This window comes from Tursiops truncatus, chromosome 15, assembly GCF_011762595.2.
Source record: "Tursiops truncatus isolate mTurTru1 chromosome 15, mTurTru1.mat.Y, whole genome shotgun sequence".
Classification (NCBI taxonomy): Eukaryota; Metazoa; Chordata; class Mammalia; order Artiodactyla; family Delphinidae; genus Tursiops; species Tursiops truncatus.
This window is the reverse complement of record NC_047048.1, coordinates 54,079,098-54,204,585: the sequence shown is the minus strand read 5'-3', so window position 1 is coordinate 54,204,585 and position 125,488 is coordinate 54,079,098. Positions and strand designations below refer to the sequence as shown.

The 125,488-nt window shown below is 40.0% G+C and overlaps 1 protein-coding gene and 1 pseudogene across 3 annotated transcripts; both read right to left on the bottom strand.

The window, feature by feature from the left end:
- Positions 1–13,912: 13,912 nt before the first annotated feature.
- Positions 13,913–76,781, bottom strand: FERMT1 (FERM domain containing kindlin 1). 3 transcript variants are annotated; one of them, XM_019941443.3, is made up of 15 exons: positions 76,443–76,780; positions 71,387–71,555; positions 69,317–69,550; positions 58,824–58,970; positions 51,493–51,706; positions 49,368–49,470; positions 40,866–40,973; positions 40,319–40,450; positions 38,387–38,436; positions 24,502–24,626; positions 23,634–23,740; positions 21,942–22,163; positions 21,209–21,333; positions 20,003–20,144; positions 13,913–16,336 (listed from the first exon to the last, which is right to left on the bottom strand). In XM_019941443.3, exons 2-15 carry the CDS (start codon positions 71,535–71,537, stop codon positions 16,163–16,165), a joined length of 2,034 nt encoding a protein of 677 aa, XP_019797002.1. In that variant the 5' UTR covers positions 71,538–71,555; positions 76,443–76,780; the 3' UTR covers positions 13,913–16,162. The 3 variants fall into 3 exon arrangements, with proteins under 3 accessions (XP_019797002.1, XP_019797003.1, XP_073648787.1); XM_019941444.3 differs by lacking the exon at positions 58,824–58,970 and having other exon boundaries at positions 76,443–76,781; XM_073792686.1 differs by lacking the exons at positions 58,824–58,970; positions 69,317–69,550; positions 71,387–71,555; positions 76,443–76,780 and adding an exon at positions 58,606–58,735.
- A 23,020-nt stretch (positions 76,782–99,801) lies between these two features.
- Positions 99,802–125,248, bottom strand: LOC101333759 (pyridoxal kinase pseudogene; annotated as a pseudogene).
- Positions 125,249–125,488: the final 240 nt, after the last annotated feature.

The window sequence follows — 125,488 nt, the reverse complement described above, 5'->3', positions numbered from 1 at the left end:
ATTCGCATTGATACAGGTCTTGATTATGGTGTCAAGTTCATTTACTCATTTATTCGTTCACTCACTAATTCATTAATTCATTCATTAATTCATTCAACACACTGAGCTTCTGCTCTGCACTAACCAGTGTTCTAAATGTTGGAGCAGATTTAGTTTCTTCTTTCAGAAGCTTTCATTCTGTCGGGGAATACAGACAACATGCAAACACATGAATAATTCACAATCTGACTTACAGATTGCAGTAAGAATTATAAAGGAAATAAGCAGGCTGATATGATGTAATGGAATTGGGGAGGAGAGAAGATGGTCATCAAGAGGGGTTGCTTCATTTGAACTGAGACACAAGTGGGGGATGGAGCTGTCATGCCAAGGGCATGGGAATAATGTCCCAGGGAACAGCAGCGAAGAGCCTGCAGGGAAGGGCCTGCTGTGTTTGAGTCACAGAAAGCAGATCTTTGTGTCTAGAGGAATGTGGGGGAGCAGAGGCAGAGGCAGGTATGCTATCTTTTTTTTTTTTTTTTTTTTAGGGACGCTATCTTGCAAGTAAGTTGTGCATGGCCTGCTTGGTGTGTTAAAAGGTCACTCTTTTTCTATGTCTGTTGTAGGCAAGAGCAAAGCTAGGGAGTTATATTAGGAAGCTGTTGAATGTGTCCAAGGGGGAGGTGATGGTATTGGCTTGAGAGTGATGACAATAAAAGATGAGACAAGTATACACATTTGAAATATGTTTTGAAAGTAGAATCCACAGAATTTGTCAATGGATTAAAAGTGAGGTATGGTAGGCTAAATAATGGCCCCCGAAGATATCCATGTCTTAATCCCTGGGACCTGTAGATGCTACTTTATATAGCAAAAGGAACTTTGCATGTGTGATTAAGTTGATGATCTTGAGATGGGGACATTATCGTGGATTATCTGGATGTAATCACAAGTATCTTTAGAAGAGGGAGGCAGAGGCAGATTCTACTGCAGAGAAGAAGAAGGCAAAGTGGAGACTGAAGGAAGATGCTCGACTGCTGGAGTGAGGAATGCAGCTTTAGAGGCTGGAAAAGGCAAGGATGTGGAATCTCCCTTAAACCCTCTGGAGGGAGCGTGGTCCAGCTGACACTTTGATTCTGGCCCAGTGAATCTGATTTCAGAATTCTCACCTCAAGAACTCTTAAGAGAATACATGTCTATGCTACTGTTGTTGTTTTTATTGTGGTAAAATATACATAACATAATATTTAACATTTTAACCATTCATTAAGTGTTCAAGCCAGTGACATTAAACACATTCACAATGTTGTGTAACTATTACCATTATTTTTGCCTTAAAGACTTTATCATCTGCAATAAAAACGCTGAACCCATTAATAACCCCTCCTTCCCCCCTATCCCCAACTCCTGGTAACCTCTATTCTACTTTCTGTCTCTATATTTGTCTATTCTAGATACTTCCTATAAGTGGAGTCATATAATATTTACCCTTCTATGTCTGCTTATTTCACTAAGCATAATGTTTTCAAGGTCCACTGAGTTGTAACATATATCAAGTTTTCATTTCTTTTTTTTTTTTTTTTTTGCGGTACGTGGGCCTCTCGCTGTTGTGGCCTCTCCCGTTGCGGAGCACAGGCTCCGGACCCGCAGGCTCAGCGGTCATGGCTCATGGGCCCAGCTGCTCCGCAGCATGTGGGATCTTCCCGGACCGGGGCTTGAACCCGTGTCCCCTGCCTCGGCAGGCGGACTCTCAACCACAGCGCCACCAGGGAAGCCCCTCATTTCTTTTTATGGCTGAATAATGTTATGTGTTGTTTTAAGTCACTGAGGTTGTGGCAATTTGTTATAGCAGCCATAGGAAACTAATACATGAGGGAGGAGAGAAAAGAAGGTATGAAGGATGATCCCTAGGCTTTTGGGCCTGTGGACTGGATGGATTGAGATGCCATTTACTGGGAAAGAGAAGTCTCAGATAGCAACAGATTCAGGGTAGGAAAATCACAGGCTCTGTTCAGGCCATATTAAATTTGAGATGTTTGCTGGACTTCAGAGGAGATGTTGAGGAAATAACTAGACTGTGGAATTCTGGGGGGGAGGTCGGAGCTGGAGAGCTACACTTGGGAGGCGTCACCACATAGATGGTACTTAAAGCCAATAGCTTGGTTGAGACTTCCCAGGGAAAGTGTGGAGAGAGAAAAGGAGGGGGCTGAGCCAGCATCTGCGGGTAGAGCCGAGGAGGAGGAGTCAGCCTAGCTGGCTGAGAAGGAGCAGCAAGGGAGGGGGAAGAAAACTCAGGAAAGTTCTGTATCATGAGAGTTTCGGTGAGGAGGGCACAGCCAACCAGGCTTTGAGAGACCGAATAAGGGGAGGACACTTATGACCTGGATGAGAGCAGAGTTTGGGGTAGGAGGAAGGGACAGAAGCCAGAGAAGGAGGAGTTAAGGACGTGAGAAACGGGGAAGTATTAGCCTTCTTAACTCTTTGAAGAAATTTTGCTGTGAGAAGGAGCAGAAAAATGGGATAAGGTGAAGTTCGAAACTTTTTAAGGTTGGAAATATTGTTGTAGTTATCTATGGCTGCCTAACAAGTACCCTAAAACTTAGTGGCTTAAAGCAATAGTCATTATATTCTTTTCCATGATTTTTGTGGGCCAGGAATTTGGTGATAGCTTGGCTGGGTGATTCTTTTGCTCCACGTTGCATCAACTGGAGTCACTGGTAGTATTCAGCTGTTGAACGGGCTGGTTTTGAGGGTTCAGGATGGCTTCACTCATAGGTCTGGCACCTTGGTGAGCATGGCTGGAAGGCTGGGCTCCACTGGGACTGTCGACTGGAGTGCCTTCCTGTGGCGTCTCTAGCATGGTGGTTTCAGGGCTCCAAGTGTCCTGTGACAAGACAGAAGCTACATGGCCTTTTATGACTGACGGTTAGGCATCACAGAATATCACTTCTGCTGTATTCTATTGGTCAATCCAGCCAGAAGCCCACCCAGATTTAAGGGAGGGGACATAGCCCCCACCTCTTGATGGGAGGACAGTCAGAGAATTTGCAGCTATGTTTTAAACTCCTACAGATACAGAACATGTTTGCAGGCTGGATGGGAATGCACCATGAGATGGAAAGAGGTGAATGATGTGGAAGAGAGAAGAGGAAACTTCAGGAATCAACAAGTCCTTCAGAGGTCACGAGGGGACAATACTCAAAGGCTGGAGACTGAGCACTATTCTCTCTGGGGCAGGAGGGAAGGACATTGTGAGGACGGATGCAGAGTGAAAAGATGAGGCTGTTCCCTTCTGATGATTTCACTATGCCCAATAATGTACAGGTCATTACATTACAAATCATCAGCGGAGGGTAGGTGTTGAGGAGGGTTAAGAAGAAAAGAAGGTGTACGTCATAGTAATTTTAGAGAGTAGGAACATTAGGTATTTGTTTGAAAGACAGAGTTTAACAGTGATGGCTTTCTGTTATTGTTGAAAAGAATATAGATCATAAGTACATGGTTATTTTTTCTTTCTTTTTTTTTTTTTTTGTGGTACGCGGGCCTCTCACTATTGTGGCCTCTCCCGTTGCGGAGCACAGACTCTGGACACGCAGGCTCAGCGGCCATGGCTCACGGGCCCAGCCACTCCGCGGCATGTGGGATCTTCCCGGACCAGGACACGAACCCGTGTCCCGTGCATCGGCAGGCGGACTCTCAACCACTGTGCCACCAGGGAAGCCCAGTACATGATTATTAATCCTCAAGAGTATATTAACAACAAAATCAGTTTATTGGTGAATGTTAATTATGCCAAGTATTTATGGAACATATGAGAGATGCTCCAAATTCTAGGAAGTTGACGACAAATTCTTGCTCACCACACTCCTTTAGATGGGAGATATGTGCTGTTATTTCAGCTTTATCGCTTGGAGGAACTAGAGTAACTTCATAAAGTAAGTCTGAGAAAGAACCCAGGATTAGAACTCTGAGATAATTTCTTTTTTTTTAGGAGTACTGAGGACATGGAAAATAACTGCCTGTTTTACTTGAGAGGATATTTGGATCATCAACTCCTGAGAGTAATTTAAAAAACTCTTTGGCAAGAGTTGGTCGTGAGCAGGGTTACTTGGTAGGTGGTATCCTTTTGCAAATGATGCTTTCAGTGTTGAAAATATATTTGTAATTCTTGTTCTGGAATTGCTTTTAGAAGGAGTTTATGATTTGCACACAAAACAATCAACAGGATTACTTTTATTTATTAGAGCATTCACCAAAATATTTTATCACAATCTTGTTCTAGGGGCTTCCCTGGTGGCACAGTGGTTAAGAATCTGCCTGCCAATGCAGGAGACACGGGTTTGAGCCCTGGTCCAGGAAGATCCCACATACCGCAGAGAAACAAAGCTTGCGAGCCACAACTACTGAAGCCCGCGGGCCTAGAGCCCGTGCTCTGCAACAAGAGAAGCCACCGCAGTGAGAAACCCACACACCAGAAAAGCAGCCCCCGCTCAATGCAACTAGAGAAAGCCCGCGTGCAGCAACGAAGACCCAACACAGCCAAAAAGAAATAAAATAAATTTATAAAAAAAATTATCACAGTCTCATAACTCACCTTATTTAGTTTTAAATATTTCCAAAAACTGTATCCCCCATGAAAGTAATGAATATTCATCTACAGCCAGGATATCCCAAATAAGGTGAATGAGGGTTTGCTGAGAATTTCCAAAGGGGAGTTCTGAGGATACACCTTTGCCAAAGTCCACACATACTTCATAGAATTACATCATGTCAGGAATGATAGAGATATCAGACTCACCCAAAACAAACTCATTGTCTACGTCCACTGATTATTATCTATGCCTCCTTTCCCTCCGGTATCCTTTATATTTATCAACTGGGTTTCCATCCACCCAACTAGCCAAGTTAGAAACTGTAGGTAAAGCTCAACCCTCTGCTCCATTACTCTACAAATTCACTTGTTTACTGTTAACTACAATCAGCTGGGAATACATTCAGCCGAAAGTTATAGAAAACCTACATAATAGTGGCTTAAACACATTTGTTTATTTTTCTCACATAACAGAAAGTCCAGAATTAGGCAGCTGTTGGTGTCCCTTCAGTTGTCCCATGATGACATGGACTCCTGTTTTTAGGCTCCACAATCAAAGGGGATCCTTTCATCCTCAAGTTTGTTGCCTTTGGGTTGTAAGAGGGCTGCTGTACCTCCAGGCAACACATCCACATTCAAGGCAGGAAAAATGGGAAAGGTGAAGCCAGCTGCATATCCCTTTTATCAATATAGAAAAAGCTTTCCCAGAAATCTCCACAGTGTACTTTCGCTTAGGCTTCATTGGTCAGAACCGGTCACGTGGACACCCCTACCTACAAAGGGAACTGGGAAGTGTGGAACAAGATTGTCAGATTGGTCCAGACCAATAAAGATCCATGCCTGGGGCTAGCCACATTCCCTCAGCCAAATTCCAATTCTGTTAGCAAGGAAGAAGGGAAAATTGTGTTGGTAGGTAAAACTGTGTTGGTGGGTAAATAATAGTGTTGGTCACAGTTGCAAAGTCTGCTGATTTTAGTTCTGAGATAGCTCTCACATTTCCTATCTCTCTCTCCACTGTCTTAGCTCCAGTCCTCAGTGTCTTTTGACTTGTCCATCACAGAAGCCTCTGAACTGACCCTCCAACTTCCAATGTAGCCCTCCTACAACCATCCTCCATCAGCTGCCAGACTTATGTTTCTAAAATGCAAATCTGATTATGGCCCCTCAAATATAAGAACATTCAGTGGCTCTCTCTACTAGTGGTTGCTCTGGCAAGCTTGGCCTAATTCCCATCCATCTCCTCACTTGGCAAACTCTTACTCTTCCTTCGAAGCCAAGTCTAAATGTCCCCTCCTCTGGGAAATCCTTCCTACTTTGCTCCTGATCTAACAAAACTATTCTCTCCTTTTTTTTCTCATATGTCTGTTTTATATATCAAGAATAAGGGGCTTCCCTGGTGGCGCAGTGGTTGAGAGTCCGCCTGCCAATGCAGGGGACGCAGGTTCGTGCCCCGGTCTGGGAGGATCCCACGTGTTGCGGAGCCCATGGCCGCTGAGCCTGTGCGTCCAGAGCCTGTGCTCCGCAACGGGAGACGCCACAGCAGTGAGAAGCCCGCGTACCTAAAAAAAAAAAAAAGAATAGTACATGTTATACAGTATTACAAAGTTTTGTTCAGAGGCCTGTCTCTTGCTAGATTATAAACTCTGTTCAGTAGATTCTCCTTTGCAGCTGGCATAGTGTGTAGCATGTAACAGGAGTTTATGGCAGAGGGAGCTCCTCATCTCCCAACAACTATTCTCACCTTTATCAGAAAAAGAGTGCTGGTTTTTAATTGAGTTCATATTACTTTGAATAAAGACCAAATATTTCAATCTGCCTTGTAGCTAAATGAAGCCATGTGACATAATGCCTGGAGATAAAGCAGCCACATTAGAGATGACATCAAAGTCACACCATGAGATGGCAGAGTAAAAAGCTAAAAGGATGTGGGTCCCTGACATGGTATATAATGTCTTTTTGGCCTAGGCTTGCCTTAGCTTTAGGTGGAAGAGAAAAAAACTTTCTTGTTTTTGAGCCACTATTATTTTGGGTTTTCTGTCACTTGTAGCTAAACAATTCTAACTGAAATGTGTAAAAATTGTGTGTGTGTGTATTTAACTAAATTGGTTGAATTATAATTGGCTGAACCCTAGCATGGCTTGAAAACTCTTGGCCCATAGACTGCATTACGTTCTCAGATATATTGGGTATATAATCACATATTTTAAAGATATGCGAATACTAGGCTTGGCATGCCTCACGAATCCCTGTGGTCTCATAACTGACTTACTGTGCCCATGCACACTGCCTACCCCTGAATGCATTTGCATTTACAGTGCTTTAGCCTAGAGTGGACTCTGCTAGGTTATAAGCAATGGATTATTCAACAGCTTGCAAAGTGTTTGCCCATTTGTTCTCCTGATGTTTACCCATTTCAAAGAACCATTTACAAAGGGCAGAAAAGGAAGAATAAACACATTTCACTCAGCCTCTGAAAACAGAGCTCAGTCCATGAAGAAGAGTCACCTCTCCCTGGTTGAATTGTCATCAATCATTTATATGCAATGGCAGGAGCTAGGCCAACCCTTTGTCGGGTCCGGGGGTGGGGGGGGTGGGGGTGGTTGTGTGGTGGGAAGGGTTGCCTCTTGTCATGGTTTGGTGTTTGCTCTTCTGGGAAGAAGGCAGAACTCTTTCCCCCTCCTAAACCCCACCTCTGACCCAGATTTGCAGTCAAATGTCATATTGGACAGGTAGACCAGCTGTTGGGGTCTAAAGATTTTTTTAGAGGAAATTTTCACCATTTTGATATTTGAAATCTGATGTAATGTAATTGGGGGGAAAATGTCTATGGAGTTTTGTAGTCCTGATCTAATATGTTCTGGGAAAAGTCACCTCAGTGGTATATTATCACGTATAAAGACAGTCTAGGGCTCTTGGCTCACAAGGCCTTGCCGTTCACATGGGAATATCAAGAGCTGTGCTAAAGTCAGAGGTCTGGGTTCACATCCTCACTTCCCACATTTTAGCTGGGTGATCTTGACTAGTTGCTTGACCTCTCTGCATACAGTTCCAGTGTGTGCTGGAGTCAGGTCAGCCCTGTCAGAGAGCCAGGTGTTTGAATCTCTTCCCAACTCTGTGTTCACTGATGTCCTCTTGGGGTCACGTTGGCTGTAGTAGGAGTCTTTATACCAGGGAAACTGGCAAATCAGGGCTCCCTCCTGCCCATGGAGTTATTAAAAATTTACCAGGACTCCACTGCACTTTCCAGATCTGTACAATGGAGCTGATAATACCTATCTCACCTAGAGGATGAATTGAAAGACCTGGTGGGAAGCACAAGTGATAGCCCTTAATACGTGTTAGCTTCCTAATTCTTTTAGCTGTGGTCTGTTAACTATATTGTTGTTGAGACTGTTCTTTGGGGAAGCAGGAGCTGACTTCAGCGGCTTTAAAATGGCACAACCATTTAACCCCTCAGTATCCCTTTTGCCCCTGGGGCATATTTGACTGCCATGGCAGGCTGTCAACCTGTCCTGATATTTGAGTCATCTATGTGGCCTGACACAGATAACAGGGTCCTGTTGGGAGAGTGATGCCAGAGCTTTGAGAGAAAAGCAAATGCGTGGTAGAAAGGCCCGGAGTGTTACAGCAGAGTAGGGGATGCAACTTGGCCTGATTGGGTAGGGGGGGAGGAATGGACTGTAATCACTGAATGCTGGGACGTAAGGGGCTACAAGAAACCACACAGTGCCAAACCCTTGCCTTACAGCTGAGGAGACAAACACTCTCAGACCGAGGCTTGATCTTCCTTTACTGTTGTTTTTCCAGTTTCATTTTTGACCAGGCTGTTGCTCTTAGCTTTTGATTATGGTGAAAACCAGATCAAGTTCAGAATCTGTAAGAGAATTTTCTGAATGGAATCAGAAAAGCATGCGAGAAAATATCTTAAAATGGGAATGTAAATTGGTGCAGCCACTGTGGAAAACAGTATGGAGGTTCCTCAAAAAGTTAAAAATAGAGTTACCATATATGATCCAGCAATTCCACTTCTGGGTATTTATCTGAAGGGAATGAAATCACTCTCTTGAAGAGGTATCTGTACCCCCATGTTCACTGCAGCATTATTCACAATAGCCAAGATGTGGAAAAAAACTCAAGTGTCCATTGACAGATGAATGGGTAAAAAAAATGTGGTACATCCACACAATGGAATATTATTTAATCATAGAAAAAAAGGAAATGCTGCCATTTGTAACAACATGATGGACCTGGAGGGTTTTATGCTAAGTGAAGTAAGTCAGACAGAAAAAGACTAATACTGTATAATCTCACTTATATGTGGATCTAAAAAACCTGAACTCACAGAAACAGAGAACAAATTGGTGGTTGCCAGAGGTGGGGAATGGAAGGTGGGAGAAATTGGTGAAGGTGGGAAAAAAAAGAAAAAAAAAAGAAAGATAATGTCTTAAAAGATGAAGCATTATGTTTCCACATCAGAAGTTGTAAGCTTAGGGCAGGATCATAGCCCCACAATGTGCATTCAGACAGCACTCAAATAGCTACTTTTTTTTCCCCCAATGAATTTCTTATCAATTAATTAACCAATTTCCACGAGTCTGTAACACCTTAATAGATACTATATTGAAATATAAAAAAACAAAAACAAAAGCAAAAACAAACCAGGGTACAGGATAGTATAAAGACTGGAAAGACACTCAAAAATGCCAACAGAGTATGTCTTTGGATAGCGTTAGGGTGGATAGATAGATAGAGGATCGATTTTTTTTCTACTCTTCGTGATACTTTATTCTGTGTTAGCTATTCCACAATAATGCTGCTTAACAAATGACCCCAAAACTCAGTTTCAATAGCAAGAATTGATTCCCATACTAATAGTCTGAGGGTCAGCTGATCTAGCTTGGGTCCAACTTGTGGATTAGGTTCTGACCTGCTGCATGTGTCTCATGCAGCATCTGTGGCCCAGGTGATTACTTAGGGAGCCTGTTCTCACAGCCGGTGACAGGAGTGCAAGAGGCCAGTCAGATTGTACAAGCACATGGAGGCCTCTACTCACATCAACCACTAACATCCCATTGGCCAAAGGAAGTGATATGGCCAAGCCCGTACAATGGGGCAGGAGGTATGCACTACCCACACTGGGAGGGGAGCAAGTATCCAAATTATCATGTGAACTTCTTTGAAAATAAGTACGTAAATACTTTTATAACTGAAAGTATGTCCTCATTAAAAATAACGATACTTTACCTTTGTATTGCATTTTATAGTTTTTAAAACATCTTTGCTGTCATTCCGTCCTATATTCTTTCCAGTAGCCCAGTGATATGGTCGGGAAAGCAGCAACCCCATTTTTAAAGATGTGAAAATTCTGGCTATGTTATTTTCCTTGAACTGCCATAAAAGATTATCATAGGCCTGGTGGCTTCAAACAGAAATTTGTTCTCTCACAGTTCTGGAATCTAAAAATCTAAAATTAAGATGTCAGCTGGACTGTGATCTCTCTGAAGCTTCTTGGGAAGAACACTTCCTTGCTCTGGTGCTTGCCAGCATTCCTTGGCTTGCAGCTACGCCGCACTAATGTCTGCCTCTGTCATCACATGGCCTTCTTTCTCTTTGTCTCTGTGTGTCTCTTCTCTTATAAAGACACTGGATTTAGGGTCCACCCTAATTTAGTACACCTCATCCTAACTTGATTACATCTGCAAAGACTATTTCCAATTAAGGTCACATTCACTGGTTCTGGGTGAACATGAAGTTTTGGGGTACACTAGTCAACCTACACACTGGCATGCAGAGTTTATGGCATTTATGCTCATAATTCCTCCAGTGTTTTGTGTCCTCTCCACCAAATCCATGCCACGTGTCTTAGGCCAGAGCTTCTCAAACTTAATTGTGTACACATAGCACCTGAGAGTCTTGCTAAAATGCAGAGTCTGATTCAGAAGTTTGGGGTGGGCCTTGGAGCTGGGACTAGGGTGAGGTAAGGAGGCCCTGATAGTAGGATCTCCTTAAATGTTGTGCCCTGGGTAACTTGCTAGTCCCGGCCCTGTGAGATTCGGCATTTCTGACCAATGCTGTGGATTCAAGCAACACACTTTGAGTAGCAAGGTCTCAAGTTGCAGTCTATGGGGGTTTAATGCTCGGTATCTGACCCTCAATAGTGAAGAGGATGCTTTCCATTTTGAAGCTGGGTGCGTGGGCTTTGTAAGTCGTAGAAAAGAACACTGGTTCTGCTATGTTTTTAATGCTGGGTCTTGTGGGCTGACCTGGCTGCCAATATTGGTGCTTTGGGAACATTGCAGGGAGTTAAGTGGTAGCATGGATATCTAGGGCCCCTTTGTAAGCCCCTCATCAGACCTCCATCCCAAAGCCTGACTGGTTCCTGGGATACCTGACTATTCCAGAGCTGGCTCCCCCACTTTCCATTGTGTTGCCTGCAAGAGCATACTTGTTCTCTCCCAATAGCCACAGTGGGCACAAGTGGGGGCTTCCTTTCCCAGCCAGGTGGTGGGCTCAAACCAGCCATCCCATCACCAACCCCTACTGTTGAGCCCGGGCCCCCCAGGCTCTGTTGCATTCCCCGCCCCCTCTTTTCTCAAGGAGATATATATACATGATTTTTTTCCCTTCTGGAACCTCATTTGCCTTCCCTGCTTCCCTGTCATGGGCTCTGCTTGTGGTCATCAAGGACCCTGATGACACATCCTTTGAGTCAGAGGACACAGGCTTGGGCTTTGGACCCTCCCCTCCCCTGAGGCCCTGGGTCACCTCACAAAGGGCTTCGCGTCTTCCCTGGGCAGTTCCTGCATCCCAGGGATCTCAGAGAGCAGCCAGGGGCCCCGCCTCCCAACTCACTGGCCCAAGAAGAGAAACAACATCCTGCTGGGTTCGCGGACAGGAAAGCACCACCAGTGGGGGTCCCCTGAGAAGGAGGGGCTGTGGGATTTTTCCTCTGTAACGACTGGAGAAACCGAGGCCTGCTGGGGAATTATGGGTCTTCAAGGTCACATGTCAAGTCAGAAGGAAGTAAATTCATTTAGTTGAAAATCTCTTCAACAGTCGTTAGTGAGGAGCATTAGTGAGCCTGAAGAGAAACCTCACATTCCCATTCTGCTTATGTGCGTTCATAGGGGCTCTTCTGAGGGAACTGGGTCTTCATGCAACACGGATGTTTGGGCAAATGTGGGTAGGCTCCCGGAGGCTGTTTCTAAATCGTCCGATCTGGTGTTATGTGAAGTGGCTCCCGTGGAGCTCTGGGCTCAAGGGTGGCTTAATTCATTGGGATCCGACCTTTTACTCAGTAAAAGTGTTCAGCTCTGAAGAAGTCTGAGAACCCATCACCCCAAGGCCGGTGGGAGCTCCAGGGCAGCACAGGCATTTGTGAGGAGGGAGAATGTGCAGGCTGGTTTTGTTCTCTTTGATGGAGCTCAGTAACTCCACTCGGCTTCAGGAAGGTACCTACTGTTGAGAAAGGGGACAGGAAAACTTGAACACAAGGAAGGGCCACGTGCTGACCTTCAGATTTTCCAGGATTTCCAGGGTTCAATGGCTCTTGAAGGAAGGGGGCATGAAGGGGAAAAGGGGGTGAAACAGAACAGGAGGCGGCTCCCTCCTACCCCTGCCATCCAGAGAGATTCTCGGGTGATAGTGGGGCGGCGGGGAGAGGAGGAAGCAGGAAAACCACATGTTTGTGTGGGAAAATAATGAAAAAAATTCATATATATAGCATTATTTCACATGATCATATCTCCTGTGATTTCATAAAAATCATGTGTTTGTGTGGGAAAATGAAAGAATATAGTTCATATGTATTTCATTATTTCACATGATTTTCCTGCCTTTTCCCCTTCCTCCTGTCACCGCAGAATCTCTCAGGGAGGTTGGAGGTGTGGAAGGGAGCCTCCCTTTCTATTTTACTCTTTGCTGAATGTACTGAAGTAAAAAAGAAGTCTTTACTTACAAGTGAATTACATTTTTTTTTTTAGCAATTTCAGAAAACGAATATTGCAGGATGTCTTGGCTTCAAGTGCCTACAACTCAAAGACGAGTTTTGAAATGAAAGACTCATTTGTTTATTTTTCTACCATGGGACTGAAAATGAAACTTGCCCAGAATCAAAATACTCACTTCTCTGACTCCCAGACCTTTTTTTTAAAAAATTAATTTATTTATTTTTGGCTGCGTTGGGTCTTCATTGCTGCACATGGGCTTTCTCTAGTTGTGGCAAGTGGGCGCTACTCTTCGTTGCAGAGCACGGGCTCTAGGCACGTGGGCTTCAGTAGTTGTGGCACATGGGCTCAGTAGTTGTGGCTCATGGGCTCTCAAGCGCAGGCTCAGTAGTTGTGGTGCACGGGCTTGGCTGCTCCACGGCATGTGGGATCTTCCCGGACCAGGGCTTGGACCCATGTCGCCTGCATTGTCAGGCAGATTCTTAACCACTGTGCCACCAGGGAAGTCTCTTCCAGAACTTTTTGATCCACCTGTACCTCCCCAGCTCCTCTGGGGCAGCCAATCCTCTGACTTCCCTGGCCCTCCCCCACCGGTGTGTGACATGGGGACACTGAGCTCGGGAGAGGCCTGCCTTGGGGCTGGGAGTGGGGCAGGCAGTTCAAGGCTGAGCAGGGCTGGAAATGGAAGGGTGGGGTTTGCTGGGTTAAGCTCAGTAGTCTCTGGAGTTAAGACCTGGCTCTGAATCTTGGTTCCACTGCTTACTCTTGGTGTGACCTTGGGCACGTTACTTCACCTTCGGAGTCTGGTTTCTCCTTTGTGAAATGAGAAGGCAAGCCGTTTCTGCTCCCTGTGGGTTGATGTGAGAATTGCACAAAGGGTTATATAGCACGTGGAACTATATTCAATGTCTTGTAATAACCGATAATGGATAAGAATCTGTACACCTGAAGCTAATACAATATTGTAAATCAACTGTAGTTAAATTAAAAAAAAAAAGAATTGCATGAAGGGATATCTAAACACTACACATTCCTAACCCTTATGGACCATCTATCACTAAATCAGATGTGCCCGTGACATTGGGTCATCAAATCAGAGGCCCTCTGATGTCCCTCTGCCTCTGGCTACTTTTTTGCTCTATCGTGCTTTTTCTAAAAGGTGGACCCGGATAAAAAGAGCTCACGATATGTCAGGAAATCTAGTGACAGTCAATGAGAAAAGAGTTGAAACCAATGGTTAAGTGAGGTTTCTAAGTCAATCTCACTGCAGAGAATAGCTCAGATATTGGAATTGTGAGGAAAAGCAAATGTTAAACCTGAAAGTTGTACTCCTTTTTCATAATGGAGAAAATATTCGCCTTTTTAGAGGCAACAGACTGGAGAGGACACAACTAGACCATATTCAAATCCATATAAACCATTTAATTTAAAAAGTCATATAAAATAACAGACAAAAAAATGCAGAATTCCCCATGTACTGTAGATAAGAAATCAAACAGGGTTGAAAGGCACACATTCATTTCAAATTTCATCATAGGAAGTCAGGTGACCTTTGCACCCAATGTAAAAAAAAGTCCTTAAGTTGCTCTTTGGAATAGCAGTGTTTAAGGTTTTCCTGCCATGCTTGTTTATTCCTCTGGGATGTGACTATGGAGTTGTGGAAGAAATGCTCCCCTGAAAGTCTGGTTAAACTGGTCAGCTCTTCTGAGTGTTTTCATGGAAATGTCAGACAGCCAGGAAAAGCTAAGGCAGAAGGTTGAACCAAAGGTTTAGCTTTGGTAAATTAGGCAGAGCTGCGTTTGACAGCAGACAGGGAAACTGTGACATCAAGGAGCATTACTTTAATGTCGGGCCCAGCTAGGCTCTAAAATAATGGAGCCCAGGACTATGGAGAAATGACCACCAAGTTCAACGCAGTTCACTTGGCACTGGTTTCTGTACAAAACGTTTCAAACTCAGTTCTTTTTGACATGGACCAGATTTTCCAAGTGCCCAAGCCACATCCAGGCTTTAAGCTAGGCCTCAGAAGTTCAGTTGCCTGAAGATTCTTCAATAACATTCACCTCTAAGGAGAGGCTGAAAGAGGAATTTCCAGTGACAGCTTCTGGCTCAGGGCCCAAGGGTCCCCAGCCAAGGCTGTCTCGAGGTGGCCCCCAGAATTGCAGAGATCTCTCTTCTCGAACAGTTTTGTTAGAAAATAAAGCAACAGCCAATGTTTTTGGGCATCTGAAATCCAGCCAGGCCCCCTGAGGTTTGCATCCTAAAAGAACTTCAAAATGGAAACAGAGTCTCAGCCTTACCCTTGCAACCCACATCCTTTGTGTGACAGGAGAATATTTATAAAAACATACTAAAATACATCTGATATTTCCCTCTAACCCCAGTACTGCCTTTTACCTTCTTAAAACTCAATCCTCCCAACACTGATGAACCAAAACAGAAAATGACAATTGAGGCAGCTGTTAACTGGCCCACATTCATGTCTCAAGGCAGAGACAACAGAGCAAAAAGTAGAGAAAAAAAGAAGTCCATTATCTGCTTTTGATTTACAAAGCCAAAGGCCTTCAGGGGAAAGGCTGTGAGTCATATAAACAGACACAAATCCAGAACACTGGGTAGTGATAAAAGCAAGGCTTCCCTACCCCACAGACCAGCCAAAGGCCCTAAGTAGACAGAAGCCCCTGGGGAAGCTGAGAGCCCTTAAGTTGGTGGTCTTTGGGTACGGGGCTGCCCTGTGTCCTGTTCTTCTCTCCCTGACTGGTTGGGATGGAGACCTCACTGGAAACCTTGATGCTGGGAGGTGGTTTTTATGAAGAGAGAACTAAGCCCATCTTCCTGAGCCTCAACCCAGAGTAGAAGCTGTTGAGACATGGAGTGGGTTTGAGAAATGGGTTTCCCTGAACCCTTGTGTCACTGTGTCTTTAGAAGGACTTAAGGGATCCCCTTTAATTGTGGTTGAAGGCTCCCCAGGAATGGAATGGGACTTGCAGGTGGGGCAGTAACTGATGTCCAAGACCAGATGGGTCAATGGTCACCTTGGCAGATGTCACTCGGGACTGATGACACTGAGGGCCACTACTCTGACCCCTTGTCACCAACTGGTACCAGGTAACTCCACCTTTCCCCAGACCTTCACCCCCAGACTTTGACCTATGGGACAAAAGTGTATGCGGGGGCTCCCTCTGCCATTTTCACAAGATGGTAGTTAAAGGCACTTCTGTTAAGGAAAGATATTTCTTTTCATACCTGAGTTTGGGGAATAAGATTTGTCCTTGCTACATGTGCTTTTAACCTGTCTTTCCTTTGACTTAGCAAAAAAGCAGATAAGCACACGGACAGCTTCTAGCCATGCACTTGCAGGTTCTGCAGGTCATAGCTACAGGTGGAGCCTTGGAGAAATGCCGAGCAGTGTCCTCTCTCCCGCCCCGCATTACAGAAGAGGTTAACTGAGGCCCCTTCCACAGCGGGTAGCAGAGGGCAGAGTGAGGAGAGGGATGTGCTAGGCAGGGTGCTGGAAATGAGGCGAGGGTCTGGGTGTCCAGTGGTGAATATATGCTGTCAGCCTGGAATGTACACATGGTGCAGGCTGTTGACCCAACGTCCGGGTAGGACTGCCCTCTGTGTAGGTCCAGCAGGCCTGCTTTGTTCACTCCTGGCCACCGGTCAACTTGTGGAACAGGTCCTCGTCGAGAGTTTCATTCTGGTCCTTGGAGCGGGTGGACAGGAAAATGTAGCCCCCGATGTACTCATGCACGACTTTGCAATCCGCGCTCAGGCAGGTGAATGCGATGGAGACGTTCTGGTCAAATTCGATCGCCACCTGGAAGAGGAAGGCACAGGTATACTTAAGTTCTGACAAAGACGAATGAGAAAGAAGCCGCTTGGCTGGAGATGGTCCCAGAGCTGAGGACTCCTGAGGTGCTGACAGATGGGTTTCCCCAAACCCTGCATAACCCACTGCTTGCATCAAAGCTTACAGAAAACGTCTCTGCTCTCTGGGCGCCCTCTTGTGGTGTCAGCTTTGCTGCACACCTGGCAAAACATTCTAACGCTCAACACAAAAGATATTTCCTGTCTGGCTCTTGTTTAGATGAAAGAACTGTCTAAGCACTCCCTGTGTGGAGGGGCAGAGTGCTTTGCAGATTTTTTAGTGGAGAGAAAAAGGCTCATGTGAATTTTCCTACAGCCACGGCCCTCACTCCTTCCCAGCTGGAAGTCATAAACTCTAACACTGGAAGAAACTGAAGCTTCACCCGTTCTCCACCTTGGCTGCCCAGTGGAATCAGCTGGGGACCTTTAAGAATCACTGATCTACACAGAAACATTCTAGTCTAGAACCCTTCATTTCTCCCAATTACTTCTTTCCATCATCCAACAGTGGGTGAGTACAGGCACATGTGTCACTTAGATGTGATTTACAATTTCATTTCCAAAGGTCCTTTTCAAAAGACGGCCTTTCAATGAATTTTAACACAAAAGTGTACAAAATGTGTTAGTTTACCAACTCAACTTTTGTCATACATTGGCAACCCCTTTAATATCTAGAGACTAGATATTATAAAATTAGGACCCATTTGTCCAGTATGTACATAATATATACAGTAAAGTTAAACCAAAGGCATGTAACATATAGAGCAATGGATAAGTTGAAATGTTCAATAGTACACACCAGCAAAAGTCTTTTGCAAGGCTCATTCTTTATTTTACAACATCTAAGCTTTTAGATATCCTGAGGTGACAATGTATGATAAAAAGTAGAGCTAATGAATTAACCAATTGGTAAATATCTTTGTTACAACTGATAAAAAAAAGCAGCATCTTGGATATGGAATTGTTAAACCGTCTCAGAAATGTACGTCAGGACTAGCTCATTAGGTTAGCAGCAGAGGGGCAGAAGGAAGTATAAAGGGAGGCATGTATGTGGATGTGTTTGTATTTATATTTTGCTTTCTGTCTCATTTTTAATGGAACATTAAGGAAATGTGGTATTTTAATCATAACTCTTCCAATATCTTTATCTAGAGGCCTGTTGCCATTTTTGTCTTTTATGAAATTTTTGTTGCCAAGCAAGGCAGGATTACATTTTTTTCCTTGTAGATTGAGTTGGTGTAGTGTATTCTTGGTTATCAAAATACTCAAATAGCTTTGGGACGTTGAAATGGTAAATATTCCCGATGTCTGAAAAAGCACAGTACATAATTGTATGATCTTACTTATATGAAAATGGATGCTTAGTTGTATAGATACACAAATGAGACCTAGAAGGACACATCAAACGGTAAACTGCTTATGATTATGGATGACTTTGCTTTTTGCTTCTTGTGTTTTTCGGTTTCCTATTATGCACATGTTAACTTTTAAAAAATAAATGTTATTTTAAAAACAAACAAACAAAAAAAGAATCACTGATCTCAGTAATTCCCAGCGTCAGATTTTTTTTCCAAACTGTGTTATTGAGGTATAACCGATGTATAATAAACAGACCTATTTAAGGTGCACAGTTGGATCATTTTTTTTTTAAATTGTAGTTGATTTACAATGTTGTGTTAACTTCTGCTGTACAGCAAAGTGATTCAGTTATACACATATACATTCTTTTTTAAATATTCTTTTCCATTATGGTTTACCATAAGATATTGAATATAGTTCCCTATAACCTATACAGTAGGACCTTGTTTATCCATTCTATATTTAAAAGCTTACATCTGTAACCCCAACTTCCCACTCCATCCCTCCCCCAATCCTCTCCCCCTTGGCAACCACCAGTCTGTTCTCTATGTTCGTGAGTCTGTTTCTGTTTTGTAGATAGGTTCATTTGTGTCATATTTTAGATTCCACATACAAGTGATATCATATGGTATTTGTTTTTCTCTTTCTTTTTTTTTTTTGCGGTACATGGGCCTCTCACTGTTGTGGCCTCTCCCGTTGCGGAGCACAGACTCCGGACATGCAGACTCAGCGGCCATGGCTCACGGGCCCAGCCACTCCGCCGCATGTGGGATCTTCCCGGACCGGGGCACAAACCCGTGTCCTGTGCACCGGCAGGCGGACTCTCAACCACTGCACCACCAGGGAAGCCCTGTTTTTCTCTTTCTGACTTATTTCACTTAGTATGATAATCTCAGGCTGCATCCATGTTGCTGCAAAAGGCATTATTTTGTTCTTTTTTTTTATAGCTGAGTAGTATTCCTTTGTACCTATGTACCACATCTTCTTTGTCCATTCATCTGTTGATGGACATTTAGGTTGTTTCCATGTCTTGACTATTGTGAATAGTGCTGCTATGAACATAGGGGTGCATATATCTTTTTGAATTAAGAGTTTTGTCAGGATATATTCCCAGGAGTGGGATTGCTGGATCATATGGTAATGATCATATGGTAATCATATGATACTGGATCATATGGTAATTCTATTTTTAGTTTTCTGAGGAACCTCCATACTGTTTTCCATAGTGGCTGTACCAACTTACATTCCCACTAACAGTGTAGGAGGGTTCCCTTTTCTCCACATCCTCTCCTGCATTTGTTATTTATAGAGTTTTTAACGATGGCCATTCTGACTGGTGTGAGGTGGTGCCTCATTTTTTGTAGTTTTGATTTGCATTTCCCAGAGTCGGATTTACACGACCTTGGGGGTACAAGGTTTTCGAGTCACTGCCTTAGAGGTCATCTAATCTCAGAACATTGTTCTGCAAATGAGTCCAGATGGTCAACAGCCCTGCTGAGAGGAATCCATGGTTCTTAAAAAAAGAAAAATGTGAGTCACTTATCCTCGCTCTACATTGACAGCTTTATACTGGAAAAATGGAAATGCCAAAGGAATGCGATAAAGATCCTATATCAGCAACAGCAGAATGTTTTAAATCATCAGGACACTCAGGTGTGTCTGACTTGGTCTAGCACATCCTGTGATGCAGGCATGGCCTGACCTGGTTCCTAGGGCGGGGACGATGGGGGCTCAGGGCTCCTGAACTCAGAGGCTAAGTTTCCTCCATGACCCCTGTGTACCTCGCTGGCTTCTCTGATACTTTTCCCCTTTGGGACTGGAATGCTCTCCAGGTGGGCAGTTGAGCCTCTGAGTTCTCAACCAGTTACATCTCTTGGCAGCCAGTCAGATGACGCCTGTTTTGTATTTATTTTGTATGATATTTACATCTCAGGTAGTTTCAGCTAAGTAATGGTCAGCCTAAATCTTACATAATCATACACTGAGTTGAAAGAAATTAATCAAACTGCTCAGCAATTTTAGAGTCTGTCTGTATGGAGACTAAGCCAACTTGTGTTAATTCAAAAGCATTTGGTCTGTGCTTGCTAGGAAACTGCTTAGAACTGCATGTGATTATTTTAGCAGACAATTACCACATGCTTGTGGTTTCTGAGTTCTAAGTATAATAACACCTTCTTAAAATCAAAATAAGCTGCAGTTCTGAGGGAACACACATTTATAGGCTCAATGCTGAATGTACCAAAAACTTTCACTTTACCTGCCGGATTTCCCAGTTTACATTCCACTGTTTCATATTTGTAAATCTCCATGTTGTAATTGGAATCCCAGTGGCTGCATCGATTCTAATCAACCTATTATATGAAACTCCCAGGATGTCATCTTTCTTGCTTCCTTTAAATCTGAAAAAAAAATAATTAAAATATGAAACTGCTTCCTGTAACATGATGTTCATTCACATACAACTTCTTAAAGAGAATACCAACATTTCAAATCATTTCTGAAGAACAGACAATGAGGGATTAACTTTCTATAGAAGGGCATTTTCATTAGGATAGAATATGAAGGCTGGAGAGTAGGCTGTCCTGCAGACATTATTTAAGTGAAACTAACATCAAAAGAAAGCAAAATAAGAGGCAGTCAAGTCAGTTAATTCGAATTAGCACGAACTGTGTATGCTAGGTACCTTTCTAGGCACTGGGAATACAGCAGTGACCTAAACAGACAGAAGATTCCTGACCTCATGCAGCTTGTGTTCTAGTTGGGGGAGAGGGTCATGAATAAGTGAAATATACATGCCAGATAAGGTCATAAAGGAGGATAAGGCACAGAAGTGGGACAGGGAATACTGGCAATGAGGTTGTTACAATTTTAAATCGAGAGGGAAGGTATCAGTGAGAAGGGAGATTTGATCAAAGAACTAATGTCTGTGAGGGAGTGAGCCATGTGGATATCTGGGGAAAAAGTATCTTAGGCAGAGGGCACAGCCAGTGTGAAAGCCAGAGTCTTTTTTTTCCCTCAGGCTCAAGGCCCTGCTAGGAGGCCAGTGTGGCTGGGCACAGTGAAGGAGGGGAGAGGATGTGAAATTCCAGCACTAAGGTCTTGTAGGGCCACTATAAGGATTTGGCTCTTACTCTGAGTATGACACAATGCCTTCAGTGGTAGTGAGCAGAGGCCTGACGTGGTTTGACTGAGATCTTAAAAGGATCACTCTTGCTGCTAAGTTGAAAACTTAGGGGACCCAGGAGAAGCAGAGAGATCTGGTAGGCACTGTGAACAGAGGTATGGAAGATTGTCATGAGCAGCCAAAAGTGTTTGGGCCATTTGTGAAAGGACAGTATTCTAAAATTAAAAAAAAAAAAAAGAAAGAGTTCTACATTCTAGACCAAATGAGAATAAACTGGGCTCCATGAAACCACTTAAAATTGAACAGAAAGTGAGAGAGGCAAGTGAGCATTGTAATCACCTGACAAGGTAGTAGGTGAGGCCGAATTCAGGTAGAGACTGCCATGCCTGAATGAACTGCAGCTTGGCTTCGACCAGGGGCATCTGGGCCACGTTCTGATGCGCTTCCAGGATGCGGGCTGCCAGCTAAGCAGAAGTGGGAGATGTCAAATTCTCCTTAGCAGGCACTGACTCTCTACAGCAATCATCCCGTTGGCCCCGGGTCCCCAACGAGAAGAATGAATGCAAGGCCCAACTACAGCTCCACAAAGACAATTCCTCCCATTCATTCATTCACTCTCTCTCTCTCTTTCTATAATACATGCAAATCACTGTGGAGAAACAGGAAGATGGACCAACACATAAATATCTAAGCTTTATGTAGATGAAGAGTCCTGAGTTCTTTCTGGGGTCTGTGGTCTCCACGGACAATGGTTCTACTTGAATCAGTTTATCTGTGTAACTTTCAACCCCACTCTTATGGAAGCATAACTTAAAATTTTAATTTGTGGGGACTAAATCATTATTTTTAAATTAGGTTTATTCTGAGAATATTGCCATGTTCAGTTAGCAGTACAGTCACTGCTAACAAAATTCACAATAATTTCTTAATATCATCTAATACCCAGTTCATAGTCAAATTTCCCTATCAGCTGATTTTTCATGATGATGATCTCAGTCATTTAAATTATTTATTTTATTTCAGAAAATACAGAATTTGCTGCAGACAATCACCCCAACCAGATTAGCAGTACCTGTTTAGACTTGTGCTTTTTTGCACACCTAGGTGACACAAAACATTCTGGGTTCATATCCATGTTTTCAAGACCGGAAGCCACCTGAGATGCTGAGTTCCGGTTTTTCATCCTCAGAAATGAAAGGATGTTAAGGACCTCTGGCTGGTAGGAGCTGTCCGCCATGGTTTTGCCCTTTGATGCCAAGATGCAGGCAGCCATCCACTGGGCATACTGACTCTCCTGCAGCAAACACCAGAGAGCTGAGAAGTAAGTTCAAATGCAAAGCAGCCATGCTGGGAACAGAGCAGGACCTGGGCTTTCATCTCTATGATACAAAACCGTCACCTTCCCAGCAAGGAAAGATATGAAGTGGCACACATTCAGATTGACTGTTAACCACGTAATTTAAAGTCCAATGAGAGCTTTTGAGTCCTGTGTTGAATTTCTAGATACCATGGGGCTAGAGAATATGAATGTCAACTTTAAGAAATTTCATGTGGAGAACTTTGCATTTAAAGATGAACCAAGGAGGGACTTCCCTGGTGGTGCAGTGGATAAAACTCCATGCTCCCAATGCAGGGTCCTGGGTTCGAACCCTGGTCAGGGAACTAGATCCCACATGCATGCTGCAACTAAGAGTTTGCATGCCACAACTAAGGAGCCTGCGAGCCACAGGTAAGGAGACCGTGTGCTGTAACTAAGAAGCTGATGAGCTGCAACTAAGGAGCCCACCTGCCGCAACTAAGACCTGATGCAACCAAATAAATTAAAAAAAAAAAAAAAAAGATGAACCAAGGACAAAAAGGAGCTCCACGGGGCACAGACAGGTGAAAACCCAAACTACCTGATAGCCTCCTTGACACATATTTCCATTTTCATATCACATCTTATCTCTATGACAGAAGAAAATGAGGAAAAATCATTAACTGACTTCTCACATTATTTCTCCCCTGGCCTATCCTTAGTAAAGATTCTAATCCCATAGCAGGAATCAGGTCCATTGGTGGTGCTGAACCAGTTAGTGGTGGCTTCTATTGTTCTTTAATGTCTGTGCTCATTTGTTACTTCAGGGAGCAAAGGGGAGTGGTCCCAGAAGCCGAGGGGATGCAGGTGAAGAATTGAATTAATTCTTCAGGGCAACAGTAGGTGTGGTTCACTGAATCACTGGCCTCAATCTTCACCCTCCTAGCATCCACACCTCTTGCCATGTAATTTTACAGTCCCTCCCACCAGAGCTAGAGTGTAATTTCCCATATCTTGACTTTGGGCCTGGCCATGGATGTGCTTTAGTCAATGGAGCATGGGTGGAAATGACAGTGTACCTACCGATTGACTGCAAGCTTAAGATTTAGGAGGTCTCACACTTTCCCAGTTCCCCTCTGGCACTTCTGCCATCACTATGAGAAGAGCCTCCTCCCCAGGCAGCCTGGGACCCAGAATAAATCCCATGAGCTCAGCCTGTGATAAGGAGCCAGCCGAGCCAGGTGGATGGCTTGAAGCAGATCTGCCCAGATGCCCTCAGCCTGGATCACTCAATCCCCAGCCCACCTGCAGAACGTTTATTCATATGTGTCTGTGTGATTTTTGTGATTGTTTGTTACAAAGCAATAGCTGACTGATGAGTGCCCTCATTTGAGAAAACACCTGAGATGGTTTGTCCTGAGGCTTAATAAAGGTGAAGTGACTTACCATTTCTGTGGTTTTACTTACATGGTCACATCTCAGATATACTTCATTCATACCATCAGCAACCGGGATTAGTAACTTGATTCCAAATTTTCTCCCTGCTACATTTACATCTGGCACAACTTCACAGCCTGAGTGATAAAAGGCAAGGACAGAACTGAGTTCTGAGAGATCTCTTAGACAAATATCAGATGTGCATCTAAAATAAAGACTTTGAACATAAGCTCCTCAGATTTGGTTCTCTTCTGAAAAACTGAGGAGCAGGCTGATAACATTAATTAAAGGATAACTAGATAAGTTATGAACATAACATGGATAAATAAAAATATTTCTTTTATGGATTTCTTAAATAATCATCAGTTGAATTCATTTTTCAGGTTGATTTGGCTATTCTAACTCATATAATCAGTTATTGAATATAAGCTTTGAAATGAATTAAAGCAGAGGGAATCCTCTGATTGTCACAATGATAAGGGAATTGAGTGCACTAGTTAATTAAATTTTTAGTTAATGGAGTTACCAGTACACTCACGGCCACCTTCAGAAATCAGGCACAAAAGTGATACTGAATTACACATAATTGTTTTGGAATTCAGAGTGTTTTTCAGGATCCAACAATGTCTAATGTACTATGTTTATGACACCAATTACCACCACTTCAGAGAGTTGGACACACTGGGAAAGAAGGGACAGCATAACACAAATAACCATTCACTGGTTTGCATTTCAGGTCCATGTTTCACAGGGAGGAGGAGCTGCAGGCAGGCGGTCACTGACAACCTGTGACATAAGAGGTTCCTCTGGGAGTGAAGCTGCTTCACTGGTGGGAGTCTTGGCTTTCATCCGCTTGCTGGGCCATGACAAGCCATACCAAGATATTGGACCCTCTTACCTCTAAGATTTAGTTTTTCTACTGGTTCTCCTTGTTCAAGTTCCTTATTTTTAAAGTAGGCTATAGACGTGTCTTTAAAGACGAACCAATATTGTTTGAAAGCTTTTAATATTAGCTTCTTGGGCCTGCAAATTAAAGTACAGTAAGCATTTGAAAAAGCATCCAGAAATGTAGGACACATTGCAAATTCAAGTGGATCAAGATGCTCTAGGGACCCTTTGAAACAACATCCTCTGTATTTTTAAAAATAATTTTCAAATTGCTAACTCATTTCTAAAAACTGAAAATGGGGTTTTGATATGAGATGCAGAAGTTAATGCAAAATCTCAGGAGCTAGACCACCTGGGGCTACACTCTGGCTCTGCTACTGTATAAATGTGTGACCCTGGAAAAGACACTTCATCCTTCTGGGCCACATGTACTACTTCTGTGTGATGGGAGAGTATCAGCCTCCAGTTCATAGGGCTTTTGTGAGGATGGAAAGAGGGAATCTCTATAAGGTACCTGGCAAACTGAAGTGCTCAACAAATTATTATTATTATTACTATGATGATGATGTGAGAAACATCCATGAATCTGGTGACATCTAAAATTTCAGTTTACTTCTTGAACCTGAAAAAGCTGTCTATACGGACAACACAATCTTCAGATTATCAGACATAAAAATCAGATATAAAGGTACTTTTCTGTACTTTCCTCTTGACCCTTAAGAGAAACCATGAGAAAATTCCTAGTGAGCCATGGAAATCACCAAAATCTACAGCTAATCTACATAGACTCACTCTTATTAAAAAATATTTTGGCACAACATTGTAAATCAACTATACTTCAATTTAAAAATATTTTGGGGGAAGACCTCCAACCATGATATCCATTGGGGCCAGAAAACTTTGTACTCTGGGCTAGACAAGGTTGGCAATGCCAATGGCAGGCCTCAGCTGGGTCATTCAAAATAGAAAACAAGAGATCGAGCTGGGGAGTAGGGAAGGGGATACAGATGGACAGAGAAAAGGTAATAGGAATTGTATGTGGTTTAATGGAACAATCCCAGCCTTGGGGGTGCATCAGGGTATCTCATGTCTGAGGGGTAGATTTCTGCATTCAAGAACAGAGGAAGAGAGGAAGCTTGGGCTTAACTGCACTCATATATAATTTGGGGTAAGTCTTTTAACATGTCAGTACTAGTCTTTCATTAGCTAAAAATGTGCTATCCTTAACACCAGGATAAGAGAGAATATGTTCATTAAAAAACCAATGTATTACAGGAGATTATTATATAAAAATCACACAATAAAACTGAAAAACATTATACGGAGTTAATAGTTCTAGGATTTAGAAAATCACTACCTTAAAATAGTATTTATCATGTTGAGAGTTGTAGGTACTATAATTCTAAGGAACATATTTAAAAGATTACTTGTCTAAGAATCAGATTCTCTAAAGTTAATATTTTCAAAATAAAATCTAAAGACACAGCCTACAACCAAAAGACAGTGAAGTCTCAGTTTAGTCCTAGGCATCTAAATATTTCTATTCAGAATTAAGAATGAAACTCTGCTTCTCTATTTTAACTGGACTTTAAGAGTATCAAAAGATCTTAAATTCCCTCTACTATTTTCTTCCAGGTTGGTTCATCCTCCAGCTGCTTTTGCATATCCCCAAAACTAATGATGTTCCAGAGGCTGAGGCAGGGCAGGGAAGGAGGAGTGGAGAAGGTGGCTGGGTGGGGAATGGTGCACACAAGAATGAGATAGTTTTTTGTACACTGAAAACTAGATGACGCTGTTGAAAGAAATTGGAGAAGACACAAATAAATGGAAAGATATTCCATGCTCACGAATTGGAAGAATTAACATTGTTAAAATGTCCATTTTACTTAAAGAAATCTACAGATTATATGCAATCCCAAAGATATTTTTCACAGAAATAGAATAAAAAATTCTAAAGTCTGTATGAAACCACAAAAGACTCTGAATAGCAAAAGCAATCCTAAGGGGGAAAACAAAACAAAACAAAATGAAATGAAACAAAACAAAAAACAAACAAACAAATGAAAAAACAAAGCTGGAGGTATCACCCACCCTGATTTTAAACTAAATCACAAAGCCATAGTAATCAAAACAGCATGGTGTTGGCAGAAAAACCCATGCGGTTATGGACAATTAATTTATGACAAAGGTGCAAAGTACATACAATGGAGAAAGAATAGTCTCTTCAATAAATGGTGCTGGAAAAACTGGACTGCTACAGGCAAAAAATGAAACGAGATCACCATCTCACACCATACACAAAAAACAACTCAAAATGGATTAAAGACTTGAATGTAAGTCTTAACCATACCTAAAACCATAAACTACTAGAAGAAAACATAGGCAGTATGCCTATATTTGCTAACATTGCTAAGACATTGGTCTTAGCAATATCTTTCTAGATAAATCTCCTCAGGCAAGGGAAAAAAAAGCAAACATTTAAAAATTGGATAACATAAAACTGAGAAGCTTCTGCACAACAAAGGAAACAATCAACAAAATGAACAGACAACCTACTGAATGGGAGAAGATGTTTGCAAATGGTATATCCAATAAGGCATTAATATCCAAAATATATAAAGAGCTCATACAACTCAACAACAACAAAAAACAAACAACCCAATTAAAAACCGGGCAGAGGAGCTGAATAGACATTTTCCCAAAGGCATACAGGTGGCCAACAGGTACATGAAAAGATGTTCAACATCACTAATTATTAGGGAAATGCAAATCAAAACTACAAGGTTAAAATCATCTCATGCCTGTTAGATTGGCTATTATAAAAAATACAAGAAATAACAAGTATTGGTGAGGTTGTGGAGAAAAGGGAACCCTCATACGCTGTTGGTAGGAATGCAAACCAGTGTAGCCACCATGGAAAAAAATATGGAGATTCCTCAAAAAATTAAGAATAGAACTACCATATAACCCAGCAATTTCATTTCTGGGTATTTATCCATAGAATACGAGAACACTAATTTGAAAAGATATATACACCTTTATGTTCACTGTGGCATTATTTATTGCCAAGATATGGAAACAACCAAAGTGTCCATCGATAAATGAACAGATAAAGAAGATGTGGTATGTATATGTATATGAATATATACATATATATTCACAATGGAATATTAGCCACAAAATAGAATGAAATCTTGCCATTTGTGGCCACATGGATGGACTTTGAGGGTATTATGTTAAGTTAAATAAGTCAGACAGAGAAAGATAAACACCATATGATTTCACTCATGTGTGGAATACAAAGAACTAATAAAAAAACAAAAGACAAAATAAATGAACAAACCAAACCAAACCAAAACAAACACCTAGATAACAGAGATCAAAGTAGTAGTTACTAGAGGGGTAGGGGTGGGGCAGGGGTGGCAAAATGGGTAAAGGGGATCAACTGTATGGTGATGGATAGAAACTAAATTTTTGGTGGTGAGCACACTGTAGGGTATACAGGAGTAGAAATATAATGTTGTACATATGAAACATATAATGTTATAAATCAATGTTATCTCAATAAAAATAAATTTCAGAAAACCAAAAAACAAAACAAGCAATCAATAAATGTTACCAGAAGTATGACAAAAAAAAAAAAAAAAAGAAAAGAGACAGTGTCAAATACTCATGGAGCTTGTAATTAAAAGAGGGAAATGTATAAGTAAATAAATATAATAAAATGTGGTAAGTCATACCACAAGGACATAGGAGTGGTGAGTAACAGAGTACACAACATTTAAACATAGAATGAAGGATCAATAAGAATTTGATGGGAGGAACAGGGAAAAGAAATTTCAAAAAGAAAAGTTCAGGGACTTCCCTGGTGGTGCAGTGGTTAAGAATCCACCTGCCAATGCAGGGGACATGGGTTTGATCCCTGGTCTGGGAAGATCTCACATGTCATGGAGCAACTAAGCCCATGTGCCACAACTACTGAGCCTGCGTGCTGCAACTACTGAAGCCCATGTGCCTAGAGCCCGTGTTCCGCAACAAGAGAAGCCACAGCAATGAGAAGCCCGCACACCGCAACGAAGCGTAGCCCCCACTCACCACAACTAGAGGAAGCTCACATGCAGCAACGAAAACCTAACACAGCCAAAAATAAATAAAATTAAAAAAAAATAAAAAAGTTCAGACAACTGCATGTGCAAAATGCAGAGACGAATCAGAGCCTGGCACCTTGCTGGTAGGAGTTGGGTCAACACTTCTTGGACATCTGCCTCATGCTGGGTGCCAGGCTGAGCCATGGAAATGGACAAAGAGGCAGTTTCTGAGGCTACAGCATTTCCATGTGTGGGGCTGATGGGGACCAGAACAGCAAGCAGACGAGGGACACAGTGGGACTCTGAATGTCCACCTAAGGAACTGGGCTTTATTTTCTAGAAAAATGGTTCTCAAATTCTGGTGTTCATCAGAATTGGGAGGGAACTTGCTGAAGACATACAAGCCTGGGCCCAGTCCCAGAGAATCCTTCCTATTCAGCAGGTCCAGGTTAGGGCCCAGGCATCTTCATTTTAAGTAACCTTTCCTAACATGGTTCCCTCGTTTGAGAAACACAACTCCAGACCAGTGATCTCCAAACTAAAATGTGGCACACCCAATCCTTAAAATATTTTGAGTACCTACCCCCTAACATATTTACAATTATTTATTTGTAATATATTACAATATATACATTACAAAACTTATATAAACCTAAATTAAAAATAAATATATGTGAAAAGTTTGGTTTGTTTCAAGAAGGGAGGTTGTTGCTCAGTTATACAAACCCCAGTGGAGGAAGCACACTGTTGGCCGTGTTTACTAAATCACACTATTCATATTTTAATGCCGTCTACCTGTTTGTGAAGGTTTTTGTTGAAACAAGGCTGCTAATTTCCATCTTTGCTGATGTCAATCATTCACATATGCAAATTGATCAGGATATGTTGCTCTTTAATATTTTTAATGAGTGGGTTTAAAATACACTATCACTCTTAATTTGGATGCTTTAACACAGCAAAATTCTGTTTCCAGGTTTTAAAGGTGAGCAGATAATATTGCTTTAATAGGCAGTATCATTACTGGCAAAACTGTGGCAATGGAAACATTTCCAAAAAATTGTTTCAAAATGTTCTCTTCATCAGTGTCTTATAATCTTCTGCATACAGGTCTTTTTGGTAGGTTTATTCCGAGATATTTTATTCTTTCTGTTACAATGGTAAATGGGAGTGTTTTCTTAATTTCACTTTCATTTTTCATCATTAGTGTATAGGAATGCCAGAGGTTTCTGTGCATTAACTTTGTATCCTGCTACTTTAACAAATTCACTGATGAGCTTTCGTAGTTTTCTGGCAGCACCTTTAGGATTCTCTGTGTAGAGTATCATGTCATCTGCAAACAGTGACAGCTTTACTTCTTCTTTTCTGATTTGGATTCCTTTTATTTCTTTTTCTTCTCTGATTGCTGTGGCTAAAACTTCCCAAACTATGTTGAATAAGAGTGCTGAGAGTGGGCAACCTTGTCCTTTTCTTGATCTTAGTGGAAATGGTTTCAGTTTTTCACCATTAAGGACAACGTTGGCTGTGGGTTTGTCACATATGGCCTTTATTATGGTGAGGAAAGTTCCCTCTATGCCTACTTTCTGCAGTGTTTTTATCATAAATGGGTGTTGAATTTTGTCGAAAGCTTTTTCTGCATCTATTAAGATGATCATATAGTTTTTCTCTTACAATTTGTTAATATGGTGTATCACGTTGATTGATTAGCGTATATTGAAGAATCCTTGCATTCCTGGAATAACCCCCACTTGATCATGGTGTATGATCTTTTAATGTGCTGTTGGATTCTGTTTGCTAGTATTTTGTTGAGGATTTTTTGCATCTATGTTCATCAGTGATATTGGCCTGTAGTTTTCTTTCTTTGTGACATCTTTGTCTGGTTTTGGTATCAGGGTGATTGTGGCCTCGTAGAATGAGTTTGGGAGTGTTCCTCCCTCTGCTTTACTTTGGAAGAGTTTGAGAAGGATAGGTGTTAGCTCTTTTCTAAATGTTTGATAGAATTCACCTGTGAAGCCACCTGGTCCTGGGCTTTTGTCTGTTGGAAGATATTTAATCACAGTTTCAATCTCAGTGCTTGTGACTGGTCTGTTCATATTTTCTATTTCTCCCTGGTTCAGTCTCAGCAGGTTGTGCATTTCAAAGAATTTGTCCATTTCTTGCAGGTTGTCCATTTTCATGGCATAGAGTTGCTTGTAGTAATCTCTCATGATCCTTTGTATTTCTGCAGTGTCAGTTGTTTCTTCTCCTTTTTCATTTCTAATTCTATTGATTTGAGTCTTCTCCCTTTTTTTTCTTGATGAGTCTGGCTAGCAGTTTATCAATTTTGTTTATCTGCTCAAAGAACCAGCTTTTAGTTTTATTGATCTTTGCTATCATTTCCTTCACTTCTTTTTCATTTATTCTGATCTGATTTTTATGATTTCTTTCCTTCTGCTAACTTTGGGGGCTTTTTGTTCTTCTTTCTCTAATTGCTTTAGGTGCAAGGTTAGGTTGTTTATTTGAGATGTTTCCTGTTTCTTAAGGTAGAACTGTATTGCTATAAACTTCCCTCTTAGAACTGCTATTGCTGCATCCCATAGGTTTTGGTTCGTTGCGTCTCCATTGTCATTTGTTTCTAGTTATTTTTTGATTTCCTCTTTGATTTCTTCAGTGATCACTTGGTTATTAAGTAGTGTATTGTTTAACCTCCATGTGTTTGTATTTTTTACAGATCTTTTCCTGTAATTGATACCTAGTCTCATAGCATTGTGGTCGGAAAAGATACTTGATACAATTTCAATTTTCTTAAATTTACCAAGGCTTGATTTGTGACCCAAGATATGATCTATCCTGGAGAATATTCCATGAGCACTTGAGAAAAATGTCTATTCTGTTGTTTTTGGAAGGAATGTCCTATAAATATCAATTCAGTCCATCTTGTTTAATGTTTCATTTAAAGCTTGTGTTTCCTTATTTATTTTCATTTTGGATGAACTGTCCATTGGTGAAAGTGGGGTGTTAAAGTCCCTTACTATGATTGTGGTATTGTCGATTTCCCCTATTATGGCTGTTAGCATTTGCCTTATGTATTGAGGTGCTCCTATGTGGGTGCATAAATATTTACAATTGTTATATCTTCTTCTTGGATCGATCCCTTGATCATTATGTAGTGTCATTCTTTGTCTCTTGTAATAGTCTTTATTTTAAAGTCTATTTTGTCTGATATGAGAATTGCTACTCCGGCTTTCTTTTGATTTCCATTTGCATAGAATATCTTTTTCCATCCCCTTACTTTCAGTCTGTATGTGTCCCTAGGTCTGAAGTGGGTCTCTTGTAGACAGCACCTGCTGAGACTGAACCACGAAGAAATAGAAAATATGAACAGACCAATCACAAGCACTGAAATTGAAACTGTGATTAAAAATCTTCCAACAACAAAAGCCCAGGACCAGATGGCTTCACAGGCAAATTCTATCAAATATTTAGAAAAGAGCTAACACCTATCCTCAAACTCTTCCAAAATATGGCAGAGGGAGGAACACTCCCAAACTCATTCTACGAGGCCACCATCACCCCGATACCAAAACCAGACAAAGATGTCACAAATAAAGAAAACTATAGGCCAATATCACTGATGAACATAGATGCAAAAATCTTCAACAAAATACAAGCAAACAGAATCCAACAGCACATTAAAAGGATCATACACCATGATCAAGTGGGGTTTATTCCAGGAATGCAAGGATTCTTCAATATACGCAAATCAATCAACGTGATACACCATATTAACAAATTGAAGGAGAAAAACCATATGATCATCTCAATAGATGCAGAGAAAGTTTTCGACAAAATTCAACACCGATTTATGATAAAAACCCTGCAGAAAGTAGGCCTAGAGTAAACTTTCCTCACCATAATAAAGGCCATATATGACAAACCCACAGCCAACATTGTCCTCAATGATGAAAAACTGAAACCATTTCCACTAAGATCAGGAAAAAGACAAGGTTGCCCACTCTCAGCACTCTTATTCAACATAGTTTTGGATGTTTTAGCCACAGCAATCAGAGAAGAAAGGGAAATAAAAGGAATCCAAATTGGAAAAAAAGAAGTAAAGCTGTCACTGTTTGCAGATGACATGATACTCTACATTTCCCATTTCCCATTGCAACAAAAATAATAAAATATCTAGGAATAAACTAAGTAGACAAAAGACCTGTATGCAGAAAATTATAAGACACTGATGAAATAAGTTAAAGATGACACAAATAGATGGAGAGATATACCATGTTCTTGGATTGGAGGAATCAACATTGTGAAAATGACTCTACTACCCAAAGTAATCTACAGATTCAATGCAATCCCTATCAAACTACCACTGGCATTTTTCACAAAACTAGAACAAAAAAACTCACAATTTGTATGGAAACACGAAAGACCCCAAAGCCAAAGCAATCTTGAGAACGAAAAATGGAGCTGGAGGAATCAGGCTCCCTGACTTCAGACTATCCTACAAAGCTACAGTAATCAAGACAGTATGGTACTGGCACAAAAACAGAAATATAGATCAATGGAACAGGATAGAAATCCCAGGGATAAACCCACGCACATACGGTCACCTTATCTTTGATAAAGGAGGCAAGAATATACAGTGGAGAAAAGACAGCCTCTTCAATAAGTGGTGCTGGGAAAACTGGATAGGTACATGTAAAAGTATGAAATTAGAAAATTTCCTAACACCATACACAAAAATAAACTCAAAATGGATTAAAGACCTAAATGTAAGGCCAGACACTATCAAACTCTTATAGGAAAACATAGGCAGAACACTCTATGACAGAAATCACAGCAAGATCCTTTTTGATTCACCTCCTAGGAAAATGGAAATAAAAACAAAAATAAACAAATGGGACCTAATGAAACTTCAAAGCTTTTGCACAGTAAAGGAAACCATAAACAAGACGAAAAGGTAACCCTCAGAATGGGAGAAAATATTTGCAAATGAAGCAACTGACAAAGGATTAATCTCCAAGATTTACAAGCAGCTCATGCAGCTCAATGACAAAAAAACAAACAACCTAATCCACAAATGGGCAGACGAGCTAAATAGACATTTCTCCAAAGAAGATATACAGATTGTCAACAGACACATGAAAGAATTCTCAACATCACTAATCATTAGAGAAATGCATATCAAAACTACATTGAGGTATCACCTCACACTGGTCAGAATGGCCATCATCAGAAAATCTGCAAACAGTAAATGCTGGAGAGGGTGTGGAGAAAAGGGAACACTCTTGCACTGTTGGTGGGCATATAAATTGATACAGCCACTATGGAGAACAGTGTGGAGGTTCCTTAAAAAACTAAAATAGAACTACCATATGACCCAGCAATCCCACTACTGGGCATATACCCTGAGAAGACCATAATTCAAGAAGAGTCATGTTCCAAAATATTCATTGCAGCTCTATTTACAATAGCCAGGACATGGAAGCAACCTAAGTGTCCATCAACAGATGAATGGATAAAGAAGATGTGGCATATATATACAATGGAATATTACACAGCCAAAAAAGAAACGAAATTGAGAGATTTGTAGTGAGGTGGATGGACCTAGAGTCTTTCATACAGAGTGAAGTAAGTCAGAAAAAAGAAAAACAAATGCTGTATGCTAACACATATATATGGAATCTAAGAAAAAAAGAAAAGGTCATGAAGAACTTCGGGGTAAGACGGGAATAAAGACACAGACCTACTAGAGCCTGGACTTGAGGATATGGGGAGGGGGCAGGGTAAGCTTTGAGAAAGTGAGAGAGTGGCATGGACATATATACACTACCAAACGTAAAATAGATAGCTAGTGGGAAGCAGCCGCATAGCACAGGGAGATCAGCTAGGTGGTTTGTGACCACCTAGAGGGGTGGGATAGGGAGTGTGGGAGGGAGGGAGATGCAAGAGGGAAGAGATATGGGAACATATGTATATGTATAACTGATTCACTTTGTTATAAAGCAGAAACTAACACACCATTGTAAAGCAATTATACTCCAATAAAGATGTTAAAAAAAGCAAAAGCAAAAAATCCGCCCCCAAAACCCAAAATGTTCTCTTCACAGCATTAATATCTTTCAAAAACTGGTTATTTTCTCACTCATTTCACAATCACCTTTTCCTAAATGACAGATTAAGTGCATTTATTATTTTGAAAGTATCTGGAGGCTCACTACTGATGGCCACTTATCATCACAGAGAGGTCATAGATTTGGAACTTTTTTTTTTTTTTTTTTGGCTGCGTTGGGTCTTCGTTCCTGTGTGCAGGCTTTCTCTAGTTGCAGTGAGCAGGGGCTACTCTTCGTTGCGGTAGCAGGCTTCACATTGCAGTGACTTCTCATTGCAGAACACGGGTTCTAGGTGCATGGGCTTCAGTAGTTGCAGCACGTGGGCCCAGTAGTTGTGGCTCTTGGACTTAGTTGCTCTGTGGCATGTGGGATCTTCCCAGACCAGGGATCGAACCTGTGTCCCCTGCAGTGGCAGGTGGGTTTTTAACCAGTGAGCCACCAGGCAAGTCCCTCTTTTTTTTTTTTTTTTTAAGTATAACTCTTACAGGTAATTTTGCATGTGATAACCAGTGAGCCTTAGAGTAGGACTAAAGATTTTCGTAGTCACCCTCCATCTCTTTAAAAATACTGTAAAGATTCTACCAAATTTAAGAGTCTCTTATTTATGAACTAAATCACACTGACAGTCTTCTATAGCACATTGGGTATGTTTGACTGGAACTTCTTTGCTACAGTAACTTGATTATGAATGACTCCATGAATGAGTTTTATTTGTAACCTCTCCCTATAACCCTGCTGTGGAGCCATTTATTCCAAGGTAGTTTCTCCAACAGTGGTTACACCTTACAGTTTGGAGATAAATCATTGTTTTTATTAAATATGTAATTGACTATTAGGATTGTATCTTGCCTGATTTATATTTAAGGGTTTGTAGCAAGTAAAATGTTGAGAGATTGGGCATAAAGTTCTAGATTGATTGTTATCTTCTCTTAGCCCTTTCAAGATATCTTCCAGCCAACAAGAACAGTTTTTCCTTTATAGGAAATCTATCTTTTCTCTTTGACTTCAAAGACTTTCTCTTACCAATGGTTGGCCACACCAAGATGTACGTTTATACTGATTTATTTTGTTGGGATTTGTGATTCTTGAATTTAAGGAGTTTGTCTTCAACAATTATGGAAAATAAGCATTCTCTTTGGAATGTTTGCTTCTCCCCTTTTTTTCCTTCTGAAACTCCTAGTTGAACCTTCTCATTCTATCTATACCATATCTTCCACTTCTACCTTTCTAAGTCCTCTCTTTGTGTTTTGAACTTGATGTTTAATACATGTATTCAATTTTAAATTTCTATGACTATATTTTTCTTTTTTAGAGTTTCTAATACTGCCTTTCATTACAATTTTTACCTTTCAATGTACTTAATGATTCTAAACATACTCATTTTATGGTTTCTTCAGATTGTTCTATTACCTAAAATTATTAAAATGGCTAATCCTCTTATTTACTGGGCCTACTGACTTTTCTTTATGGTGGTTCATGAACTCACATGGTTAGTAATTTTTATTGGGAGGTTGTTTGTTTGTTTGTTTTGGGGGTGTTGCTGTTTTCTGTAGAAGGTCCACGCATGCTAGATTGTGAATATTTCCCTCCAAGTATTTTTGCAATTACATTTGCTAGGGTTTCATAGCTTTTGTGGTTCTGGACCAGTTTGTGTTTTATTTTTCAGAATTATCATATAAGACATTTAAATTTAGATCTACATCTGTGTGTGGCACAGACCTTGGCTCTGACTTTTCAAGAGACATTTCATCTCTCCACACAGCACTCTATGCAAGGATGAACTTACTCTTCCTTTGACTGATAGGCAGTTTTTCTACTCCCTGTTAAGCAGAGAAGGCAGCTCTTGCAAGTTTCTGGCTTTAGGCAGCAGATTCAGTCCTGGCTCATAACTTTACAGGAGGCAACCCCACCTTGAATCCTGTGTGGGGATTAAAATTCCAGCCCTGAGCCATGAGAATCAATGTTCATGGCCAAACCCCCCTGTGCAGCTGAAGCTTCATTTGTAGAACTAGTTCCCTCTTCGTTTCCTGAAAGCTGAGATTTCCCAGTCTCACTTCAAGATCAACTTTGTATTGACAATTCTTTTTATCTTACCCAACATTCAAATGAATTTATAGTGAGACTGAGATTTGCATCAGATCAGAGGCCATGTTGCTAGGAAGTGAAGTTCACTATTTATATAGTGGTTCAATAGATGTGTTTAGGGGGAAAAAAGAGCTTCACTGTCAAAGAAAAAAAAAATTAAAAATCAAAGGGTTAGTTCAATGCCCTTCTCCTGCTGAGGAAAGGAGGCCCAGAGAAATGAAGGGTCTATAAGGGTCACACACCCACTAGCAGCAGAGCTCCACTCTCCAACATCTTTCCTCCCTTCCCTTCTCCTTTTCTGTTTCATCCTCACCCCCCGCTTCCTCCTTTATTATTTTCTTCCAGAAACCATATTATATTATACATTCAACGCCTTGAAACCTTTGGTAGATAAAGTGGCCACTGGTGAAATATGAGGACAACTTTGTGAGTTTTAGCATAATAATCACCCTAAAGTGATACGGATTCAGGGCTTAGTTTCAGGATATCGCTTCCTTCATCAAAAACATCTATAGGAAGAATATTGTCATTATTTGGTTTGCGAAGAGCTCAATTTGCACTATATAGAGAAAACGGCAACTGAATTTCTTTTAAGAACAATTATTAATAATTTATTAAGATATATTTGTGGATTCAAATCGTTATTTTTTTTCTGTAGCTCTGACTATAACAATATGCATGGTTGCAACTATTTATACCACGGAAGTTAAATGAATGACCCTATTGTTTGGAACCATCTGCTAAAATCACACTAAAAAAAAAAAACCTTGTAGAAACCCAGTGACAAATATTGTTATCTCCAGACGCTTGTTTCTCATTTATAGCTGATTCATTGTTCATTCTTTCCAAGTCTTTCTTTGCATTATATGTTAAAAAAAGCGACTTGTGTTTCTTTTCAAGCCAACTGACTCAGTGAAGTGTCAGCTTGTTAAGAAAAGTCAACAAACCATAAAGTAACTGATAGAACTTCAAAAGGACCCTACTCTTTTCATCCTAACCCACCTTGGCACCATCACAAATGTGGCAGCCCTTTCTTCCCATGAAGAAGGTAAAAAACTTCTCTGCCTTTTTAACAGTTTCAGATTGACCTGAGGTGGCTGGGGAGTTTATCAGAAATACTTTAACAGGTGAAGGTAGATAAACTAAGGTGACTACTCTCTATAAGCCCAGGATCAAAGTTCTAGAGACAACTGATTTTTAAACCATGAAAGAGCTTTCAAATAGTGTGAGAGTCCTGAGCAGGTGGACCATAGAAAGAATTCCAGTCTGGCATATGTGTTCAGTATCACTGACACCAGCCGTGTTTACACCACCATTTAATGAGCCAGGCACCATGCTCAATGCTTCATATGCATCATCTAATTTAATTCTCCCAACAAGCCTAAGGGAAGGTATATCCCCACTTTATAGATCAGGAAACTGAGGCTCAGGGACATAAGGACAATACCTGAGGTCACCCAGCTGATGTGCATAGTGGAGCTAGGACTCCATCCATTGCCTGATGCCAAAGCTCATGCTCTTACCTTTGAACAATGAACCTGCCTAATGGATGTTCAATTTAAACTCCTAGACTCTTTACCTGCAAGATTTTGTGTAACTTCTTTCCTCTTCAAGGGTGACTTACCTAAATAATCTGAGATTATCTGCAAGTTTAGGGATATCAGTAATGTCCTCCTGAGGAAAAGCAGATAACATTTGACAAGCAGTAATTAGACAGGTGGTGCTGATACTCTGTACCTGCACTGTCCCACACTGTAGCCACCCGCCATGTGTAGGTATTTACATTAGAATTAATTAAAATTAAATAAATTGAAAAACTCAGTTCCTCAGTCCACCAGCTACATTTCCAGTTGTTACCTTGGGGGTGAGGTGGGGGAGGGTTAGGACTAGGATCGGGCACATGTGGGACTTCTGGGGTGATTGGTAAAGTTCTAGTTCTTGATTTGGGTGGTGACTTGGGTGATAAATTAATACTAATTTGTTAAGCTGTACGTTTTTGTATTTTTTACTTTCCTGTGTCATATATTACACAAATGAAAAAAGATTTTAAAAACTACCACACACTATCACTCAAGTTAAAAATCTGAGTTAGAAACTACTAATTTGGGGCTTCCCTGGTTGTGCAGTGGTTAAGAATCCACCTGCCAATGCAGGGGACACGGGTTCGAGCTCTGGTCCGGGAAGATCCCGCATGCCGCAGAGCAACTAAGCCCGTGCACCACAACTACTGAGCCCACGTGCCACAACTACTGAAGCCCGCGTGCCTAGAGCCCATGCTACTCAACAAGAGAAGCCACCACAATGAGAAGCCTGCATACTGTGATGGAGAGTAGCCCCTGATAGCTGCAACTAGAGAAAGCCCACGTGCAGCAACAAAGACCCAATGCAGCCAAAAATAAATAAATAAAAGAAATAAATTTATTAAAAAACTACTACTTTTATGTATAAACAAAATATTTTACAATGTTTATATCAGAGTGGATAAGTCTTGCTATATCTAGTTCACTGATTAAACTCTCAGAAGGAATCTCATTCAAAGTTCATTCTGCAGTGTAGGTTGGTGCCTTTTTTCAAACTGAAAAGACTATTGTTTGGCATCAAAAAAAAGTACTGAGGAAGGTGAGAAGGGAATTTTTTATTTATTCTAAGAAGGATGACTTTTCCATTGTAAGTATTTAGTGGAGGATGTAGACAAAAGAGAAGTCCAGTTTCATGGGGCCCATGTCTCTAACAAATGTGATTCAGGGCCTGAATCTCTACAGAATCTGGGAATTCAGTTTGTATGAAGTATTTGCTTTGGCATGATACCAATTTCCTATTTTAAGGAATTTAACCATAATAGAACACACATTAAATACAAAACTATATAATGACTCATTTTTATCTATTACTATTTATAGCCAATTACAATGACTCTACCTCTCTGATTCAATGTGATTAAACTAATGACTGAAGAAGTTATACAAAAGAGTGGCTCCCAATGAATGAATCAAACAAGGAGGGGCACTGCAATTATAAAGCTGACATTCAGCCACATTTCTTGGATAAGGAGCAATAAAGATGATAAAACAGTGTTATTTCTTTATGTTTTACTGGAGAGTTTTTCTTTATTTACTAAAGTCAAAAGGTTCAGGAACTTTTTACAATGTCCAACCTTGCCCAGTTGAAATGTATGACTAAGTCAACAGATCATATGGTTTCTCTATTTTCACAGCTACCTCATTCTTCTAGACTTAAGTTAAAGGGCCAATTCATGTTCCACACTAGTGAAATGGAGCCCTCAGCAGTCTTTCCCTCATACAAGTTAGCTTATCTTTAAGAAGAAATACAATATGAAAGAATTGTCATTGAGAGTGATGAAAATACCTTACCGTCTCTTACAGAGCGACCTGAGAAAAGCTAGTCCGTTCTTGCTAGGTTTAAGTTTGTCAGATGAAGAGAGTATTTTCTATTTTTCAAAATCAGACAAAATATTCCCTTATAATAATAAAAAAACTCATCTATGTTTGTCAATCAGAGCAAAGCCACAATTCCGAGTTATCAGAAAAATTCATACCAAAGTGTTGTCTGCTTTTCCACCTTCCAGGGTCACTTCCAAATTAGAAAGTGCTGCTTCTACTTCGTCGACCTCAGACTCATTTGTAAAATCCTGTATTTCAGTAGACAACGACAGTTTGCTAATGTGATACTACAACAAAAACAGAGGTTTTAGGAATGTTATAAACACAAGGGAATCCATCGGCCATTTCTTCTTTGAAGACAATTCCCCTGTAATACTGAACATCTCCTGGAAGGAGATCCCCCAGCTATGTAGGGAAAATGAAATATAATTTAAATTATTTTGAGATTTATGGTTAGTCATGTTCCAATTCAGTTCTTTCCCATCACTGGTTGACCTTGTAGTGCAGAAGAGATGAGGACGGCAAGACTGATGCTTTATAAGATGTGCATGTGGATGGGTTATGAGGAATATTTTAAATAATTTACTACCCTCATTTTCAGCTCTTTTTCAAAGAAAAACAATCAGTATGAAGAAAATGAAACTTTAAGGAGAACAAATTTGCTTTCTCTCCTTTCAGAGAAAGGTACCAAGGTTCCCATACCTGTAGTGCTGCAAAGATCAACATTTCTTCCTCCGTGCAGTCAATTTCTTCTAAGAGAATGGCCCACCTGGCTTGTTCATAAAGTTGGTTTATTCGGACAGCATCGTACTAGAGAAAGAAAGAGATATATGTGTGTGTATGTATGAGGGGGCATATTTACATTCCACAGTACAAAAGATCTAGAATAACTGAGGCCAATCCTTGTTAATCAGATGCAATAAACTTTAGTTCAGGTAACGGAAAGAAACCCCTCTATCTTTCCACTGCCCCAGCTCATTTTACTTCTGAATTAAGAACTTTCTTTCTCAAAATATTTTCCAGAGCTTCTTGAAGGGGCCAAACTGACCCATCTTAGATTCCAGTATTTTCCCTTTCTTATCACACTTCTATTGTTGGGAAACACAGGTAGTGAAATGGTTTATGTGATAAGTAGTATAAGGAGAAGGGGTCCCCAGGCTAATCTGTAGACTCTGTAAATCTAATCAGAATCTGACAGGGGTTTTTAGTGGAACTTCATGCAAGCTGATCAAGTTGGGCTGGAAGAGACAATGTTCAAATATCTCCAAGAACATTTTGAAAAAGAACAATGCTGGGGAGACACTTGTCCTCCCAGATATTAAAATATATAATAAAGTGGCAGCAACTAAAATAGTGTGGTATTGGTATAGCAATTCACAAAATGTCAGTAAAGCAATATCCAGCAACAGACCTATGTATGTATATAATTTAATATAAAAGAAAATGGCATTTTATCAGCAGGGGAAGAAAGAATTCAGCACTATAACAGTGTTAAAAATGCCAAGCAATTTGGAGAACAAAAATCGAAAATCACAAAACAATCTTACACATCCAAAATACATAAATTACAGATAGATTAAAGAATCTAAACATGCAAAACCACAATGAGATACCACTTCACATCCACTAGGATGAATCTAATCTAAAGGACAGATAATAACAAATATTGGTGAGAATGTGGACAAATTGGAACCCCTGTGCATTGCTGGTGGGAATGTAAAATGATGTAGCCTCCATGGGAAACAGTTTGGCAGTTCCTGAAAAAGCTGAACATAGAATATGATCCAGCAATTCCACTCATAAGTATATACTGAAAAAAAATTGAAAACCGGGACTCAAACAAATACTATTACACCAATGTTCATAGTAGCATTATTCACAATTGCCAAAAGCTAGATACAACCAAAATATCTATCAATAGATGACTGAATAAACAAAATGTAATGTATATCCAATACATACAATGGAATACAATGGAGTATTATTCAGCCTTGAAAAGGAAAGGAATTCTGATACATGCTACAACATAAATGAACCTTGAAGACATTACGCTCAGTGAAATCAGACAGACACAAAAGGACAATTATTGTATGATTCCACTTACATGAAGTACCTAGACTAGGCAAATTCATACAGACGGGAAGTAGGATAGAGGTTACTAGGGGCTGGAGGAAGGGGAAAATGGGGAGCTTTGTTTAATGGGTACAGCGTTTCTGTACAGGATGATGAAATAGTTCTGAAAATAGTGGTGATAGTTGCACAACACTGTGAATGTACTTAATGCCACTGAATTGTAGACCTAAAAATGGTTAAAATGGCAAATGTTATGTTTTGTATATTTTACATTAATTTTAAAAAGTCAAAAAAAAACAAAACCGAGACTTGTACATGAATGTTCACAGCAGTATTTTTCATAATAGCCAAAAAGTAGAAACAATCCAGATGTCCGTCAGCTGACAAATGCATAAATACATATATATATAATGGAATATTATTTGGCAATGAAAAGAAATGAAATACTGATACATGCTACAATATGAATAGACCTTGAAAATTCTACGCTAAGTGAAAGAAACTGTCACAAAGTACCACATAGTTTGTATATTGTATAACTCCATTTACATGAAATGTCCAGAATAAGCAAATCCATAGAGACAGAAAGTAGACTGATGGTTGCTTAGGATTAGGAGGGTTGGAGGGAAATGGGAAGAGACTCCAAATGGGTGATGGACTTCTTGGTGGGATGATGAAAATGCTCTGAAATTAGATAGTGGTGTTGGTTGCACAACTCTGTGAATATACTAAAAACCATTGATTTGTACATATTAAATGGGTGAAATGTTGGTATGTGAAATGCATGGTATTATGTGAATTATATATCTAAAAGCAGTTATAAAAAAATCTAAAGATAACAATCAAAACTATTAGAAGGAAACATGAGAGAAAACTTTTTGTAATTTTTCAGCAAGGAAGCCCTTTCTAAGCAAGACAGCAAAACTTTAGGTTATGCTGTATAAGGCTGACTTGACAATCAATAACTAAACTTTTTTTTTTTTTTTGCGGTACGCGGGCCTCTCACTGTTGTGGCCTCTCCCATTGCGGAGCACAGGCTCCGGACACGCAGGCTCAGCGGCCATGGCTCATGGGACCAGCCTCTCCGCGGCATGTGGGATCTTCCCAGACCGGGGCACGAACCCGTGTCCCCTGCATCGGTAGGTGGACTCTCAACCACTGCGCCACCAGGGAAGCCCAATAACTAAACATTTTTAAGTGAAAAATCCCCTGAATAAGATTATATGTTTACAAGGTATAGATTGAAAGGAAATATCTGCAATAAAAAAGGTAATATCCATTACACACAAAGTGCTCCTATAAATAAATACAAAAAATATAAAGAGTTCAATAGAAGATGGGGCAAATATATATATCAACAGGCAATTCACAGAAGAAAACAAAATGGCCACATAAACATTAGAAAAGATTCTCAACCTCACTAGTAATCAGAGAATTCAAATTAAAACAAGAAGACATAGGGCTTCCCTGGTGGCATAGTGGTTAAGAATCCGCCTGCCAATGCAGGGGACACAGGTTTGAGCCCTGGTCCGGGAAGATCCCACATGCCGTGGAGCAACTAAGCCTGTGCGCCACAACTACTGAGCCTATGTGCTGCAGCTACTGAAGCCCATGCGTCTAGAGTCCATGCTCCACAACAAGAGAAGCCACTGCAATGGGAAGCCCACACACCACAACGAAGAGTAGTCCCCACTCACCGCAACTAGAGAAAGCCTGCACACAGCAACGAAGACCCCACACAACCAAAAATAAATAAATAAATTTATTAGAAAAAAACCCCCAAAACAAGATGACATAATTTCTATTTTCTTATGGGATTTACCCAGGCTGTAAGTGCTGGTAATGGCTGGTATTGGTGAGGATGTGGTGCAAACGGGCACTTACACATATGAGATCAGTAGGAAGAACTTTGGTGGGATATTTAAATGTTTTTTTTGCCCTTTCATGAGCATGTCCACAGTTACTATTCTAAAGAAATGCAAAGTACTCATCAAAGACACTTGTACAAGAATGTTCACAGTTTTTGAAAGAGGAAAAATTTCAAGCAACCCACAGGTCCTGATAAACTATAGCCTTTCCTCTGATTATTTTGTACTGGTTAAAAAGTGAGTCAGACACATATGCTGACATGAAAAGATGGCTGTGATATATTATGAAGTAAAAAGAAGCGAGCTACACAGCAAATACATGATCCTATTTATGTAGGAAGAAAAGATCCTGAAAATCTGTTCAAAAATACGTTTATAAATGTATGTGAAAAAATCTGCATGAATGATTAATCATTAAGCTGTTAACTGTGGCTAGTTCTCAGGAGAAAGGTCATGGTAAAGGACTATTTTCCATTTTTACTCTAAATAATTCCTTTTTAGTATTAGCCATTTTTAAGTGTATGGTTCAGTGGCATTAAGTACACTTGCGTTGCTGTGCAACCATTACCACCATCTGTCTCCAGAACTCATTTCATCTTACAAAACTGGAATTCTGTACCAATTAAACAATAACTCTCCTATGTTTGATTTTCTTTTCTTTTTTTTTTTTTTTCATATTGAGGCTATACTTTACTGTTAAAGATAACATGGGGGAGAAATAGAAAGATAGGGTACCTAAACAGGTTTATCACGGGTTGGTTGGCATGAGTTTGTTTTTCGTTTTGCATTAACTTTATGCACACTAGGGAAAAAGGTGACAGGGAAGGTCAAAATCCGCAGTGAGCCCGAGCCTGGCAAGCGGTGCTGCTCTTAGGCCAGTGGGACCGTGACCTGTCCACAGGCTCCCTCCTTCTCAGCATTTCTAAAGCTGCTTGGAAAGGAGGGCAAATGCAGATCCAGGGGTGTGGTTTTCAGGAGGCTGGAATAATAAGAATCTTAAGAAAGTCTGTCCTTGTTTTGTGAACTTCAACGGGTGTCATGGAAATCCTCAGGAGTTTGCCCCAGAATCCTCCAAAAACAAACTAAAATATGACACACATAAAAACATTCATGGTAGCATCATTCATAACAGCTCCAAACCAGAAACAACCCAATGTCCCTCAGCTGGAAAATGGATAAACAAGTGTATCCAAATGTGTCCATCCACACGATAGGACACCACTCCGGCAAAAACACAGATAACCTTCGAAGTCATCATGCCGAGAGTCCAGATACAAGATTACACACTGTATGATTCCATATGTGAAATTTCTAGAAAAGGCAAAACTCAAGACAGAAAGCACACCAGGTGCGGGCTGGGGCTGGGGGCAGGGACTGACCACAACTGGGTATGAGGAAACATTTTTGGGTGACACAAGTGTTTTAAAACTAGATTGTGGTGATGGTTGCACAACTGTATAAATTCACTGAAAATCACATTGTACACTTACAATGGGTAAATTTTATGGCATGTCAATTATACTGTAATCCAAAGACATGACAACTAAACAAACCACACACACAGTGCACACCAAAACCAGGCAAGCAACACCCAACCCACTCCCCCATAGGCCCCTGCCTTTAATTCACAGCTGAAACACAAAATCTAAATAGTATGTGCGGTTGCCGAAATCTGAATTGGACTAACAAACTGTCATATTTGTCTATCTATCTATCTATCTATCTATCAATCAATCAATCATCTATTTCTCCCTCTCTGTCTGCTGTAGGGGTTTTAGTGAGAGTAAGTTAAATCACCCTGTAAGGCTTCTCTCTCAAATGCAGTCAGTAAAGATTTAAAAAATTTAATAAGAGCTTTCTCACCTAAAAATACTTAACTCCCCTCCACCCCAAGCCAGATTAAAAAAAAACTCTTTGACAGAATATTGGTTAAACAAGAGTTGCCTGCATTTACAGACTAACATCAAGAGAAGATGCCGGGCCAGCCTGGCTCCTGCTGAGGAACCTGGATTCCTCTGCGGCATCCACAGAGCTCTGGATTTTCCTCTTTGGAGGCTTGTTCACATTCCCACTGAGGCTCTGGGACAGCACAAGGTCCTGGGTTGTTGGTATTTTATTATCGATTTGGAAGAGCTCTTGATATATTAGAGACTGGCCTTTTGTTTGTAGTATGTGTTGCAATGACTTTTTTAAACTTCATTTATAGTTTTTTTGTCATGCATAAAATTTTCATTTTTTTAATTAAAATGTACCAATCTTTTCTTTATGGATTCTGGATTTTGCATTTTTAAAGTATATCATATTTGAAATGTATTCTAGTACTTTCATACATCTGAGATTTTAATCAGTGCCTGTTGCCTCAGCTCTATAGCTTGCTTGGATCTCTCCTCTGAAAGCCAGAGAAGAGAAGCTCCCTGGTCCTATTATATGATTTAACTCCTAAATGTAGGGTACCTTGTATGTTTGCAGTGGTTTCATGGGTGCTATCTTTGCTCTTCTTGATTTGATTGTAGATTCTTTGAAAGCACAAACTCTATCTTAAGTTTCTATATCCCTCTACCCAGGAGCCTTAAACTTGGTTTCATTTATAGCACTCTGTACTTTAGGAGGGCAGAGAAGGGAGGGCTGCCACAACTCTAGAGTGGTTGGGGAATCATCCTGCACCCCAAAGTCCTATCTCACCAGCTTGAGTTTTCCTGTCACCTTTGGGTTGACAGCTGCTATTTGGCTGTTAGATTCAGATACATTTTGTTCATAGGCTATGGACACAGAACTCCTTACCAATTAAGCAAGCAGGGGCTGGAGGCAAAGAGCCTAGGACAACAGCCCTAGTAACATTTGCCTTCCGGGTTCTTGTCCCCTTCTGGAAGAATGATTCCTTTTAATCTTCCACTTTTTAGACAACACATTTTTAACACTGCCCCTCCATGTTTGATATTTATGCTGATGATCTGCCATGTCTGAATTCCTTGACTGTGATGTCACTTACATGTTCCTGACTATTATTTTAAGCAGTAGATGACTGAGTTTACTTTTAACATTGAGCTCAATTGCCAAAGCAAGGGTTTTAATGGGGAATCTCTTGGCAAGGAAATTGATAGGAGGGTCTCCAAGGACCAGCTGATCCCATCCTGGAGGAGGCGACTAGGAAGGTCTGACTCTCCCAGCATCCTTGCAGCACGTAGGGGTTGAGGGTAAAGGAAATATCAGAAGTGCTCCATAACTCCAAGGAGTTTGAAGTTTATTTGTAGAGAAAATCCATGAATGTGGTACAATTAGAGGTGTGAGTCCTGAAATTACACTCAGTTGTGGCTCAGAGAAGAGATGGGCCAGTGTGACCAAGAGTAGAGAAAAGCTCCTTTCTGGAAGGAATAAGACCGGAATGTGATCTTAGGGCAGGGTTTCTGAATCTGCGATTCTTGGATTTGGGAGTCTAAATCAGGTGGTCCATAAGCCTGGATTAGAAAAAACTACACCTCCATTTGCACCGGCTTTTAATGGAAATTTAGCATTTCCTTCCATGGTGAATGTAGGCCACAAACCACAGTACTACAGAGCACTTGTGACTTCATGACTACCAGAATCACAGATTTTTCATATTGCATCACAGTTGCTATTTTCAAACAATGCTCACATTCATCATCACTTTGATATCAACTAATTAAACAGATATGTTACTTATATCCATTTTGAAAAATATTTTGGTTACTATAGTTCAATATAGTTCCATTTTGTAATCCTATGTATTTTATTTCATAAATTTGAAAACGTTATTCTACCGTCCAGCAGTTTTGGGCCCTCAACTTCTATTTTAGTTCTTGGCACACGGTAGTTGTTCGATAAATAATTGAATAAATAAAACAACAGGGGCACAAGTCTGAAGAGATAAGTTGGGGCCACATTCCTGACTTAGCAATTAGAAAATGCATAAGTATGTTTTATTTATGTGTTATCTAGTTTCAGAAAAAAATTTAAGGCAGTTTATTAGAATAGATAGCATACAACAAGGTAGATTAAGTTACCTAGGAACTAGGCAAGGAAAGAGTAAAGCTGAGTCAGGAATGAGGCTAAAAAATGAGGTTACAGAAAGTGTAAAGATTTGATTCTAGAAGGCAACACAAAAAGGAAAACCTGAATAATTGTATAATTCACATTGCCCTTAAGAAAATCAAAACAATTGGTTAAGAGAAGCCGTAACAGTAATTTCTCCTGAAGATTTTATCAAAGAAGAGCCAAAGTTTGCTTTCTTACCATGATTCACTGGAAGTGATGTACTCCAGATGCAAGCTAGGCCCATGGGCAGTAAGTTGGATCTCAATCAAAGACTGAGCAAGAGCTCCACAGAAACAAGGAAGAGGGCTTATTTTGAAGCAGATGCCAGTTAGGTAAGCAGTGGGAGTCCAGATGGGCCTCTGGAGACCAGACAAAATGAGGACCAAGCAGAAGACAGTGACACAAGAGGCGGAAACACTGCCGTGGATGAGGAAGGAACGGGTGCAGAAGAGGTGACCCGAGGCAGGCCCCTTGAACAAGTGCCCGGTGATAATTGAAGAATAGCAGTCAGCTCGGAACTGGGATGGGAAGGATACCATCATGCTGTGCACTCAGAGGACTGGTGACCCAGTGTGTGTTTTCTACTTTGGGCCACTTTAAGTGCCGATTCACAACTCTACAAAAGGGAGAATTGGGACAAGGAAGGGGCAGATGTTCAGAGGACTTATTTCACCATTCAGCTGTCCTAGGAAACTTCAGGTGGGAGATGTGCACTTAAAATGAGAGTTGGAAACCAGCTGGGGGTCTTTATTTATCCAGATAATCCCTCTGTCTCATCACCCAAGACTCATTCAGCCCGGCAGCGGGGAGCCAGGTGTGTGCTATCATGAGGTCCTGGCTTCTTTGCCAAAACCCCTTCCCTTTTAACCTGGGCCTTGACAACTCCCTCCTTCCTAAGCATGAAGGGCTCCAACTCTGCGAGTCACTCTCTTTTTGTTCCTGCTTCACTGTGAATGGAGAGGGACAGCACATGCCATGAGTGAAGACCCTTAGAGACTCCCCTAACTCAGGGGTAGCCTACCATGCTCGCTAGAGACAAACAGATGAAAATCCAGAGACCAGTATACATTTATTGGTCTAACCCTACAGAGCTAAACAGAAGGTTACATAAATTAATCCTAATTTTGAAAACTAAATAACTCAATTTTACACTTTCATGTATTCACATTAAAAAAAAAGGGAGAGACAGAATACAGAAAAAGTATCTTACTTTGGGATTCAAGTCAAAGAAAGTGTAGTATTTAAATCGTAACAGCAGCTGCTCATCCTCCTGGATGCCTTGCTCCATAAGGGAACGTGAGGAGTCTAGCCAACTGGAAAACAACAGGATGAGTTTTAAAAGTCAATCAATTTTACATACATAATTATAGTATTATACAATGTGTTTTTATATACATATACATGTATATCTAAATGTATATGTGTGTATATATACACCCTTGAACAAAGTCCGGGTTAGTAATATAACCAAAACTCAGTAAGGGAGATGACTTGATAATAGCTTATATCTCCATTTTATCATACAGCTTTCCAAGTGCTTTTCTGTATGTATATATTTTCTCACTGACACTTTAAAGTAACCAACTGAAGGAGCCAGGGCAGTTCTTATTTTTATTTTTTTTTGAGTTAATTTTTTTACAATTTAATTTTATTTATTTTGGCTGCACCAGGTCTTAGTTGCGGCATGTGGGATCTTTAGTGGTGGCATGTGGACTCAGTTGCAGCACGCGGGATCTTTAGTTGTGGCATGTGGGCTCTTAGTTGCAGCATGCGGGATCTAGTTCCCTGACCAGGGATTGAACCCGGGCCCCCTGCATTGGGAGCACAGAGTCTCATCCACTGGACCACCAGGGAAGTCCCCCAGGGCAGTTCTTATTTTCTCAGTTTTACAGATGAGGAAAATGAGCCTCAGAAACATTAAGTGATATGTTCAAGGTCACATGCCTCGTGGTGGAGCCGGAATTAGAATCTGCGCTTGGTGACTATTGCATGTACTTGTTCTGCATGTATTTGCTGACTGCTGACCACTTCTACACTAGGTGGTCCAACCCAGAACTGGCTCTATCTTACAGAAAGTTCTATGTAGAACTTTCTGTAACGATGGAAATATTCTATATTGCCCTGCCCAACTGAGTAGTCACTAGCCACATGTGGTTACTGAAGGTTTAAATGTGGCTAGTGCCACATTTTAATTTTAATTATATTCAAACATAAATGTAAATGTCCATATGCGGCTAGTGACTCCTATACTGGGTAGCACAATTCTAGTGTTTGAAAAATAAATACTGGCAATGGTGAGGTGTGATGAAAAGTTAACAACAAAACAAGGTGGGAATGAAGGGCATCCAATACCACTGAAGGAAAATGGTTTGAACTTCTATCAAGTATTTTATATATGTTTATATATATTGATTATATATATTCATATATGTAATATTCTATTACATATTATATATTCCCTTTTGGGAGAATAAGAATAACCAAGATGCAGTCTCCAACCTAAAGGAATTGACAGTCCGTGGGGTAACCAAGCCTTATACTAAAGGAACAAGGTAACACTGGAGCCAAAGAACAGAACTCAAGGGAAGTGACTGATCTTGAATGGTGACATCTCAGAAGGAGACTGTATGTGGCTGGGCTTTAAAGGACAAACAGGGACGGGCTGGTAGAGGAGGAGGGAAGGAGAGGGTTCTGGAGCAGGGGAAAAGCTGGAGGTGAGGCGGTGACACAAGAGTGAGCATGCACGTGGGGGGATGGGGTGCATGACAGCACAGCAGGACGGACAGATGGACATCTTCGGGACCAGATCTCACAGGGAGTGGAATGCTGTTAACAAACTTGACTTGACTTGGTGGACAACAGGGAGTGAAATAGATGGTGGTTTGAGAAATAAATTGTGTTTTCTGAGACCACTTCATACAAAAGCTGAAGGACTCACTTGTTGGATCACAGAATGGAGGAGTGCTCTACGAAAGACAGTGAGGTCACCTTGGGTCTCCCCTGCTGCTCCATGGGGACCAACCCACTTATAAGCTGTTCTACATTCCATAAAATACACTTTGCACACGTGTACGGTCAAAGAATTAGTATTCACATACGGTAAACCGTTGAATTAACCCAGTGAGTAAATGTTGTTACACTTTAAATGTATTGAAATGATGAAAGGCTGCATTTTTCCCTTTTGTTGCTAAAATCAGCACTGACTTTTGTGAACAGTATACAATCCCTAGGTATGCTAACTTAAAAATGAAACATCCCTTCCCCCATCCCTGCAGCGTCTCTCTTACTATATCAACATCAGTTCACAGAGACGCAAAACGAAGTCATGTCCTTACCCTGCGTTAAGCTTGGCTTTGTCAACCAGAGACCGAGGCTGGTACATGTCAGCAAGAGCTTCTGGTGACTGAGGGGGCTGGCTGAATGCGAGGATACTGCAGTTTTGTTCAGTCAAAGGGCTGTCACTGAACCAAGTCATTGTGGATGACGCTGGCGTTCCGTTGATGGGGTCATATGTGGGGGTCATGGTTCTACTGTATAAGCCAGGACTTACTGCAAAGCAAAGGAGAGAATGAACTAGGATATGAGATTTGGGGTAGGAATCTTTAGAAAAATAATTACCAATATTGCTTGTACTAAAATGGATTTTGAAGTTAAATGTTTGTTAACATTGAAAATAATCAGATAAGTCATGAGTGATGGGGAGAGAAGTTAAACACAGGTAAAACTCCTGTCTGAATATTTAGCTCCTGGGAAGCTTGGGAACTCATAGGCTGTAAAAATTTCCGAAATCAACCCAGACAGATGTGGGACTATCTCCTTCTCAATAATTCAAAATTCTCCTATTTCAGTAGTGAGTTCTGGCACTATTAGAAAACTGGAGCTCTCGCAGAATGCATGAATACACTATATTTTTTTGGCAAATCCCCTAAACAAATCACAGTATTTAAAATTTTAAGAAACCAGCTAGTTGACGGTTTATAAATCATCTGAATCTAATTTGCATAAGGAAAGCATAAATAATCCTTTTCATTCTTTTCATTGGAATATACTATGCAAGAAGCCCTCAGAGTTGCAAGCAAGCTAGAGATTAATTCTTTTTTCTTTTTTTTTACATCTTTATTGGAGTATAATTGCTTTACAATGGTGTGTTAGTTTCTGCTTTATAACAGAGTGAATCAGTTATACATATATATATATTCCCATATCTCCTCCCTCTTGCGTCACCCACCCTCCCACCCTCCTTATCCCACCCATCCAGGTGGTCACAAAGCACCGAGCTGATCTCCATGTGCTATGCGGCTGCTTCCCACTAGCTATCTATTTTACGTTTGGTAGTGTATATATGTCCATGCCTCTCTCACTTTGTCACAGCTTACCCTTCTCCTCCGCATATCCTCAAGTCCATTCTCTAGTACGTCTGTGTCTTTATTCCCGTCTTACCCCTAGGTTCTTTATGACATTTTTTTTGCTTAGATTCCATATATATGTGTTAGCATATGGCATTTGTCTTTCTCTTTATGACTTATTTCACTCTGTATGACAGACTCTAGGTCCATCCACCTCACTACAAATAACTCAATTTCGTTTCTTTTTATGGCTGAGTAATATTCCATTGTATATATGTGCCACATCTTCTTTATCCATTCATCCGATGATGGACACTTAGGTTGTTTCCATCACCTGGCTATTGTAAATAGAGCTGCAATGAACATTTTGCTACATGACTCTTTTTGAATTATGGTTTTCTCAGGGTGTATGCCCAGTAGTGGGATTGCTGGGTCATACGGTAGTTCTATTTGTAGTTTTTTGAGGAACCTCCATACTGTGCTTCATAGTGGCTGTACCAATTCACATTCCCACCAGCAGTGCAAGAGTGTTCCCTTTTCTCCACACGCTCTCCATCTAGATTTTTTGATGATGGCCATTCTGACCGGTGTGAGATGATATCTCATTGTAGTTTTGATTTGCATTTCTCTAATGATTAATGATGTTGAGCATTCATTCATGTGTTTGTTGGCCATCTGTGTGTCTTCTTTGGAGAAATGTCTATTTAGGTCTTCTGCCCATTTTTGGATTGGGTTGTTTGTTTTTTTGTTATTGATCTGCAGGAGCTGCTTGTAAATTTTGGAGATTAATCCTTTGTCAGTTGCTTCATTTGCAAATATTTTCTCCCATTCTGAGGGTTGTCTTTTGGTCTTGTTTATGGTTTCCTTTGCTGTGCAAAAGCTTTTAAGTTTCATTAGGTCCCATTTGTTTATCTTTGTTTTTATTTCCATTGCTCTAGGAGGTGGGTCAAAAAGGATCTTGCTGTGATTTATGTCATAGAGTGTTCTGCCGATGTTTTCCTCTAAGAGTTTGATAGTTTCTGGCCTTACATTTAGGTCTTTAATCCATTTTAAACTTATTTTTGTGTATGGTGTTAGGGATTGTTCTAATCTCATACTTTTACATATACCTGTCCAGTTTCCCTATCACAACTTATTGAAGAGGCTGTCCTTTCTCCACTGTGCATTCCTGCCTCCTTTATCAAAGATAAGGTGACAATATGTGCGTGGGTTTATCTCTGGGCATTCTATCCTGTTCCATTGATTCTATATTTCTGTTTTTGTGCCAACACCATACTGTCTTGATTACTGTAGCTTTGTAGTATAGCCTGACATCAGGGAGCCTGATTCCTCCAGCTCCGTTTTTCGTTCTCAAGATTGCTTTGGCTATTCAGGGTCTTTTGTGTTTCCATACAAATTGTGAAATTTTTTGTTCTAGTTCTGTGAAAAATGCCAGTGGTAGTTTGATAGGGATTTCATTGAATCTGTAGATTACTTTGGGTAGTAGAGTCATTTTCACAATGTTGATTCTTCCAATCCAAGAACATGGTATATCTCTCCATCTATTTGTATCACCTTTAATTTATTTCATCAGTGTCTTATAATTTTCTGCATACAGGTCTGTTGTCTTCATAGGTAGGTTTATTCCTAGATATTTTATTCTTTTTGTTGCAATGGTAAATGGGAGTTTTTTTTGATTTCGCTTTCAGATTTTTCATCATTAGTGTATAGGAATGCCAGAGATTTCTGTGCATTAATTTTGTATCCTGCTACTTTACCAAATTCATTGATGAGCTCTAGTAGTTTTCTGGTAGCATCTTTAGGATTCTCTATGTATAGTATCATGGCATTTGCAAACAGTGACAGCTTTACTTCTTCATTTCCGTTTTGGATTCCTTTTATTTCCTTTTCTTCTCTGATTGCTATGGGTAAAACTTCCAAAACTATGTTGAATAAGACTGGTGAGAGTGAGCTACATTGTCTTGTTCCTGATCTTAGTGGAAATGCTTTCAGTTTTTCACCATTGAGGACAATGTTGGCTGTGGGTTTGTCATATATGACCTTTATTATGTTGAGAAAAGTTCCCTCTATGCCTACATTCTGCAGGGTTTTTATCATAAATGCGTGATGAATTTTGCCAAAAGCTTTCTCTGCATCTATTGAGATGATCATATGGTTTTCTCCTTCAATTTGTTAATATGGTGTATCATGTTGATTGATTTGCGTATACTGAAGAATCCTTGCATTCCTGGAATTAACCCCACTTGATCATGGTGTATGATCCTTTTAATGTGCTGATGGATTCTGTTTGCTAGTATTTTCTTGAGGATTTTTGCATCTATGTTCATCAGTGATATTGGCCTGTAGTTTTCTTTCTTTGTGACATCTTTGTCTGGTTTTGGTTTCAGGGTGATGGTGGCCTCATAGAATGAGTTTGGGAGTGTTCCTCCCTCTGCTATATTTTGGAAGAGTTTGAGAAGGATAGGTGTTAGCTCTTCTCTAAATGTTTGATAGAATTTGCCTGTGAAGTGATCTGGTCCTGGGCTTTTATTTTTTGGAAGATTTTTAATCACAGTTTCAATTTCAGTGCTTGTGATTGGTCTGTTCATATTTTCTATTTCTTCTGGATTCAGCGTTGGCACGTTGTGCATTTCTAAGTATTTGTCCATTTCGTCTGGGTTGTCCATTTTATTGGCATAGACTTGCTTGTAGTAATCTCTCATGATCTTTTATATTTCTTCAGTGTCAGTTGTTATTTCTTTTTCATTTCTAATTCTATTGATTTGAGTCTTCTCCATTTTTTTCTTGATGAGTGTGGCTAATAGTGTATCAATTTTGTTTATCTTCTCAAAGAACCAGGTTTTAGTTTTATTGATCTTTCCTATCATTTCCTTCATTTCTTTCTGATCTGATTTTTATGATTTCTTTCCTTCTGCTAACTGTGGTGTTTTTTTGTTCTTATTTCTCTAATTGCTTTAGGTGCAAGGTTAGGTTGTTTATTCGAGGTATTTTCTGTTTCTTAAGGTAGGATTGTATTGCTATAAACTTCCTTCTTAGAACTGCTTTTGCTGCATCCCATAGGTTTTGGGTCGTCGTGTCTCCATTGTCATTTGTTTCTAGGTATTATTTTATTTCCTCTTTGATTTCTTCAGTGATCACTTCATTATTCAGTAGTGTATTGTTTAGCCTCCATATGTTTGTATTTTTTACAGATCTTTTCCTGTAATTGATATCTAGTCTCATAGCATTGTGGTCAGAAAACATATCAGATACGATTTCAATTTTCTTAAATTTACCAAGGCTTGATTTGTGACCCAAGATATGATGTATTCTGTAGAATGATCCGTGAGCACTTGAGAAAAACGTATATTCTGTTGTTTTTGGATGGAATGTCCTATAGATATCAATTAAGTCCATCTTGTTTAATGTATCATTTAAAGTTTGTGTTCCTTACTTATTTTCACTTTGGATGATCTGTCCATTGATGAAAGTGGGGTGTTAAAGTCCCCTACTATGAATGTGTTACTGTCGATTTCCCCTTTTATGGCTGTTAGTATTTGCCTTATGTATTGAGATGCTCCTATGTTGGGTGCATAAATATTTACAATTGTTATATCTTCTTCGTGGATCGATCCCTTGATCATTATGTAGTGTCCTTCTTTGTCTCTTCTAATAGTCTTTACTTTAAAGTCTATTTTGCCTGATATGGGAATTGCTACTCCAGCTTTCTTTTGATTTCCATTTGCATGGAATATCTTTTTCCATCCCCTCACTTTCAGTCTGTATGTGTCCCTAGGTCTGAAGTGGGTCTCTTGTAGACAGCATATATATGGGTCTTGTTCTTTTATCCATTCAGCCAGTCTGTGTCTTTTGGTGGGAACATTTAATCCATTTACATTTAAGTAATTATCGATATGTATGTTCCTATTCTCATTTTAATTGTTTTGGGTTCATTATTGTAGGTCTTTTCCTTCTCTTGTGTTTCTTGCCTGGAGAAGTTCCTTTAGAATTTGTTGTAAAGCTGGTTTGGTGGTGCTGAACTCTCTTAGCTTTTGCTTGTCTGTAAAGGTTTTAATTTCTCCATCAAATCTGAATGAGATCCTTGCTGGGTAGAGTAATCTTGGTTGTAGGTTTTCTCCTTCATCACTTTAAATATGTCCTACCAGTCCCTTCTGGCTTGCAGAGTTTCTGCTGAAAAATCAGCTGTTAACCTTATGGGGATTCCCTTGTGTGTTATTTGTTGCTTTTCCCTTGCTGCTTTTAATATGTCTTCTTTGTAGTTAATTTTTGACAGTTTGATTAATATGTGTCTTGGTGTGTTTCTCCTTGGATTTATCCCATATGGGACTCTCTGTGCTTCCTGGACTTGATTAACTATTTCCTTTCCCATATTAGGGAAGTTTTCAACTATAATCTCTTCAAATATTTTCTCAGTCCTTTCTTTTTCTCTTCTTCTTCTGGAACCCCTATAATTCAAATGTTGGTGCATTTAATGTTGTCCCAGAGGTCTCTGAGACTGTTCTCTGTTCTTTTTATTCTATTTGCTTTATTCGGCTCTGCAGTAGTTATTTCCACTTTTTTATCTTCCAGGTCACTTATCTGTTCTTCTGCCTCAGTTATTCTGCTATTGATCCCATCTAGAGTATTTTTTATTTCATTTATTGTGTTGTTCATCATTGCTTATTTCCCCTTTAGTTCTTTTAAGTCCTTGTTAAATGTTTCTTGCATTTTCTCTATTCTATTTCCAAGATTTTGGGTCATATTTACTATCATTATTCTGAATTCTTTTTCAGGTAGACTGCCTATTTCCTCTTCATTTGTTCGGTCTGGTGGGTTTTATCTTGCTCCTTCATCTGCTGTGTGATTTTCTGTCTTCTCATTTTGCTTATCTTACTGTGTTTGGGGTCTCCTTTTTGCAGGCTGCAGGTTCATAGTTCCTGTTGTGTTTGGTGTTTGTCCCCAGTGGCTAAAGTGGGTTCAGTGGGTTGTGTTGGCTTCCTGGTGGAGGGGACTAGTGCCTGTGTTCTGATGGATGAGCCTTGATCTTGTCTTTCTGGTGGGCAGGTCCACATCTGGGGGTGTGTTTTGGGGTGTCTGTGGACTTACTATGAGTTTAGGCAGCCTCTCTGCTAATGGGTGGGGTTGTGGTCCTGTCTCGCTAGTTGTTTGGCATAGGGTATACAGCACTGTAGCTTGCTGGTTGTTGAATGAAGCTGGGTGCTGGTGTTGAGATGGAGATCTCGGGGAGATTTTTGCCATTTGATATTATGTGGAGCTGGGAGGTCTCATGTGGACTAGTGTCCTGAAGTTGGCTCTCCCTCCTCAGAGGCACAGCACTGACTCCTGGCTGCAGCATCAAGAGCCTTTCATCCACATGGCTCAGAATAAAAGGGAGAAAAATAAAGAAAGAAAGAAAGAAAGAAAGAAAGAAAGAAAGAAAGAAAGGATGGAAGGAAGGAAGGAAGGAAGGAAGGAAGGAAGAAAGAAAGAAAGAAAGAAAGAAAGTAAGGTAAAATAAAATAAGGGCTTCCTTGGTAGCGCAGTGGTTGAGAGTCCACCTGCCGATGCAGGGGACATGGGTTCATGCCCCGGTCTGGGAAGATCCCACATGCCACGGAGCAGCTGGGCCCCTGAGCCATGGCTGCTGAGCCTGCGCATCCGGAGCCTGTGCTCTGCAACGGGAGAGGCCACAACAGTGAGAGGTGGGCATACCGCAAAAAAAAAAAAAACTTATTAAATTAAAAAATAATTATTAAGAAAAAAAATTTTTTAAAAAGTACCAAAACAACAACAACAACAAAACTACGGAACTAGAGAACCCTAGGACAATGGTGAAAGCAAAGCTATAGAGACAAAATCTTACAATAGCTCTGATGTACGACTGTAAAAATAAAAGGATGATGCCTTTACAGAATTTTTACTGCCCCTCCTGTTACACACCCAACTCAAAATTTAAATTGAGTTCAGGAAAGAGTGATATGAAGGTAGGATCAGGAAGAGAAGTATATCTGAGTGATCTAACAAATTTCCTTTATTCCCCAAATTCATGGCCAATTCTACTAAAGTTTTACATTCATCCGTGACCTAACACATACAATTAAAATAATGAGCCATACAACATACCTTGTCAAAAAAATTCTGTTAGTTCTAAAATTATTTGGATATTCTATCCTCATCACTGGAATCTTCAATTTTAGTCCTCTTTGTTTGGTGGAGAGAAGAAAGGTGACCAGAGGGGAGGAGAGTTCTTGGGACTTAAGAATTTAAGAAATGCTTGGATTTAATAATGAATTAAAACAACAAAACACCTATCATAAATCTTCTTCTTCAATACATCTTACCTGGCGGACCTGAATTTGTTGGAGAACACTCCAGGCTTAAAATATCTTCAATTATGGGCTCCTTATTATTTTTTTCTTTTCTTTTCTTCTTTTTAAAATATTCACCAGAAGGCTTTAACAAGGAAACTTCTTCTGCTCTTCTAATATCTAAAAAATAAAAAACATATAAAAAAGAAAGAAGACATGCAAAAAGTAAAAAGAAAATTCCTTCTAAGACTCAAGAGTCATGTTGGGCATCTGAAACCATTTCTCAGGAAATTCCTGACAGATAAATGGAACTAAATCGCATTCCTCTTGAAGAAATTGAAGGGGATAAGTGACTCCCAAAATGGGTGTGTGTGGGGGTCAGATAGTGGAGGGAGGTTCAGTCTAGGAAAATTTCTAATTTGTTTTTTAATATACTGTGAAAATATTTCAAACATATCTAATGTGAAGGGAATAGTATAGTGGCTCCTTCCTGTTATCGTCACTCTGCTTAAACTGCTCTCAGCATTTCGCTATGCTTGTGTCATCTATTGACTACGTTTTCCCCTCCTTCCTTGCTTCTTTCCTTCCTCCCTCCCTTCCTTCCTTTTCTGTTTTTAGGTTTTTAAGCAACAACAAAAGACCCCATCTTTTTTCTTTATGGACCAGCGGTCTTCAGAGCCTTTCTCTGCCCAACAGCTACTTTCATCCCCGAGGCAGACTTGGTAGGTGCCCTGCCCACCCCTTGGCCATCACCATTTCAGTGAGCTCTGACCCCCTTCCAATGGCAGCTAGGATGTGTCTCTCTACCCAAGGGCTTGCTCTGGATGCCAGAGTCCACACTGCTCAGATACAGATGCAACTGGCCACATGAGTTCAGTGAATTAACGCTCCCCAAGATCAGCCCTTGATGACTCAATGACTGATGAGAATGGTGTATTAACACCCCAGCTCCCTTGCCCCTTGGGTGGCACAGCCCCAAGACATGTCCACACTGCCTCCCAGAGGTCCCCAGTTGCCCAAAGTGTGACTTGATCAGTGATACTTGCTCATTAGTGGCCTTCTCTTCCCAGTCTCAGTTTCCCACTCCCAGCCAGTGTTTCCTGGCATCACCTTCCAAATAAATAATATTTGTACTTGAATTCTTATCTCAGGGCTGCTTCTGGAGCACTCAAACTAAGAAGATAGTCCCCATTTTCCTCCATTAATCAAATATACTTATAACTGCCATTTCCAATCAGAACTGATAACTTTATAAACACACTGCGCTGCTAGGATCCTAGGTAAAAGCCAAGGAATGTGGATGTTAGAGTTTCTGGGCAGCTTTCCTGGAAGTAAATGCACTGATTCCATAGGTCCTCCTACCTCTTAGTTCAAACACTGCTTGGTGCTGAGGCTGAGGCTGGCAACTGGGCTCGATTCCCTCCCTTTAACCAAGCCTGACTGTCAGGTTGCAACACACACCTGTGACCATTCCAAATGCATAATTTATACACAAAACCCGGAAATGAATCAAAATTTCCAGTGGAAGCTTTACAAACAAACAAAACAAAACAAAACTCCGATATCTCCAAGCCCAAGATTTGTGTCTTGTCTTTTCTTCGAGGGAAAAAATCATCCTATTGCTAAATTTGATTTAGTTTCAATTGGTCACACACAAAAAGTGATTATTAGGGAATTCCCTGGTGGTCCAGTGGTTAGGACTCGGCCCTTTCACTGCTGTGGACTGCGTTCAATCTCTGGTTGGGGAACTGAGATCCCACAAGCCATGTGGCATGGTCAAAAAGAAAAAAAACAAAGGGTTTATTAGAAATGCCAAGTTGAGTCCTTTAGAACTACCATGAAGGTGTAATCTGGAAAAGAAAAGAATGTATGAATGTTTCTGTTTATTTCAAAACTTCCAAGTTTTCGGCCTCAGCTACAATGTGTGCTTCCAGTCCACTGTGGTGTGTGAAATGTAGAATTTTATTTACTCATTTACTCTGTTTTCAAATTTTCTTTAGAATATTACTGAAAGCAAGGTGCCCTGTGCTTGTCATTTGCTCACCATGCAACAGGGACAATTCTGGAACTTATGTTTTGTAATGGAAGCTTCCATTCATTTGCTCAGTCAACAACCAGTTACTGGAGTTGAGGAAGATGGCGGAAGAATAAGACGCAGAGATCACCTTCCTCCCCACAGATACATCAGAAATACATCTACACATGGAACTGCTCCTATAGAACACCCACTGAACACTGGCAGAAGACCTCAGACCTCCCAAAAGGCAAGAAACTCCCCACTTACCTGGGTAGGGCAAAAGAAAAAACAGAGACAAAAGAATAGGGATGGGACCTGCACCAGTAGGAGGGAGCTGTGAAAAAGGAAAGGTTTCCACAAACTAGGAAGCCCCTTCATGGGCGGAGACTGCATGTGGCGAGGGGGGAAGCTTTGGGGCCACGGAGGAGAACGGAGCAATAGGGGTGCGGAGGACAAAATGGAGAGATTCCCGCATAGAGGGCCGGTGCCTACCAGCACTCACCAGCCTGAGAGGCTTGTCTGCTCACCCGCGGGGACATGCGGGGGCTGGGAGCTGAGTCTTGGGCTTCGGTCGAATCCCAGGGAGAGGACTGGGGTTGGCGGCGTGAACACAGCCTGAAGGGGATAGTGCACCACTGCTAGCAGGGAGGGAGTCCGGGAAAAAGTCTGGACCTGCCAAAGAGACAAGAGACTTTTTCTTGCCTCTTTGTTTCCTGGTGCGCGAAGAGAGGGGATTAACAGCGCCGCTTAAAGGAGCTCCAGATACGGGCGTAAACCGTGGCTAAGAGCGTGGACCCCAGAGACGGGCATGGGACGATAAGGCTCCTGCTGCTGCCACCAAGAAGCCTTGTGAACAAGCACAGGTCACTATCCACACCTCCCCTCCCAGAAGCCTGTGCAGCCTGCCACTGCCAGGGTCCCGTGATCCAGGGACAACTTCCCCGGGAGAATGCACAGCTCGCCTCAGGCTCGTGCAACATCATGCTGACCTCTGCTGCCGCAGGCTCGACCTGCGTCCGTACCCCTCCCTACTCCCGGCCTGAGTGAGCCAGAGCCCCCGAATCAGCTGCTCCTTTACCCCGTCCTCTCTGAGCGAAGAACAGACGCCCTCAGGTGACCTACACGCAGAGGCGGGGCCAAATCCAAAGCTGAACCCCGGAAGCTGTGTGAACAAAGAAGAGAAAGGGAAATCTCTGCCAGCAGCCTCAGGAGCAGAGGATTAAATCTCCAAAATCAACTTGATGTACCCTGCATCTGTGGAATACCTGAATAGAAAATGAATCATCCCAATTGAGGTGGACTTTGGGAGCAAGATATATTATTTTTTCCCCTTTTCCTCCTTTTGTGAGTGTGTATGTGTATGCTTCTGTGTGAGATTTTGTCTGTAAAACTTTACTTTCACCATTTGTCCTAGGGTTCTGTCTGTCCATTTTTTTTCACTTAAAAAATTTTTTTTGTTAATAATTATTTTTATTTTAATAACTTTATTTTATTTTATCTTACTTTTATTTTATCCTCGTTCTTTCTTTCTTCTTTTTCTCCTTTCTTTTATTTATTTATTTTTTTTTGCGGAACACGGGCCTCTCACTGTTGTGGCCTCTCCCGTTGTGGAGCACAGGCTCCGGACGTGCAGGCTCAGCGGCCATGGCTCATGAACCCAGCTGCTCTGTGGCATGTGGGATATTCCCGGACTGGGGCATGAACCTGTGTCCCCTGCATTGGCAGGTGGACTCTCAACCACTGTGCCACCAGGGAAGCACAGATTTTCTCCCTTTTATCCTGAGCCGTGTGGATGAAAGGCTCTTGGTGCCCCAGCCAGGCATCAGCGCTATGCCTCTGAGGTGGGAGAGCCAACTTCAGGACACTGGTCCACAAGAGACCTCCCAGCTCCACGAAATATCAAACAGTGAAAATCTCCCAGATATCTCCATCTCAACAACAAGACCCAGCTTCACTCAACGACCAGCAAGCAACAGTGTTGGACACCCTATGCCAAACAACTAGCAAGACAGGAACATAACTACATGCATTAGCAGAGAGGCTGCCTAAAATCATAATAAGGCCACAGACACCTCAAAACACACCCCCAGACGTGGACCTGCCCACTAGAAAGACAAAATCCAGCCTCATCCACCAGAAAACAGGCACTAGTCCCCTCCACCAGGAAGCCAACACAACACACTGAACCAACCTTAGCCACTGGGGACAGACATCAAAAACAACGGGAACTACGATCCTGCAGCCTGCAAAAAGGAGACCCCAAGCACGGTAAGATAAGCAAAATGAGAAGACGGAAAATCACACAGCAGATGAAGAAACAAGGTAAAAACCCATCAGACCGAACAAATGAAGAGGAAATAGGCAGTCTATCAGAAAAAGAATTCAGAATAATCATAGTAAAGATGATCCAAAATCTTGGAAATAGAATAGAGAAAATGCAAGAAACATTTAACAAGGATCTAGAAGAACTAAAGAGGAAATAATCAACGATGAACAACACAATAAATGAAATGAAAAATACTCTAGAAGGGATCCATAGCAGAATAACTGAGGCAGAAGAACGGATAAGTGACCTGGAAGATAAAATAGTGGAAATACCTACTTCTGAGCAGAATAAAGAAAAAATAATGGAAGAACTGAGGACAGTCTCAGAGACCTCTGAGACAACATTAAACGCACCAACATTCGAATTATAGGGTTCCCAGAAGAAGAGAAAAAGAGAGGGACTGAGAAAATATTTGAAGAGATTATGGTTGAAAACTTCCCTAATAAGGGAAAGGAAATAGTTAATCAAGTCCAGGAAGCACAGAGAGTCCCATACAGGATAAATCCAAGGAGAAACACACCAAGACACATATTAATCAAACTATCAAAAATTAACTACAAAGAAAATATATTAAAAGCAGCAAGGGAATAACAACAAATAACACACAAGGGAATCCCCATAAGGTTGACAGCTGATCTTTTGCAGAAACTCTGCAAGCCAGGAGGGAGTGACAGAGCATATTTAAAGTGATGATGGAGAAAAAACTACAACCAAGATTACTCTATCCAGCAAGGATCTCATTCAGATTTGATGGAGCAATTAAAATTTTTACAGAGAAGCAAAAGCTGAGAGAGTTCAGCACCACCAAACCAGCTTTACAATAAATGCTAAAGGAACTTCTCCAGGCAAGAAACACAAGAGAAGGAAAAGACCTACAATAACAAACCCAAAACAATTAAGAAAATGGGAACAGGAACCAACATATCAATAATTACCTTAAATGTAAATGGATTAAATGTTCCCACCAAAAGACACAGACTGGCTGAATGGATACAAGAACAAGACCCATATATATGCTGTCTACAAAAGACCCACTTCAGACCTAGGGACACATACAGACTGAAAGTGAGGGGATGGAAAAAGATATTCCATGCAAATGGAAATCAAAAGAAAGCTGGAGTAGCAATTCTCATATCAGACAAAATAGACTTTAAAATAAAGACTATTACAAGAGACAAAGAACGGCAGTACATAATGATCAAGGGATCGATCCACGAAGAAGATATAACAATTGTAAATATTTATGCACCCAATATAGGAGCACCTAAATACATAAGGAAAATGCTAACAGCCATAAAAGGGGAAATTGACAGTAACACGATCATAGTAGGGGACTTTAACACCCCAATTTCACCAACGGACATATCATCCAAAATGAAAATAAATAAGGAAACACAAGCTTTAAATGATACATTAAACCAGATGGACTTCATTGATATTTATAGGACATTCCATCCCAAAACAGCAGAATAGACATTTTTCTCAAGTGCTCATGGAATATTCTCCAGGATAGATCATATCTTGGGTCACAAATCAAGCCTTGGTAAATTTGAGAAAATTGAAATTGTATGAAGTATCTTTTCTGACCACAATGCTATGAAACTAGGTATCAATTACAGGAAAATATCTGTAAAAAATACAAACACATGGAGGCTAAACAATACACTACTTAATAACGAAGTGATCACAGAAGAAATCCAAGAGGAAATCAAAAAATACCTAGAAATAAATGACAATGGAGACACGGACCCAAAACCTATGGATGCAGCAAAAGCAGTTCTAAGAGGGAAGTTTATAGCAATACAATCCTACCTTAAGAAACAGGAAACATCTCAAATAAACAACCCAACCTTGCACCTAAAGAAATTAGAGAAAGAAGAACAAACAAAACCCCAAGGTTAGCAGAAGGAAAGAAATCATAAAGATCAGATCAGAAATAAATGAAAAAGAAATGAAGGAAATGACAGCAAAGATCAATAAAACTAAAAGCTTGTTCTTTGAGAAGATAACGAAAATTGATAAACCATTAGCCAGACTCATCAAGAAAAAAAGGGAGAAGACTCAAATCAATAGAATTAGAAATGAAAAAGGAGAACTAACAACTGTCACTGCAGAAATACAAAAGATCATGAAACATTACTACAATCAACTATATGCCAATAAAATGGACAACCTGGAAGAAGTGGACAAATTCTTAGAAAAGCACAACCTTCCAAGACTGAATCAGGAAGAAATAGAAAGTATAAACAGACCAATCACAAGACTGAAATTGAAACTGTGATTAAAAATCTTCCAACAAACAAAAGCCCAGGACCAGATGGCTTCACAGGCGAATTCTACGAAACATTTAGAAGAGAGCTAACACCTATCCTTCTCAAACTCTTACAAAATATAGCAGAGGGAGGAATACTGCCAAAGTCATTCTACGAGGCCACCATCACCCTGATACCGAAACCAGACAAAGATGTCACAAAGAAAGAAAACTACAGGCCAATATCACTGATGAACATAGATGCAAAAATCCTCAACAAAATACCAGTAAACAGAATCCAACAGCACATTAAAAGGATCATAGACCATAATCAAGTGGGGTTTATTCCAGGAATGCAAGGATTCTTCAATATACGCAAATCAATCAATGTGATAAACCATATTAACAAATTGAAAGAGAAAAACCATATGATCATCTCAAAAGATGCAGAGAAAGCTTTCAACAAAATTCAACATCCATTTATGATAAAAACCCTGTAGAAAGTAGGCATAGTGGGAACTTTCCTCAACATAATAAAGGCCATATATAACAAACCCACAGCCAACATTGTCCTCAATGGTGAAAAACTGAAAGCATTTCCACTAAGATCAGGAACAAGACAAGGCTGCCCACTCTCACCACTCTTATTCAACATAGTTTTGGAAGTTTTAGCCACAGCAATCAGAGAAGAAAAAGAAATAAAAGGAATCCAAATCGGAAAAGAAGTAAAGCTGTCACTGTTTGCAAATGACATGATACTCTACTTAGAGAATCCTAAAGCTGCTACCAGAAAACTACTAGAGCTAATCAATGAATTGGTAAAGTAGCAGGATACAAAATTAATGCACAGAAATCTCTGGCATTCTTATACACTAATGATGAAAAATCTGAAAGTGAAATCAAGAAAACACTCCCATTTACCATTGCAACAAAAAGAATAAAATATCTAGGAATAAGCCAATCTAAGGAGACAAGAGACCTGTATGCAGAAAATTGTAAGACACTGATGAAAGAAATTAAAGATGATACAAATAGATGGAGGGATATATCATGTTCTTGGATTGGAAAAAATCAACATTGTGAAAATGACTCAATTCCCAAAGCAATCTACAGATTCAAGCAATCCTTATCAAACTATCACTGACATTTTTCACAGAACTAGAACAAAAAATTTCACAATTTGTATGGAAACACAAAAGACCCCAAATAACCAAAGCAATCTTGAGAACGAAAAATGGAGCTGGAGGAATCAGGTTTCCTGACTTCAGACTATACTACAAAGCTACAGTAATGAAGACAGTATGGAACTGGCACAAAAACAGAAATATAGATCAATGGAACAGGATAGAAAGCCCAGAGTAAACCCATTCACATATGGTCACCTTATCTTTGATAAAGGAGGCAAGAATATACAGTGGAGAAAAGACAGCCTCCTCAATAAGTGGTGCTGGGAAAACTGGACAGATACATGTAATAGTATGAAATTAGAAGACTCCTTAACACCATACACAAAAATAAGCTCAAAATGGATTAAAGACCTAAATGAAACTATGAAACTCTTAGAGGAAAACATGGGCAGAATGCTCTATGACATAAGTCACAGCAAGATCCTTTTTGACCCACCTCCTAGAGCAATGGAAATAAAAACAAAAATAAACAAATGGGACCTAATGAAACTTCAATGCTTTTGCACAGCAAAGGAAACCATAAACAAGACCAAAAGACAACCCTCAGAATGGGAGAAAATATTTGCAAATGAAGCAACTGACAAAGGATTAATCTCCAAAATTTACAAGCAGCTCATGCAGATCAATAAGAAAAAAACAAACAACCCAATCCAAAAATGGGCAGAAGACCTAAATAGACATTTCTCCAAAGAAGATATAGAGACTGCACACAAACACATGAAAGAATGGTCAACATCATTAATCATTAGAGAAATGCAAATCAAAACTACAATGAGATATCTTCTCACACCGGTTCGAATGGCCATCGTCAAAAGATCTAGAAACAATCAATGTTGGAGAGGGTGTGGAGAAAAGGGAACACTCTTGCACTGTTGGTGGGAATATAAATTGGTACAGCCACTGTGGAGAACAGTATGGAGGTTCCTTAAAAACCTACAAATAGAACTTCCATATGACCCAGCAATCCCACTACTGGGCATACACCCTGAGAAAACCATAATTCAAAAAGAGTCATGTAGCAAAATGTTCATTGCAGCTCTATTTACAATAGCCAGGACATGGAAGCAACCTAAGTGTCCATCAACAGATGAATGGATAAAGAAGATGTGGCACATATATACAATGGAATATTACTCAGCCATGAAGAAAAACGAAATTGAGTTATTTGTAGTGAGGTGGATGGAGCTAGAGTGTCATACAGCATGAAATAAGTCAGAAAGAGAAAAACAAATACTGTATGCTAACACATTTACATGGAATATAAGGGAAAAAAAAAGAAAAAGGAAAGGTCATGAAGTACCTAGTGGTAAGACGGGAATAAAGACACAGACCTACTAGAGAATGGACTTGAGGATATGGGGAGGGGGAAGGGTAAGCTGTGACAAAATAAGAAAGTGGCATGGACATATATACACTATCAAACGTAAAATAGATAGCTAGTGGGAAGCAGCCACATAGCACAGGGAGATCAGCTAGGTGGTTTGTGACCACCTAGAGAGGTGGGATATGGAGGGTGGGAGGGAGGGAGATGCAAGAGGGAAGAGATATGGGAACATATGTATATGTATAACTGATTCACTTTGTTATAAAGCAGAAACTAACACACCATTTTAAAGCAATCATACTCCAATAAAGGTGTTAAAAAACAAACAAACAAAAAAACAAACAAGCAGTTACTAAGCAGTTGATGTGTGCCAGGCATTCTCCTAGGTGTTAGGAACACAGACATGTTCAAGAAATGGTTCTGTTTTCACCTTATTTAATACTATACCAACCTGCCCTACCCAACACTGGCACTCTCAATCCTGTGTACACTATATACTTTTTCCTTTTTTTCTCCACTACCTATCTCCTTTTAACATCTTATTTTTTTACATGATTTATTTTCTGTCTCTGTATGCTACACCGTAAGCTCAAGGAGGGCAGAGATTTTGGTCTATTTTTTTGCTTAACCCATCCCTAGCACTCATCCTAGTGCCTGCCAAACCAATACGTATATATTTGTTGAAGGAATGAATGAGCAGTTTACAGTTTAATGGGGAGATAGATCACTCACTCACATACCGTATATACTGTGTTCAAATACTAAATCTTTGCCTTGGAACTCAAGAATATACCTACACACTTTCAAAAAATATAAAATAAGAACACCTTCCTGACCCAGGGTTTGCTCCTATTATGGAAGTCCCAGGAAGAAGAAATGGTTTGGACAGTGTTGTCTCTAATGGCTGTTAAAGTTTCTGATCCATAATTAAGTGTACTTTCCTGCTTAAAATAAACTCCACAAATGATGTTTGCGGACAGAGTTATTTACTGGAGCCAAATGTTAGGGAAGCAATTAAGACATTGCATCACCATTATTTCAAAAACAATAAAGACACATTGGCTCTATGGTGATAATAATTTAATGGAACTCTTTTTTTGTCTTAAATATAATGATGATTTCAGTATGGCTTAGAGAAATGAGTTTTGGGGGGGGAAATCTTAATGGGGTTGTCTCTTCTGTTTACAAATCTCTTTGAAATAGTTTTAAGCTTTGTGGAAGTGAATCTGATTTATTCCAATAATTTTCCGTTTGGTTTAACTTCACTTAAATGGCTAAAGTCTCCAGAACTGGGCTCAAAAAGTATGCTCCTAATAAGGCACATGTTCTGTAAAGCCAACTGCTTGTGGACAGAAGTGCACGTATTTTCCTGTCCTCCTCTGCTGAGAGTCCAGAGGGCGCAGGCGCCTGCGGAAACTCACTCAGGGCTCTGCAGATGTCGCTGACCGCTCTGAAGACCACGGCCGAGAAGCTGACTCGCAGTCGCACTGTCTTCACGTTGGGCAGGCGGAGGCGAAGCATTTTATGCTGAGGGGTGAAGAGAAGCTTTGCATCTGCCTGGACCCCACATTTGTCCAGGGTCCAGTGCGTTTTCAGAAGCCAGCAGTGCTTTTGTTCCCACCAAAGGGCAAAGTCTGACCAGTCCTGGGCTATGTCTGCAAGAACGGAGAACACAGTGCAGTAAAGTGAGAGTGAGCACTCGCACCCCAGAGTCAAGTCCCTTGTGTGCAAAACTGAAGCCAACGCTCCCACCTCCTCTTACAACCCAAGGTTCCATCATTCTTGGCTTCTTGTCAAAGTCCCTAAGGCAGGGCAGGTAGAAGACAGACTGAACCTTACCTTCTTTATATTTAAATACTATGGAAGTAAGAGAGACATACAATTTTTGTTCCTGATGAAATACTAAAGTTATCTTCTCCCAAGTCCCTTGGTGCCATGGTCCTTTCTGGGAAGGCCAGGAGCATCACCTCTGTTTAATCAAGATTATTTCTCTAATAGAAGTGAATCTTTCCACAAGGGAATATCAACAGCTCCCAATCAAATTCCACGCAGAAGTACTGGGAAGCTGACATTTCACTCTTCTCAGGAATGTCCATCTCTTATTAGCTCCACCATATTCCCAATTTCCAAAGTGTTTACACTGAAATCAGAGCTGAATATTTTCTCTCTTAATGGTAGCATCAACATTGAATTCTTCCCCTTCTTCAATGCCCCTTGGTATCTAGGTTGAATCTTTCCCCTTTGCCAATGTTAGAGTCAATATTCAATCTTTTATTTTGCTAAATTAAGAGCCACCGATATTTTTATTTCCTTAAAAAATAGTTTCTCCCTCTTTCTTTCTATTTAAATTAGAAAATGTTTCTCTCAGTGTTATTAGAAGTATAAATGCTATAACTATTTTGGAAAGTCCTATTCAGGAATTTTTCTCTGAGCTATATACCCATTAGAAATGCGTGTACTATATAGACCAAAAGACAGGTACTATCTGTAAAAGCCCCCAAATGGAAACAATCCAAATATCTATCAACAGGTAAATGGATAAATTGTGGCATAGTCATACAATGGAATATTATACTGCAATGAGAATCAATGAACCCAAACTATATGCAATAGCATGGTTAAATCTCACAGACATAATGTGGCAGGAAAGAAAGCAGATGCCTAAGAGTATATTATCCTGTATAATTCCACTTATATACAGTTTACTGTACAGTTTACTCCTATGGAGTAAGAATTCAGGATAGTGGTTACCCTTGGTGGGGCAGTGGCTGGGAGGGGTTAGGTGTGGGACTTGGGTGGGGGAACAGGTAATGTTCTCTTTCTTGATCTGGGTGGTGGTTATATGACTTTGTGAAAATTCACTGAACTGTACACTTATAATAAGTGCACTTTTCTGTACGTATATGATACTCCAATGAAAGCTTCCTTAAAAATACTTTATCACTAGTGTAAATGATAAGCTAACATCTGTGGTCTTAAGTAGAAGACAAAAAATAAATAAAAAGAAAATAGAACATTATTAAATTCTAGGTACCTCATGTTGACTCGTGATGTGAAGACTCTGACCCTGAAGACTTCTTTCATTGTTTTAAACAGGGTAAGTAGCAAATGGTGGACAATGTTAAAAGACATATTGGCACCAGGCCGCCTGCATCTCGGAGCAATCAAGCATTAACAGAGAATCACACAATAATCTAAGGCCCCAGGTGTGGTCTAAAGTCACCATGGAAGGGGTCCTGTTCTTGTGCAAATAGGTTTTTACACCTACTGGGGAGCTTTCGTTTGCCACCAAAGACTCAAATTTTCACATTGGGGGTCAGGGGGTGGTTTGGGCTCCTTCAGGCATTTCTCTTCCTCTTGCAGGCAGGGACCATTACAAGATGGATGATCAAAAAAATTTAGATGGTCAGACAGTCCAGTTCAGCCATTTAGTGGTGATGCAACAGAGAGGGTTTCAAATGTAGAGAAACCATAAAGAAGCAGCAACTTACTGATCTGTTCCACTAACTTGAGCATCACTCCCCCAATGTGCAGGTCTCCAGACACTCTCAGTGTGATATCCTTCTGCTCCTCTTCACTTGGATGGTCAACTTGGATCACGAGCTCCCAAGAAGCAGACGCAAAGTCACTGGATGAGAGCATTGTGGCAAATGCAGGTGTCTTTGCGTAAAAAGGCAGATAGATCAGAAGGAGGGTGGGACTCGTCAAGCAGACCTTGCAGAGCAAAACATTTTTCCCCCATTTTAGCCCCCCTTCAAAAATGCCACAGGGTTCCTGATATTAAATTCAGCATCTTAACTTTAAAGAGAAAAAGTGTTATAAAATTATCTCAAGGCCTTCAAATTTATGTACTTCACTTTTCCACCCTCCCAGGTCCACCTGGCTATTTTCTGTGCCTGCCCAGTGCATCCATCCCTCTCTACTGACTCTTCTTGACCTTCTCTGAACTATTCTAGCAATAGGTAACAAATCATGGCAATCCTTGACACTTAAAAAAAATCAACTTTATTGAAGTATAATTTGTATACAATAAAATGCATTGAATTTAAATGTACACTTTGATGTATTTTGTTGTATGCAAATTATACCTCAGTAGAACTGATTTTAAAAAAGGAAATTAAAATCTTTATCTTGGTACTTCCCTGGTGGTGCAGTGGTTAAGACTCAGTGCTCCCAATGCAGGGGGCCAGGGTTCGATCCCTGGTCAGGGAACTAGATCTCACATGCAAGCCACAATGAGTTTGTATGCTACAACTAAGGAGCCAGCAAGCTGTAACTAAGGAGACCTTGAGCCACAACTAAGAAGCCTGCCTGCTACAACTAAGACCCAGCCCAACCAAATAAATAAATATTAAAAAAAATTTATCTCTAATGTATATACATATGTATTATTACATTCCTCCCATAAATACTGATGACATCTTCTGGTATGAAAATTCAAAAAATAAGAATAGAGCAAAACCGTTTCTTTTTTAGTCATATAGCGTAGTTTTATCTTAAGCACATAGAGATGCAGGTCATTAGTTATTGCCACATATTTGATTTACTTGAATAACTGTTTTATATCATATAGAGGTTGATAAACAAGTGCATCAATTAAGTTTTTGGACACACCTTTAGCAACAGATTTAAAACAGGAGTGACAGACATACAAACCCACTCTTCAAAGTACAGTTAGGGGTGAGAACTTCAAACCCATAGTGTTCTCCTCGTTGGAGGAACTATCATGAAAGAAGCTAAGCAGTATCAGAACTGAGTGTTGTGGGGGTAATAGGAACACTGGGATCCAAATTGGCAGAACTTAAAAATGTCAGCTCTCTCTTAAATAGAAAGCAAATGATACTACCTCTCTTGGCTATCTTAAGATTTAAAATAAAAATCAGTCATTTAAGTGATAACAAGTGTTTTTCATTTTTCCAGGTAAAGACAGCTTATGAAAAATCTATGTTTTCATAAGGCCTGTTTTTGAGAAACATCTGTGCATGCAAACGGCCCAGGAAAGGGCTTCTCTAATGGAAAGTGCACATGAACCCTGAGAACCTTATTAATAAGCAGATCCTATTCAGCAGGATCTTATTAACATGCAGGTTCTAGTCAGCAGGTCTGGGGTGGATGTGGAAACCCTGCATTCATAACAAGCTCCAGCTAATGCTGGTCTTCCTCTCACACCCTCAAATTGCAATAGCTACTTGAAAAATTAGCTCCAGGACTCATTTCCTCCCTTCAAACTAACTAGATCACTTATTAAGCCAGGACTATGGTGACCTCTGAGAAGGTCTGCAGAAAGTGGGCATAGAGGGAACGTACCTTAACATAATAAAGGCCATATATGATGAACCCACAGCTAAAATCATACCCAATGGTAAAAAGCTGAAAGTATTTCCCTCTAAGATCAGGAACAAGACAAGGATGCCCACTCTAGCCACTTTTATACAACATAGTATTGGAAGACCTAACCACATCAATCAGACAAGATAAAGAAATAAAAGGAAGCTAAATTGGAAAGGAAGCAATAAAACTGTCACTGTTTGCAGACGACATGATACTATACATAAAAAATCCTAAAGATGCCACCAGAAAACTACTAGAGCTCATCAATGAATTCAGTAATGTTGCAGACCACAAAATATATATATAGTAATCTGCTGCACTTCTATACACGAACAATGAATTATCAGAGAAATTAAGGAAACAATCATATTTACCACTACATCAAAAAGAATAAAATACCTAGTAATAAACCAACTTAAGGAGGTAAAAGATCTATACTTGGAAAACTATAAGACACTGAAGAAAGAAATTGAAGACAACACAAACAGATGGAAAGATATACCATATTCATGGATTAGAAGAATTAATATTGTTAAAATGACCATACTACCCAAGGCAATCTACAGAGTCAATGCAATCTCTATCAAAATAGCAACAGCATTTTTCACAGAACTAGAACAAATAATTTTAAAATTTGTATGGAAACATGAAAGACCCCGAATAGCCAAAATGATCTTGAAAAAGAAGAGAGCTGGAGGAATCATGCTCTCTGACTTCGGACTATACTACAAAGTTACAGTAATTGAAACAGTATGGGACTGGCACAAAAACAGACACATAGATCAATGGAATAGAACAGAGAGCCCAAAAATAAACCCACACACTTGTCAATTAATCCACAAGGGAGGCAAGAATATACAATGGAGAAAAAACAGTCTCTTCAATAAGTGGTGCTGGGAAAACTGGACAGCTACATGTAAAAGAATGAAATTAGAACACTCTCTAACAACATATACAAAAATAAACTCAAAATGGATTAAAGACCTAAATATAATCAGAAACCATAAAACTCCTAGAAGAAACCATAGGCAGAACACTCCTTGACTTGAATTGTAGCAATATTTTTTTTGATCTGTCTCCTAAAGCAAATGAAATAAAAGCAAAAATAAACAAATGGGACCTAATTAGACTTAAAAGTTTTTGTATAGCAAAGGAAACCATAAACAAAATGAAAAGACAACCTATGGAATGGGAGAAAATATTCGTAAAAGATGCGAAAGACAAGGGGTTAATTTCCAAAGTATACAAACAGCTTATACAGCTCAAGTAAAAAACAAAAGCAAAAACAACACAGCCCATTAAAAAAATGGGCAGAAGACCTAAATAGACATTTCTCCAAAGTAAACATATAGATGGCCAACAGGCACAGGAAAAGATGCTCTACATGTTAATCATCAGGAAAATGCAAATTAAAACCACAGTGAGATATTGCCTCATACCTGTCAGAATGGCTATTATCAAAAAGACTACATATAACAAATGTTTGCAAGGATGTGGAGAAAAGGGAACCCTCCTACACAGTTGGTGGGAATGTAAATTGGTGTAGCCACTGTGGAAAACAGTATGGCGGTTTCTCGAAAAACTAAAAATAGAACTACCACATGACGCAGCAATAACACTCCTGTGTATGTATCAGAAACAAAACAAAACAAAACAAAACAAAACAACTGAAAACACCAATTAGAAAAGATACATGCACTCCAATGTTCGTAGCAGTATTATTTACAATAGATATGGAAGCAACTTAAGTGTCCATCAACAGATGAGTGGACAAAGAAGATGTGGAATGGAATATTAGCCATAAAAAAATAATGAAATTTTGCCGTTTGCAACAGCATGGATGGACTTGGAAGGTATTATGCTGAGTGAAATAAGTCAGACAGAGAAATACAAATACTGTACAATATCACTTATATGTGGAATCTAAAAAAATAAAACAAACTAGTGAATATAACAAAAAGGAAACAGACTCACAGATATAGAGAACAAACTAGTGGTTACCAGTGGGGAGAGGAAAGGGGGGAGGGGCAAGACAGGGGTAGGAAATTGAGGTACAAACTATTATGTATAAAATAAATAAGCAGCCAAAACTAACACAACATTGTAAAGCAATTTTACTCCAATAAAAAAAATTTAAAAAAAATAAAATAAGCTACAAGGATATATTGTACAACTCTTAAAACTCTGAGCTAAACTCTCAGTACCTTCACTAAGCATTCCTACTAACATAAATATTTCCCAGTGAGGACACAATAAAGATAACTCTTTCATAGACAAACTCATAACATGCCATTGAAGTATTTGACTTTAAGATCCTTACAATTTCTAAAATGCTATGATTTGAGGTTTTGTTATTTAAAATGTTTTGTACATAAAGAAAATAACCTTACTTTTAAGGTGACCCTTACTGCTTGTTTCGTGAGCAATCAGACAGTGGGTTTTTTCTTTTCCTAACCTGGGCAATCAAAACACTTCTCATTTAGGCAATAAATGGTGATTCCCTTACAACGAAATTCTGGCTAAAATTAGGCAATCTGGTTTCCCCACATTCCTCTCCTATCTTTTCTGTGCCTTTTTGAGCGAACTTCTCACGTTCAGCAAGCTGTTACTTGTTGAGGAAAGCACATCTAAGTTAAAGACAAGAACAAGAAGCAAAGCGCACCACCAGACCTGCCTTCCTCTGGGGAAGCCCAGTTGCCCACTTCCTCGGGTCCTTTATAGAAAACTCAATCAAGAAAGACAGACAGACGCAGGCAGGCAGACAGAGAGAAAGATGGGGGGAAATAGACCCAACGCTTCCCCTGGAATATCAGAGAGTGAGTGGGTCCGAAGGCCTCTGGCCTGTCTTTTGCCAGCTCTGCAGGGTCCTGGGGCCCAGGGGAGTGTGGTGGGTGGGTAAAAACCTGCCCCCTACCCCCATAAAGGCCTCTGGCCTGTCTTTTGCCAGCTCTGCAGGGTCTTGGGGCCCAGGGGAGTCTGGTGGGTGGGCATAAACCTGCCACCTCCCCCCCCCCCCCGCGGCTGGACGGACAGTTTACTTTGCGCAGCCAGATACGCAAGGACGGAGAAGGTGGTCACAAGCCGAGGACGCGGTTTTTAATTCACCAGCCATTTAAGTGCAAGGGGCTGTAGAAAGGCAGGGGCGGGGGTCTCGGGAACCTTTGGCGCCCATCGCAGCCTCCCCTCCCAGCCTGGTCCCGGCCCCTCGCCACCCACCTCCTTTCCGGAGCCTGCGGCGTGCAGAGTTGCTGCCCCCTGGAGACCCGGCCAGAGGCCCCTGCGGCCGAGCCAGGGGCGCGTGGTGGGTGGCGGCAGCTGCTCCGCGAGGTTCGGCTGGCGAGGGCTGCGCGCGGACCTGCCACCTAGACAGGCACCCGCCCCCGCCGCCCAGTCTCCGCCCCGCGCGGCCCCCGGGGCAAGGCCGGCCAGCACAGCGGGCAGGCGGCTGCACGCCCAGCCCCTGCCTGCCAGGTCCCGCTGCCCGAGGAGGAGGCGCTCCGCAGACTTCACGGGCAAAGGGTGGTCGCCCGGCTACCGCGCGGCGAGAGGGCGGGGAGAACCCGGCGGAGGCTCAGCCCAGTGCCCCTCTTGCGACCTCTCATCCTGCCCACCCTCCCTTAGACCGCCTCCAGTTTCCCGGTTCCCCGAGGCCCGCCCAGTACTAGCCCGGTGATTAAGGTCCTGCTACTTCCCCGCCCTCAGGGTGTACCAGTCACTCACACCCCGGGGTGCGTCCACGCGCCAGGAGCCCCGGCTTCAGGCGGGAACAACCGCCTCCCCTCTAGAGAGCCTGGAGGAACTGTGGTCGCCAGGTGGAAGAAACAAAAGCGGTTCATCTCTGAGTAAGAGGGTGGTGTAAACCCCTGAGAAGGGTGAGGCACCCCAAACATGCACGATGGAAGACCCTGGGGGAACCCAAGGCCCCGCCCCTCGCGGAAGTCTGGGTGGCTCACCTCACATTCACCACCCAGCGCTCCGCTCACCCTCCTGTGGGATTCATCCGAAGAGAGCAGGAAGGGTGGGTGACCTTGGGGAAGTTACACAACCTCTCCAAGCCCCCTTCGCCCAAATTACACACTTTTGTTGAGTGTTTACTATGCACCAGGTCTGGGGTTGAGCTTTGAGGATACAGTCAGTGGTTATAAAATAGACAGGAAATTATAGTTTTCTCATCTGTAAAATGGGTTAAGGGATGGAATTCCCACCACCAGAACTGCATTCAGTCCATGGAGGGGTTTTATGCAGTATAATAGTCTTTAGCGATTTTTGTCAAGTACATAAAGCTTTTGATAACTTAAATATTAATTTAAGATGTTGTAAAATTTAGAAATGGAATCTTTGTTTTGCTTGGACATTACCATATTCAGCCATTATTATGTTTTGAAAGTACTTTACCTTTAATTTGAAAAGGTCAGTTGAACAACCGTCAGCAAATATGGGATTTTATAATTAAAATGTTTAAAAAATTTGAAACTGAATTTCCTAATTTGGTAGAGTTTGTCAACTATAGGAAGGTGGTCAGCTGTCTTCTGATCTGACTTCCCCACATGCCTAATACCGACTGAGCAAATATGCACTTATTTGGGGCAGAAAGTGTCTAAGACTTGCTTTCTGGAGACTGTGCATGGTTGATTAGACCATAGACTGTCTTCAGGATCTTGGATATGATCAGGAAGCAGTAACGGCTTTCTTTACGCCAAATTAGTTTTCCATTTTAGTTGAAAATATCTGGATTGCACTAAAGAATTTAACTGGTTTTAAGCTTTCTGCTTGGCCTAAATTCTTTTTTAAGCCTTTTAATGGAAATATTATATATTTATATGCAAGAACACAAATCATAAATATACAGCTGGTGAATTTCACATACTGAACACACCTGTGTTGTAATGAAATTCCGATCAAGAAACAGGACATTGCCAGTCCCCAGAAGCCCCCTAATCCCACCTTTTAGTTACTACCACCCCTCACCAAGAGTAACCATTATCCTGACTTCTAATCCTCAGATGGGTTTTGCTGATGTTTGTACCATACATAAATGGAGTTGGATGATGTATGCTATTTTGTGTCTGGTTTCTTTTGTTCAGCATTATATTTTTTAGTTTCATCCATATTGAATGTCCTAGGCTTTTTTTTTACTACCTAGTTATTATTGTGATGCAGGTCCAACTCATCCCCTAAGGTTCTAGTTTAGAAGTGTATTAAAAAGTATATTCTGGACTTCAAAATTTCATACATATATAAACAAGCAATACTCACCGTAATCCCTCTTAAAAAACAAGCAGAATCAACATTTTGAGTCTATTATTTAATCCATACATACTCATCAAGCAATGAATAAGCTTATTTATTCATTCAGCCACTGTATAACTGTGAGCTAGACACCAAAACAAGTGCTGAGAATGCTCAGATTAGGCACAGACTTTATCTTCGTATCATAATATGATACGAAGGAATACAGAGGAGGGATGTGTACCTCTCCCAGGTGTGTACCTCTCCCAGTTGTGTGGTGTGGTGGGGAGTATGAGAAAAGGCTTCAGAGAGGAGATGGGTTTTGAGATGGAATTGGAAGATTTAGTTGCCTACAATAAACTGTAGTCTCTAGAAAAATGTTTTAAGGTATTTTTTAGTTAGCAGATAGTTATTGTACTTCAAGAGATGTATTTCCTGATCTTAAAAATTTCCATGTTCATGGTGCAAATAGTGAAACAATAACTATTATCAGATACTTATATATGGCAAAGCTGGCCTGAGAATCATTACCCTCAATAGGTAAGTTAGTCATGTTTGCATTATCGTGTGGGATATGAGTGTGTAACAGAAAAGAACAAACCTGAAATGTACATGATAGCCCATTCTCAAGGCTCTGCCTCCCTTTAAAGATATAACACTTCTCATTCATGTAGAGAGAAAATGTTGTGGAACAGAGGTTTACAGGAACCTTGTTGGAGGTTTACAGGAACATGGTGACCTGACTTACATGGATAGCTGCAAGCACAAAGGATTCCAGCACCAAGAAATTTGAAACAACCAGCCACACTGCTCCTCTTTTACTGTAAAAAAAGCCTGAATTCTAACTCCAGGAAGATGGTTCTTTGGGACACTAGTATACCATCTTCTTAGTCTGCTGGATTTCTAAGTAAATTCGCTATTCCTTGCACCAATAGCTTGTTTCTCGATTTATTGGCCTGTCATGTGGTGAGCAGTATGAGCCTGGTAATAAATACATTGGAGTGGATGAGAGATGTGTCCATGTTCTTAATTGCTGAACAGAAAAGGGAAATACAGCAGTTGAGGGCCTTTGACCATCCTGGCTACTTCAACCTGTGAAGCACAAGTGACTTTCTTCCTCTAACACCTTTCTACTTCCACCACATGAGCCCTCAAAGTTTAAAAAATTCTTTATAATCAACTTAGAGAGAATGAGAAAGCTGCTAGAAGGAGAAAAGAGGTGTTTTTTTCTGGATTGATGCTTTTATTTGACAAAACAAATAGGCCGTTACTCAATGTAAACTTCTGTGTTGTGCATTCAGCTTATAAACATTCTGCAAGTCTGGCAACTAAGAAATGACAAGAGTCACCGAAAATGTATTTTTGTTTGCACTGAGTCCTTGGGACTCAGCAGTTGTGTTCACGTTTGTGGACAACGCGTTCTATTGAGTGCAAAGAAGCAGAATGTGCCTATTATAGCTACACCCTCCTTTCCAGCTGTACAAATAATGAGCACTTTCTATGCCCAGGCAAGTTCTAAAATGTTCTCCCTGACAGGGTAAAGAGGTGTGTCTTGATGTATCGACAGGCACTGGATGAAGAAGTGTGAGGAAGAGCAAAGGAGGCCTTGCTCCCTGTTGTTGAGAGTGAGAGGAGCAAGAAAGATGGTGCCTCCCTCCCTCCCTTCCCCTCCTTCTTTCCTTCTTCTTCCTTCCTTAGCATCCATCTCAATCAAAGGGTACAAAAGAATATACACTGATAATTAAGTCTTCGTCCTCTTCTGATAATGAAGTTCCCTTCCCCGGAGAAAACTGTTACTATTTCCTCCTGAACCTTCCAGAGATAGTCTTTGTGCATAGACTATTTAACTTTTATATGGTAGTATTCTATACATATATTTTTCTGTGTTTTGTTTTCTCACTTTAAAATATCTTAGTTATCTTAGTGGACATCATTCATATTCATGGCTGCCTACCACCCTTGGAAAGTCCTCTTTACATATTTGTAGAAATTCTTACGTTATTATTTCAGTCTAGAAATCGGAGCTCAAATTCTCAACCTCCCTTGCGGCTAGGGCACAGGCCTATGACCTACACCGTTTCGCTTGGGCACACATAGACATAACTTTAATTTGGAAGTGAGTGAGATGCAAAGACAAGATGTACCTGAGGTTTCCATCTGATAATCATAGGCAAGAATCATTGATGGATTATAAAATGAGTAAAAGTATGTTGAGAAACAGGATATTTGTAGTCTCAGAATATCTCCCTACAAAGTATTTGTCAATTACATAGGGAAAGATACATGGTAACTTCAGAGTGGAGAAAACTGGCAGTTATCACCTTAATCAAGTGATCAAAATGAACATCATCTGTAATAATGCATATTGACCTCACACACCTGAGAAGACACAGCATCACTTCTGTAGTATTCTTGCCCAAAATATACAACCTCAATTTAATCATGAGAAAATGTCAAACCCAAATTGGAAGATAGTTTATGAAATAAGTAGTTAATATTCTTCAGAAGTGAGAATGAGAGACAGAAAAACTGAGAGACTGTGTCAGATCAGAGGAGACTCAAGTGACAACTAAATGCCATGTGCGATCCTGGATTTAGTCCTGGAATGGAGAGCGGACATCGGTGGGGAAGACCTGTGAAATGTGAACAGGGCAGTAGGTTAGTTAATAGTATTATTTCAATACTAATTTCCTGGTTTCCATAAGTGTATTGTGGTTATGTACAAGGGTAGACAAGTTCTCTGTGTACCATTTTTGCAACTTTACTATAAGTCTAAAATTATTCAAAGTGAGGAGGAGGAGGAAGGTGGTGGCAGGAGCATGCTCTGACCCTGAAGCAACTAACTAAGAGGATAAGGAGGGTTCAGGGTTCTGGATTCAGCTATGACCTCCAGTGAGCAAGGGGAGAAAAGTCCATGTACAGATGGTTGTTTGTTGTAACCCAGAGTTTTCAAACTGGCTTGGGGTTTGGAGCCCATGTCTGGTACTTTTACCCCGGCAGTGAATTTATAGCATGATGGTTCAGGACTTAAAAACTGACAAATTTGGGTTCACCTGTTTGTACTGCTGACAGAACAGAGCAGAGGGCTTGGGCATGTTTTAATCTGGATCTCTGACGAAACTGAGATCTGTCTGATCTCAGTTTCTGGTTCTGTAAAATGGGAGTAATAATACCCATCTCGTAAGGTGCTGTGAAATGAGAGAATGTTCCTGAAGCACAGAGCACAGAGCCTGAAACATGGAAAATGTTCAATAACTTTATTTATTACTGGAGTAATAAGTAAATAAGAAAGAGTGGGGGTGTTCTCTGGGAAAGAGGAGGAATTGGAGACTCTGAGGCTGTTGCATCTCATCCCAGTGAGGTAAGACTGTGCTCACCTCTCCTCCTTTCTTGATCAGAGGTAAGGGACCAAAGAAGGGGAGGAACTGTCACTTAGGTGAACCCGTAGGAATTTATTAACTTTTTCAGACTGCACCACATGGAAAATGTGACAGTTTACACCCAGGTTAGCAGGAAAAGGTTCACAGTGAGCTCTTTCCAAATCCCAATGCAGGTGTAAGGTGATCTAGAAATATTGGAATGATTTCTGTCCTGCTTTCTTGTAATATATGTTCAATAAACACTAGCTATTATTATAGTAGCAGGTATGATTTTGAAAAATCCAGAATGCTGAGTGTGAGAACGGTCATGGTCCTTTATTTTTCTAAATATAACTTCATATTTTGATTTTTGGTTAAAAATAATTGATTGAAAACTCATACTTATCTTTCCTTCCTATTGACTCCCTGCTAAAATTATAGTATAGGAATAAAAAGGTATAAACTTACAATGACAAAGGTTAACAGGAGAAAGGCCATCAGCCAATAAGAGATTTCAAGATTTCCTAGAAGATAGAAAATTGAAGAAGAAATGGTTAGTAATGAAGCAGAGTAGTGAAATCCATAGTCTAGGAGTGAAAATGGGAATGTGACTGAGGCTTTCCAGAATATTCTCAGAGAAACTCAAGTCCTGGAAATATCAGGTGTGACAGACAGTGGATATGAAATGTGTTGTCAAAAACAAGGGAATGAATAGAAAGTCTCTATAAAGAATAGTCAGTCCTCTCACTGTCACATTCAGGGTGAATATATGGCTGCCAGATCTCCACCCTGCGGGCCCAAATCCAGAGGGCTCTGGTCCTTAGAAGTTAAATGTTTCCGGGATTCCCTGGTGGTGCAGTGATTAAGAATCCGCCTGCCAATGCAGGGGACACAGGTTCGAGCCCTGCTCCGGGAAGATCTCACATGAAGTGGAGCAACTAAGCCCATGCGCCACAACTACTGAGCCTGCATTCTAGAGCCCGCGAGACACAACTACTGAGCCCGAGTGTCACAACTACTGAAGCCTGTGCACCTAGAGCCTGTGCTCTGCAACAAGGGAAGCCACCCAATGAGAAGCCCGCGCACCACAGCGAAGAGGAGCTCCCGCTCGCCGCAACTAGAGAAAAGCCCGCGTGCAGCAACAAAGACCCAAGGCAGCCAAAAATAAAATAAATAAATTTATTTAAAAAAAAAAGTTAAATGTTTCCTTTGAAAACGTTACTTGGTATTAAGGCCAACTCCCCACTCAATTACCCTAAAGCAAAGCGTATCAGTGAAACCTCCCAAATAGATCAAAAAAAACTATATCCTCATTCTCAAATGCTATCAAACATTTAAGGAAATCCTCCAATATAAGAGAGAAACAAACTTTAAAAAATCCTTATTTTATTTTATTTATTTTTTCCAGTTTTATTGAAATAATTGACATGAGAAAATTTAACACAAAAAAATGAGTAAAAGGATAAGAAACCTAGAGGGTCAATACAAGAGAAGAGCAAAAATACAGTGGGGTAAATTATCACAGAAATAATGTGAGAAACTGCCCAGAAATGTGGAACATGAACCTCCAGTTTAAAGAGTTTACTGGATACCCATCAAATAAATAAGAGATAGCTACACCAAAGTACAGCATTATGAAATGAAGATCACTGTGGAAATATAAAAAACCTAAAAGCTTTTAGGAAGAAAAAACAGCTTATCTACAAAAGAACCCAAATGAACACTCTATACCCAGTCAGACCATCAATCAAATATGTTTCAGACATGCTGGGACTAAGAAAATTTAATTCTCACAAAACCTGTCTTAGAAACATTCTCAAAATGAGCTCTAGAAAACAAGGAAGTGAATCAAGAGAGAGGAAGACCTAGGATGCAGGAAACAGTAGATCCAATCCAGAAAAGCAAAGGAGAATTGATTGCCCTGGGAGGAGTTCTCTGGGGCAAAAGAAAACATCGTAGAATATCTGATGTTATGAGAAATTCGGAAAAAGATTTGGGATATGGTAAAGAAAAGTAGGGCAAAAAAAAATAAACTCATTTAGAAAACTCAGGAAAGCAAATGGACATGAAAAAGGAAATATAACTTTTTCAATTTAAAAAAATAATCTATAAACAAAGCAAATAAGACTTAATTATAGTTATGAAACAGAATGTAAACATTGTCAGTGTGATATAATAAGAAAGATATTTGGTCTTTATCCGGTTCCTGACACACAGTTATTAAAACCCTTGGAATTTCCTGAGTGATAAGGGTGACAGGAGTGTCTTTCATTGTAACTGGTGGCTCTTGGCAGGGCCCTGGATAGCCTCAGGCTGGGGGCTGCTTGCCAGAAAGACCAGGCCTTGATTAAAATCTTGGAACTTTCAGTACTACCCTCTAATCATTAGGAGCCGGAGTTTGAGTTAATCACTAACTGCCACAATCATGCCTATGTATTGAAACCTCCATAAAAACCCTCCAGCGATGGGCTTTGGAGAACTTCTGAATTGGTGAACACATCCACATGCTAGGAGGGTGGTGCATCCCAACTCCACAGGGACAGAGACCCCTGCACTTGCCATCCTTCTGGACCTCATGCTCCGTACTTCTTTATCTGCCTGTTCATTTGTATCCTTTCTTATTAACTGGAGTAGTAAGTACAGCATTTTTTCTGAGTTCTGTGAGTCTTTCTAGCAAATTATTGGACACTGAGGGAGGGGGACTGTGGGAACCCATGACTTTGTAACCAAGTCAGACAGAGTACAGGTAACTTGGGGATGCAATTCTTGGAACTGGCATCTGAAGTGAGAGCAGTCTTGTGGGACTGAGTTCTTAAACCTGTGGGGTCTGGTGCTACTCCAGGTGGCCAGTGTCAGAATTGTACTGACTTGAAGAACACCCAATTTATGTCAGAGAATTTAGAGAATCGGTTGGGGTAAAAGACCTCCAGTCAACATCAACAATGCAAAAATAAATGCACAGGTGACAGAATTTGAGGGTGGAAGAAAGAAAGAATAGATGAAGGCAAATGTTAGAGGTGCTAAAAGCCTCATGTTACATTGTGGGATGCCAGAGATATGGTTGATAAGCAAGTAATCAATGTTTTAGTATATTACTTGAAGTAACAAAAGTAACCAAGAGAAGAACTAAAATAAAAATAAGTCTAAATATAACTGTATTGGGAGGTGGGAGTTTTATAAGAGAACTTAATACTCATCTATTACACGTGGAAGTCCACAGATGATGTCTAAAATTGATAAATTGAGAATTAGTAGTAGAAACATATTATATACAGTTGATTCTTATTATTCATGGGAATTATGTTCTATAAAGTTGCCATGAACACTGAATTAGCCAATAACGAACCATTGCTCCTAGGGAAAATATGTGCAGACACACACACACACACACACACACACACACGTACATATCTCACATAGATCATAATCTTAAATTTAAAAACAACTTATCCTTGTAGATCCTATTTTTAAAAATTTTCTGAAGTTCAGAAGTGTTAAGTGACTAACCCTAGGCTGCTCCACTAATAGATGCCAGAGTTGAGATTCATACTACATCCAAGTGACCCCAGAGCTGGAGCTTTTTGCAGGACACTGCACTGCCCACTGATCTCCATCCTCTTGTCATCTCTGTAGTGGAAGAAATTTTCACATATTGAAGTACGGGGAAATCATTCTGGCTTATAAATGATTTAGCTTAAACTTTATGCTAAACTATCGATAAAACAGCCTGTTTGTGGTCTACCAAACATCTGCTTTAATCATTAAAGGGTGCATTGATTAGAAGAATGTCCATATTAAAAATAAAGATTAAATGCCTCCTTTCCTGGGATGGCAGTGCTGGTATTCCTTCGATGATAAGACGCCCTTCCCAGGTGCCAAGGACTTATTGACTCGCTGTGTATGTGCTGTGCTGATCTGTTTAGTTTTGAAACCTTGAAAGAATGTATGCCTGACTTGTTTGATGTTCTTTGTTCTGACAAGATGTAAAAGTGCTGAAAACCATGCTTCTCCAGAGTGGTTTCTCAGAGTTATTGGAGAGGTTATCTCCCCAACTATAGTCCTCAATTTGGGCCAAATAAAACACTTTTCTATTCCTATTATAGATTGTTTATTGATTATTTCCAATGACATTGCTTGGCATAGCCCATAGCATGTCAGAGGAACCCACCTGAAATCGCCTGGAGTCTACTTTGGACCAGCGCTTGGTACAAAGAACGGGCCCCGTGAGCCCCTCCAGCTTCACAGCACCTTTCAGGTGCTTCAGTGAGTTTTTCCTGATATCTGGGTCTCCTTGCATTAAGTGACAGTCCATGAATTTTATTTGAGCTGTTTGTTATCTTAAGACTTGGAGTCTTAAGATAACAAACCAGTACATTTCCTAGTGGAAGGAACCTAGGGGAAAGTTACTAGGCAGAGAACCTAGAGGGAATTTCTAGGCAGGAAAAGCCTAGAAGGAACTTTGGAGTGAACTGAGTTGGCTGACCTCTTTTTAAAAAGTGGCATATTGGAAATATTTGTCCTTTATAGTAAAATGAAACTAAAAAAAACAAAACTAAGGGCGGGAAATTGTGCTTTTAATGCCTACCAACTCCTGGACAGGAAGCCACCCACTGGAACTCCAGTTAGGTTCATGTACAATTGGTACAGAGCTAATACTTGCAAGTACTTATCTAGCCCTACAATGGCCAGGATGGGACACTTTTGAAATTCCAAAACTGTTTTTTTGTGTGCACAGTTAGAATAAGCTGCCTTGATAAAACATCTTTTTAAAATTCTGACCCTGAGAGAACAAAAGCACTCCTAGGAGAATATTGGAAATTATAACTCTTATCATGTCCTTGAAATGTAAACATAGCCCACATTGCCTGAGACTACAGCCCTGGCTCAATTAGTAGAACCTAAAACTTAAAAAAAAAAAAAGGGAAAAGAGGCCTTTTAAAACTCAAGCAGGAAAACTATGAGATCTCTGTGTCTAGCTGGATGTATGTATGTCTGTGTGCACATTATAAATATGATGTTTCTACCTCCAGATGATATAAAATTAATTTTTAAAAGAGCTCTACTAGTTGACTTAAATATTAGCACTTACAGATCAATATTTCTTTTTTTTTCTTTTTTTTTTTTGGCCACTCTGCGCAGCATGTGGGATCTTATTTCCCCAGCCAGGGATCGAACCCATGCCCCCTGCAGTGGAGCATGGTGTCCTAACCACTGGACTGTCAGGGAATTCCCAAATCAAATATTTCTTTTTATTTTTTATTTTTAAAACTTTTATTAGGGTATAGTTGCTTTACAATGTTGTGTTAGTTTCTGTTGTACAGCGAAATGAATCAGCTATATGTATACATATAACCCCTCTTTTTTGGATTTCCTTCCCATTTAGGTCACCAGAGAGCACTGAGTAGAGTTCCCTGTGCTATACAATAGGTTCTCATTAGTTATGTATTTTATGCTTAGTATCAATAGTGGATATATGTCAATCCCAATCTCCCAATTCATCCCACCCCCTTTTCCCCCTTGGTGTCCATACATTTATTTCATACATGTGTCTCTATTTCTGCTTTGCAAATAGGTTCATATGTACCATTTTTCTAGATTCCACATATATGCATTAATATAGGATATTTGATTTTCTCTTTCTGACTTACTTCACTCTGTATGAAAGTCTCTAGGTCCATCCATGTCTCTGCAAATGGCACAATTTCTTTCATTTTTATGGCTGAGTCACATTCCATTGTATATGTACCATACCTTCTTTAGCCATTCCTCTGCTGATGGATGTTTAGGTGGCTTCCATGTCCTGGCTATTGTAAATAGAGCTGCAATGAACATTGGGGTGTGTGTATCTTCTGGAATTATGATTTTCTCTGGGTATATGCCCAGGAGTGGGATTGCTGGCTCCTACGGTAGTTCTATTTTTAGTTTTTTAAGGAACCTCCATACTGTTCTCCATAGTGGCTGTTATCAATTTACATTCCCACCAACAGTCTGGGAGGGTTCCCTTTTCTCCACACCATCCGCAGCACTTACTGTTTGTAGTTTTTTTTTTTTTTTTTACATCTTTATTGGAGTATAATTGCTTTACAATGGTGTGTTTGTTTCTGCTTTATTTTTTTTTCTTATTTTTTATTTTTTTAAGACAAATATGATTAAAGCACTTTCCATCTAGTATTTTCTATTTTAACATCTTTATTGGGGTAAAATTGCTTTACAATCGTGTGTTAGTTTCTGCTTTATAACAAAGGGAATCAGTTATACATATACATATGTTCCCATATCTCTTCCCTCTTGCGTCTCCCTCCCTCCCACCCTCCCTATCCCACCACTCTAGGTGGTCACAGAGCACTGAGCTGATCTCCCTGTGCTTTGCAGCTGCTTCCCGCTATCTATCTATTTTACGTTTGGTAGTGTATATATGTCCATGCCACTGTCTCACTTTCTCACAGCTTAACCTTCCCCCTCCCCATATCCTCAAGTCCATTCTCTAGTAGGTCTGTGTCTTTATTCCTGTCTTACCCCTAGGTTCTTCATGACATTTTTTTCCCTTAGATTCCATATATATGTGTTAGCATACGGTATTTGTCTTTCTCTTTCTGACTTACTTCACTCTGTATGACAGACTCTAGGTCCATCCACCTCACTATAAATAACTCAATTTTGTTTCTTTTTATGGCTGAGTAATATTCCATTGTATATATGTGCCACATCTTCTTTATCCATTCATCCGATGATGAACACTTAGGTTGTTTCCATCTCTGGGCTATTGTAAATAGAGCTGCAATGAACATTTTGCTACATGACTCTTTTTGAATTTTGATTTTCTCAGGGTATATGCCCAGTAGTGGGATTGCTGTTTCATATGGTAGTTCTAGTTGTAGTTTTTTAAGGAACCTCCACACTGTTCTCCATAGTGGCTCTATCAATTTACATACCCGCCAACAGTCCAGGAGGGTTCCCTTTTCTCCACACCATCTCCAGCACTTACTGTTTGTAGTTTTTTTGATGATGTTCATGCTGACTGGTGTGAGGTGATACCTCATTGTAGTTTTGATTTTCATTTCTCTAATAATTAATGATGTTGAGCATCTTTTCACATGTTTGTTGGCCATCTGTATGTCTTCTTTGGAGAAATGTCTGTTTAGGTCTTTAGCCCATTTTTGGATTGGGTTGTTTGTTTTTTTGATATTGAGCTGCATGAGCTGTTTGTATATTTTGGAGCTTAATCCCTTGTCAGTTGCTTTGTTTGCAAATATTTTCTCCCATTCCAGGGTTGTCTTTTTGTCCTGTTTGTGGTTTTCTTTGCTATGAAAAAGCTTTTAAGTTTAATTAGGTCTCATTTGTTTATTTTTGTTTTAATTTGCATTACTCTAGGAGGTAGGTCAAAAAAGATCTTGCTGTGATTTATGTCATAGAGTGTTCTGCCTATATTTTCCTCTAAGAGTTTTATAGTGTCCAGTCATATTTAGGTCTTTAATCCATTTTGAGTTTACTTTTGTGTATGGTGTTAGGGAGTGTTCTAATTCTATTCTTTTACATGTATCTGTCCAGTTTTCCCAGCATCACTTATTGAAGAGACTGTCTTTACTCCATTGTCTATTCTTGCCTCCTTTGTCATAGATTAGGTGACCATAGGTGAGTGGATTTATCTCTTGGCTTTCTAACCTGTTCCATTGATCTATTTTTCTGTTTTTGTGCCAGTACCATATTGTCTTGATTACTGTGGCTTTGTAATATAGTCTGAAGTCAGGGAGCCTGATTCCTGCAGCTCTGTTTTTCTTTCTCAAGATTGCCTTGGCTATTCGAGGTCTTTTGTGTTTCCATACAAATTGTAAAAAAATTTTTTCTAATTCTGAGAAAGATGCTATTGGTAATTTGATAGGTATTGCATTGAATCTGTAGATTGCTTTGGGTAGTATAGTCATTTTGACAATATTGATTCTTCTAATCCAAGAACATGGTATATCTCTCCATCTGTTTGTGTTGTCTTTGATTTCTTTCAACAGTATCTTATAGTTTTCTGAGTACAGGTCTTTTCCTTCCTTTGGTAGGTTTATTCCTAGATATTTTATTCTTTTTGTCACAATGGTAAATAGGAGTGTTTCCTTAATTTCTCTTTCTGATATTTCATTGTTAGTGTATATGAATGGAAGAGATTTCTGTGCATTAATTTGGTTTCCTGCAACCTTACCAAATTCACTGATTAGTTCTAATAGTTTTCTGGAGGCATCTTTAGGATTCTCTGTGTATAGTATCATGTTATCTGCAAACAGTGACAGTTTTACTTCTTCTTTTCCAATTTGTTTTCCTTTTATTTCTTTTTCTTCTCTGATTGCCATGGCGAGGACTACCAAAACTATGTTGAATAACAGTAGTGAACGTGGACATCCTTGTCTTGTTCCTGATCTTAGAGGGTATGGTTTTAGTTTTTCACCATTCAGAATGATGTTTGCTGTGGGTTTGTCGTATATGACCTTTATTATTTTGAGGTAGGTTCCCTGTGTGCCCACTTTCTGGAGGGTTGTTTTTATTTTTTTAACATAAATGGGTGTTGAATTTTGTCAATAGCTTTTCTGCATCGATTGAGATGATCATATGGGTTTTATTCTTTAATTTGTTAATATGGTGCGTCACATTGATTGATTTGTGCATTTTCAAGAATCCTTGCATCCCTTGGATTAGTCTCATTTGATTATGGTGTATGATTCTTTTAATGTGTTGTTGGATTCTGCTTCCTAGTATTTTGTTGAGGATTTTTGCGTGTAAGTTCATCAGTGATATTCATCTATAATGTTTTATTTTTGTAGTATCATTGTCTGGTTTTGGTGTCACGGTGATGGTGGCCTTGTAGAATGAGCTTGGGAGTGTTCCTTCCTCTGCAATGTTTTAGGAGAGTTTGAGAAGTATCAGTGTTAGCTCTTCTCTAAAAGTTTGATAGAATTCACCTGTGAAGCCACCTGGTCCTGGACTTTTTTTTTGTTGGAAGATTTTTAATCACAGTTTCAATTTCATTACTTATGATTGATCTGTTTATATTTTCTGTTTCTTCCTGGTTCAGTCTTAGAAGGTGGTACTTTTCTAAGAAATTGTCCATTTCTTTCATGTTTTTCATTTTATTGGTGTATAGTTTCTTATAATAGTCTCTTATGATCCTTTATATTTCTGTGGTGTCAATTGTAATTTCTCCTTTTTCATTTCTAACTTGATTGATTTGAGTCCTCACCTCTTTTTTTCTTGATGAGTCTGGATACAGGTTTTTCAGTTTTGTTTATCTTCTCAAAGAACAAGCTTTTAGTTTCATTGATCTTTGCTATTGTTTTCTTCATTTCTATTTCACTTATTTCTGCTCTGATTTTTATGATTTCTTTCCTTCTACTAACTTTGGGTTTTCTTTGTTCTTCTTTTTCTAGTTGCTTTAGGTGTAAGGTTAGGTTGTTTATATGAGATTTTTTCTTGTTTCTTGAGATAGAATTGTATGGCTATAAACTTCCCTCTTAGAACTGCTTTTGCTACATCCCATAGGTTTTGGGTCATCGTGTACTCATTGTCATTTTCTTCTAGGTATTTTTTAATTTCCTTTTTGATTTCTTCAGTGATCTTGGTTATTTAGTAGCATATTGTTTAGCCTCCATGTGTTTGTGATTTTTACAGTTTTTTTGTAATTGATTTCTAATCTCATAACATCGTGGTCAGTAAAGATGCTTGATACAATTTCAATTTTCTTAAATTTACTGAAGCTTGATTTGTGACCCAAGATGTGATCTATCCTGGAGAATGTTTCACGTGCACTTGAGAAGAAAGTGTATTCTGCCACTTTTGGGTGGAATGTTCTATAAATATCAATTAAACCTATCTGGTCTATTATGTCACTTAAAGCTTGTGTTTCCTTATTAATTTTCTGTCTGGATAATCTATCCATTGGTGTAAGTGTACTGTTAAAGTCCCCCACTATTATTGTGTTACTCTTGATTTCACCTTTTATGGCTGTTAACATTTGTCTTATGTATTGTGGTGCTCCTATGTTAGGTGTATAAATATTTATAATTGTTATGTCCTCTTCTTGGATTGATCCCTTGATCATTATGTAGTGTCCTTCCTTGTCTCTTGTAACAGAATTTATTTTAAAGTCTATTTTGTCTGATATGAGTATTGCTACTGCAGCTTTCTTTTGCTTTCCATTTGCATGGAATATCTTTTCCCATTCCCTCACTTTCAGTCTGCATGTGTCCCTAGGTCTGAAGTGGGTCTCTTGTAGACAGCATATTTATGGGTCTTGTTTTTGTATCCATTCAGCCAGTCTGTATCTTTGGGTTGGAGCATTTAGTCCATTTACATTTAAGGTAATTATCAATATGTATGTTCCTATTACCATTTTCTTAATTGCTTTGGGTTTGTTTTTGAAGGTCTTTTTCTTCTATTGTGTTTCTCGCCTAGAGAAGTTCCTTTAGCATTTGTTGTAAAGCTGGTCTGGTGGTGCTGAAATCTCTTAGCTTTTGCTTGTCTGAAAAGCTTTTGATTTCTCTGTTGAATCTGAGTGATATCCTTGCTGGATAGATTAATGTTGCTTGTAGTTTTTCCCTTTCATCACTTTAAATATAACCTGCGACTCCTTTCTGGCCTGCAGAGTTTCTGCTGAAAAATCAGCTGATAACCTTATGGGAATTCCTTTGTATGTTAATTTTTGTTTTCCCTTGTTGCTTTTAATATTTTTTCTTTGTATTTAATTTTTGATAATTTGGTTAATATATGTCTTGGTGTGTTTCTCCTTGGGTTTATCTTGTATGAGACTCTGTGTGTTTCTTGGACTTGATTGACTATTTCCTTTCCCCTCTTAGGGAAGTTTTTGACTATAATCTCTTCAAATATTTTCTCAGACCATTTTTCTTTCTCTTCCTCTTCTGGGACCCCTATAATTTGAATGTTGGTGAGCTTAATGTTGTCCCAGAGGTCTCTGAAACTCTCCTCATTTCTTTTTATTCCTTTTTCTTTATTCTGCTCTGTGGCAGTTATTTCCACAATTCTATCTTCCAGCTCACTTATTTATTCTTCTGCCTCAGTTATTCTGCTATTGATTCCTTCTAGTGTACTTTCATTTCACTTATGGTGTTGTTCATCACTGTTTTTTCTTTAGTTCTTCTGGGTCCTTGTTAAACATTTCTTGTATTTTCTTGATCTGTGCCTCCATTCTATTTCTGAGATTTTGGATAATCTTTACTATCATTACTCTGAATTCTTTTTTAGATAGATTACCTATTTCTTCTTCATTTATTTGGTCTTGTGGATTTTTACCTTTTTCCTTCATCTGTGACATATTTTTCTACTGTCTCATTTTTATTGATGGGTGGAGCTGTGTTCCTGTTTTGCTGGTAGTTCGGCCTGAGGCTTCCTGCACTGGAGCTTGTAGGCTGTTGGGTGGAGTCAGGTCTTGGTGTTGAGATGAGGACCTCTGGGAGAGCTCACACCGATTTGTATTCCCAGGTGCCTGAAGTTCTCTGTTAGTCTAGTGTCTTGGACTTGGCGCTCCCACCACAGGGGCTCAGACCTGACCCTTGGCCTGGGAACCAAGACCCCACAGGTTGCATGGCATGGCAAGTAAAAAACAAACAGAAAACAGACAAAGACCAATGCAAATAATAAAAACAAAACCGAACAAACACACAAACAAAAAAAGAAAAGAAAACAAATAAAACCCAAAACAAATTAGAAAAACAAATCCAAGCAAACAAAAAGCAAAGCAACAAGCAAACAACAACAAGAAAAAAAAAATCACAAGGAAAGCATAAAACCAGAAGACACCCAAACAAACAAGAGAGTTCAAAACCAATAATAAAAACAAAACTAACATAAACAGAAAACAAAAAATAAAATAAAATAAAAGCTAAGAGAACAAAAGACAAACACACAAAAATGACAAAAACAAAAATAAAAAAAGAAATAATAAAAGAACATAAAAGCAAAAGAAAATAAAAAACACAATGAAAGAAAACAGCACAAAAATATCCAAAGAACAAACCAACAGAAAACCAAAACAACAACAAAAAACAACAAAAAACAGACAACAAAAAAGAACAGAACAATATCAAAGAATAAAATATAAAATAAAATTAGAAAAGTTAAAAATATATTAGAAAAAATGAAAATGAAACAACAAAACAAAACACAACAACAGCAAAAAAAAAATTAATTAATTTTAAACAATTCCCTGGTACCTCCACTATGAGTGTCCTTGTTCCCACGGTGAAGTGCATGCAACTCTGCCTCCCCAGCTGGCCCTCCAAGACCTCTAGGTAGGTCTCTGGACCTGCGGTGTCAGCCTCACCTCTGCGTGTATTCCTTTCAACCAGCATCTGCTCCTGAAGCTGGCCCAGAGCACATGTGCCTGTGTAAACCAGCTGGGGTGCAGGCTTCCATGTGTGTGCCTGCAGGGGCTTGCGAAACCAGAGAGGGCCTTGAAGGTGGGCAGTGCTCAGTCTGTCTGGACCCATAAGGCCAGAGGAGGCCCCATCAGGGGACACACATGGGCTGCCAGGACCCACGCAGCCTGTGGAGGCTTTGTGGGGTGTGCGGTGCTTGGGTCCACTGGGACCCACATGGCCAGAGGAGACTTTGGTGGTGGCAGGGCTCAGGTCCAGTACCCATGTGGCCTGCAGAGGCTTTGGCTGGTGTGGGGCTCAGGCCCAGGACACTAGCAGGCTCACCAGGGCCTGAGCAGGCAGGGGAGAACCTGGCTTGAGGGGAGGATGAGCCAGATCAGGTGTGCACCTGTGCCACTGCCCGAGGAGGTTGGGCCAGCAGGTGGGGAAGGGTGCTACAATGGAGGCCCTGCCAATTGTGTTCCACTCATCAATGGTGCCTCACTTCCTGCTGCCCCATGCTGCCTCCCCACCACCAACAGCCATCCCCTGCCTGGGTCCACCCTCCAAATTCCACTCTCTGGCACCCAGCCTTCCTCCCTACCAGGGAACACAGCTCAGGCTGGGGTGTGCAGGGCTGTGGCATGGACCATGTGCATAGGTCCCACTCTGTCCTACCCTCCACTGACTGACTGTTGCATTCCCCTCCAAACCCCCTATCCCCTGAAGGTCCCTCTCTGTCCCTGGTGATCCCCTCTCTTCTCTCCCAGCCCCACCTCAGGGGTGCTGGTCCCATCCCGCCTCCACTTTTCTTTACCGCTTCCTTCTCTCTCACATCCTACCCGGTTGTGCGGGGATTCCTCCCGTCCCCTTAGGTGTCTGAGGTTCCTCATTAGTGCTCAGTAGGTGCTCTGCGAGAATTGCTCTGATGCATTCTTGTACTTGTGAGGAGACACAAACTCCACATCCTCCTACTCCACCATCTTAACTCTACCCCCAAATCAAATATTTCCAAATATAACAAAAAACTATTCCCAAATCTTTAGAAGATCATGTGATCTAGGATTAATCTTTAATGAGTGAAAACAAGTATAAGTTTTTGGTTTGATTAATACAGACATGTCTTTAGAGTCATAAACATTAACTATAATACTTTTACCTAGGTTTACTAAAAGTCAATAAGCTCATATTATCTCTGTTACAAAATTTGTCGACAAGAAAATTAACTTGGTAAGATGATATTTTTGTAAGTAATAAATAGAGGATAAATGGGATAAAAGTTTTTAAGTGAACTCTTTAAGAATGATTGTTTTGTGGTATGTCTACCTAAAAATAGTTTCTCCAGACTTGAAACTTTAGAATTTTCCTAGATTAAGTTAAATGATAAGAGTTCATTGAATATACAGATCACTTCCAATTAAGGTAAAATACTAAAACATTAATTGCTAAGAAAGTCTAAATTTACCTACTTTTGTCCCCTTATTAGAGAAAAACTAAAGATGCTTGAGTTTGTTGGAAAGACGTCTTGTACCCCATTGAGGGAAGAAATTGGGTTAAGAGAAAACGTATGTTTTTAGAGATTATGGAATATGTTCACAAGTTTGCCAATCAGGAAATGCTGATATGACAAACAGTTCACAATTGCTTGCATCTTGGTTTTTGCCAGAGATTAAGGTTTTTTTAAAGGTTAAAATTGATAATATATAGGTAATTAAAGATATTAGAAATAATAAGGGAAATATTTCAGTATACAATGAAAATAAGATGTGTGTTTTCAGTAAAAGAAAGTATGAAGAATGGAAATGCATTTTGCTAAGGGAAAAGAAAGTGATTTTTGTCCTGAAGCATCTCAAAGAGAGATATTAAACTAATTAGGTTTATTCAGTATGTTAAATTATGTGGGAAGCATTGTCAAATAAAAGGTAATATTAAGTCTTCTTCATGTTATATCTACATAAGTGTATATTATGAGTTCCAGAAATTATATGAAATTCCTGGAAGTCTTATATGTCCTGACATAAAATGTTATGTTGTCATCAAAATTGAGGCTTATGCTAAAGGGACTGAACCCAAGTATCAGGAGAATGCCCTAGATGACTTTCATGCAAAGGCAACAACAACAGAATCTGTATAGATAAAATCCATTCCAATTCTGCAAGAAAATTGACCCCTCATTGGCAGGATTTTGCCACGCTGATGTCCTTGTAACAAGGCAACAGTCTGTTCCTAAATGAGAGATATTAAGGTGGGTAAGCAATACCTGTGAATTAAACAGTCAGGGTTATGGGAAACCCAAGATGGCTACTGGATTCTTCCCAGTTCTCTGATGAACCCCATTTTTCATGTGATGGGTTAAAGCCTCTCTTTCTGCAAGGCTGATGATGTCACAATGGTAAAGAAACTGTTAGAAAATGTATTTTCCACTTGGAGAATATTTTCCACAATCCCCAGTGATCAAGACACTCACTTCATTGGGCAAATCATATGAGTCTTAAAAAAAAAACTTGAAAATTTCTTGAAATTATCACTGTCACTATCATCTTCAATCTTCAGGCAAGGTCAATAAAACTAATGGAAAAACTGGACTTGAGCAGAACAAAAATTAATTACATGGGATTGAATGAACTGGTAAATACAATTTTTATGACTTTTTGTCTGAAATATTACTGGCTTTTAATTTTTGTCTTCCAGACATAAGGGAACCTTTCCTCTTAAGCTAATTATAACTTACAGCAATTATGTAAATTATATCTTTATAAGCAGATTGAAGCATTTATCTTTCCTCTCTACTTGATCCCTCCAGAGATTGGAAATCCTTAGGTTCCCAGCAGCATTTCCAGGTGAATAAGGAAGACCACTTCCTGGCAGGTGCAGGAACCTCAAGATATTTTAGACTTCAAGAAGAGAGGTATACACCTAAATCTGTAGGTATTGCAGGCAGAATCTGATGGCAAGTTCTTGGCATGGCTTTCCTCATCTTGAGAGGACTTTTAAAAGTTCAATTTGAGATTCCTCTTGAAAAGTTCCAGCAAAGCCAAATTTAAAAGAACCTATACGATCAATTCCACTTATGTAAATAATCAGGCCAAGTTTATTGAAATCAGACTTATTTTTGAAAATAAATCAGTCTTAATTTGACTATATTTGGTGAAAAATGAAGATAATTTAGAGAGAAAAATCATTTTTCCATAATATATCTTGTGGATATTGAAGTTTTGTATATACTGAGGTTTTCTATTTACTACCTACATCCAAGATGCCTCTTTGTTGCTATGTTACATTATTGTAAAGTTTATTGAATTATTGAAAGGATATTCTAAGCTTGCTTCTGAAGCTAATCACAGTAATCTATCTTTGGATGAAGATCAGATGCCACATGACCTGCATCCAGGAGATCATGCTTACTGGAAAAGACATCATATAAAGGACACTCCAACCTAGATGAAAGGATCCTTATCAGGTATTCTTAAGTAGCTCATGTACAGTGAAACTTACGGGAATTGACTCTTGAATTAATATTTCTGACTTAAGAAAGCCTCTGCACCTGAGTGTTTTATAGAAAGGACTTCTGACCTCAGATGACATCCACACCAGGACAAAAAGATGACAACAATGGTAGACAGCTGACCCAAGAATCTGGACTGGGCCTGTAAGACTCATCCTATTAATTCAATTGTACTGTTTACCAAATACTCATCTCCCTATCAAAATTGAAAGTTATTGTTTTACTTCTAGCTATACTTTTGATGCAATGTTCAAAATGGAAAGAAAATTCTTTAGTAAAGTTGTCACAGAGTATAGCTCCTGGAGGCAATCTAACTGACTGTTGGATTTGTCATCAAATTCCTCCATCAGTACAAGACCAATTTGGCCCCTCCTAACACCTATATCATGACTTTTCAGATGTTTCTAACATTACCACCCACCTTGACTGACCTCCCTCTGGCCTAACCTTTCAGGTTCAAATTCTTTAACATATTAAGTTGTCTATCCTTTGTTTGATACTATCCATGATCCTTAGAGACCTGACACAACTTACCCTAGGACACCTCACTCTGTTCCTTACTTAATTAACAAATGTCTTAAAGAGAAAAACATAAGAAAATTATGCCAGCAACTCCCTTACATCAAATACCATACAGATAGGTTTTGGAAAGCCTACAAGAGAAATGACCCATGGTTTAATACCGCATTAACAGAACTTCCAACTGATGAAGCTATCAATGAGAGCACTCTAGGAGGGATCACTTGTGCTCCCCCATGTTTTGTCTTCATGTGGTATTGGAATTGATCCACTTTCCTAAAGATGGGCACATAGTCTTACTAGATGGCAAATAGAAGGTTTATTTTCACTAGGATAATATGTTACTCCATTGCCTATACATAAGTAAGTAGATGAACCTCCTTTCTCTCTTCATTACAGAGTCAAGAGATCCATGTTAGCAAGATACCAAGATATCTCATGACAAAATCTTTTGGCAATCTTGGTTCCTAATGCAGGAGTATGTGTAAACAGAGATATGATTAGAAATCTATCACCCACCATTGGTCAAATAGTTGAGGAAACTGAAAAAAAGCATTGCAGCATAACAGACATCCCTAAATTCCTTAGCCCATATAATATTAGATAACAGAATTGCCTCATATTTTTGTTCGTTAAACAAGGAACCATTTATGTTATTGCTCGCACTACTTGCTGCACTTATATCAACAGCTCTGGAGAAGTAGAGGCACACACACATACAATTTCCCAAAAGAGTGAAATGGCTACAAGATCAGACATTTTTTTCCCGTTTTGCTTACAAATGATTATCATTATCATAGTATGTATTGTTATTCTTTTCCTGGCTATGAAGCTACTCAGGACATGTATCACTACTTGCTTTAAGCCTACTGTTTACAGCAGGTGTAACATAGCCAGGTCATTGGAAGCAACCTAAATGCCCATCGACAGACAAATGGATAAAGAAGATGTGGTACATATATACAATGGAATATTACTCAGCCATAGAAAGGAATGAAATTGGGTCATTTTTTGAGACGTGGATGGATCTAGAGACTGTCATACAGAGTGAAGTAAGTCAGAAAGAGAAAAACAAATATCGTATATTAACACACATATGTGGAACTTAGAAAAATGGTACAGATGAACCGGTTTGCAGGGCAGAAATTGAGACACAGACGTAGAGAACAAACGTATGGACACAAGGGGGGAAAGCGGCAGGGGTGGGGATGTGATGAATTGGGTGATTGGGATTGACATGTATACACTGATGTGTATAAAACTGATGACTAATAAGAACCTGCTGTATAAAAATATAAACAAAATAAAATTTTAAGAAAAGCAGGTGTAACAATGTTTATGTGACAATTCAACATAATTGATAAAATGTATAGCCTATAAAATGTTTCCCCATTAGCATACATCTGTGCTTGTTCACTATGTCTGATTAGACACCCCCTCCCTCCCACCCCCCAAGTGGATAACTAGGCAAATCTCTTCTTTTTTTTTTTTTCTCATGAATGAAAAAAATGTCAAATTTTGGTCACAGCTCTAAGGCAGACGTTACATTTTTCACAAGGATGGAAATGGAGACACCTAACGCTGGGTGTTAAGGAGGTGGGTTCATACGGCTCTCACAGCACTATGGCCTGGATGATGATCTCTGGGATCTTGATGTCCTTCTTGCTCTGGACAGTCCTCAGCTACAGCTGGGCTGGGCTGGGCTTCAGTCCTTCCACAGCCTTGGCTTTTGCACACTTGATGGTCTGCTGCAGAACATGGTGCATGGCCGACACAGTATTTTCACAGGCCACCTTGAGACTGTTGAGTTGCTTGTGCATCCATGCCAAGAGCACGGCAGTGAAGAGGTCCCCAGTGCCTATGGAGACTGTGTCCACCTTGCACATCTCCATGAGGATGCTCTGCATCATCACGGTGCCGTCAGGGGTCTGGGTCATCTGGCTCCCTGGCATGATCAGGTAGTTAATGCCCCTTGGGGATGGCAGGTCTAAGCTGGTGATGACCACTGTATTGAGGCCCATTAAGTGCAGCACGTCCATCACTCACTGCTAAGTCTTCTTCTTGGCTGTGAATCTTTCTGCTGCTCAGCAACTCAGTCTCAAATTGGTTGGGGGTTATGATGTCTGCAACTGGCATGTCCTTCTCTCTGTAAACCAGAAGAAGGTCCTCAGGGAGGTAGATGGAAACTTCTCTGTTCCACTTGTCTCCCATCACGGGGACGCACATGACCAAGAGCCTGGAGTTCTGCTGCTTCAGCTCCTTCCTGGTGTCCACCACCATGGCCAGGAAGAACTTATCTTTCATGTAACCTGTGAGCACATAGTTATATTTGTTCATGTTGTTCAGCTCCAGCCCATCATACAGCTCGTGGAGCTCATCTGAGTTCAGCACTTGGCCATTCCAGTGTTAGTAGCCTGTGTGGTTTAAAAACTGGACAGAGTTCACTACATCAATCTTGAACCCCAAAACATGTAGTGGGAGTGTGACCGCCTGATTGCCCATGTAGCCACAGATGACATGGCTCTGAATGGAGAGCACCTGACAATCTTCCTCCTTGCCAGGTCTGCCTCAGGGGCAGGGCCAGGCAGGGTCATTGTCTCCGCCGCATGCTGGGGCTGTGCTCCACTTGGTTCCAGCTGCACTCAGGCTCTGCTCCGCTGCAGCCCTGCTCAGTGAAGGCACTCTGCTTGAACGATGGGCCACCTCCCTCTTAGGCAAATCTCTTTACATGTATAAACAACAAAAACGGAAGCCTAACACTGAGGGACATGATGGACCCAGGGCAGGCAGAAACTACCCTGGCATTGAGAGACAAATATTTTGATCATCAGTGCTTTCTATTGAAAGATTTTCAATCAGAAGGGAGAAATAATGGAAGGAAATTTTCACATATTGAGGTATGGGAACGTCTGGTTTCTGGATTATACATGATTTGACTTAAATTTTATGTTAACCTAAACAGCCTGTTTGTGATCTATCAAACATACATTGTACATCTGCTTTAATCATTAAAGAAAAAAGTACATTGACTAGAAGTAAAGAATGTCCACATTAAAAATAAAGATTAAATGCCTCTCTTCCTGTGATGCCAATGCTGGTATTCCTTCAGTGATAAGACTGCCTTCCTAGGTGTCAAGGACATACTGACTTGCTGTGTATGTGCTGATCTGTTTATTTTTGAAACCTTGAAAGGATGGTGTCCCTGACTTGTTTGATGTTCTTTGTTCTGACAAGATGTACAAATGTGCTGAAAACCATGTTTCTCCAGAGCAGCCCCTCAGATTAATCTGAGAGGCTGTCTCCCTGACCATAGTCCTTAATTTGGGTCAAATAAAACTCTTTTATTTTCCTATTATAGATTTTTTATTGATTATTTTTGAAGACATCTGTGTGAGAGCTGAAACAAGAAGGCAGACTACTGCCTTGCTCTACCTCACCTGGGCAAAAGCATGTTAGAGATGATTCAAATTTTTTGTTTCTACCACAAAAGCACCTTGAGTATTAATTCTGGAGTTACAAATAAATTTTAGCTAGTAGACAAATTCACAAATATGGACCCATCGAGTAGTGAGGCTTCACTGTATAGAGATATGGACTTGACACCCAGGAGAAAGAGCTAAAAGAATTAGAAATAGTTGTCTCTGGGAACAGGACACTGGATGGCAAGGAGTGAGTTATGGGACAGTTGCTTTTAATCAAGTATAAATTTTAATTTGTTAACAAATTTAAAATGAATAATTTTTCAAAAATATTTTAAACCACTCCTTCTTCCATGACTTCTTCTCCCCTTCGTCCAGGCTGGTGGAAAATGTAATCCATCATTATTGGGTTTCACTTCCCTGACCTCCAGCATCTCAAGAATATCCTGAGATTATTTTAGAAAAGGCAGAGCTTGTCTTCTCTAAGTACTTACTTGAAAGAAATGTCTCTCTTTTTCTGAGCCCAGTTTGAGACTGGGTCTTGCCCTGTGGCTTCCAGGGCCACAGTGAATACCTCTCTTGCATTTTTCTGGGAAGAGGATGGTTCTTGGGAAGGGGGCAGGGGCAGATGGCAACCTCAACTTCTCAGTAGGAATTGCAAATGACAGTTGTTTCCAATCCTTGACCACTGGGAAGGGTAAGTTCAAGCTTGCTGTTTCCTGAGTCATGAAGGCAAAATTTAGCCTTTTGTTGAGCACTATCTGTGTCCCAGGCACAGTGTCTAGTTCTTTGTATGCATTACGTTACTTAATCCTCACAACCTAAGGGGACATTTTACAGATGAGGAAACTGAAGCTTAGGGAGCTTAAGCAATTTGCTCAAGGTCATCCAGCTACTAAGTGGCAAACTTGGGATTTGAACTTACACCTGGTTAACTCTCAAACCAATGCTCTCAACAGCTCACAATACTATTGACACACACATGCAGTATTCCTTTTGCAAATTTCAAATTCTACTTAGTTTTGATAGGTTGAATTTCTGGCAGCTTCTGAGAGTTTATTGCCATTTATGAGGACTTTATCTTGGCAGGATGGTTTCCTTAGAGTCCACCAAGGAAGGTGTGCTTTTTGTTGCTTCTCACTTTGTTTAGACTGTTCCTTCCATCTGTACTGCCTTCCCTGACCCTTCCTTTGTGTATAATTCCTAGCCATCCTTTAAGAACTAGCACTGTAGGTGGTGAAGCTGTGGGAAGCACAGGTGGAGGAAGGAGAAATTTTAACCTTGAATGAAGATTGACATTTAAATTTTTACTTGGAACTGGACTATCTCTTACCAAAGTGAGATTTTTTTTTTTTAAAAGGACCACTGATGTTGGGAGCACTTTTCATGATCTAAGAGGGTCCAAGTGTTTTATAAAAGTTGCCCTGATTTTCATCCAAGGAGCGAAATATAAATACCTTTTCTCATGTCAACAGGCAGAATGGGAAACAAATAAAATAGTTTTAAAAAATTATGCTGCATGAGTCTTGCTTAGTTATTGTATTAATAATACATATATTTGTACAATACTTAATGTGATTGCGAGCTTTCTACTGTTTGGATAAACATAATTTATTTTAAACCATTAAATCTACTGTTTCAAATTGTCTCCATTTTCCCCCAATTTAAGACTATGCTGGACATCTTGTTAAATTTTTTTTCATGTATGTAAAAATGTAAAGGGTTTTGGTATGATTGTAAATATTTTTTGCCAGAATATTCTCTCTAGAAATATATCAGAGCTCCTCTAAGATTATTATGCATTGTTACTATCACTGTCCTGTATGAAATATTGTGCTTTACTAGGTCCTTGGGATACCTGCCTTTGACACTCAACTGAAACAGCAAGGGACATATGGCAACACTATAATAATGACAATGTATGCGTTTATTATTTTACAGTTTCATTTACCTTAATAAATGAACAGTTTCATGTACCTTTCATATTCAAGGCTTCTCAAACTATACTGTGCAGATAAATCATTTGGGTATTTTTTTTTTAACATCTTTATTGGGGTATAATTGCTTTATAATGGTGTGTTAGTTTCTGCTTTATAACAAAGTGGATCAGTTATACATATACATATGTTCCCATATCACTTCCTTCTTGCATCTTCCTCCCTCCCACCCTCCCTATCCCACCCCTCAAGGCGGTCACAAAGCACCGAGCTGATATCTCTGTGCTACGCGTCTGCTTCCGACTAGCTATCTACCTTATGTTTTGTAGTGTATATATGTTCATGCCTCTCTCTCGCTTTGTCACAGCTCACCCTTCCCCCTCCCCATATTCTCAGGTCCATTCTTCAGTAGGTCTGTGTCTTTATTCCTGTCTTACCCCTAGGTTCTTCATGACATTTTTTTTCCTTAAATTCCATATATATGTGTTAGCATACGGTATTTGTCTTTCTCTTTCTGACTTACTTCACTCTGTATGACAGACTCTAGGTCTATCCACCTCATTAAAAATAGCTCAATTTCATTCCTTTTTATGGTGAGAAATATTCCATTGTATATATGTGCCACATCTTCTTTATCCATTCATCCAATGATGGGCACTTAGGTTGTTTCCATCTCCAGGCTATTGTAAATAGAGCTGCAACGAACATTTTGGTACATGACTCTTTTTGAATTATGGTTTTCCCAGGGTATACACCCAGTAGTGGAACTGCTGGGTCATATGGGAGTTCTATTTGTAGTTTTTAAGGAACCTCCATACTGTTCTCCATAGTGGCTGTACCAATTCACATTCCCACCAGCAGTGCAGGAGTGTTCCCTTTTCTCCACACCCTCTCCAGCATTTATTGTTTCTAGATTTTTTGATCATGGCCATTCTGACTGGTGTGAGATGATATCTCATTGTAGTTTTGATTTGCATTTCCCTAATGATTAATGATGTTGACCATTCTTTCATGTATTTGTTGGCAGTCTGTATCTGTATCTGTATCTTCTTTGGAAAAATGTCTATTTAGGTCTTCTGCCCATTTTTGGATGGGTTGTTTGTTTTTTTGTTATTGATCTGCATAAGCTGCTTGTAAATTTTGGAGATTAACCCTTTGTCAGTTGCTTCATTTGCAAATATTTTCTTCCATTCTGAGGGTTGTCTTTTGGTCTTGTTTATGGTTTCCTTTGCTGTGCAAAAGCTTTGAAATTTCATTAGGTCCCATTTGTTTATTTTTATTTCCATTTCTCTAGGAGGTGGGTAAAAAAGGGTCTTGCTGTGATTAATGTCATAGAGTGTTCTGCCTATGTTTTCCTCTAAGAGTTTGATAGTTTCATTTAGGTCTTTAATCCATTTTGAACTTATTTTTGTGTATGGTGTTAGGGAGTGATCTAATCTCACACTTTTACATGTACGTGTCCAGTTTTCCCAGCACCACTTATTAAAGAGGCTGTCCTTTCTCTACTGTACATTCCTGTGTCCTTTATCAAAGATAAGGTGACCATATGTGTATGGGTTTATCTCTGTGCTTTCTATCCTGTTCCATTGATCTATCTTTCTGTTTTTCTGCAAGTACCATACTGTCTTGATTACTGTAGCTTTGTAGTATAGTCTGAAGTCAGGTGCCTGATTCCTCCAGCTCCGTTTTTTGTTCTCAAGATTAATTTGGCTATTCAGGATCTTTTGTGTTTCCATACAAATTGTGAAAATTTTTGTTCTAGTTCTGTGAAAAATGCCAGTGGTAGTTTGATAGGGATTGCATTGAATTTGTAGATTGCTTTGCTTAGTAGAGTCATTTTCACAATGTTGATTCTTCCAATCCAAGAACATGGTATATCTCTCTATCTATTTGTATCATCTTTAATTTCTTTCATCAGTGTCTTATAATTTTCTGTATACAGGTCTTTTGTCTCCTTAGGTAGGTTTATTCCTAGATATTTTATTCTTTTTGCTGCAGTGGTAAATGGGAGTGTTTTTTCTATTTCACTTTCAGATTTTTCATCATTAGTGTATAGGAATGCCAGAGACTTCTGTGCATTAATTTTGGTTCCTGCAACTTTACCAAATTCATTGATTAGCTCTAGTAGTTTTCTGGTAACATCTTTAGTATTCTCTATGTATAGTATCATGTCATCTGCAAACAGTGACAGCTTTACTTCTTCTTTTCCGATTTGGAATCCTTTTATTTCCTTTGATTCTCTGATTTCTGTGGCTAGTACTTCTAAAACTGTATTGAATAAGAGTGGTGAGAGTGGGCAACCTTGTCTTGTTCCTGATCTTAGTGGAAATGCTTTCAGTTTTTCACCATTGAGGATGATGTTGGCTGTGGGTTTGTCATATATGGCCTTTATTATGTTGAGGAAAGTTCCCTCTATGCCTACTTTCTGCAGGGTTTTTATCATAAATTGGTGTTGAATTTTGTCAAAAGTTTTCTCTGCATCTATTGAGATGATCATATGGTTTTTCTCTTTCAATTTGTTAATATGGTTTATCACATTGATTGATTTGCGTATATTGAAGAATCCTTGCATTTCTGGTATAAACCCCACTTGATCATGGTGTATGATCCTTTTAATGTGCTGTTGGATTCTGTTTGCTAGTATTTTCTTGAGGATTTTTGCATCTATGTTCATCAGTGATATTGGCCTGTAGTTTTCTTTCTTTGTGACATCCTTGTCTAGTTTTGGTATCAAGGTGATGGTGGCCTTGTAGAATGAATTTGGGAGTGTTCCTCCCTCTGCTATATTTTGCAAGAGTTTGAGAAGGATAGGTGTTAGCTCTTCTCTAAATGTTTGATAGAATTCGCCTGTGAAGCCATTTGGTCCTGGGCTTTTGTTTGTTGGAAGATTTTTAATCACAGTTTCAATTTTAGTGCTTGTGATTGGTCTGTTCATATTTTCTATTTCTTCTGGTTTCAGTGTTGGCACGTTGTGCATTTCTAAGAATTTATTCATTTCGTCTGGGTTGTCCATTTTATTGGCATAGACTTGCTTGTAGTAATCTCTCATGATCTTTTGTATTTCTGCAGTGTCTCTTGTTACTTCTCCTTTTTCATTTCTAAATCTATTGATTTGAGTCTTCTCCCTTTTTTTCTTGATGAGTCTGGCTAATGGTTTGTCTATTTTGTTTATCCTCTCAAAGAACCAGCTTTTAGTTTTATTGATCTTTGCTATTGTTTCCTTCATTTCTTTTTCATTTATTTCTGATCTGATTTTTACGATTTCTTTCCTTTTGCTAACTTTGGGGTTTTTTTCTTCTTCTTTCTCTAATTGTTTTAGGTGCAAGGTGAGTTTGTTTATTTGAGATGTTTCCTGTTCTTAAGGTGGGCTTGTATTGCTATAAACTTCCCTCTTAGAACTGCTTTTGCTGCATCCCATAGGTTATGGGTCATCGTGTCTCCATTGTCATTTGTTTCTAGGTATTTTTTTATTTCCTCTTTGATTTCTTCAGTGATCACTTCGTTATTAAGTAGTGTATTGTTTAGCCTCCATGTGTTTGTATTTTTTACAGTTCTTTTCCTGTAATTGATATCTAGTCTTATGGCGTTGTTTTCAGAAAAGATAATTGATACAATTTCAATTTTTTAAAATTTTCCAAGGCTTGATTTGTGACCCAAGATATGATGTATCCTGAAGACTGTTCCATGAGCACTTGAGAAAACCATGTATTCTGTTGTTTTTGATGGAATGTCCTATAGATATCGATTAAGTCCATCTTGTTTAATGTACCATTTAAAGCTGGTGTTTTCTTATTTATTTTCATTTTGGATCATCTGTCCATTGGTGAAAGTGGGGTGTTAAAGTCCCCTACTGTGAATGTGTTACTGCTGATTTCCCCTTTTATGGCTGTTAGTATTTGCCTTATGTATTGAGGTGCTCCTATGTTGGGTGCATAAATATTTACAATTGTTATATCTTCTTCTTGGATCGATCCCTTGATCATTATGTACTGTCGTTCTTTGTCTCTTGTAATAGTCTTTATTTTAAAGTCTACTTTGTCTGATATGAGAATTGCTACTCCAGCTTTCTTTTGGTTTCCATTTGCATGGAATATCTTTTTCCATCCCCTTACTTTCAGTCTGTATGTGTCTCTAGGTCTGAAGTGGGTCTCTTGTAGACAGCATATATATGGGTCTTGTTTTTGTATCCATTCAGCCAATCTGGGTCTTTTGGTGGGAGCATTTAGTCTATTTACATTTAAGGTAATTATCGATATGTATGTTCCTATTCCCATCTTCTACATTGTTTTGAGTTCGTTATTGTAGATCTTTTCCTTCTCTTGTGTTTCTTGCCTGGAGAAGTTCCTTTAGCATTTGTTGTAAAGGTGGTTTGATGGTGCTGAACTCTCTCAGCTTTTGCTTGTCTGTAAAGGTTTTAATTTCTCCATCAAATCTGAATGAGATCCTTGCTGGGTAGAGTATTCTTGGTTGCAGGTTTTTCTCCTTCCTCACTTTCAGTATGTCCTGCCAGTTCCTTCTGGCTTGCAGAGTTTCTGCTGAGAGATCAGTTATTAACCTTATGGGGATTCCCTTGTGTGTTATTTGTTGTTTTTCCCTTGCTGCTTTTAAGATGCTTTCTTTGTATTTAATTTTTGACAGAGTGATTACTATGTGTCTTGGCATATTTCTCCTTGGATTTATCCTGTATGGGACTCTCTGTGCTTCCTGAACTTGATTAACTATTTCTTTTCCCATATTAGGGAAGTTTTCAACTATAATCTCTTCAAATATTTTCTCCGTCCCTTTCTTTTTCTCTTCTTCTTCTGGAACCCTTATAATTCGAATGTTGGTGCATTTAATGTTGTCCCAGAGGTCTCTGAGACTGTCCTCAGTTCTTTTCATTCTTTTTTCTTTATTCTGCTCTGCAGTAGTTATTTCCACTATTTTATCTTCCAGGTCACTTACCCGTTCTTCTGCTGCAGTTATTCTGCTATTGATCCCATCTAGAGTATTTTTCATTTCATTTATTGTGTTGTTCATCATTGTTTGTTTCATCTTTAGTTCTTCTATGTCCTTGTTAAATGTTTCTTGCAATCTGTCTATTCTATTTCCAAGATTTTGGATCCTCTTTACTTTGATTATTCTGAATTCTTTTTCAGGTAGACTGCCTATTTCCTCTTCATTTGTTAGGTCTGGTGTGTTTTTGTCTTGCTCCTTCATCTGCTGTGTGTTTTTCTGTCTTCTCATTTTGCTTATCTTACTGTGTTTGGGGTTTCCTTTTTGCAGGCTGCACGTTCGTAGTTTCCATTGTTCTTGATATCTGTCCCTAGTGGCTAAGGTTGGTTCAGTGGGTTGTGTAGGCTTCCTGGTGGAGGGGACTAGTGTCTGTGTTCTGGTGGATGAGGCTTGATCTTGTCTTTCTGGTGGGCAGGTCCACGTCTGGGGGTGTGTTTTGAGGTGTCTGTGGACTTATTATGATTTTATGCAGCCTCTCTGCTAATGGGTGGGGTTGTGTTCCTGTTTTGCTAGTTGTTTGGCATAGGGTGTCCAGCACTGTAGCTTGCTGGTCGTTGAGTGAAGCTGGGTGCTGGTGTTGAGATGGAGATATCTGGGAGATTTTCACCTTTTGATATTATGTGGAGCTGGGAGGTCTCTTGTTGACCAGTGTCCTGAAGTTGACTCTCCCACCTCAGAGGCACAACACTGACTCTTGGCTGCAGCACCAAGAGCCTTTCATCCACATGGCTCAGAATAAAAGGGAGAAAAAGTAGAGAGAAAGAATTAGTAGAAGTAGGAAGAAAGAACGAACGAAAGAAAGAAAGGAGGGAAGGAAGGAAGGAAGGAAGAAAGAAACAAAGAAGAAAAGAAGGAAAGAAGGAAAGAAGGAAAGAAAGAAAGAAAGAAAGGAGGGAGGGAGGGAGGGAGGGAGGGATGGTGGGAGGAAGGAAGGAAGGAAGGAAGGATAGAAAGGGAGGAAGGAAAAAAGAAAGAATGTAAAATAAAATAAATTAAAATATAATAAGATTATTAAATTAAAAAATAATTATTAAGAAAAAAAATTAAAAAAAAAAACTGGACAGATAGAACCTTAGGACAAATGGTGGAAGCAAAACTATACAGACAAAATCTCACACAGAAGCATACACATACACACTCAGAAAAAGAGGAAAAGGGGAAAAAATCATAAATCTTGCTCTCAAAGTCCATCTCCTCAATTTGGGATGATTCGTTGTCTAAAGGAGGGAAGGAAGGAAAGAAAGAAAGAAGATAAAGTAAAATAAAATAAAGTTATTAAAATTAACTGTTAAGAAAAAAATTAAAAAAAAAAAAACGGACGGATAGAACCCTAGGACAAATGGTGGAAGCAAAGCTATAAAATCTCACACAGAAGCATACACATACACACTCACAAAAGGAGGAAAAGGGGAAAAAATCATAAATCTTGCTTCCAAAGTCCACCTTCTCAATTTGGGATGATTCATTGTCTATTCATGTCTATTCATGTATCCACAGATGCAGGGTACATCAAGTTGATTGTGGAGCTTTAATCCGCTGCTTCTGAGGCTGCTGGGAGAGATTTCCCTTTCTCTTCTTTGTTCTCACAGCTCCTGGGGCTCAGCTTTGGATTTGGCCCCGCCTCTGCGTGTAGGTCGCTGGAGGGCGTCTGTTTTTTGCTCAGACATGAAGGGGTTACAGGAGCCGCTGATTCGGGGGCTCTGGCTCACTCAGGCCGGGGGGAGTGAGGGGCGCGGATTGCGGGTCAAGCCTGCGGCGGCAGAGGCCGGCATGACATTGCACCAGCCCGAGGCCCGCCGTGTGTTCTCCCAGGTAAGTTGTCCCTGGATCCCAGGAACCTGGCAGTGGCTGGCTGCACAGGCTCCCCGGAAGAGGGGTGTGGATAGTGACCTGTGCTCGCACACAGGCCCCTTGGTGGCAGCAGCAGTAGCCTTGGCATCTCCCGCCCGTCTCTGAGGTCCGCGCTTTTTGCCGCGGCTCACGCCCATCTCTGGGGTTCGTGCTTTTAGCCGCGGCTTGCGCCCGTTTCTGGCGTTCCTTTAAGCAGTGCCCTTAATCCCCTCTCCTCGCGCACCAGGAAACAAAGAGGGACGAAAAAGTCTCTTGCCTCTTCGGCAGCTCCAGACCTTTTCCCGGACTCCCTCCCGGCTAGCCGTGGTGCAGTAACCCTTTCAGGCTGTGTTCACGCAGCCAACCCCAGTCCTCTCCCTGCGCTCCGACCAAAGCCCGAGCCTCAGCTCGCAGATCCGCCTGCCCTGGCGGGAGAGCAGACAAGCCTCTCGGGCTGGTGAGTGCCGGTCGGCACCGATCCTCTGTGAGGGAATCTCCCCGCTTTGCCCTCCGCACCCCTGTTGCTGTGCTCTCCTCCGCGGCTCCGAAGTTTCTCCCTCTGCCACCCTCAGTCTCCGCCTGTGAAGGGGCTTCCTAGTGTGTGGAAACTTTTCCTCCTTCACAGCTCCCTCCCACTGGTGCAGGTCCCATCCCTATTCTTTTGTCTCTGTTTTTTCTTTTTTTCTTTTGCCCTACCCGGGTATGTGGGGAGTTTCTTGCCTTTTGGGAGGCCTGAGGTCTTCTGCCAGCATTCAGTAGGTGTTCTGTAGGAGTTGTTCCACGTGTAGATGTATTTCTGGTGTATCTGTGGGGAGGAAGGTGATCTCCGCGTCTTACTCTTCCGCCATCTTCAGAACACCCCTCCCCCATTTGGGTAACTTGTTAAGATGCAAATTCTGACTCAGTGGGTCTGAGTTGGGGCCTGAGGACCTGCATTCCAGCAAACTCCCAGATGTTGCTGATGCCACTGGTCTCAAAACTACATTGTGAATAACTAGTCTTTGTTTATCTTAATTCCTGTGATAATCTAACAAATAACAAAAACCTCAAGTTAAGTGATTTGTCTTCAGTCCTGACAATGCAGCTTCTTTCAGTCATTCATTTGTTCACTCACTCACTCCTTCAGGCACTGTGGAGACTGAAGCCAGTGAAACCAAACCCCACCTTTGTGGGACTTGTCTTCTAGTGGAGAAGACCGACTATAGGTGAGTAAATAAATAAATACAAATAAAACAATTTCAGGTAATAAAAGTGTTTACAAAGGAAAATAAAGCAGGGCAAGAGATTGACTATTAACAGGGGTCTTCTGGATCTAAAGTTTACTCTCTATACTCGTCGATTAAAGATATGGCCTTCACTATTGCATAACACTTCGTAGGTCATGTTTTGCTATCAAATCTCTTCCCCCTACTTAGTTTTCACAATATCCCTGTGATAAGTTTAGGCAAGGATTCCACATAATCCAGCTGGTGAACCATTCAAACTTCTTGAACTAAAATACAGAGGGAGAGAGGCACCCTCCTTAAATAAAAGGTCTTTTGTTTTCATTTGAGTTGACAAAGGAACCTTTGGCCTCTTCTTGCCAATCTCACTCATGGAGGTCGAAGGGGAAGGGAGATGGGAGAGATGACTGATTGTGTGTGTGTGTGTAGGTGTGTGTGTGTGGGTGTGTGCACCACACTCAATCCATTTGTCTTGGAAGACTACATCTAGCTGTTAGGATACTTTGGCTGTAGGCAACATAAACCAATTCTGTCTTAAAAGGGTAAACAAATAAAATTGAAAGATATGATTAGGTACGTATAGTTCACAGAATCAGGAAAAAGCTCCCATTAGACTTCGGAAAGCACAGAAACCATGGCAGATCATGGATCTAGGGAGTCCCTTTAGGCTTCTCTCTTCAGACGAATGGGCTCCATATAGTTTCAGGCTTTGTGTCTGTTAGGGGTTGAATTGTATCCCGCCAAAATATATGTTGAAGTCCTAGCACCCAGTACCTGCAAATGTGATCTTATTGGGAAGTAGGGTCTTTGCAGATGTACTCAAGTTAAGACGAAGTCATACTGGAGTAGTGTGGCCAATCCAATATGTCTGGTCCCCTTATTAGAGGAGAAGTGACAGAGACATGTGGGGAGAAGATGGCCATTGACAATGGAGGTAGAGATTGGAGTGACACATCTAAAACCCAAGGAATGCCAAGGATTGCCAGCAAACACCAGAAGATAGAAGAGGCAAGGATGGATTCTCCCCTACAGATTTCAGAGAGAGCATGGCCCTGTCAACAACTTGATTTCAAAATTCTACCCTCCAGAATTGTGAGACAAAAAATTTCTGTTGTTTTAAGCCGTTCAGTTTGTGGTACTTTGTTATGGCAGCCCTAGGAAACAAATACAATGTTTTTCTGCTCCAGGTTCAAACTCCAAGGAGCAAACATCTGAGTAGCCCAGCTTATGTAATGTGCACACTCATGAGATCATATTTGGGGGGGTGGGCGGTTCTTCAATGAGTAGATAGATGCTGTTGCCAGCAGTAGGGAGAATGGATGAGGGCAGCAAAATAAGGATATGTACCTGGTATGAACCCATGTGTGCTGCTGGAGCCTCATGACCTGGGGTGGGGGTGGAGGAGTGATTTAGGAATGTTCAGGCCACTTCCTTGGTTTGCTCCAAACCCTGGTGGTGTTTCTGTGAGTTCTTCCTGACTGGAGCAAATTCAAACCTCTTTACAAATTGAACATTATCACAAGGATCTTGATAACTATACTGAAATTTTCCATTTTTAAAATCACTCACCCACATATGCACCAACCAATAAACAATTTATCTGTTTACCCACCCATCCATCCACTCCTTGACCTACGCACCCTTCTCATCACTGTTAACTGATCTATATGTTTATCCACTCATCTACTCTACCACCTGTTCACCTAACTATCCATAAATGAGCACCTACGTTTGTCAGGCAATATTCTTTTTTTTTCTTTTTTTCATTTTTTGGTCACACTGCACACCTTGTGGGAGCTTAGTTCCCTGGCCAGGGAGTGAACCCAGGTCCATGGCAGTGAAGGCACCGAGTCTTAACCACTGGACTGCCAGGGAATTCCCCGTTAGGCAATGTTCTTCAGTTTGTTCATTTATTCAGTCATTCATTCAATAAATCAATCAGTATTTGTTGAGTGCCTCCTCCATTTCAGACAATGTTCTAGGTGGTGGAGATAAAGCAATGAATAAGAAGATATGGTCTCTGCCCTCATGGAGTTTGCAATATTGTTGTAAAGGTAGATGTTAAACCAATAACTAGGAAGACAATATGTGAGGCAACTTCTCCTTTTGTCGTAATTCCTTTTCCTCTTGTACCTCCCTCTGTTTAGTGTGTATGGAAAACTTTGATTTTGGAAAATTTACAGAGCATATAGCGTAGGCAGATGACTGGATTGGAGAAAAGGAACATCACTTCCTGAGGTGAGTGAGATTGAAGTCCACTAGACTCTAAGCTCCTGGAGGGCAAGAAGAGTGTATATTTTAATTCATCACTTTTTCCCAGGACTTGTCACAGAGAAGACACCAAACAAATAGGTGCTAAATGATAAAAAGGGCAAATATTTACTCTGTAATTTCCTGAGTTTTGACCCTTTGAAATATTTTTTTTTTCTGATTCTGGCACTTTCAAGATCATAGTTTATTTATTACTTCAGATAAAAAGATAGTATACATATTAGGGAATCCCTTAAAATTCAACTCTAGCATTATACAGCATCTATAACTTTTGCACTGAATGTTAACCAAAAAAAGCTCTAAACACCTGAAAGCCACACTAGTAACATGAACTATGGTAATAAAAAATTTGACATTTAATTTGCTCAATATATAGTATTTACATTATGAAACCAATGGTGATATGATAAACAGTGATAAAGAAATAGTAAAACTAAACTTTACAAAGCAAAGTTTTATATTCTTACAATATGCTAATTATCATAATTGTATATAAAAATTAAAACATAGCAGAGCTTTCTGTTACAGAATTCTTAATTATCTGAGTTGTAGTCATTACTTGCTAACGATTTACATGCAACATTTGCTAGTACTGACATTTGATTTTTTTCCCCCAAGAAAGTGTAAGTAGATATTTATTTAAGAGCAGACATTAATTTACTTGTGGACAGAAAAAGATAAAACTGTACTCAAGATTCGTACTGGTCACAAGCCTCTTCTCTATAGAAATGATAAAAATAGTAAGACCGAAAAAAATTCCTGAAAGGAGATGCATAGGCAAAGAGTACCATGAATGGCACAGCTCAAAAAATCTTGGGACCAATTAGACACACATCTTTTCTCTCTCCTTCAATGATGAGAGGTCTATTTTGCCATCAAATTATAATAACTGCAGCAAGTAAAGGGTACCATCAAATTATAATAACTGTAGCAAGTAAAGGGTACCAGGTATACAACTAATTAAACCTTGCAAAATACTAAGATGGGCAGGGGTGGCTGGAAGAAGGAACAATTTCCATATAATTCAAACTATATACAGCATAACTAGAATGGGAGCTCATCCCAAACTGACTATATGAAACAACTGGACTTTTATGATTTAATAGTTAAAATTATAACAAGTGTAATAATACAATAGAGTTACATGGGAAGCAAGAGCCAAGGGGCACTTTATATTATTTACTGTGTATTTCAGTTTAAAAATAATTTTGCTAAGTATACATCTCAACTGAGGTCTATGTATAAAATGTACTAACAGATACAGATATTTACCTTTGGTGACTTAAAGGCCTTTTTGTGACTTCTGTCTGAATTGCAGGCAGAATGCTAGATGTACATGCACATGTGGAAAAACTCAACCTGAAGTAATCCAAAAGATGTGCATGTGAGGAGCCTGGAGGTACTCTGACATTCAAAGCACACCAGAACCCAAACAGGCAACAGTGAGGATGGCCACAAGGAATGGAATGCCAGTATGGCAGAAAGAGGAAGGCCAGCAGAATCCTGCATACATACACAAAAGAAAAAGCCACCCACCATTTCATAAAACAAAAGCCAATTATAGTGTGGGAAGTGCAAACTGCAGAAAATCAGAAGTCCACAGAAGAAAAACGACTGGCTCCTGTGAGAGAAAGGAGGACGCTTCGTTCTGAGCAGGGTCACTTGGTGAAGGCTGTCATGGTCACCCAGAGCACCTTGTTGGTGCTGGCCTTCAGACACTCCACCTCAGAGACCCTTTGAAATATTTAAGGACAATACTTAAAAAAAATAAAGACAATACTTAAACAAAAAGAAATTAGGGACGACCTTAAGTAATATTTTTACAGATTTCTGTAGCTGTTCTATCTCCATTGTAGAGATAAAAAACCATCCCAGGAAACTGAGAGGAAATATAGACAAAAGAATTCAGAATAGACAATTCAAAGATGATTGCACTTTAAGGACTCCCAAAGAGCAAAAATAAATACTAGGAAAATCATTCTCAGCATTGTGAAGCTTGGCAGGACTCAGACAAAAAACTTATTTCAGTATATTTTCAACATACGTTATAATGCTTTTTAAAATGCATTTTTCTCGATTCTAAGATGCACATCAGTGGTAGAAGATGTAAAATGGAGAGCCCCATGGGGAACCTCACTCTCTCCTCCTCAAAGGATCACCTGAGTTCTTCCATACTCTTTTTGGGAGAGGTCCTGAATGAAAGCCAAGCTGTTCCTATGTTCCTCTGACAGTCCTTTACTGAGGAGACACCAAAGGGCAATAAGAGGGAATTTTATGGCACCGCTGGTAAGTGGTGCCTTCAGTCCAGCTGCTTGGGACCCAGCTGGGAGAACTTGAGACAGATGGCCACACCAGGGACATTAACAAGTGGAGATTCTGGGTTTGAGAAGGTTCCCTCCATCTATTTGCCATTGAGGTGATCAGGTAGCAGTGGGGAGGATGGAAGTGAGAGAACATAGCACATCACACCTGCCAGCTGCTGAGTCTTTGGAAGTCTCTTTATAATTTCATTTATTTATTTTTACTAAAGTATAGTTGATTTACAATATTATGTTAGTTTCAGGTGTACAGCACAGTGATTCAGTTTTTAGAGGTTACACTCCATTTATAGTTATTATAAAATAATGGCTATATTCTTTGTGATGTATAAACATCCTGGTAGCTTATTTATTTTATACATAGTAGTTTGTACTTAATCCCCTACTCCAATCTTGCCCCTCTCCCCACTGGTAAACACTAGTTTGTTCTCTATATCTGTCAGTCTGTTATATTGATCCATTAAAACTTTTTTAGATTCCACATATTAGTGAAAACATACAGTATATTTGTCTTTCTCTGTCTGACATTTTTCACTTAGCATAATACTGTCCAGGTCCATCCATGTTGCTGCAAATGAATTTTTTTATGGTTGAGTAGTATTCCACTGTGTATATATACCACATCTTCTTTATGCATCATCTGTTGATGGGCACTTCGGTTGCTTCCATACGTTGGTTATTATAAATAATGCTGCTATGAACATTGGGGTGCATATAACTCTGGAAGTCTATTAGTTAAAATCCCAGAAACACACAAAATGTTATCCATAAGCCACTATCCAGAAATGATAAACTTGTTAATATTTGGATGTAAGTTTCTTTAGTCATTTTTTTCTGTCTCTATATAGAAAAATATACAGAAAAATATTTTTGATAATAATAAGGTTCATATATATAGTTTTATAAACTGCCTCTACCATCTAAAGGATTAATGTATAATACATTACATATTAATGTATTTTTTCCCATTAAATATTATTAGTCAATGGATATTTGTTTACTACCTGGCCCTACTATGCTACTTGCCGAGGGACTTTTAAAAACAATAAATTTATTTATTTATTTTTGGCTGCATTGTGTCTTTGTTGCTGTTCATGGGCTTTCTCTAGTTGCGGTGAGTGGGGGCTTCTCTTCAGTGCGGTCCACAGACTTCTCATGGCGGTGGCTTCTCTTGTTGCGGAGCAGAGGCTCTAGGCGCATGGGCTTCAGTAGATCTGGCATGGAGGCTCAGTATTCGTGGAGCAGGGGCTGAGTTGCTCCACGGCATGTGGGATCTTCTGGGACCAGGGCTCGAACCCATGTCCCCTGCATTGGCAGTAGGATTCTTTTACACACACACACACACACACATATATATATATGCATATATATATATATATATATATATATATTTAGGTCCATATTTTTTTAATTTATTTTTTTATACAGCAGGTTCTTATTAGTCATCAGTTTTATGCACATCAGTGTAAACATGTCAATACCAATGTCCCAATTCATCACACCCCCTCCCCCCTCCCCCATGCCGCTTCCCCCTCTTGGTGTCCATATGTTTGTTCTCTACATCTGTGTCTCCATTTCTGCCCTGAAAACCTGTTCATCTGTACCATTTTTTAGGTTCCACACATATGCGTTAATATATGATATTTGTTTTTCTCTTTCTGACTTACTTCATTCTGTATGACAGCCTCTAAATCCATCCACTTTTCTACAAATGACCCAATTTCATCCCTTTTTTATGGCTGAGTAATACTCCATTGTATGTATGTACCACATCTTCTTTATCCATTTGTCTGTCGATGGGCATTTAGGTTGCTTCCATGACCTGGCTGTTATAAACAGTGCTGCAATGAACATTGGGGTGCATGTGTCTTTTTGAATTATGGTTTTCTCTGGGTATATGCCCAGTAGTGGGATTGCTGGGTCATATGGTAATTCTATTTTTAGTTTTTTAAGGAACCTTCATACTGTTCTCCAGAGTGGCTGTATCAATTTACATTCCCACCAACAGTGCAAGAGGCTTCCCTTATCTCTACACCCTCTCCAGCATTTGCTGTTTGTAGATTTTCCGATGATGCCCATTCTAACTGGTGTGAGGTGATACCTCAATTGTAGTTTTGATTTGCATTTCTCTAATAATTAGTGATGTTGATCAGCTTTTCATGTGCCTCTTGGCCATCTGTATGTCTTCCTTGGTGAAATGTCTATTTAGGTCTTCAGCCCATTTTTGGATTGGGTTGTTTGTTTGTTTAATATTGAGCTACATGAACTGTTTATATATTTTGGAGATTAATCCTTTGTCCATTGATTCATTTGCAAATATTTTCTCCCATTCTGAGGGTTGCCTTTTCATCTTTTTTATGGTTTCCTTTGTTTTGTAAAAGCTTTTAAGTTTCATTAGGTGCCATTTGTTTATTTTTGTGTTTTTATTTCCATTACTCTGGCAGGTGGGTCAAAAAAGGTCTTGCTGTGATTTATGTCAAAGAGTGTTCTTCCTATGTTTTCCTCTAAGAGTTTTGCAGTGTCTGGTTTTACATTTAGGTCTCTAATCCATTTTGAGTTTATTTTTGTGTATGATGTTAGGGAGTGTTCTAATTTTATCCTTTTACATGTAGCTGTCCAGTTTTCCCAGCACCACTTATTGAAGAGATTGTTTTTTCTCCATTGTATATCCTTGCCTCCTTTGTCATAGATTAGTTAACCATAGGTGTGTGGGTTTATCTCTGGGCTTTCTATATGTTCCATCTATCTATGTCTCTGTTTTTGTGCCAGTACCATATTATCTTGGTTACTGTAGCTCTGTAGTATAGTCTGAAGTCAGGGAGTCTAATTCCTCCAGCTCCGTTCTTTTCCCCCAAGACTGCTTTGGCTATTCAGGGTCTTTTGTGTCTCCATACAAGTTTTAAGATTTTTTGTTCTAGTTCTGTAAAAAATGCCATTGGTAATTTGATAGGGATTGCATTGAATCTGTAGATTGCTTTGGGGAGTAGAGTCATTTTCACAATATTGATTCTTCCAATCCAAGAACATGGTATATCTCTCCATCTGTTGGTATAATCTTTAATTTCTTTCATCAGTGTCTTATAGTTTTCTGCATACAGTTGTTTTGTCTCCCTAGGTAGGTTCATTCTTAGGTATTTTATTCTTTTTGTTGCAGTGTAAATGGGAGTGTGTCCTTAATTTCTCTTTCTGATTTTTCATCATTAGTGTATAGGAATGCAAGAGATTTCTGTCCATTAATTTTGTATCCTACTACTTTACCAAATTCATTGATTAGCTCTAGTAGTTTCCTGGTGGCATCTTTAGGATTCTCAATGTATGGTATCATGTCATCTGCAAACAGTGACAGTTTTACTTCTTCTTTTCCAATTTGTATTCCTTTTATTTGTTTTTCTTCTCTGATTTCCATGGCTAGGACTTCCAAAACTATGTTGAATAATAGTGGTGAGAGTGGACATCCTTGTCTTGTTCCTGATCTTGGAGGAAATGGCTTCAGTTTTTCACTATTGAGAATGATCTTTGCTCTGGGTTTGTAATATATGGCCTTTATTATGTTGAGGTAGGTTCCCTCTATGCCTACTTTCTGGAGAGTTTAGGTAGGTTCCCTCTATGACCACTTTCTGGAGAGTCTTTATCATAAATGGGTGTTGAATTTTGTCAAAAGCTCTTTCTGCTTCTATTGAGATGATCATATGGTTTTTCTTCTTCAATATGTTAATATGGTGTGCCACATTGATTGATTTGAATATATTGAAGAATCCTTGCATCCCTGGGATAAATCCCACTTGATCATGATTCTTTTAATGTTTTGATTCTTTTAATATGTTGTTGGATTCAGTTTGCTAGTATTTTGTTGAGGATTTTTGTATCTATATTCATCAGTGATATTGGTCTGTAATTTTCTTTTTTTGTGGTATCTTTGTCTGGTTTTGGTATCAGGGTGATTGTGGCCTCATTGAATGAGTTTGGGAGTGTTCCTTCCTCTGCAATTTTTTGGAAGAGTTTGAGAAGGATGGGTGTTAGCTCTTCTCTAAATGTTTGATAGAATTCACCTGTGCATCCATCTGGTCCTGGACTTTTGTTTGTTGGAAGACTTTTAATCACAGTTTCAATTTCAGGGCTTGTGATTGGTCTGTTCATATTTTCTGTTTCTTCCTTGTTCAGTCTTTGAAGGTTATACCTTTCTAAGAATTTGTCCATTTCTTCCAGGTTGTCCAATTTATTGGCATAGAGTTGCTTGTAGTAGTCTTTATGATGCTTTGTATTTCTGCGGTGTCTGTTGTAACCTCTCCTTTTTCATTTCTAATTTTATTGATTTGAGTCCTTTCTCTCTTTTTCTTGATGAGTCTGGCTAATGGTTTATCAATTTTGTTTATCTTCTCAAAGAACCAGCTTTTACTTTTATTGATGTTTGCTATTGTTTTCTTTCTTTCTATTTAATTTATTTCTGCTCTGATATTTATGATTCCTTCCTTCTGGTAACTTTGGGTTTTGTTTGTTCTTCTTTCTCTAGTTGTTTTAGGTGTAAGGTTAGATTGTTTACTTGAGGTTTTTTTGTTTCTTGGTAGAGGTAGGCTTGTATACCTATAAACTTCCCTCTTAGAACTGATTTTGCTGCATCCCATATGTTTTGGATTGTCATGTTTTCATTGTCATTTGTTTCTAGGTATTATTTGATTTCCTCTTTGATTTCTTCAATGATCTCTTGGTTATTTAGTAATGTATTGTTTAGCTTCCATGTGTTTGTGTTTTTTACGACTTATCCCCTGTAATTGATTTCTGATATCATAGCCTTGTGGTCAGAAGAGATGCTTGATATGATTTCAATTTTCTTAAATTTACTGAGGCTTGATTTGTGACCCAAGATGTGATCTAGCCTGGAGAATGTTCCATGCGCACTTGAAAAGAAGATGCAATCTGCTGTTTTCAGATGGAATGTTCTATATATATATCAATTAAATATCTCTGGTCTATTGTGTTTAAAGCTTGTGTTTCCTTATTAATTTTCTGCTTGGATCATCTGTCCATTGGTATAAGTTGGGTGTTAAAGTCCCCCAGTATTATTGTGTTACTGTCAATTTCCTCTTTTATAGCTGTTAGCAGTTGCCTTATGTATTGAGGTGTTCCTATGTTGGGTGCTTATATATTTATAATTGTTATATCTTCTTCTTGGATTGATCTCTTCATCATTATGTAGTGTTCTTCCTTGTCTCTTGTAACATTCTTTATTTTAAAGTCTATTTTATCTGATATGAGTATTGCTACTCCAGCTTTCTTTTGGTTTCCATTTGCATGGAATATCTTTTCCCATCCCCTCACTTTCAGTCTGTATGTGTCCCTAGATCTGAAGTGGGTCTCTTGTAGACAGCATATATATGGGTCTTGTTTTTGCATCCATTCAGCATGTCTGCGTCTTTTGGTGGGAGCATTTAATCCATTTAAGTTTAAGGTAATTATCAATATGCATGTTCCTATGACCATTTTCTTAATTGTTATGTTTTTTTTTTTTTTCCCAGTACACGGGCCTCTCACTGTTGTGGCCTCTCCCATTGTGGAGCAGAGGCTCCAGATGCGCAGGCTCAGTGGCCATGGCTCACAGGCCTAGCCGCTCCATGGCATGTGAGATCTTCCCGGACCGGGGCACGAACCTGTGTCCCCTGCATCGGCAGGCAGACTCTCAACCACTGCACCACCAGGGAAGCCCTATGGGTTTGTTTATGTAGGTCCTTTTCTTCTCTTGTTTTTCCCACTTAGAGAAGTTCCTTTAGCATTTGTTGTAGAGCTGGTTTTGTGGTGCTGAATTCTCTTAGCTTTTGCTTGTCTGTAAAGCTTTTGATTTCCCCATAGAATCTGAATGAGATCCTTGCCAGGTAGAGTGATCTTGGTTGTAGGTTCTTCCCTTTCATCACTTTAAGTATATCATGCCACTCCCTTCTGGCTTGTAGAGTTTCTGCTGAGAAATCAGCTGTTAACCTTACGGGAGTTCCCTTGTATGTTATTTGTCGTTTTTCCCTTGCTGCTTTCAATAATTGTTCTTTGTCTTTAATTTTTGCCAATTTGATTACTATGTGTCTTGGCATGTTTCTCCTTGGGTTTATCCTGTATGGGACTCGCTGTGCTTCCTGGACTTGGGTGGCTATTTCCTTTCCCATGTTAGGGAAGTTTTCAAGTATACTCTGTTCAAATATTTTCTCTGGTCCTTTCTCTCTCTCTTCTCCTTCTGGGACCCATATAATGTGAACGTTGTTGCATTTAATGTTGTCCCAGAGGTCTCTTAGGCTGTCTTCATTTCTTTTCATTCTTTTTTCTTTAGTCTGTTCCACAGTAGTAAATTCCACCATTCTGTCTTCCAGGTCACTCATCCTTCCTTCTGCCTCAGTTATTCTGCTATTGATTCTTTCTAGTGTAGTTTTCATTTCAGTTATTGTATTGTTCATCTCTGTTTGTTTGTTCTTTAATTCTTCTAGGTCTTTGTTAAACATTTCTTGCATCTTCTCGATCTTTGCCTCCATCCTTTTTCTGAGGCCCTGGATCATCTTCACTATCATTATTCTGAATTCTCTTTTGGAAGGTTGCCTATCTCCACTTCATTTAGTTGTTTTTCTGGGGTTTTATCTTGTTCCTTCATCCAATATATAGCCCTCTGCCTTTTCATCTTGTCTGTCTTTCTGTGAATGTGGTTTCTGTTCCACAGGCTGCAGGATTGTAGTTCTTGCTTCTGCTGTCTGCCCTCTGGTGGATGAGGCTATCTAAGAGGCTTGATGGGAGGGACTGGTGGTGGGTAGAACTGACTGTTGCTCTGGTGGGCAGAGCTCAGTAAAACTTTAATCCACTTGACTGTTGATGGGTGGGACTGGGTTCCTGCTCTGTTGGTTGTTTGGCCTGAGGCAACCCAACACTGGAGCCTACCTGGGCTCTTTGGTGGGGCTAATGACAGACTCTGGGAGGGCTCACGCCAAGGAGTACTTCCCAGAACTTCTGCTTCCAGTGTCCTTGTCCCCACGGTGAACACCTCTGCAGGAGAACCTCCAACACTAGCAGGTAGGTCTGTTTCAGTCTCCCCTGGGGTTACTGCTCCTTCCCTTGGGTCCTGATACGCACACTACTTTGTGTGTGCCCTCCAAGAGTGGAGTCTCTGTTTCCCCCAGTCTTGTCAAAGTCCTTCAATCAAATCCTGCTAGGATTCAAAGTCTGATTCTCTAGGAATTCCTCCTCCCGTTGCCAGACCCCCAGGTTGGGAAGCCTGACGTGGGGCTCAGAACCTTCACTCCAGTAGGTGGACTTCTGTGGTATAAGTGTTCGCCAGTCTGTGAGTCACCCACCCAGCAGTTATGGGAGTTGATTTTACTGTGATTGAGCCCCTCCTACCATCTCATTGTGGCTTCTCCTTCGTCTTTGGATGTGGGGTATCTTTTCTGGTGAGTTCCAGTGTCTTCCTATCGATGATCGTTCAGAAGTTAGTTGTGATTCTGGTGTTCTTACAAGAGGGAGTGAGAGCACGTCCTTCTACTCTGCCATCTTGAACCAATCAGCAGGAGTATTCTTAACCACTGCACCACCAGGGACATCCCTTGCTGAGGGATTTTAAAGATGTATTAATTAGAGTTTCTAGCACCAAGGAGATTACAATTTAGCTAATAAGAAGACATAAAATACGTATAGTAATAAAATAGCTAAATAATATGACAGCATTAGAAGAGTCCACACATTACAGTTTGGGGAAGATTGTTTGTTGATGGTGATATAGAATCAGAAGATTTGAAATTATCTCAACAATATTGTTCACTAAATGAATTTGCCACACAATCATTTTGAGTCTCCTCATCTATAAAATGGGAATAAGGATAAAAACAGTACTAACTACTCTGAGAGGTTGTTTTGGGATAAAATAACAACAATAACTTTAGTAATAGTAATAGAAGGCACTTATACAGATATTACCATGTGCTGAGTACTGTTCTAAGAATTTAACATACATTAGCCAACCAAACATCATGGCAGCCTTAAGTAAAGAACTGTAATTATCCCTATTTTATAGATGAGGAAATGGAAGCACAAAGAAGCTCAATAACTGGCCCAACATCATACAGTTTAGAAGGGGCAAAGTGGGCTTTGAACCCAGGCAGTTTAGCTTTGTGTTGACTACGTATCTGAAAGAGGCTTCGCAACTGGAAAATGCTTTATAAATGGGATTATAAATTTTCCTGTAAATAAAAAGTTCTAAATGAGAGGCCCTTGGCTGTTAGAACTGTGGGTTTCTTTTTATTTTTTGACCACACTGCATGGCTTGTGGGATCTCAGTTCCCCGAACTCAGGCTGTGGCAGCGAAAGCCTGGAATCCTAATGACTAGGCTACCAGGGAACTCTCAGAACTGTGGGTTTCAATGCAGGAGGTTTCCCTGGTGGCACAGTGGTTAAGAATCTGCCTGTCAATGCGGGGGACATGGATTTGAGCCCTGGTCCGGGAAGATCCCACATGCCGCAGAGCAACGAATCCCATGCACCACAATTACTGAGCCTGCGCTCTAGAGTCCGTGAGCCACAACTACTGAAGCCCGTGTGCCACAACTACTGAAACCCATGCACCTAGAGCCTGTGCTCCACAACAAGAGAAGCCACTGCAATGAGAAGCCTGAGCACTGCAACAGAGTAGCCCCTGCTCTCAACAACTAGAGAAAACCCACATGCAGCAATAAAGACCAACACAGCCAAAAATTTAAAAAATGAATAAATAACTAAATTTTTTTAAAAAAAGAGGGGTTGGGGAAGGCTTCTGGAAGGCATGGCCCTTTGAAATGGGAGCAATGTCTCTGTTTTGAAATCAGCTGCTGTCTGTACCTTTCACTAGTCTCAAGAGTGAAATCAGGAAGTGAAGAGACCATCTGAAACTAGCTCAAGGACAAAAGGAGTATGTTGGTCATAACTGAGATGTCGAGAGGCATGGCTGGACCTGGGATTTCATCAGAGCCCTGTCTCTTTCTCACCTTGTCTTGGCTCTGTTTTCTTCTGCAATGGTGTTATTCTCAGGCTGACTCAACTTGGTGAAAAGGATGACCTTCACTATGCCCATTATGACTGCACAGTTGGAAATGCTGAAAAGTTCTGACAATGTCCTGGGAAGGCCTCCCATCAGTCTGGTGGGAGCAGGTGCCCACTCTTGGGAGGGTGGAACCAGCCTCAAGTGAATCACATGGACTGAGGAGGATTCTTATGGAATGGGAGTGGGATGGGTTCTCCAAAATAATGAGATGCTGGGCAGAAAAAAATTATGTCTGCTCTCGACTTGCTACTCTGTGTGGTCCACAGATAA

Excerpts from the sequence above, each read along its gene's own strand:
- FERMT1 (XM_019941443.3), bottom strand. The coding sequence starts at position 71,537 with ATGCTCTCATCCAGTGACTTTGCGTCTGCTTCTTGGGAGCTCGTGATC. Across the intron at positions 40,451-40,865 it reads TGATCTTTGCAGCACTACAG|TATCACATTAGCAAACTGTC; the intron begins GTATGGGAACCT and ends TTTTTGTTGTAG. Across the intron at positions 21,334-21,941 it reads AAAAGCACAAGTCTAAACAG|CTGGCAGCCCGCATCCTGGA; the intron begins GTACTGCTAATC and ends ACTTCTGCTTAG.